Below are 135,665 nucleotides of genomic sequence, written 5' to 3'. Positions count from 1 at the left end.
GTGACGTCTAAGAGGCAGCCCAGCAGCACACAGAAGCCGTGGACTGCATACCTGATTACAGGCCAGTGCTGCTCCTAGCAGGGCCCCGGTTTGCGTGTTTCAGGCTTTTTTGTGCAGTGTGACCCTCAGTGCCCTGCCGCCTCTTATTAAACGGACAGAGCTGTTCTACCCTGACAAGTCCAGGGGGCAGCTGGCCCTGGGCATGGTGACCCAGGGAAGGTTTCGGGGACACAGCTGCCTCCACACCTCTGCGAATGAGCATGCTGCCCTGGGAGGGAAGGAAGGAGGAAACAGGCCAGGCCTCATGCAGGAAGGCGTCAGATCTCACCCACTGCACAGAGGGCTGCCTGCCGCTGCTCTGGAGGAGGGAGAGGCAGTGTGGGGACCAAGGGGAGCGAAGTCTGCCAAGGGGCCACCTCGGCAGGAAAGCAGGAGGCACCGTGACGGCAGAGCGGATGGAGCTAGTTGTGACTCTCAGAGGCACTCGCTGACTCTCCTACCCCCAGAGCACGAGCACTACAACCTCATCCATTCCGGCTGCCGGGGTGGGGGCTCTGGAAGTAGCATGAGGAGGACCCCAGAGATTACATGCCTCCAGCCCTCATGGGGGGAGCCCACCACAGAACCAAACCTGCCTACTGCCCAGCACTGGAGTAAGGGGTGGTGGTTGAAAACCAGCACCTGAAAACTAGCTGAGATTAAGGACAAGGTGGACCAGGCACACCAGGGCCAGAGACAGGACGAAAAAGCACAGCAACGTACCTTGGCGTGAGGGGACTGCATTTTTTGGTACATCTCCAAGGAATAATGATGAAGCCACATTTCAACAAAAACCTGCAAGAGAGCACTGGGTGGTTAAATGATTTTCATTTAGGATGCTGTGACCATTCAAAGGGTAGTTTTTTTCAACAGTGCTGGGAAAACTGGTCATCTGCATCCAAAAGAATGAAGTTGGACCCTTACCTTCCACCAGAAACAATAAATAATTCAAAATGGATCAGAAACCTACATGTAAAATCTAAATCTATAGAACTCTCAGAAGAAAGCGTGGGGAGAAGGTTTTATGACATTGGCTTTGGTGACCATTTCTTAGCTAGGGCTCTAAAAGCACAGGCAACAGAAGAAAACAGGTAAATCGGACTTCATGAAAATTTAAAAAATTTTTGCGCACAGAAGACACCATCCAGAGTGAAAAAGACCACCCACAGAATGGGGGAAAGTATTTACAAATTGTGTGTGTGAGGAGGAATTGATATTCAAAATGTACAGACAACTCCTACAATCCAACTACAAGTAAAGAAAGCCACTCAATTAAAAAATGGGCAACGGACTTGAACAGACATTTCACCAGTCGACATACAAATGGCCAATAAAGACACTAAAAGACGCTCAACATCACCAACTATAAGGAAGTGCAAATCAAAAGCACCGGGAGATACCACCTCACATTCACTGGGGGCGGGGCCTCTAATCAAAACCAGAACATCATGAGCGTAGGCATGGCCGCCCAACGCTTGGTGGGAACATTGCGCTGCCGGTGGGAACGTACAACACAGCAGCCGGCGAGCATTAAGCAGAATTACCGAGCAATCCAGCAGTTCCGCTTCAGGGTATAGACCCCAAAGAGTTGAAATCAAAGTATCTAAGAGATTTCTGTAAACCCGTGTTCACAACAGAACTATTCACAACGGCTAAAATGTGCAAGCAACCCCAGTGCCCATCCAGAGATGAACGGAAACAGAGAAAGTGGTAGATCCATACAACACAGCATAACTGAGCCTTAAAAAGAAAAGAAATTTGGCAACGTGCTACCACATGGATGAACCTTGATGGCACTCTGCTGCGTGAAACAAGGCAGTCATAAAAAGCTTAAGTATTGTATGGTTCTGCTTCCATGAGATTCTAGAGTAGTCAAAATCGTAGATGCAGAAAGCAGAGTGGAGGGGGCCAGGGGCTGGGAAGAGGGGTATGGGAAACTTCTGTTTAATGGGCACAGTTTCAGTTTTACAACATGAGAAAGTTCTGGAGATTACTTCCACAACAATATGAACATGTGTAATGCTTCTGAACAGCATACTTAGAAATAGTTCAAACAGCAAATTTTATGTTGTGTATTTCACTGCAATTCAAAGGAATTTTTTCTTCAATTAAAAAAAGAAAAAGCATTAGCGTTCTGGTCTAGGAAACAAACCTTCAGCATTTCTTCCCCATAAGCCTGGGTCCTGGCCACCAGCCTTCCTCACGGGCTGGCAAACCCCAGAGTCCACATTAGCTGGGACCCATCTGAAGCACCAAAACCCCTCTGTGACCAGGGACGATGAGTCCAGCCATCTGATCTCCTAGTGCTGTCTCAACAATGACAATGCTGAAAGTGCAGCAGCCCACATACCAGGAATTATGTACAAGTCAGGAAGGACAGAATCCCATCTTATCCACCTGTCAGGCCATTAAGTGATGCTCCTGGCTACCAACTCTGCTGCAGAGTTGAGTGTCAGAACCAGCTGAACCTCTCCACGGTGTATCTACAAGAGACAGCCTGGCCTGGGAGGTGGGCAGCACCGCACCCTGGGAGGGAGCCAGCCCAAGCCTGTGTGAGAGGCTGGAGCCTGCTCGGGGGCAGACAAGGGGCCCTACCACCTTCCATGTGGATCCCCCAACCCAGAAGGGATAGGGGCTGCCGGCCAACCAAGGTGAGAGGCTTTGCAAGCCTTCTCCAGCCAGTGTTATAAAAACGCTACAGGGGCAGGGGCTTCATATCCAAATGAGGGTGATCACAGGTAACCTCTCCAGCAACGTGAGAGCAGGTCGGAGACGTGTGGTGTGGGGCAAGCCTTCATGCGGATCCACTAGAAACTGAGCAGCACTCACACCACCATGAGAAAGACAAAACTCCAAGGCCAGTGAATCCTGGGATAGAAAGCACTACCAGTGACATTCAGATTAGAGGGGTGGGCACATTTTCTCTAGTCTGATTTCTACATGTCACAGCAGGAAAACACCAACAATTCAGAGGTGCTCTCAGGCTGAGAACGGTGTTTGGCCTCTGCCCCCTGGATAGAAGGTGGCCAGGCAGTTTATCTGGAAACAGAAGACGTAAAGAGCCTTCTCATTCTCACCTGGAGTAGTGTCTCAGACCTCCAGATCTCATGGGAGGCGGGGTCTGCATTCACAGACGTCTGATGAGAGACATGTCGCTTCAGGAGGCTGGTGTGGTGGAGGCCATAGGAAGCGAAGGGCATGGCTGGCGTCCTGAGGGACATACAGAAACAGGTCTTCGTTAGGGGCTCCTGCTGGCACAAGCAGTGGCGATCTGAATGTGAACATCGGTGGCAATGGAAGCCACTACCACCTGCTGAATCACAGGACGGCCCCCAAATCCATATGGACATACACAATCAATGAGCGGGAAAAGACTTCCCTACTGCAGAGCGTGCCCTGATCAATGTAAAGGGATGAAAGCAGACAATCGCCCTTAGGCAACCAGCCTATTAATAACTTATTTGGCCAGCAATAATCAAGGGACACTAACACTGCTGATAATCACACAGGCTCAGCATTATCTTCCCAACAAATCCCTCTTGCTAATTAACTTGGCACAAAGTACCCACTTAATTTTACAGGAGGAAAACCTGGCCAACATGCCCCTGACCCAGTGATCAAGACGACGTCACCAGCACACAGACTCCACGGCTGCCAGGCCTACTCGCTACAAAACACCAGAGAATTCAAGATGAGGGCATTCTGCACACCCCAGTCCAGCTGGCTAGAAGACCCTAGAAAGATAGCCAGGGCAGCCCAATTGGGGTCTGAGAATGAGATAGTGGCCTGGCAGCAATGCTGATCTGATTTGGATAAAAGCGCAATGGCCGTGTACAAGAATGCACTCACTTTTAGGAAATATATTCCAAAATGTTAAAAAATAGCAGGCATCATGTCTGTAACTTACTCAAATGACCCAGAAAACACACATACAGATAGAGAGTAAAACAACTCAGAAATGTAGGTGAAGGACCTTACTGAAGTTTTTTGTTATTCACGGCAAGTCTTGGGTCAGAAATTCTAGATTAGAATAAGCCAACAAAACCGGGCCCAGAAGCCTGCCTCTGAGAGGGCGTGAACCTGACCATCCTGGGTCCCTCTCAGCTGTAGCATTAACAATGCCAGGGCAGCCTCTCCCCCTTCCACACCCCCATGTCCCCCTTTCAATCCCCTTTCCTTGGGGGCATTCCTGTGCTGGCAGGAAAGAACCAACCTCCCCAGGAAAAAGGTCCACCAGCAAGGCTGAGGAGGGTAAAGAGCATAGGGGGCAGCTCCTGGGTCACTAGTGTCACCCGGGGAGAGGCAGCCAATTGGTTCCTAGCTACAGGCCGCCCATGGCCTCAGTTCCCCCTCGGGCTGAGGCTGGCTGTGCACGCCCTTCCTGCACATGGTCCAGCCACAGCCCAGCCTGCTTGGATGGGCACAAAAGGCTCTTTACCCTAGGGTCTCTGGCTCAGGCCAAGACCTGGTCTGACAGATTCCTCCTATTCTTATTCCTCCACATGTCAGCTCTGTGGTAACCTGCCTATAGGCCCTTTTTCTCCAGCACCACCCACTCAGTGCCACTGATCAGCTCTGGCAACACTGCTTCAAACCCCCTGCCACCACTTCCCTGTGGGGCTTGGATGCCACATGTAGGGAGGGCTGCTAGGGGGAGAACACAGCCCACTCTGAAACCAAAGCCAGGCCTTGTCCATAGGGCCACAGGACCTGCTCACTGAAAACCCAGGCACGGACGTTGTCCTCACCCTGCCCTCGTCTGGTCCGTGCCAGGGCTGTTGGGGTTGGGGCACTCTGAAGAAAGAGTGGCACTACTGTCCCTGTGAGTAGTGCCTGCTGCCCAAGCCATTCCCCTGCAGAAGGGCCAGACTTTATAAGCTGGCCGCAGGGACGGGGCACCCCAGGCCAAGAGGCAGGGCAGCCAGAGAGCCTTACCTGGGAGCTGGTGAGGGGCTGGGCCCCCCAGGACTGGAGGAGAGCGGGGGAGCACACTGCCTTCCGTGGGCAGGAACCATGACAGGTACCGGTCCACGAGGATGAAATAGGCACAGTCTGAAGTTCGTATGTGGAGAGCCCCAGGGAGTGGCTGGAATAGCAAATCTGAGTTGGTACGTGGCTCTGGGTGCCACCCCTGGCTGCGGACCCCAGCAGCCTCAGGGCTCAAGTCACTGCACATGAGCTCTGGACATAGGCTACATCCCAGGGGCCAGACCAAAGCACCCTGGGCAGCACTGGGAGATGAGTCCCTCTCCCACCCTGGCCAGGGGGCCTGACTAGACCCCAGAGTCCTTTCAGCATGCAAGCTTCCTGGGCACCTCTGCTCTGCCCCCGTGCCCAGCAAGCACTTCCCATAGGAAGCCCCCAATCACCAACTGGGGTGCACAGGTCACCCTATGTTGCCTGTCAAGTGTGCCCACCGGCCTGTCATCCTAAGTGAGGATGGTCTGAAGAACAAAGGCTGGAGGAGGATGCAGAGGGGGAGCCGGAGAAATGAGGTGAGAAGGGAGAAGAAATGAAAGGTACAGAAAGTCCTAGGCCACAGCCCCCACCCCCGGGGGCTTTGGGAAAAAGCTGCTCAGGGGCACCCCTCTTGTACCTTTTGAGTGATGAGGCTTAAAGCAAAGAAGAACATGTAGTACTCGAACGGATCTGATGGCAGCGTCAGGAGGCAAACGGGCAGGGTTATCGGGCCACCCCCAGCACTGTGTCCCAAACCCCCTTGGCCTCCCCAGACCTGGGGGGCTGACAAAGGATACTGAGGGCCAAGTGCAGGCCAAGACCCCCTGTCGGGGGGAACTGGACCTTGTTGTGGTACAGAGGGCTGTCAGGGAGCACGCGCTCCTGGATGGATGCCTTCACGGGGCCCTACGGAGACAGGACGTTGGGCTTGTGGGCAGGCTCCACAGGGCACCCCCACGTGGTGCAGCCTCTGGGAAAGGCTGCCGCGGGGGCGACCAGCACACGGACCCTGCCTGGGGGAGCAGTGCTGTCCTCCCGGTAGCGCTGGAGTAAGAGGGCCTCCACTCAGAATTTCTCATGCTATCCTCAGGAAGACCCTCAAATATTGAGCAAGGGCAGCAAATGTGTGAGTTTCTAAGCCTTGTCAAAGGCTTCATGTTCCCCCTCTTCTTTGCTTCCCATACCCACGAAGAAAGTCACCCCTCCCCTCAATTTGCCCCTGAAGGCTGCAAACTCAGAAAAACAGAGTAACTGTCACACAACCCTACCTGCCACTCAGCCAGGGACAAACCAGGTCGCATTGTGCCTTCTCCTTGAGCAAAGTCGGGAATGATGCCCCCCAGACCCTGAGCAGACACCATGGTCTTCTCCTGCCCACAGCCGCAGCCCCCAAGCCCTACCCCACCTGCACCACTGCAGCCGCTGTGCAGGGCGCTCTGTCCTGAGCCCTGAGCATGGTGCTCGTCCCACAGTTTACTCACAGGCAGGTAGGAGACAGGAAAGTCAAACTTATAATCTTCGGCCTGAAGCTTATAAACCAACTTCATCATTGGGCCACTGACCATGAAATTAAACCAACAGAAAAAGGGCAATGAGCTGTAAACCACCTTTCTTCTTACTTTGAGAAATATAGTGTTTTAAGAACGGGATCACCATGAGGAAACATCCAGCCCCTCTCAGGTGACAAACCTACCTACCCGGGGTCTAGAAATTCCATTGCAATGCTGTATTCCACAGGACTCATGCGTCCCTGCAAACAGCGGAGGTTCCAGCCAAGAAGGACACCGTCCAGGCTGCCAAAAATGCTCTCCACCAGCCATGGGAAGATGGCGTGCAGCTCCTAAAATGGTGTGCAGGGGAGGCTTTGGGTAGGCTTGCTGAAACCCAGTGCCCACTGCTGGGCTGTGTGCCATGCAGGCCTCCTGCCCAGCCCAGAAGGTGTCCACCTTCTTCACTGAGTGTGTACACAAGAACTAGAAATTTCCAGGGTGAGAATCCTTGACCAGGCTGGCTTCCTGCACTTACACTTACTACTTGGTAATTCTGGGTAGGACTTACATAAAATACACACTTTCAGGGTGAAAACCAGGTTTCTCAATCTTTTGGGCTGGATACTTCTTTGCTGAGGTGGAGTGTCCTGTGCAATTTGGGAAATGTACCAGCATCACTGGCCTCTGTCCACTAGATTCCAGTAACACCCTCCCCTGTGTGACAACCAAAAATATCTCTAGACGTTGTCAAATGTCCTGTGCAGGACAGAAGCACCTGTGGCTTAGAACCCCTGGTGTACATGTTGACATGTTTAAATGTGTCCATAAAGGTGACAGTCACAATACTGGGTCACACCTCTGTGCAGAGCAGTGCTCAGAGTTGGGAATCAGGGGCCCTAAGCATGTTTTTTCAAAGAGTATATGAGACATGACCCAAAGAGATGCTAGCAGAACTGCACCTTTGCTGGAAAATCCTCGATGACTTTAACCAAGTCTTGGCACCGCTGTGCAAAGGGCTTATTTATGGAGTCAGCTTTCAGGCTAGCCTAGAAGACAGAATAAACCAGAAAAATCATAAGCATATTCAGTTGGCAGCTTTTCTGCCAACTGGCTCAAATCAAAACAGAAACCTGAGTGAAAGGCAGGAGTCAGACACACCATGGGCATGGCTCCCCAACATCTTGTGAGTCAGGTCATGCGTGTCAGTGGCCTAAAGGATGCAACTGGGAGAGGTAGGGGTCCTTTGCTCTCTAGACAGCCAACTCTCAGGCTTCTTCCCGGCACCCTCTGTCAGGCATCCCCAGTTCCAGCAGGGTACTACACAATTTCACGACAGAAGTGACTTCCACCCAATCCAGAGCAGGTTCTCAGTTCTAGGGTCAGCCCCACAGCCAGGAGAGCACCCTTACTGTGTAGGGCACCACTCACAGACCACAGAGTACTCCCTGAGTGTACACACACACAAACTGGAAATTTCCCTGTGATGACACAACTGTGATCATCAGTAAAGATGCCTGACAAAACAAGGGAGAGACCGGAAGCCCTCTTAACCAAGTAATCCGGTGTTCAGTAGATAATGGGCCAAATGAATTCATTACCTTAAGAAACAAGGCAGGCTAGAAACAACAGATGGTTTCAACCAAATGCTGACACTAATCGTGAAGGCACTGGACAGGCCAAGAAATATTTAAGACAAGAAGGAAGGAAATCTATCCAAGGTCATGGGAGTGTGGATGAAGATCAGGAAAAAATGCCAAAATTTGAACCAAAACGGCTATGCCCAAGGAAATTGAAGGCCTTAGCCACCTCCAAATGAGGATGGTGTCGCAGTCAAAGATAAAGATTTGGGATGTTGTGTTACGCGCTGTGGGAACACTCCCTGCATGTCTGGCCTCTACCCACTGGGTGCCAGGAGCACTGCAAGTGTTGACTCTAGAAGGGGCACTAAGGAAGCATGTCCTTCTAAATGAATGTTTACAGAAAGCATCTTCCGGGAACTGAAATAAGGAATCCTCACCATGGCTATCTGCCTCAAACATAACTTCCCAGCATCATGTTTAATGCTGAGAGTGTAGTCACGCCATTTTCTAAGGATAACAGCTGGGGTTATTAGAATACCCCGTGAAGCATGTAAAGATTTACAAGATGCAAAAATTCTGATGTATATCCTTTCACATGAGCCTTCCCAGGCCCCGGGAAGTCATGAAAACTGCATTTGAATCAACCTACCTTGGAGGTGAGAAACTCATCTTGTAGGTGAGAAAACCAGGGCTCAGAGGTAGAGTAAACCCAATGTCCTGCCAAGTAGGGGGCAGAGTCAAGTCTAAGGATTCTAACCCCAGGCCAGCTTCCTTAGCATCCTCTCAAAGAACTACCAGAAGACAGTTCAGGTCAGGGGAAAGAACTTGAAAGTCCCTGGGCTATAGAACTATCATCAGGCTGACGTTCCTGGAGGCAGGTGGTACTTACCAGCAGAAAGCTGGGCTGCTGCAGGTGAGGAAACGCCATTGCAACCTCTTGGGACCCACAGACAACGGCCGTCTTAGGAAACCACTGTGAAAAAACAAAGGTGACATCTCAACGTCTGCCACACAACAGAACGTTACATTGCCTCACAAGGGCCAGGAGAGTATTTGTAGAACTCAACACACTCCGCACTGCCAAATGCCAGGTTTTATAGAAATGCCAGTCTAGAGGTGCCTGGGTGGCTCAGGGGGCTAAAGCCTCTGCCTTCAGCTTGGGGCGTGATCCCAGGGAGCTAGGATGGAGCCCTGTCTTAGGTTCCCTGCTCAGCGGGGACTCTGTTTCTCTCTTTCCCTCTGTGCCCACACTTGCTCTCTTTCTCTCTCAAATAAATAAATAAAAATCTTAAACAAAAAAAGAAATGCCAGTTTGACACATTCCATTATGGCCAGCTTCAGAGCCAAGCCTGCAGTGGCAAATCCTTGGTGAAGCTTGTACAGTACTTGCTAGGGGCCACACCTGCTTCTAGGATCCCGCCATATATTTCCTCATTTAATCCTCTGGGGTTGGCAGAATTTTCAAGACAGCCCTCCAAGATTCCTATCCTTGGGTATTCAGTCAAATGCTCATGTAAGGGTTATGAAGGAATTTGACAGATGAGACTGAGTCTCAAGGGGGTGGACCACAAGATACAGAGCAGTGCCAGCGGCTGGCCAGTAAGGAAACGGGGACCTTAATTGTGCAACCCGAGGGAACTAGATTCTGCAAGCAACTTGAATAAGCTCGGAAAAAGATTCTTTCTGAGGGCTTTTAGGTAAGAATAAACCAACACCTCCATTTCAATCTTGTGATATCCTAAGCAGAGAACCCAGTGGAGCCTGTGTAGACTTCTGGACTGTATTATTGTGAGATAATAAGCAGATGCAGTTTCAAGCTGCTAAGTTTGCTAAGGAAGAATCGAAAATATATATCCTCACATCAACCCTGCAAGGTCAATAGGGATTAAAAAAAAGAAGTGGAAGCAAAAAGGAGGTAAATCACATGCCCTCACTTAGCTGGTAAATGGCAGAGTCAAGATTCAAACACATGGACCTCTTAACACATGTTCCACGAAGACAAGTACGTCACTGTGCTCCACGAGAATGAATGGAATGAATGGAAGGGATCAGCAAGCGCAGCCAAGGGAGTTTTTGAGCAAGCCATCAGAAAATCAGGAGCAACTCTCTAGATTCCTATCTCTCTGCCCACCCAGTTCAGAAACTGAAACTATCCAGACATGGACTGAACAGAAACAGAGACCACTGAGTCCCACTGATGATGGTCTTCCTGGTACAGCTCTGCCCACAGCATGAGTAAGTGTGCTGAGGTGGCAAATGGAAGTGCATGTGGATGAGGAAAGACCAGGTGCAAGGAAGCTGTGAGGCAGTGGAGGAACTGAGAGATGTGCATCTCTGTCTCTTGGCAACAGAAACAACCTCCTTGTTTTTTTCAATTCTTCATGACACTGGCTATCAAATTCAGTTTTAAGGAAGACCTAAAAGGCCTTAGTCCTGAACCAAGAGAATAGCGCGATAAAGATGACCAAAGTAAAATAATCAAAGCAGCATAAAATCCTGGCCTGTTTGCAAAGGGCAGAGCGCTAGAGATGATGAGGTGGCAGCCTGAAATGGCATCAGCTCAAGGACTGAGGGCCAGAGGCGCCAAACCAAGGAGTCTTTTCGGGAGAGGGCAGTTGTCTCTTAACTCCCTGTTCTCTAACCCTGCCACAGCCAGGCTCCTCCATCATGCTCTTCTCCGCATGTACAAAGTGTTCTTTCATCCGCCACTTCACGGCCACTTTATTCAGTGGCTGCTTCGGATCCTGTTTTGAGGTTTCTTCTCGGAGTGGCAGCACCGATCACGCTAAGCAAAATCACACTACTACCACTGTTTCCCTCTGGCTGCTGAGAAGCAGAATATGCTCCCATTTGCCGCTCACAACTGCCCTGTGAAGTGAGCCTCGGGATCTCCATATTACAGATGAAGAAACTGAGGCTCAGGAAGCTCGACCCACACCGGGAAGAAGAGTCAGGTGAGAATCCACACTCGGCTCTTCCTCCCACATAGCTTGTTGAGCCCAAGGCTCCACTTTAACTCGAATCTCTCCCTCCGCCAACTCCGTTCAACGAACGTCAACCGAGCACCCACCAGGATGGGGTGTGCGAGGCGCGCGAGAAGGTGGCATGAGGGCGCAGCCCTGGAAGATGGCCATGAGGGCGCAGCCCGGCCCTTGGCTTCCCAGCCGGCCGGCTGTCCAGGCTCGGGGCACAGACACCAACGTCCGGCCTGAGGCCTACGGCTCGTGTAGGAACAGAGAAGGCTTCGGCGGAGATTCGGGGTATCGCCGGGACATGAGACCGTCCCGCGCGCGGCTCCCACCACTCACCTGTGGGACCCATAAAATCCCGCGCCTAAGGGACGGAGACCGCCATTCGGCTATCCGGCGCCGAAATGTCGTCATCAAGCTGCGCCTGGCATCACGCCTACCCTACCCAGGCGGGAAACGCACCTTCAACTCTGCGGGCAGTTATCGCAAAAGGCGCATGCGCAAAATGAAGGTCGGCAGGGTTTAGGGGGTTACATCTCCGAAGGCGCGTGCGCAGCAGCAGTGTTCCTTAACCCTGAGTTCTCCGAATGTGGGAGCTGGAAGGAACGCGCGTGCGCGCAAAGAGAAGCTGTTTATTAGGGTCCGGGAGGCGCGCCCCCTAATGGGGAACCGGCGCAGAATAATTATACACCGCAATGACTGACCTTCCGACAGGCATTTATTGAGCGCCTACTATTATTTTCCAAACACTGCGCTGGGTGCTGCTGCCCAAGTGAGAATGACCAATGAAGGTTGACTCTGAACGCCCAGAAATGTGTCTCTGCGGCCCGCCTCAGTATCCCCCATGCCTAATACATCTCCCTATTGTGGGACCACTGATTGCAGCTGTCAGGAAAGTATTCTTGAGACTATGTTGCAACTTAGTTCATTCAAGTAGCACAGGGACAGGACTTGTAGGCACAAACTACTTTTGCTGTATGAAGCTGGTGGTTATATGCTAAGTGTTCCAGGCATAGGAGCCGTTCAGGGAGTAATAGGTCATAAATGTCTTCTTGGAATTTCTAGTCCTAAGGCTGCTTTCGCCAAGATTACTCCGTTGCTTATCCTTCAGCTCTCTATTAACTGTCTTTGAGATGTACAGGCAATCATGAGACCCTTTAAGAATGTAGCAGCCAGTCCTTATTTGATCCTTATCAAAACTATGCAGGTTACAGGTCAGCTTTCGGGGCTAAAGATGAACATTTTTCTGCTTGTATCCCTTCTCATCCCGCAGGTAAATGGAGATCAAACGGCAGAGAGAAGACAAACCGGTCCCTGCCCTCTGAAGCAAGGCGGGGAGAGGAAGGGCCGGCGGGGGCCAGTAGAGGGCGCTGTGGGAGCGGCGGAGGGCGCGGCGGGGGCCGGGACACAACTGCAAGCGCAGCGCTCACCTTCCCGCCGGCCGGCTACATGGCGGCGGCGGGCGCTGGGCCCGGGCCGGGAGCGCCCCCGGGGCTAGAGGCGGCTCTGCAGAAGCTCGCGCTGCGGCGGAAGAAGGTGCTGAGCGCAGAGGAGATGGAATTGTACGAGCTGGCGCAGGCGGCGGGCGGTGCCATCGACCCCGACGTGTTCAAGTGAGCGCGCGCGGGCGGGAGTGTGCGCTCGTCCTACCCCCAGACGCCCCTGCTCTCCCTCTCTTCGCCCCGGGCCTTTGGTCTGGAGGATATCTCCCGCCCTTTTCGGACCCCTTTGGGTGCCCGGAGTAGAATCGGTGTCCTGAGGGAGGTGGCCCTCCTAGGCCCCGAGCGAGGGGAGCTCACTGCCCACCACCTTGTGTTCTCTCCAGGATCTTGGTGGACCTGCTGAAGCTGAATGTGGCTCCCCTCGCCGTCTTCCAGATGCTCAAATCCATGTGTGCTGGGCAGAGGCTGGCGGGCGAGGCCCAGGATCCTACATCCGTGTCTCTGCCCACATCAAGCGTGCCCGAGACCCGAGGTCAGAGCTGGGCCCGGTGCTCCCTTGCCCCTGCGGTTCAGGTGGTGGGTGGCAGGGGAGGGAAGTGGGCAGCGCCAGGCGCAATGCGGGCTTGGCCCTGAGTGGCCCAGTCCTACTGTGGGTCTTCTCCCCGGACAGCAGGGACCACCCAAGGGCTCCCCTCTTGGTGTCCTATCCCCAGCTTTGGCATCGTTGCTACCCTTAAGAGTGTACATGTGCAGGTCCAGATCAGGCGGTTGCAAGCTGGGTGTCCAGGGTGGCCCAAGCAGGCGAGGCCTCGTCTAGGATTCTGCCTACCTCCTTGGGTAGAAGTGCTTTCATTCCACAAAGACAGGAACAAGGTGGTTTGGGTTCTTGTTCTTAAGGTGTGTACAAGCCTCCAGAAAAATGCTGAGGGAGTGGGTCAGGCAGAGGCCTTCCTGCCCCCTCTTTGCTTGCACCCCATTGGGGCCCAGGTGCTGCTCAGGAATGTAGCCAGCTAAGCTTCCTTCCTCAGATCGCAGGACAGGGGTCTGCCTGGCAGCCCTGGGCTGCCCTAGACACATGGAGCGCAGAGGCCTGAGTGGGCACGGCACTGGGCGCAAGTGTCAGGGGCCTCCTCACTCTTGAGAGTCACAACGTGTGTGTGTGTGTAGGGGGGGGGTAAGCAGATGCTGCTAACAAGGGAGTCACAGCGGAGCTCCAACTGCATCCACTTGGTGTGTTGCATCTGCTCCCAATTTCAGAAACACTCTGGATGTTTGGCCAGAAGCCCTCAGGCTCTCACAGATGTCCTGAGAAGGGGCTGGTGTTTGGGTTGGGCGCAGGCTGGGCCCCCATGGGGGGAAGTGCCAGGGCCCTGGGTACCCATGCCCCCTGTCCTGAGAGGCCCTGGGCACTGGAGCGCAGGCTTCCTAACTGATCCACGCTCTGTCTACTCTCTTTGTGTCTCTCTCTGACCTCCAGAGGCCTCCTTTCTCTCTGCCAAGAACTGTAGTCCCCCTGCAAGGCCCTCCTTTTCCTCGGCCCCGCGGCCTGCGGCCTCTCCGGTTCTGCTCCACGGCCCAGCTGCCACGCACCCGCCTCTCTCTCCAGGGCCCCCCGGTTCCCTCCGGTTCTCTTGCTGCCTGTTCTCTCCTTTCGCAGGTTGCGTTTATTGGTTTATCTCTGGGGGTTGGTGCTCTTTCTTGTTTCTGTGGAAACTGCTGTGGCCCCAGATCAGGGGAGCTTGTTAAAGCAGCTTCCATGAGCTGCTAGGACAGGACCTTATGGGCCATTCCTGTCACACAACTTAGAAGCCGGGACGCGATTTCATGGCTCAGTTTATTAGAGACAACCTGCAGTACTTCCAGAATGGGACCAGTGCCCCCCACTCCCTAGGGGCCAGCTCTGCTAGGTGAGACTTATGCTCTGTGGAGGTGCCCTCTCCCCAGAGGAGGACAAGAGGCAGAGGACCAGGAGCCTTTACTTTCATGTAGAGAGTAATGCCTTAGGTGTGAGAAATGCCTTGGCCTCTGAGATGCCACCACCCGCCCAGGCAGGTAGTCTAGAGTATAACCTGTGATTGCCCTTTCCTGCCTGTTTCCTGAGGCAAGGGAACCTTCCAGGGATTGCCACATGTGATGAAGCTGGAGCCCGAGCCAGGGGTGTGTGAGGGCCTGAGATCCCACAGGTGCCCTGGCTGTCCTCTCCATGTCCCTCTGCACATCACCCACCTTGCTGTTCCAGATGCTGCCTGGAGCTCAGGCTGGCCAGGTGGGGGAGGGCCAAGGGGCAGGTCCAGGCAGACATGTGTAGACTACAAGGCTGAATTGAAGAATCAGTGGACAGAAGGAGGGAGATACTGGGGACAGCCCTCCTCATTTGAGGGGGCGTTGCTGCTTGCTCACCCAGTGGCTGGGTGCCAAGCTGGCTCTCAGGGCTGAGGACTCAGGGGCTGTGAGATGGCCAAGTCTTCCTTCCAGGGAGGGCAAAGGCTGGACCAATCAAAGGTGACAGAGATAGGAGGAAGCCAGTGTAGCTGGCCTTGCTGGAACAGCAAGTGTTAACCGGAATCAGAGTCCTGTTTCCCTGTAGCCCTTTGAGTTGGGGGGAGTGGGGAGGGCTCCAGCCAGAGGTGCAGGCCCAGGCCTCTGTGGCAGCAGCCCTGAGCTTGGGGTTGCGGGGGAAGAAGAGGGGAGGGTAGAGTCAAGGGGTACTGTGGGTTTAGTATTGGGAGCACTGGCATCGAGGGGTTCCGAGGGTGGTGGGGAGGAAGCCCCAAGCACAGGGATAGGAGTGGTGTGCGTGGAGTGCTGGGCCCCATGAGGTTTTCTCAAGTGCTTAGGCCTTGGGTCTCCTGGGTTGGGCATTTGGCAACCGGAATATGAGGACACAGAGGCCCTGGGGAGATACAGTGAGGGGAGAGTGCAGCCTGGAAGAGAGTTTGGTGGGGAGGCACTGAAGGGGAGCTGGGCACATGAGAGGCCATGACAGGAGTCTACAGTGGCGAAGAGGCCGAGGCCATCAGAGACCCAAAAGCTCTGAGACCACATGCACAGAATCTCTCCACACAGAGCTTGGGCAGGGTAATAGAGGGGAGAAAATGAGGAGAGTCATCAGAGTGATCAAGTGGGGGCCTGTGGTAGCCTAGCGTTGTGATGGCGGTTTGAGGCTGTTGGGGTGAACTGGCCTTAGGTTTCCCATGGAATCGGGGTGTGGAGCTGCTGCAGACCGGGGACAGGAGCCCCACTCGGGAGTTCGATCTGGTAAGCTGCAATAGGAACGGCGGGTCATCAGGGCCCCTGTCCCCTGGCCATCCAGGTGGCCTGTGGGGACTGTCACTGATCACCTCATTCATTTCTGCCTTTACCAGGCAGAAAATGGAGAAGCAGAAGACCCCAAGAGCACACAGGAATAAATGCTTGTCTTGGTGGGGGTGTGGTCACTGAGGAAAAATAAAATGCAATGGCGTTTTCTCTGTTGAAGTTTAGGGAAACTATATCTATTTTTTTAAAGATATATTTATTTGAGAGAAAGAGAGCATGAGTGGAGGTCGGGGGGTTACAGAGGCTGAGAGAGAAGCAGACTCCCCACTGAGCAGAGAGCCCGATGTGGGGCTTGATCCCAGGACGCTGAGATTATGACCTGAGCCAAAGGCAGACACTTAACCAACTGAGCCACCCAGGCATCCTGGGAAACTCTATACTTTAAAAAGATGTTCCTCCAGAAGGTATAAGATGAAGTTTGGTGTGCAGAAGCCGTGAGCTTTACACAGAGCTGCATTGTCAATAGGGAAACCCTGGGCCCCCCAGGACTGGGGCAGCTGAGACTCAGCGTGAGGTCAGTACACAGCAGATGGCCAGATGCCAAAGAGCTGGCACAAAAAGAGAATACCTCGCAAATAATTTTTATCCTGATTACATGTTGAAGTGATGACACTGCCCATTTTGAGCTAATTAAAATACCTTACTTAATTTCCTAGTTTTTAACTTTTAATGTGGCTCCCAGAAAATGCCACGTGTGGCTTACATTGTATCTCTATTGTACTGTTATCTCTACTGGACAGCATGGCTCAGGGACAATCACAGCGACACTTTCCCCAAAACACTGAATCAGGGCTGCAGGTGCACATGCAGGAGGGGTCATTCCCCCAAGGAAGCATAGGCTTGTGTTGAAGAGGCATGTATGCATGTCCACAGTACACGAGTCCTTGGCGTTCTGTCTGTGTGTGTTCTGGAAGCACAGATCAAGCCCTTCCTGTGTACTCGGCTGGAAGGGGCAGCAGGACTGGCTGCTTGGTGCAGACCTGCCTGTGGTAGCAGTGAGGGATGGTCCTGACCACTCACTCACCCCGGCCACTAGCCTTGCCAGCCAGCCTTGAGCATATACTGGGGTGCCTGCTGTGCTGTGTTGACCCCCTGTTCTTTTCCTTCCTCACACCATGCATCTGGTGTACACTCATGGCCACTAATATTTGGCCTCACAGCCCCACTAGCCCATTTGAGCACAAGGGAGCACTGGCACCATGGAGAAAGACCGCTCCAGGGGATCGTAGGCAGGATGGGAACAGCAGCCCACATTCAGGCTGCTTTCTGTGACCCCTCGATCCCTCCAGCTCTGCAGAAGGGGCTCGCAGGGGATGGGGAGTCAGGATCACATGGGCCACACCAGAGGTAAAGGAATGACACAGTGGGTCCACTGGAATGAGTCAGATCCCTGGCCGTAGGGTATGCGTTTTGGGTTGCGTTTGGGGTTTTGTTGTGACAGACATTTTAACCTTCAGTGGTCATTGTCTTCAGTGGTTGTCTTCAGCTGTCTGAGGGCCGCTCAGGTTTTGGGCCTGGGAGAGCATATCACTCCTCCCACCTTTGGCTGAGCTCCGTCGTCCATTCCCTCTGACCCTGATTACCCCATGCAGGGACCTGGGGCAGATAGGACCAGCTCCAGAAAGTCTCTTGCAGGGTCCAGGGGCGCATGGCTGAGTCAGGCTTAGCAGAGCAGGTCTGACCACCAATAGGCCCTGTACACCGTTCTCCTGAGACCAGAATGTCACTCTCCTCAACCTCCCCAGGCCTGCATGGGTCTCCCCACTGAGAGCACGTGATTTTCAAAGGTTCTAAGAATTGCACAGAGCTGGATAAATGGTCTACTTTCATTGTTAGATAGTGCTCTTAATGCCTTTTATGGCTCAAAGTTACACCGGTGTCTTATTTCCAGGGATTATGAGCCTCATCAAGGTTAAAGATGAGCTTTATTTGCTGTTTTCTCCTTTTCTCTCATCCTTGAGTTTCCAGAAGGGCCCTGGTCACTATACTGAGAGGGAGAGGAAGTTCCAGTGTGTGGGGTGCTGAAGAAAAGCTACATTCAGACTGAGGCCCACATCTGAGATCCACCTTGCCATTTGTCAGGGGTGAACTGTACTTGCAAGTCCTTCAGAAGTGCACCGAGCTGAGTTTGTGGGACACTTAAGTACCCCGAACTAGGCTGGGTGTTACAGAGGAGTCATGGCAGCCAGGCCAGCCTGGAGAGGGACATGGCCTCAGAGTGGGCAACAGCATGTTGGGAGCTGCAAGGCGGTGGGGTTCATGCATCCGTAAGAGATAGGATCCTTGCCCCTTGACCAGTCAGTGGGGACCAGATAGCAGCATTTGTAACAGGAGAAAGGAAATGTGCGGTGACAGCTCTCTGATTTGTGTCTTTTCCATGAGTCACTTGCAGGCTGAGTTGGCCCGGCTTCACCCTACCACATGCCCTCAGCCCTGGGTAACCTGTTATTACATCTTTGTTGAATCAACTGTATGCAAACACTTGAGTGTGAAGCCCAGGGTGGCAAAGCAAGGGAAAATCTGAGCTGTCAGAATTTCAAACGTGCCCCCACTGTCACCCTTTCCAGCCCACTGGGCAGCAGAGACGCCCTATTCTCTGGAGAGGAGCTTTTCAGAAATGCTCTGTAGGAAAGGGAGAGTGTAGTTGTGTCACAGAGCTGGGAAAGCAAGTCTGATGTCCAGGGTCTGCAAATGCAGAGGCCTCCCTTGTTCACCGTGACAGACAGGGAAACAGAAATGACTTAATATGCCCCCTAAGAAACCTCATGGTGTCTTTTCTCCAAAAATCTAGAAGTCCCCTGTGCAGGCTATTTATTAGATTACTAACTGACGTTGAGGTTGAGGTCAAACACGGGACACATACCCTGTTCAGAGTCTGCAGGGTGGACCCCACCAGACTGGAGAAGAGCCCTGGCCGATGGAGGCCCGATATGAGGGAACTGTGACCCAGTGGGTGAGCCTTCTCTCTGGGCACCTTTTGTCCCCTCTGGTGTTCTGTCAGTCTTATGAATGCTGTCAACACCCTGAGGCCAAGGAAACCATTCCTTTAAAATAAAGCTCTGTCCCAAGCATGGTTGCAGATTTTCCGGTCTTCATAGAAAGAGGGTAAGGTAAGTAAATTATAAGTCAGGAGCTATCTGCAGCAGTGGTCTCCATCTGAATGCGACTACCGGTGGTCAGGGCAAGTTTCCTTTGAGCACTCAACCCTCAGCAGGGGCAGGAACCCGGTCACAGGATCCCGGAGCTGAGCTCAAGTGCAAGCGGCTTGACCACCAACTGTTTGCGAAATACTTTGAGGTAGGCAGGAAACGCCTGTGAGAAAGAGCTTCCAAGACCCAAATCCAAAAGTTCAATTTCCATTCCTCTTTTTTTTTTTTTAAGATTTTATTTATTTGAGAGAGTATGAGAAGGGGGAAGGTCGGAGGGAGAAGCAGACTCCCAAGCAGGGAACCCGATGCGGGACTCGATCCCGGGACTCCAGGATCATGACCTGAGCCAAAGGCAGTTGCTTAACCAACTGAGCCACCTAGGCGTACCCTAATTTCCATTTTTTTAAAAAAATATGTTTTTTTTGTTTCTGTTTTTGTTTTTAAAAGATTTTATTTGACACAGAGAGATCACAAATAGGCAGAGAGGCAGGCAGAGAGAAAGGGAAGCAGGCCCCCTGCTGAGCAGAGAGCCTGATGCAGGACTCAATCCCAGGACCCCGATATCATGACCTGAGCGGAAGGCAGCGGCTTAACCCACTGAGCCACTCAGGCGCCCCCTAATTTTCATTCTTGAGGGTTGTGCCTCCTGCACCATCACTGCAAGCAGTTGAGCTGTGGGCGATTTGGAACAGGAGTGCCGGGGGGCCGGAGGCAGCAGTCCAGCTGATGAGCCCCCCCTGGAGTACTGGTGGCCGGCCGGGTCCCTTCACTTTCCTGGGCAGGATCAACCAGCTGCGCTCACTTCCCGAAATGGGCCTTGTGGACTTTCCCCATTGCCCCTTGCACTGCTTCTGTCTTAGGACCCGTGCTCTAGGGCCTCCTGCACTCTGCCTAGGATTTCTCTTGGATGTGCCATCTCCAGGCAGTCCTCAGCCTCAGGGCTCAGGGCTGACAGAGCGTTCCTGGCTGAAAGGTCGGACAGAGATGTGCTAGACGTAATGTGCCAGGAACACAAATGTGGTCGATGTGGCAACTGTGGAGTCTGCCCTGGTTCCTAATGATTGTGTTCTGTGTCTGCTCAGGGAGAAACAAAGGCAGCGCGGCTCTGAGTGGAGGCCCAGCACTGGCAGAGCGCGGTGGCCGGGAAGGATCCAGCCAAAGGATGCCCCGACAACCCAGTGCCACCAGGCTGCCCAAGGGGGGCGGGCCGGGCAAGAGCCCCACACGGAGCAGCACCTGAGACGGGCAGACTTCTCATACCCCCCAGCTCTGGCCTCTGCCACCCTCCTAGCAGAGGCTATCTGGGCTTCCCCTAGTTCGTAATAAAGCTTTGTGAAAAACCAAGGGTCCATCCAAGCTGTTTTCTATCACCTTTTGAATATATTAAGACAAGGATTTAGAATCAGTTCTGCCTAGTGGGCCTGGCTGTGCTATAACTGAACTAAGCAAGTGACTTAAACCAGTGATTTCACCCTCCTGTACCTTATTTTCAAATTGGGAGAGAAAATATCTATACAGTTGGCCCTTGAACAACACAAGGGTTAGGGGCACCAACCCCCCTGCATTGTTAAAAAATCCAAATATTACTTGACTCCCCAAATCTTATTTACTAGTAGTCTACTCTCAACAGGAAGCCTTACCAGTAATATAAAGTTGATTAACAAATGCTTTGTATTATATACCGTATTTCTTACCATAAAAGGAAGCTAGCCAAAAAAGAACCCATAAGGGAAACACATTTACACTGCTGTACTATAGAAAATCAACGTACAATTGGCCCTGCACAATCCTGTTATTCAAGGGTCAACTGTATTCCTAGATCTTTCATAAACAGCCGTCAACACGTTTTGCTAAAGGGAAAGGGGCAGTGCTTTTGCTGAGACTTTCCAGGGCACTCAGCTAGGGCCTGAGCATGAAGGTGGGGAGGCTGTCCTACAGGGTACCCGTACAATGCAGTCAAGGATGAACCGTGCTATGAACCTAGAGCTGTAAGCTGTGGTTGCCAAGCAAAATCCAGTTAAGACTCCTTCCCCCGCAACCCAGAATGTCCTCACCCTAGGGACGCCTGGATGGCTCACTCAGTTAAGCGTCGGCCTTCGGCTCAGGTCATCATCCCACGGTCATGGGATCAAATCCTGCATTGGGCTCCCTGCTCAAGCAGGGACACTGCTTCTCCCTCTGCCTGCCGCTCCCCCTGCTTATGTGCGTTCTCGCTCTCTGACAAACAAATAAATAAATCCTTAAAAAAATAAAAGTAAAGGGGCACCTGGGTGGCTCAGTGGGTTAAGCCGCTGCCTTCGGCTCCGGTCATGATCTCAGGGTCCTGGAATCGAGTCCCGCGTCGGGCTCTCTGCTCGGCGGGGAGCCTGCTTCCCTCTCTCTCTCTCTCTGCCTGCCTCTCTGCCTACTTGTGATCTCTCTCTGTCAAATAAATAAATAAAATCTTTAAAATAAATAAATAAATAAATAAATGTGAATTAAAAAAAAAATTTTCTCACCCTATATGTGACCCACGGTGTTAGGGACTTTGTCAACATCCCCTTCCCATAGACCTCAAATGTTCAAACTCCAGTTCCAAACTCTTACCTGGTGCCATTAACAGAGAAGCCTGAAAAATGACAAACACAACTGAAAACTGAACTCAGTTTTCCTAGAATCTAGGAAATTTCTAGATTCCTAGAATCTAGGAAACACTGTTTCCCCTCAGGGCATGTCACATAAGCAGTGGCTCCTTACAGATGTGAGCAAGGCAGTACCCCACTCCTGCAGTGCAGGCCGGGACAGCTTTCCGTGTGGCCCAGCCTTGGGGTCCGCCCCCACCCCGATCCCTGCAGGCAGAGGAGTGTGTACCAGCAGTGCGTCACAATAGAGGTTTCATACAGAAGCTTTAATTGTGAACAACTGGGAACAAGATGTGCTGCAGGGTGGCAGGAGGGGGCGGGGGCAGGGAAACTCCTGCGAGCCCCACTCCCATTCAGTATTCTTCCCCTTCTTCGGCCTCTGCTTCCACGGAATCCACACCCACCTCTTCATAATCTTTCTCTAGAGCTGCCAGGTCCTCCCGGGCCTCAGAGAATTCCCCTTCCTCCATGCCTTCCCCCACGTACCAGTGCACAAAGGCTCGCTTTGCGTACATGAGGTCAAACTTATGGTCCAGGCGGGCCCAGGCCTCGGCAATGGCGGTCGTGTTGCTCAGCATGCACACGGCCCGCTGCACCTTGGCCAGGTCACCCCCGGGGACGACAGTGGGGGGTTGGTAGTTGATGCCCACCTGCGAGAGAAAAGGGGAAGAAAGCAGTCTGTGAAGCTTCAGCCCAACCCAGAAGTGGTGACTGCTTTCGTGGAAATAAGACCTGTGTTGCCTTCCTCATGCCAGGCAAGGAGTCGGCTGAGCAGGCTGTGGGTTTCTGGACAAGGACAATGGGGAGAAGAAAGGAGTCCTGGAGCCGGCCAGCCTGGCTCAGGTCCAAGCTGCCGGAAGGGCTTTGTCCTAGCACTTGAGCCACGTAAGGTACTCAGGTAACAGGACTGTTTCTTCTAAAAAGGGATACTGCTTTCTAGTCTTCAGATAAAATTTTTTCCATAGGCTTCCACTGATGGGGATTCATTTCTGTAGCTGACACCTCTTCCACTCAAGTCAGAGTGCTATGGTTTTATCACGAGGGGAGATCACCCCCCCCCCGCATCTCCCATCAAGGGAGTGAGCCTGTGCATCACAGGATGACAGGAATGCTGTCAGAAGTCCGAGGGCTGTTGCCACCACTGCAGCCAGAGGTGGACTATATGCGTGCTGAGTAGAAAGGGGGTGATATCCAAGACCTGGAACCAAAGGGGAGGCATTCCAAGTTTTCAAACCAGGGGACAATGTATCCCAGAGCTTTGGGCAGTGATACACAGGGTCAGTTAGAACCAGGCTCAGCAAACTTTGTCTATAAATGTCAAGACAGCACATATCCTAAGCTGGGCAGGCCACATGGTCATGGTGACAAATGCTAATTCTATCTGCAGCACAAAAGCAGCCTCAACCACACACCAAAGAACAGGTGTGCCTGTGTTCACATAAAGTTATTTACGATAGGTGGCTGGTCTGCCAATCATGCCGAGTCCTGAGTGCAGAATAGAAAGTGCTAGTTAAGGACAGTGCAGGGGCGCCTGGGTGGCTCAGTGAGTTAAAGCCTCTGCCTTTAACCAGACAGGGTCCTGGGATCTAGCCCCACATTGGGCTCTCTGCTTAGCAGGGAGCCTGCTTCGCACTCTCTCTCTCTGCTTGCCTCTCTGCCTACTCGTGATCTCTGTTAAATAAATAAAATCTTAAAAAAAAAAGGACCCAGGGCAGTAAGCTCACCAGTAAGCTCACTGGTTCAGTGAGTTCTGAACAAGCAGAGATGGCATGAAAAGCAAGGCAGAGAGAAGCCCATTTTTCCAGGTAGAAAGCTTGACAGGGCTTAGTATTCAAGTATTGGACAAAGCTTCAAAGTGACAAGTTTCCTATCCTGTATCAAATGGAAGGTTGGTAAAAACTATGTGGAAGGCAAACTCAGGCCAAAATTGCTGAGCCTACCAAAAGAGAAATAAATGTGTTGCCATTTTTCCCCAAAAAATATTCATGGAAATTTTTCTTTAAATCAGACTGCATGGGACATTTAAATTGGGGTTAATTTCTGTATGCCTGTGAAATGAAGTAGATTTTAGCAACAGCAATGTTTATGGTAATGCCAATTTCAAATATCCACATAAATTATCAAAATGCCTTGAAAATTTCTACATTTCTAAATCCAGACTACATTTCCCCACACTGATTTGTCACCCAAAAAAGGAACAGAGATTGTTCCAAAAATGTCCTATTCTCTTAAGAAAAATTCTCACCACAGATATATAGTGTGATAACTCAGGAAGGAAGTTCAAAAGGAACCAATGAATATATTATCACTCTGGCTAATTTATGACCAAAGGGCTGGCTGCCATGGAAGGGGGGTATTCTCCACAAAGGGCATGCTGTGCTGGGTCTGCCGCTGCTGACAGGTAAAAACCACCCTGCAGGGCGCCTGGGTGGCTCAGTGGGTTAAGCCACTGCCTTCGGCTCAGGTCATGATCCCAGGGTCCTGGGATCGAGTCCCGCATCGGGCTCTCTGCTCAGCGGGGAGCCTGCTTCCTCCTCTCTCTCTACTTGTCTCTCTACCTGTCTCTCTGCCTGTTTGTGATTTCTCTCTCTGTCAAATAAATAAATAAAATCTTTAAAAAAAAAAAAAAAAAAAAAAACCACCCTGCATCACCCAGTCCTACCTTAAATCCAGTCGGGCACCAATCCACAAATTGGATGGTGCGCTTGGTCTTGATGGTGGCGATGGCTGCGTTGACATCTTTCGGGACCACGTCCCCCCTGTACAACATGCAGCAGGCCATGTACTTGCCGTGCCGAGGGTCACACTTGACCATCTGGTTGGCTGGCTCGAAGCAGGCATTGGTGATCTCAGCCACGGACAGCTGCTCGTGGTAGGCCTTCTCGGCAGAGATGACCGGGGCGTACGTGGCCAGGGGAAAGTGGATGCGGGGGTACGGGACCAGGTTGGTCTGGAATTCCGTCAAGTCCACGTTCAGGGCCCCATCGAATCGCAGGGAGGCCGTGATGGAGGACACGATCTGCCCGATCAGACGATTGAGGTTGGTGTACGTGGGCCGCTCGATATCCAGGTTGCGCCGACATATGTCGTAGATGGCTTCGTTGTCCACCATGAAGGCACAGTCGGAATGCTCCAGGGTCGTGTGGGTGGTCAGGATGGAGTTGTAGGGCTCCACCACAGCCGTGGACACCTGGGGAGCTGGGTAAATGGCAAATTCCAGCTTGGACTTCTTGCCGTAGTCCACCGACAGCCGCTCCATGAGCAGAGACGCGAACCCAGAGCCGGTGCCGCCTCCGAAACTGTGGAAGATGAGGAAGCCCTGCAGCCCCGTGCACAGATCCGCCTGAGAGAAATCACAGACCGCGGGTCAGCGCCTGCAGAAGCCACACCGCCGACCTCCAGAGAGCCACGGTCACTCCTCTTTTCCTCTGCAGGACACTACGCGTTCGAATTGTCCACAGCGCACACGCGGGACACTCAGAAGCAATGTAAGGCGGACGTTAAGATGGATGGATGATGGATGCACGAAGCCACCCGTGAAGGAAGACGGGGACTCAAGATTCTGGCCTGGGGTTTGGCCAGAGGGACTTTGAGGTCCCCATCCCCACCCGCCCTCCCGTCCAGGGCAACGTTCACAGGACGCCCTCTTACCAGTTTGCGGATCCGGTCCAGGACCAGGTCGACGATCTCCTTGCCGATGGTGTAGTGGCCTCTGGCGTAATTATTGGCTGCGTCCTCCTTCCCGGTGATCAGCTGCTCCGGGTGGAAGAGCTGCCTGTAGGTCCCCGTGCGCACTTCATCTACAAAGAGGATGCATGGGCCGCGTGTCTTTCAGGCCTGTTGTTAACTCACCAAGAGGGAGGGATTCGGGGACCCGCCGCATCTACCACGCACATGCTGGGCCTTGGGGGTCAGCAGTGTCAGTGTCTCACAGGAAATGTCTCTCTGTGATGTGCAGACCACAACTGCGATCTGTGGCCCTAGCAGGGAAAGTCAACTGGAGGTACAAAGTCCAATCTGACCGGTTCCCAAAGAAGGGAAAAAGCTCACACCTGCACACACACGATTATTTCTTCCCAGCTGTAGCTACAGCAACAGTGTGCCTAAGAAGCCCTTACACATTAGATAGTCACCAGGTCAGCGTGACTTCTGCCAGGCAGTCCCGACAGGGCACCCTAGGTGGCCTGCGGCCCACAGACTTCAGGCTGACATTCTTTCTCCTCCTGGGTGGCCATGAAAGGTGCGTCTCTTTGCAGCTCTCCCTGGCCACCACCTCAGGCTTCTCAGCTGGTGGATCCCAAGGAATGTTCTCTATTTACCTTCTGCCTAAGATGCAGGTCAAGACCCTTGTGCACCAGCAGCGTTAACGAAGGACCCGTGACCGGGCACCCTGCACCCTGGTCTACACAACCACCTGCCTGGGTCTGAGAGGGCCTCGAGTGAATCTATTACCAGCCTCTTTTTCCTGGATATTAGGTTCTCCTGCATTAGGAGCCTCGGTGCCAAAGACACTTGAAGCACTCCCCTATAGTTTGTCACCTAACACAGTCACAGGCATATACTCGTGTGTCCCATCCTTTCTGGGGAAGGATTCAAAGGAGCACAGGGGATGTGGGTGGGGCTTTAGGGAGATTCTCTCACTGTCCCAGGAAAGCTGCCCAAGTGCCCCAGTACCTACCGACCACGGTGGGTTCCAGGTCCACAAACACCGCCCTGGGCACATGCTTGCCAGCCCCAGTCTCGCTGAAGAACGTGTTGAAGGAGTCATCCCCACCGCCGATGGTTTTGTCACTTGGCATCTGACCGTCAGGCTGAATTCCATGTTCAAGGCAGTACAGTTCCCAGCAGGCATTGCCGATCTGGACACCTGCCTGCCCCACGTGGATAGAGATGCACTCGCGCTGGGAACCAGAACACAAACCTTGAGACCTCCTTGTTTTTAAGGTAATCGATGCTATATGGCCTGGAAATGAGACCTAATATCCTAAGTTAGTATTTGTAAAATATTCTGTTGTCTTTTATTTAGATTGTATTTATGTATTTGTCAGAGAGAGAAAGAGAGGGTGAAAGCAAGCAGGGGGAACAGCAGGCAGTGGGGGAGAAGCAGGCTTCCTGCTAAGCAAGGAGCCAGATGTGGGACTCGATCCCAGGACTCTGGGATCACAAGCTGAGCCGAAGGCAGATGCTTCACCCACTGAGCCACCCAGGTGAGGCTCAGTTGTCTTAAGATCTCCTCAGACACATCCCATGAGCTTTCAATAATAATTTTATATCTGAACACTTATCTATCCAACATGGACAGACATACACTTAAACTGTGAATAGTAATAGAGTTACTATAATTAGTCTTTCAAGCCATCGGTAAGTAATGTAACAAGTAGAAACCACAGCTTAGAGGGGCACCTGGGTGGCTCATTCTTTAAGTGTCTGCCTTCAGCTCAGGTCATGTTCCCAGGGTCCTGGGATCAAGCCCCATATCCGGCTGCCTGCTCGGTGGGAAGCCTGCTTCTCCCTCTCCCACTTCCCCTGCTTCCCCTTCCCTCTCTCACTGTCCTTCTGTCAAATAAGTAAATAAACTCTTAAAAAAAAAAAAAGAGGGGCATCTGGGTGGCTCAGTGGTTTGGGCTGCTGCCTTTGGTTCAGGTCATGATCTCAGGGTCCTGGGATCAAGCCCCGCATCGGGCTCCCTGCTCCGCAGGAAGCCTGCTTCCCTCTCTCTCTCTCTCTCTGCCTACTTGTGATCTCTGTCTGTCAAATAAATAAATAAAATCTTAAAAAAAAAAAAAAAAACCATGGCTTAGAACATCATAAAAAATATATGAAATAACAGTTTAAGACTTTATTTATTTATTTGAGAGAGAGAAAGAATGAGGGAGAGAGAGCATGAGAGGAGAGAGGTCAGCAGGAGAAACAGACTCCCTGCTGAGCAGGGAGCCCCATGTGGGACTCGATCCCAGGACTCCAGGATCATGACCTGAGCCAAAGGCAGTTGCTTAACCAATAAGCCACCCAGGCACCCCTGAAATAACAGTTTAAAGTCACTGGACAAAAGACAGTGATTCAAGCAATGTAAGCCTTAGCACTGCCCCTGAAGACTATGGGGGAGTTTCCAGGCTGCATGAGGGAGTAAGGGTGTGGTGAAGAAACCTAAAGCCCTGGGACCTCCCTGAATTGAGAGAGAATTCAGTGTTCAGGGAGGCCAAAGCATCTAGAAATGATGGTGCTAACAGTGGTGGGGAGAAAGCTGCACAAGGAGCCTTGAGGATGTCAGCAGAGAGTCCCACTTGAGTCTACAGCAGAGCGGCACTCAGCACCCGTGTGTGAGAGACTCCTGAGCTCCCGTCAGTCATGAAGGAAAGGCCTCCTAACTCACAAAGCACCAAAAGGTGTCCTCAGTAGTAGGGCCAAATGAGACCTATACTAAAGGCTGTTCGGAACTCACCTAAAGCTTAAAAGCACGCCTCAAAAGGATCAAATTAGGGCGCCTGGGTGGCTCAGTGGATTTAGCCGCTGCCTTCGGCTCAGGTCATGATCTCAGTGTCCTGGGATCGAGCCCCGCATCGGGCTCTTTGCTCAGCGGGAGCCTGCTTCTCTTTCTCTCTCTGCCTGACTCTCCACCTACTTGTGATTTCTCTCTCTGTCAAATAAATAAATAAAATCTTAAAAAAAAAAAAAGGATCAAATTATCTCTAGGTATTTAATAGCATCCCAGAAGAAAGCCTAAGAATAGTTAAGGCAATACAAAAAACAAACAAACAAGCAAAACAAAACAAAACAAAATAAAAAACCCAAAACAAAAAACATAAAACAAACCCTAACACCCAACAATTTAAAATGTATAATGTCAATCTAAACTTACCACGTATAAACACACACAGAGACACAGAATATATAATCATACATGAAAAGAAAAAGTAATCGATACAAACAGACTGAATTAGTCGATGACAGAAATAGCAGAGGAGGACATTAAAATACCTATCATGTAGGGGCACCTGGGTAGCTCAGTTGTTTAGCATCTGCCTTTGGCTCGGGTCATGATCCTGGGGTCCTGGGATCAAGTCCTGCATCAGGCTCCTTGCTCAGCGGGGAGCCTGCTTCTCCCTTTCCCACTCCTCCTGCTTGTGTTCCTTCTCTTGCTGTCTCCCTCTGTCTCTGTCAAGTAAATAAATAAAATCTTTCTAAAAAATTCCTATTACGTATCCATATCTCAGGAAGGTAGAAGAGAAAATGAGGAGAAATATAAAAAAGACCTATATCAAACTGCTAATGATAAAAGGAATGCCTGAAATGCAAAATACACTGGATGGAATTAATAGCTGATTATATAATAAAGATCTAAAGATGCGGGGTGCCTGCATGGCTCAGTTGTTTCAGCGTCTGCCTTCAGCTCAAGTCGCATGATCCCAGGGTTCTGGAATAGAGCCGCATATCAGGCACTCCGTATCAGGCTCCCCATCCATTGGGAGGCCTGCTTCTCCCTCTCCCTCTCCCACTGTTTGTGTTCCCTCTCTCGCTGTCTCTCTCTCTGTCAAATAAAAAAATAAATCTTAAAAAAAGATGAAAAGATATGCAGATAACATAAAAGTTCTAGAATATAAGTGAATGCTTACAGAATATATGAATATACTTAATGTGACTGAATTATACTTAAATGGTTAAAATGGTAAATTTGGTGCCATGTGTAATTAACCACAACAAAAGGTGATACTCAGCTAGAAAAAGCAACCGTATTGATACATGCACCATGGATGAATCTCAAAACAATTATAGTCTGTGAAAGAATTCAAACTCCAAAATATGAACTCAATAATCCCATATATAGAAAATTCTAGAAAATACATCTAAGTAGATTAATAGTGGAGCAAGAGTGTCAAGTGGGAGGATTTTCAAAGGAGTAGAAGGAAACCTCTGGGGGTAATGGGAGTTTTTTTTTTTTTCTTCACTGAGGTGATGGTTTCATGGATTATCAGTATGTTATTAAATGTTAAACCTTAAAAAAAAAAAAAAACCAAGAAACCAAGAACAGAGGGAGAGCCTCAGCACTGTTAAAAGATCAGTGTTTTTCATCAAAATCAAAAGCTTCTGGGGGCGCCTGGGTAGCTCAGTGGGTTAAGCCGTTGCCTTCGGCTCAGGTCATGATCTCAGGGTCCTGGGATCAAGTCCCGCATAGGGCTCTCTGCTCAGTGGGGAGCCTGCTTCCTCCTCTCTCTCTCTGCCTGCCTCTCTGCCTACTTGTAATCTCTCTCTGTCAAATAAATAAATAAATCTTTTAAAAAAAAAAAAAAGCTTCTGCACAGCAAAGGAAACAGTCAAGAAAACAAAGAGGCAACCCACGGAATGGAAGATATTTGCAAATGACAGTACAGACAAAAGGTTGATATCCATGATCTATAAAGAACTCCTCAAACTCAACACACACAAAACAGATAATCATATAAAAAAATGGGCAGAAGATATGAACAGACAATTCTCCAATGAAGACATACAAATGGCTATCAGACACATGAAAAAATGTTCATCATCACTAGCCATCAGGGAGATTCAAATTAAAACCACATTGAGATATCACCTTACACCAGTTAGAATGGCCAAAATTAGCAAGACAGGAAACAACATGTGTTGGAGGGGATGTGGAGAAAGGGGAACCCTCTAACACTGTTGGTGGGAATGCAAGTTGGTGCAGCCTCTTTGGAGAACAGTGTGGAGATTCCTCACGAAATTAAAAATAGAGCTTCCCTATGACCCTGCAATTGCACTACTGGGTATTTACCCCAAAGATATAGATGTAGTGAAATGAAGGGCCACCTGTACCCCAATGTTTATAGCAGCAATGGCCACGGTCGCCAAACTGTGGAAAGAACCAAGATGCCCTTCAACGGACGAATGGATAAGGAAGATATGGTCCACATACACTATGGAGTATTATGCCTCCATCAGAAAGGATAAATATCCAACTTTGGTAGCAACATGGATGGGACTGGAGGAGATTATGCTGAGTGAAATAAGTCAAGCAGAGAGAGTCAGTTATCATATGGTTTCACTCATTTGTGGAGCATAACAAATAGCATGGAGGACATGGGGAGTTAGGAGAAGGGAGTTAGGGGAAGTTGGAAGGGGAGGTGAACCATGAGAGACTATGGACTCTGAAAAACAATCTGAGGGGTTTGAAGCGGCAGGGGGTGGGAGGTTGGGGGAACCAGGTGGTGGTTATTAGAGAGGGCACGTATTGCATAGAGCACTGAGTGTGGTGCAAAAATAATGAATACTGTTAGGCTGAAAATAAATAAATAAATAAATAAAGTTATTCTGTAAACTAAAAAAAAAAAAAGATCAGTGTTTTGAAAGACTTGTTCTAATTCTGTCTAGATTTCACTGCATTCAGAAGTTTAATCATGTAATTGACAGTTTTCTAAATTAAAATTTTACAGAAATACTAACTGGCACATAATTACAACACAAGAACAGATATAATTCTATTGAGTTAAAAAATACATTAAAAATACATAAAAATAAAAAATACATAAATGTTAGGGGCACCTGGGTGGCTCAGTAGGTTAAGCCTCTACCCAGGTCATAATCCCAGGGTCCTGAGATCGAGCCCCTCATCAGGCTCTCTGCTCAGAGGGGAGCCTGCTTTCCCCTCTCTCTCTGCCTGCCTCTCTGCCTACTTGTGATCTCTCTCTCTGTTAAATAATGAAATAAAAAAAATCTTTAAAAAATTCATAAATGTTAAACATCATCAAATTACAGAATTTATTTTATTTTATTTTATGACAATGATAAGTCAATAAAACTAAAAAGAGGTAAAATAAAGACTTTGTCAGAAGTTCAAAAACTGAGGGAATTAATTATAAGCAGATCATTACAACGAGAAGTGTTAAAAAAATTACACCAGACAGAAAGAAAACATTAGATGGAAAACTGGAACTACGCAAAGCAACGAAAAACACCAAAACAACTAAAGATTTGGGCAAACATAAAAAAACTTTTGTTGAATTTTCAAAATAGAATCAAACGTTAAAGCAAAATCAGTGATTTACTGTGGGGTTTATAGCTTGTATAAAATTAAAATATGACCAGCAATACCAAAGAGGCAAGAAGGAGGAATGGAAGTATATGGCTGGGACATGGTATTATAGCACTTAGGGACCCACTGCGACAGACTGAAGATGTGCTCTATAACCCCCAAAACAACCACAAAAAAATTAAACGAAGTGGTATAGCCACAAAGCTAATAAAAAAGATAAAATGGAATCATAAAAACAATCCAAAAGAGGCAGGAAAAGAGAGGAAAGAGGGAACAAACAGGAGATAAACAGAAAACAAATAGCAACCTGGTAGATTTAAACCCAACCACACCACTAATCACATTAAACAACATTACAAATTAAATGAAAATACCAGATTAACAGGCAGATTGTCAGAGAAAAAGCAAAACCTAACTATTCGCTAATTGCAAGAAGCCCAGAGACTGTTTCCAAAGTAAAGGATGGAAAATAATATACTGTGCTAAGGCTAAACCAAAGGCAAGCTAGAGTGGCCTGATGAGCAGGGCAGTTTCGATTTAATTTTATTTTCTGCTGACACTGGCTTGCTACTAACATATGGACTGACCTTGGTCTAGCAGGAAGGAGTTAAAATGGATGTGACAGGGCCATCAGGTGTTCCTCCAAGCAGGTTTAGAGGAAACACCGCCCTGGCTGAGGCAGGGCAGAAGGGCTGGGAGGAGTGCGCAGGCACATGGCAGGGCAGTCACATCGCTCAGGCACACGGGAACAAGGTGGTGAGCCTGGAGTCTTCCACTCCGCCACTCGTCTCCCACTTCTCCAAGAGCACCACGGTGGACAGGAACCCAGAGTGTCAAAGTTCCTGGTGAGGGGTCTGCCTGGGTCACACCTGGCTGGACAGCATATGGCTCACAGGAGCCCAGGCAGAAGAGAGCACTCAGGCTGGTAGTGGACAGTGTGGGACAGAGCAGGCCAGGACCAACACTGTTGCTTTCAAAGCAAAGAATTTTACTAAGGAAAGGGGGTCATTTCATAATGGTAAAGGGGCCAAATCGAGAGGAAGGCACAACAGTGCACAGTGGTTATGTATCATCAGAGTCACCGCTTCTTGATACAGAACTTCGAAATGTACAAAATAAAACAGAACTGAAAGGTGGGACGGTTGGCAAAGACTTCAACATTCTCTCAATAACTGAATCAGATGGAAATCGGTCAGGGCACAGAAGACCTGGACAACATCATCAACCACACAGACCTAAATTACATTAAAAAACACTCCACCCCGCACAGCAGAATACACCTTCTTCTCATATGCACAGGGAACATTTGCCAAGCAGACCATATTCTCCGCCAACCATAAGACAAGTCTAAACGAATTCCGAATTATTCAAATAAGAGTTTGATCTGCAGCGGGAGGGGAAAGGAGACCCCTCCCCCAGCAGCCCTGCTCCTCCCTCCCACCAGTCAATCACCATAGCCCTGAAGAGCAAGGCCAAGACCCTCAGCTGCTTCCACCCCCAGCACTCCTGGCAACAAGCCCAGATCATTGTAACCATGGGTATTATTTTCCCATCATCTAATAATGATCGCATTATAGTTCAGAAATCTCCAGCTAGGGGAGCCTGGGTAGCTCAGCTGGTTGAGTGTCTGCCTTCAGCCCAGGTCAGGATCCTGGGGTCCTGAGATCAGCGCCAAGTCAGGGTGTCTGCTCAGTGGGGAGCCTGCTTCTCCCTCTCCCTGCTGCTCCCCCTTCTTGTACTCTCTCTCTGTCAAATAATAAATAAAATCTTTTAAAACAAAAGTCTCAAACTACTTCCAGTTATTTCTAATTTCCTGACCCCACACTGTAATCTCCCAGCGTTTAGGACGGATGGTCTGAGGCCCCAAATTCTGCTTCTGGCCTTGTTTTTAATAAGTGAAAGACAAGGGACTATATCACAGCGAATAAGTCTAATTCTGATTCCAACCAGACTGCAATAGTGAGCCAAAAAAAAAAAAAAAATTACCTTTAGAAGCAGGGACAAATTCTCCAGAAGGTACTCAACTTTGTGATGAGGCTCAGGGATGCACAAAGTTGGATTTTAAGCAAAATTTCTGCTGCTGGGATTCCCAATAAATTCATCTTCAGACACAAACCCTTCTAATAAACACAAAATACCGAGAATGGCCAACATATATTCACACCAACTTGCCACCACCTCTCCCTCCCCAGTGGTTTCCTAATCTAGTTTGTTCAGCTAGGTACTATGAATTTTATTTATTTATTTTTTAAAATATTTTATTTATTTATTTGACAGAGATCACAAGTAGGCAGAGGCAAGCAGAGAAAGAGGGGGGGGAAGCAGGCTCCCCGCTGAGCAGAGAGCCCGATGCAGGGCTAGATCCAAGGACACTGGGATCATGACCTGAGCCGAAGGCAGAGGCTTTCACCCACTGAGCCACCCAGGCGCCCCAGTACTAGGAATTTTAAAAAATCAAATTTCAGGCATTTCAAATTGAGAAGACCGTAACATATCAAGCAACTATGGTGGAATAGCTCTTCTGATAAATCATGATTCTGATAAATCATAAATCTTTGGACAAATCATGGGGTTTTTCTCTCTTAAGAGGAAGCCTTTGCTAAAAACAATAGCTCCTAAAAATGATGAAATGCGCAAATATCTTCTAATCTTGAAACTTCCTTTTACCTGTATGGTAACAAGATACGTTTCCTTTATATTTGGAATAATTCACCTCTGCAAGGAATTTATTTGAGTAGCTTGATTTCATGCTGTGCAATGACCAGTAAGAGATATCTCAAAACCAAATTTTACAAAAGGAGAATGCAGGGGTTAGTATGAATTATTATATAGTAAATTATTATATAGCTTGTATATATGTATAGTTGTACACACACACACACACACACACACAAAGTTTGCAAGCTACCACAGTAATCGGCAGAGGAAACAGGATGAAGTCTCAGCCTCAGTTAACTGGGAACAAGTGAAATTTGAACTGGACCATGTGAAGTCCTGTCTTAAGACTGTTCTGGCTGCTCTCCACCTAAGGCTGTCCTCTTGGGCACTGCTTGTTCAGAAATACACAATGACAGAGGCGTTGGCTGGGTTCAATTGATGTGCAAACTATTAACGTGTTAATTCAACCAACTACCTAGTAGATCCATGAGTTGAGGATATAAAAATGCATGACTTAAAGGCAGCAGCTTAGCCTGTTGTAGGAAGTCAGGAATTCACATATATTGCCAATAAAAGGGCATCTGATAATATCTACAAAATCACAGCCATCCACTTCTGGCATCGCATATACACCTACACCAGTAAGAAAGGGCACATGCACAGACTGGAAAAAAAAATCCAAGTATCCAGCGACCCCAATCAGGTTGTATGATCTGGAGTCACACACTAGGATACTATGCAGCGGTAAACAACAATGCAGATCTTTGTGGGTGGATACAGAGGGCGCTGGATTTTTTCTACAATGCAAAAACAAGGTGCAAGACTGTATACTGTGTGCTACTTAAAAAAAAAAAAAAAAGATTTTATTTATTTGACAGAGAGATCACAAGTAGGCGGGGGTGGGGGGGAGCAGGCTTCCAGCTGAGCAGAGAGCCAGATGCAGGGCTCGATCCCAGGGCCGAGATCATGACTTGAGCCCAAGGCAGAGGCTTAACCCTCTGAGCCACCCAGGCACCCACTGTGTGCTACTTTCCGTGCAAGAAAGGGGAATGTAAGCGTATCTACTCGCTTGCTTGGTTTTGCGCTAAGAAAACTCGAAGCATAAACCAACCTAAATAAATAAATACCTTATCTAATGAAGGAAGCAAGATTTTTCAGCATATATATGCGTTTTCTATGATCCTTAATTCAAGACGCTGTAAATACTGCCTATTCCTGTAAGCACCCTCGTGAGCCCACAGAGTAACAGAGACAAGGCGAATTCGAATGCAGCACCTAGTGGTGCTCCAGGAAGGAAGAGTCTGGAAGGGCGAGGGCAGCGGGCGCAAACCCCGACCCGCACGCTCCTGGGTAACACAAGCATCCCAGAATTGCGGAGTCAGGGTCACCCTCGCGCCCCACTGCCACCGGGATCTGCCCCCCAGAGCTCCACGGCCCCCGACACCCCCGCTGAAGCCTCCCGTCATACCATTGTGATTGCCTCCTGGTCGCTCGCTGGATTTCACCTCCTCTCAACGCAATGCCACGCGCCCAACTGCCTGCCCTCCACGCCGCATCGCGCGTCCTGATTGGCTCACTGCTCACGCGAATGTCATTGGCTCCGACCACTTCAGGGGGCGAGTCCCACGTCGGGATCTAAATTGTGATTGACTATTTTCTTGACCTGCGAAATCGCTTTTGATTGGTCATCAGTTTGGGCGGGAAGCGGCGAAGGAAGCTTGTGGGAATGCAGAGGTTGAGTGTCTCTTGGAACATTGGCAGGAAGCTGCCAGGCTAATAATGCCCAATGAACGACTGTAGAGGGGTGGCAGCGGGGCGCCCCCGATTAGGGGGGTGGAGGCCATGCTACCGTAGTTTACATCACCCGAGCCCCATATGTTCATCTGTAAAATGTAGTCTTCCTACATTTTTAGTTTTATACTGTTACAGGAGTATTGGAAGTACAAGGGCTGTTAACGGTGAAAGGGTCTTGCATACTTAAGCTCGAGCAGAAACATTTTAGGGTGGTTTTTTTTTTTTTTTTTTTTTTTCTTTAGCAGCCTTTTACTGATGCTGATGTTAAAAACCTGGGCTGGTAAGAATCTTTAAGTCCTGGATCTCTCAGGGGCAAATGTAACTGGACTTCTGCAAGAAGAGGAGATGATGTGGACCACATGATAGGTTCCCTGCGGGAAGTGGCTGGGGAACTCTAGGAAAGAGGGAAAGATCAGTTCTGCCTTCTAAGAGACAGCATTTATCTAGATCTCAAAGAAAGTATCTCGAGTTTTCCAAGCAGCAAAGAGACCTAGATGGCGTGGGCAGAGAGGGCCTGGGGACAAGGAGGTCTGAGAGTTGCAAGGTTCAGCCAGGAGCACGAGGACTGTGGTAAAGAGGGTAGCATGGAAGGTTCTGGGTGGGACCAGCATGACTGTGGCCAGACCAAGGAGTTTGGCTTTACTGGGTGGGTTGGAAACCAACCACAGGTGCAAACTGGATTGGCCAATTAGGGAGTGTATAAGACCACAGGGTGAGGATAGGGGCAGGAGACCTCACATTGCAGAAAGGGAAAGAATTACCCACCCACCCACTCACACACCTTAGTAAAAGGACAGGCAGAGTTTGCAAGGTTCCTAGAAGGGAGTTTGATGCGCTAGATTCACTACCCCATTCTTGCTATTGCTCCGTGGGAGAGTCTGTATTTACCCTGCAGAAGAAAAGAGCCCCTTCTCTTGGTTCTTCTAAGTACTACCTGAATGAACTAGAATTGTCATATGGAAGACTGGACCAAAATGGAGTTAAATACTGAGAATATAAATAAATAAATACAAAGTATGTATAGTAATATAAACATAGAATACATTATAATAATTTATAAATTAACATAAAATTTTTCAAAAACACAGATGCAAAATGCAGATTTCCTGCCCTGTCTACCATTTCAAGGCCCGTTGAGGTATGAGGTAATGTTCACAATGGCACTTCAAATGGTCTGGGTTTGCAACATGCCCACCATGCATTCAGGGGGAACAGCTGTTCAGCTCCATACTCCTCCCTTGCTTGAGCAGATTTCAGGTAGAGTGTGGTGTGGAGATAAGAAGAATTAGTGTGTTGAGAAGCTCAGTGTGGTGTACTGAATTAAGAACAGGTATGAGTGCCTGGCTGGCTCAACCAATGGAGCTCATGACTCTTGATCTTGGGGTGGTGAGTTTAAGCCCCACATTGGAAATGGAGCCTACTTAAAAAAATACAAAAAATTAATAAATACTTATTTGTTACTACTTTCAGATTCCAGAAGGTCAGAGGTGCAATGTAGTGGTAACAGGATTGGGGTGTGGGACGAGGAAGGACAAGTCCTCTGTCTAGGGTCACAATACATCAGGAGGTAGAGATCAGGGTAGCAAACACCTTTTACTCATAGGGTGGTGAGGATGGAGGTCACTAACTTTTCCCCAGACTTAATTCTCAGTAAATATTTTTATGTTTTAGATATATATACATATTTTAAAGATTGATTGATTGATTGATTTTCACTAATTATTAACAATGACAAGAATCTTCCCATGTGCTTACTGTTGGGCTGGCAGGAAGGGGGCTACCAAAGATGGCGAAAGTTCCCGCCACAAGACCTGAGCTCGGACAGGAGAACAAAGGCCCAAGCAGGAATCTGAGACCCCAGCCCCGGCCTCCTGTGGACCAATGGGATCCAGATGAGCGGCGGGATATCCAAATAAGGGAAACTTGCCCAAAGACCCCTGAGCTTTCCCCAAGACCCCTTAAAAGCCCCCTCCTCCCTGCTTTCCAGAGTGGCGGAACCTCGCCCGAGAGTGCCCACCTCCTCCCGGCGCAACTTTCCTGGCTCCCCTTCTCCTGAGCCCTGAAACTTCGCCGGAGAGCGTTTTTAATAAATCTTGCCTGGCACCCACTTTGCCTGGTGTTGTGTTTATTTCGTCAGAAAACCTTACATTTGGTGCCGAAACCCAGGAAGGAGATTGAGCCCCCACACAGTGGGGAGGCTCTCTCCTTTCCCTGGCCGAACCGGACCTGCCTTTCTGAACGCCACTTCCGAAGCTGTGGTGAGTTTCCCCGATTCCGCGTCTCCTTCCGGAAAGCCCTGCCCTAATCGCGGCTGCGTCAAGGTGGACCCCGCCGGTCACCAGGTGACCTCCGTGACTCCGAGAGGCTGGGAGATGTCCTAACCTCTACGGCAGTCGACACAGTTTTTCCGCAACCCAGTGGTGGACGAGGGGACGCCTTCCTCCAGCCCTCGGGTTGTCCGGCAACGAATCGTGGGGACCTCCCAATCCAAATTCGACCCTAAAACATCCCGGGGGTGTTTTAGGCCTGCTGGCCAATCTTAAAACCCTGGAACTGGACCAGGACCTGCGAAAACGACGTTACTGTACTGTCGCTTGGCCACAATACCGATTAGACAATCAGTCCCAATGGCCTTCGGAAGGCACGTTTAACTATCAGATTTTCATGGACCTAAATAACCTCGGCAGACACCAAGGCAGATGGGCCAAGGTCCCTTATGTCCAGCTTTCTGGACTCTGCGCTCTCGCCCCTTCCTCTGCTCTCACTGCTCCACCTCTCAGGTCCTCTTGGCCTGCTCCCCTCCCCCTACCCTGCCACCCACTGCTCCCAAAGACTCGGACCTCTCCTCCCCGTCTCCTCTCTCTGAACCCCCGGAGAGCTTCACCCATCCACTGACAAGAGGGCCTCTGGTTCCTCCTCCTCCTCCTCTTTACCGCGATCCTTCACCCCAAGGTCCCTTAAATTCAGGATTTCTGAACCGGCGCTCTCGTCTACCCCTCCTTCTCCCCCTCCCCACTCCTATCCGAACTCCTGACAAATTTATCCACAGTAAATGGGAAACTCCAATCAAAGTTTACTGAAGGTCAAATAGGCTCTTGTTATTTGTTAAAATCTGCTAGCAAAGAGATGACTAGAACTGCTGGTTAATTGTGTGTCTCGGAGTTTTAATGGGTCATTCTTAAGGTAGCATTCAAAGTCTTTGGTAACCGTTAACCGAATGGGATAAAATACCCAAGCGCTGGTCGCCAGAACTAGGTTTACGCTTTTTTTTTTTTTAAGATTTTATTTATTTATTTGACGGAGAGAGATCACAAGTAGGCAGAGAGGCAGGCAGAGAGAGAGAGGAGGAAGCAGGCTCCCTGCTGAGCAGAGAGCCCGATGTGGGACTCGATCCCAGGACCCTGAGATCATGACCTGAGCTGAAGGCAGCAGCCCAACCCACTGAGCCACCCAGGCGCCCTTTACGCTTTTGAAATCTGCTGTTGGTAAACACCTTTTGTGCTTAATTGAATTCTGTTGTAACAGCCGCAGGGCTACTGTTTGAGCTAGATCCTTTCGTAAAGAATGGAAGGGGAGACTGATCACCTCCCATTAGCCAGGGATACCCAAAGGCGAGGGTGTCCAATCTGTTTGAACCTGAAGAGTGCCTGACTGCGTGAATGTGTCTGTGTGGCTCCAGCCGCACTAGGGCTCGAAAGCCCCCTGCTGAGTTAGTCTGCCCCCCAAGGGAGGTTGCTGGAGTTGAGGAAGTTGTTTGAGTTCATGCGCCCTTCTCTCTACAGGACCTTTCCCAAATTGAGAAACGTTTGGGCTCCTTTTCGGCCAGTTCTGATAACTATATTAAAGAATTCCAATATCTGGCCCAAGCCTATGACCTCACCTGGCATGATTTACATGTGGCCCAGACCACCACCCTCACCATAGAGGAGAGGGAACGCATCCAGGCTGCTGCCCGGGAGCACGCATATCAGGTCCAGCTCACTGATGCTGCCATGCCAGTTGGAGCCCGGGCGGTCCCAGCTGTAGAACCAGGTTGGGATTATCATGATGGCCAAGATGGCCACTGGCGCCGCGACCACATGGTCCAGTGTCTCATAGCCGGCATGCAGGCAGCCTCTAATAAGGCCGTTAATTACGACAAGATTAGGGAGATTGTCCAGGCCCCTACGACAACCCCACCATGTTTCTTAACCAGTTGACCAAACCTTTAACCCAGTACACTCGCTTGGACCCTGCCTCTCCTGCGGGGGCCACGGTACTGGCTACTCATTTTATCTCTCAATCGGCGCCGGATATACGGAGAAAGTTAAAGAAGGCTGAGGAGGACCCTCAGACCCCCATTTCTGACTTGGTGAAAATGGCATTTAAGGTCTTTAATTCCCGCGAGGAGGCGGCTGAGCTTAAACGACAAGCCAGACTCCAGCAAAAGGTTCAGTTGCAGACCCAAGCCTTGGTAGCAGCCCTGCGGCCGGCGGGCTCCGGGAGCCAGCAGAGAGGGGCAACCAATCGCACCCCGCCGGGGGACCTGTTTCAAATGCGGGGCCGAGGGACATTGGGCTCGCCAGTGCCTCAATCCAAAGCCGCCAACTCGGCCTTGCCCTCAATGCCATTTGATGGGCCACTGGAAATCCAACTGCCCTAACCTCGGGGTATCTTCGGCGCCTCAACGTGGAGGACCCCCCGAGACAGTAAGTCCGGCCTTTCAACTGCTTGGATTGGAGGACGACTGACGAAGCCCAGACTCGGCCACCCCTCTCACCCAGGCCGAGCCCAGGGTTACACTCCAGGTAGCGGGTAAGTCCATCTCTTTTTTGCTGGACACGGGGGCTACCTACTCTGTTCTGCCTTCCTACTCGGGACTTACTCGAACCTCACCAATTACTGTTATGGGGATCAATGGGACCTCCTCCAACCCTAGGGTGACCCTTCCCCTTACCTGTAGCCTGGATGGGTTCCCTTTCTCCCACTCGTTCCTAGTCATTCCTTCCTGCCCGGTCCCTCTACTGGGTAGGGATATTCTCCAGAAACTGAGGGCAACTATCTGTCTCTCACCTTCCTCCCCTCTATCCACCTCAACCCGTCTCATCTTACACCTCTCCACTCCCTCGACCCTCACTCCAGATGACCTACCTACTGTAGACCCTCAGGTGTGGGACACCTCGGAACCCATCATTGCTTCCCACCTTACCCCGGTTAAAGTACAGCTTAAGGATAACTCTAAGTTTCCCTCTCGAGCTCAGTTTCCTATTTCCTTAGCCCACCGCCGGGGCCTGAAACCTATCATAGAACTGCTTAAACATCAGGGACTCCTGATCCCCATCATTTCCCCCTGTAACACCCCATCCTCCCAGTACGCAAGCCCTCAGGGGCTTATCGACTGGTACAAGACCTTAGGCTTATCAACGAGGTCGTGGTCCCCCTCCACCCAGTCGTTCCTAACCCTACTGTCTCGCGTTCCCCCAAACACCTCTCACTTTACTGTGCTGGAGCTAAAGGACGCCTTTTTCACCGTCCCCTTGCACCCTGATTCCTATTTTCTTTTTGCCTTCACCTGGGAGGATCCTGACACGCATGCTTCTGGACAACTAACTAGGACTGTTCTACCCCAGGGGTTCAGGGACAGCCCTCACATTTTCGGCCAGACCTACAGACTTAACAGCAGTGCGTCCTTAAGGCCAGCACTCTACTACATATGTGGATGACCTCCTCCTCTGTAGGCCCTCCCTCTCGGTCTCCCAAGACGACACCTCCACCCTACTTAGCTTTCTGGGGGCCAAGGGATATCAAGTACCCCCCTCTAAGGCCCTCAACATGACCTTAGGGCAGCCCGTCACGGTCTACTCTCCCCACCGACTCACAGACCTCCTTAGCCACCGATCTCTGGCTCATCTGACTCCTCGTCTCCAGCTATTCCATCTGCTATTTCTAGAGAACCCGCATCTCTCTCTCTCTACCTCCCCCCCCCCCCCGCTTAAACCCTGCAACTTTACTGCCTATACCCTTGCCAGATAAGGGGTGGATCTACATCCAGGACAGGATTGCCCTGCCAGGCAATCTGGTGCACACCTTGATTACTGACATCCACCAATCCCTCCATAGTGGCCCATAGGCTCTCCACTAATTTCTTCAGCCATTGTTCTATCATCCTTCCTTATCTAAGGTAATCGAAGTTGTCCACAGGGCTTGCAAAACCTGTTCCGCCGTGAATTCACAAGGAGGAATCCGCAGACCAGGGCCTAACCAACAGCTCCGAGGGCATCAGCCGGGGGAAGACTGACACCTGGACTTCACTCCCATGCCTCGCCATAAAATACATTCACAGGCTGGATCGAAGCATACCTCATGGCCCGGGAAACAGCGCACGTAGTGGTTAAAATACTCATCGAGTGCATCATCCCGAGGTTCGGATTGCCCCGGACCCTCCAGTCGGACAACGGACCTGCCTTCATCTCCAGTGTAACCCAACAGGTAGCTGAGAGCCTCAACATAACCTGGAAACTGCACATCCCATACCACCCACAGTCATCGGTAAGGTAGAAAAGGCCAACGGGCTGCTCAAAGCCCAACTCACCAAACCTACCCTAGAACATCTTTCCTAGCCTACACTTCTGCCTATGGCTCTCACCAGACTCCTGGCTACGCCCCGTGGGTCTTCAGGCTTAAGCCCATTTGAATTACTATACGGCTGGCCCTTTCTTAGAAATCACAGCCCTCCAGCCATTTCCCCGCCTCTTTTATCCTATCTACCTTATCTCACTCTACGTCCTGGGGGTACCCCTCCCTATTGACTGGCCACTCCCCAACTTCAGGGCCACAAATAATACGGTCCATATGGGCCCCATCGGGGGAAACATACATATTATTAATGTGTCCATCCTTACCACCGCAGCTGCCATATCACTAATTCCTCCCTCCTGTACTGTACTCCCTTGGGAATATTTCTCTTGTGCCCTCAGGGAATCTATCGCTGCCTAACCACTAACGACTCCCTGGGCTGTATATTCATTCTACTATCTCCTTCTACCACCATCTACTCTGAATCCCAGCTGCTATCCATCCTATTACCCCAACACCATGGAGGAAGGGCTGCCTTCCTCCCATTCATAACAGGGGCAGGAATAGCCACAGGGGTGGCAACTGGAACAGCGGGGATAGGAACCTCCATAGACTTTTATTACAAACTCTCCCAAGCTCTGAATGATGATATGGAACGGGTTGCTGACTCCCTCACAGCCCTACAGACGCAAGTCACCAGCCTGGCAGCCTTAGCTCTACAGAACCGACGAGCCTTAGACCTTCTGACCACCGAAAAAGGGGGAACTTGCCTATTATTAAATGAACAATGTTGTTACTTTGTTAACCAATTATATAGTTACCTCCAGGATCAAAGAACTCAGGGATCGGATCCAAGCACGGTGGCGAGACACGTCCTCCTGGGGCCTGGACCCCCACAACTGGGTAACCTGGCTGCTCCCTCTGGCGGGACCTGTATGCATAATCCTCCTTCTAATCTCAGTTGCTCCCTGTCTTTTCCGGTACTTGCAGGGTCGCCTACAAGAACTTGCCCGAATATCCGTCAATCAACTCCTCCTCCAGCCCTACTCTCGCCTGCCCACCTCCGACTACCCCTATGACGACGCCCCCTGTCAGCAGGAAGTAGCCAGAACCGAGTGGACGCCCCTGACACCATTATATTAAGCAAAAGGTCGGAATGTTGGGCTGGCAGGAAGGGGGCTACCAAAGATGGCGAAAGTTCCCGCCACAAGACCTGAGCTCGGACAGGAGAACAAAGGCCCAAGCAGGAATCTGAGACCCCCGCCCCGGCCTCCTGTGGACCAATGGGATCCCGATGAGCGGCGGGATATCCAAATAAGGGAAACTTGCCCAAAGACCCCTGAGCTTTCCCCAAGACCCCTTAAACCCCCCTCCTCCCTGCCTTGGGCGCGACTTCCCCCACTCTGCTTTCCAGAGTGGCGGAACCTCGCCCGAGGGTGCCCACCTCCTCCCGGCGCAACTTTCCTGGCTCCCCTTCTCCTGAGCCCTGAAACTTCGCCGGAGAGCGTTTTTAATAAATCTTGCCTGGCACCCACTTTGCCTGGTGTTGTGTTTATTTCGTCGGAAAACCTTACACTTACTGGATGTTTGTATATTTTCTTTGGGGAAATGTCTACTTAGATCCTTTACCCATCTATATTTATATTTTTTTTCATTATTTGAGTAGAGTGGACACAATGTTATATTAGTTTCAGGTGTACAACTTAGTGATTTGACAAGTTTATATATTATGCTATGTTCACCACAATAGAGCTACCATCAATCTGTTCCATTAATGATCCTTTACCCATTTTTTGACCCATCCCCCATTCTTTTTTTTTTTTTTAAGATATTATTTAGGGGCACCTGGGTTTCTCAGTCGGTTGGGTGTCTGCCTTCTGCTCAGGTCATGATCCCAGGGTCCTGGGTTCAAGACCTACATCGGGCTCCCTGCTCAGTGGCAAGTCTGCTTCTCTCTCTCCCTGCTACTCCCCCTAGCTTGCGCTCGCTCTCTCTCTCTCTCTCTCTGTCAAATAAATAAATAAAATATTTAAATAAGAAATAAAGATTTTATTTATTTGACAGAGCGAGAGAGAGAGTGCACACAAGCAGGGGTAGAGGTCAAGGGAGAGGGAGAAGCAGACTTCCTGCTGAGCAGGCAGTCCTATGCAAGCTCAAGATTCCTGGACTCTGGGATCCCCACCTGAGCAGAAGGGAGAGGCTTAATTGACTGAGCCACCCAGGCACTCCTCTCCCCCAACTCTTTACCCATTTTTAAGTTAGCCTACTTGTCTTTTTATTATTAGGTTGTAAGAGCTCTTTATATATTTTGGAAACAAGCCCCTTACCATATATATGATTTGCAAATATTTTCTCCCATTCTGTGGATTATTGCCTTTTCACTTTCTTGATGGTGTCGCTCCAAACACAAAATTTTTAAATTTTAATGAAGCCCAGTTTATCCATACTTTTCTTAGGTTGCTTGAACTTTTCATGTCATATTTTAAAAACGATTCCTAAACCACGGTCATGAAGATGTACTCTTTTGTTTCCTTCTCAGAGTTTGTTGAGAGTTTGTTGAGAGTTTATCTAAACTAATCCATAAAGTTGCTGCCTCAGCAACTATTTTTTGTGGCTAAGGAGCCTGCAGTGGCCTTAAACTGATACTGACCCCTCCCAAAGGTATAGGCCCTAGATAACAGCTCAGAGATTCGCAGGTAAATGTAAATCCCTGATATGATTCTTAATCGTCCTTGTGATAAGCATTCTCAGGGCACCTCCCAGGGCCTTCCCCTGTGCACTCTTTAGATAAGACCTCTGCAAAGTTTGCCAAAACCCATTCTTTTGAATTTGAATGGACCAATCCAGGCTTAACCTGGGAATCTCAAAGCACTCCACCTGTAGACCTTAATAAAGGGATGTACCCCGGGTTCTGCCGAACTCTTTGCCTGAACCCGCCCTAACCTCCCGGTGTGGCCCTTCAAGGTATGCTATGTATCCCTTCTAGAACCTGTAAGTAATAAACGTTTCTATTTCAACTTTTTTATGGTCTTCTGTTGAACGTAGGCTCACCATCCAGTGCCTCCAGGGCTCTACTTAACAAATGTTAAAGGGTGCCTCAATGGTGCAGCCCACTCTTGGTTTCCTTTCAGGTTATGATCTCAAGGTCATGATATTGAACCCCATGCAGGGCTCTGCATTCAGCTTAGAGTCTGCTTAAGTTTCTCTCTCCCCTTCCCTCTGCCCCTCTCCTCACGCCACACTCAGGACCCACAGTCCCTCTCTCCCTCTCAAATAAATAAATAAATCTTTTTGGAAAATGTAGTTTAACAAAGTCACAAGACAGTTTTATAATTCAGCTCTTCTATTTAGATCTTCGATCCATTTTGAGTTAATTTATATGTGTGATGTGAAGTAAGGGGCCAACTTCATTATTTACATGTGCATAACCAGTTGTCCTAGCACAGTTTGTTGAAAGACTATTCTTTTCCCGCATTGAATTGGCTCACAACCATTGCCAAAAATCAATTAGCCATCAAAAGAATGAGAAGACAAGCCACAGACTAGGAGAAAATATTTGCGAAAGCCATCTGATAAGGGACTATCATACAAAGTATTCAAAGAACTCTTAAAACTCAACAAGTCATGATCCCAGGGTCCTGGGATTGAGCCATGCATTGGGCTTCCCACTCAACTGGGGAGGCTGCTTGTCCCTCTCCCTCTGGCCCTCCCCTTATGCTATCGCACATGCATGCACTCTCTCTCTCTCATAAAAATAAAAATCTTTTTTGAAAAAGTGCTACTCCAGTGGACACACGAATGACAGAGAAATAAGAAGACACAGCGTTATTGCTGATCTGGAGAATGTTTTAGCAGTCTAGACAGAAAATCAAACCAGCCACAGCATTCCCTTAAGTCAAAGCCTAATTCAGAGAAACCCCCTAATTCTCTTCAATTCCATGAAGGCTGAGAGAGGTGAGGAAGCTGCAGAAGCAAAGTTCGAAGCCAGTAGAGGTTGCTTCATGAGGCTTAAGGTTTGACTTAAAGTGCAAGGTAAAGCATCAAGTGCTAATGTAAAAGCTGCAGCAAGTTTTCTAGATCAGCTGAGATAAATCATGAAGGGGGATACACTAAACAACAGGTTTTCAATGCAGACAGAAACAGCTTTCTGCTGGAAGAAGATGACCTCTAGGACTTCCACAGATAGAACAGTGAAGTCAATGCCTGGCTTCAACGCTTCAAAAGACAGGCTGACTCTTTTATTAGGGGCTAATGCTGCTGGTGACTTTAAGTGGAAGCCAATGTTTATTTACTATTCCAGAAATCCTATGGCCCTTAAGAATTACGCTAAAAAAAAAAAAAAAAAAAAAAAAAAAGTGGAGTGTCTGGGTGGCTTAGTCACTTAAGCATCTGACTCTTGGTTTCAGCGCAGGGTGTGGTCTCACAGGCTGTGAGATGGGGCCCCACATCAGGCTCTGCACTCAGTGGGGGATCTGCTTGAAGATTCTCTCCTCCTGCCCCTCCCCCATGCGTGTACACACAGTCTCTCTCCCTCTCTCTCAAATAAATAAATAAATCTTTTTTTTTTAAAAGAATTATGATAAATCTCTCCTCCCTGTGCTCTGTAAGTGGAACAACAAAGCCTGGAGGACAGCACAGTTATGTACAATGTGGTTTACTGAATATTTTAAGCCTGCTGTTGAGCCCTCCTGATCAGAAAAAAAGGATTCCTTTCAAAATATTACTGCTCATTGACAATGCACCTGGTTATCCAACAGCTCTGATCGAGGTGTGCAATGAGGTTAATGTTGGTTTCATGCCTGCTAACACAACATCCATTCTGCAGCCCATGGATCAAGGAGCAATTTCAACTTTTAAGTCTTATTTTAAGAAATATATTTCATGGGGCATCTGGGTGGCTCAGTCATTAAGCATGTGCCTTCGGCTCAGGTTGTGATCAGGATCCTGAGATCGAGCCCCACGTCGGGCTCTCTGCTTGGCAGGAAGCCTATGTCTCCCTCTCCCACTCCCCCTGCTTGTGCTCCCTCTCTCACTGCGTCTCTCTCTGTCAAATAAATTAATAAAATCTTAAAAAGAAAGAAATACATTTCATAAGGGCACTTGGGTGCCTCAGTTAGTTAAGCATCTAACTTCAGCTCAGGTCATGATCTCAGGATCCTGGGATAAAGCCCTGCACTGGGCTCCCTCTCTCAGCAGGGAGTGTGCTTGTCCCTCTCCCTCTCCTTCTGCCCCTTTCCCTGCTCATGCTATCTCTGTCTCTCTCTCAAAAAAATAAATAAAATATTTTTTAAAAATGTGTTTCATAAGGCTTTAACTGCCATAGATAGTCCTTTGATGGATCTATGCACAGTAAGTGGAAAAACTTGTGGAAAAGATCCAGCATCCTAGATATCACTAAGAACATTTATGATTCATGGGAAGAGGTCAAAATACCAACAATAGTTTAGAAGTACATTCCAACCTTTATGCACAACTTTGAGGAGTTCAAGACTTCAGTGGGGAAAGTAATTGCAGAGGTGGTAGAAATAGCAACAGAACTAGAATTAGAAGTGCGCCTGAAGATGTGAATTGCTATAATTCCATGATAACATTTGAACAGATGAGGAGTTGCTACTTATGGATAAGCAAAGAAAGTAGTTTCTTGAGATACAATCTACTCCTGGTGAAGATGTTGTGAAAACTGTTGAAATGACAGGAAGACTGAGTGGCTCAGCTGGTTGGGTGGCCAACTCTTGATTTTTTTTTTTTTTAAGATTTTATTTATTTATTTGACAGAGAGAGATCACAGGTAGGAAGAGAGGCAGGCAGAGAGAGAGGAGGAAGCAGGCTCCCTGCTGAGCAGAGAGCCCGATGTGGGACTCGATCCCAGGACCCTGAGATCATGACCTGAGCGGAAGGCAGCGGCTTAACCCACTGAGCCACCCAGGCGCCCCGCAACTCTTGATTTTTGCAGGGGTTGTGATCTCAGGGTCATGGGATTGAACACCATGCTGGGCTTTGAGCTCAGTGTGGAGCCTGCTTGTCCCTCTCCTTCTGCTCCTTCCCCATCCCCACTCTCTCTCTCTCAAATAAATAAATGAATAAAATCTTTAAAAAAGGAAACTGTTGAAACGACAACTAAAGATTTAGAATATATCATAAACTTAGTTGATAAATCGGTGGCAGGGTTTGAGTGGATTCACTCCAATTTTGAAAGAAGTTCTGGGGGGGGGTGAAATGTTATCAAACAGCATTGCACATTACAGACAAATTGTTTGTGGAAGCAAGAGTCCATCATTGTGGGAAACTTCATGTCTTACTTTAAGAAATTGCCACAGCCACCCCAGCCTTCAGCAACCACCACCCTGGTCAGTCAGCAGCCATCAACATCAAGGCAAGACCCTCTCCTCTAGCAAAAAGATTGGCTCATTGAAATTTCACATGATGTTTAGCATTTTTAAGCAATAAAGTATTTTTTCGTTTTATAATTTTAAAAAAGGTTTTATTTATCTATCTGACAGAAAGAAAGAGAGAGCAAGCACTAGCAGGGGGAGCAACAGGCAGAGAGAGATGTGACTCCCCACTGAGCACAAGGACCACCCCCCCCCCAACATGGGTCTTGATCCCAGGATGTTGCGATCATGAGCTGAGCCAAAGGCAGATGTTTAACCAACTGAACCACCTAGGCACCATAGTACTTTTTCATTAAGGTATGTATATTGTTTTTCTTTTTCAAAGATTTTATTTATTCACCTGACAGAGAGAGAGATCACAAGTAGGCAGAGAGGCAGGCAGAGAGAGAGAGGAGGAAGCAGGTTCCCCTGGGATCACAACCTGAGCCGAAGGCAGAGGCTTTAACCCACTGAGCCACCCAGGCGCCCCTGTATATTGTTTTTCAAAATGCTGCTGCACACTTAATAGACTACAGTATAGTGTAAACATAACTTTTATATGCACCGGGAAACCAAAAATTTCATTTGACTTGCTTTATTGTGTTATTTGTTTTATTCAGTGGAATCAACCTGCAATATCTCCAAGATATGCCCATATTTGCGCAAATGAGTTGACAGCTTTTGTCTACACCAAAACTTGGTCATGGATGTGTCTAGTAGCTTTATTCATAATTGCCAAACTGGGAAGCAACCCAGATATACTTCAGTACATGCATGGATAAATAAACTATGGTTCACCCAGATAATGTAATATTACTCAGCACTGAAAAGAAATGAGCTATCAAGACATGAAAAGACATGGAGGAATCTTATATGCATAGTACTAAATGAAAAAGATCTTAAAAGGCTGTATACTGTATGATTCCAATTACGTGACATTCTGGAAAAGGCAAAACTGGCAATCAGTGGTTGCCAGGGGTTAGGGTGGAGCAAAGGAGGAACAGGCAAAGCACAGAGGATTTTTAGGACAGTAAAACAATTGTGTATGATATGATAATGGTGGATACACATTATACATTTGCCAAAACCCATAGAATGTAGGACATCTATGGACACTGAGTATAGACTATGGACCCTGAGTGATAATGGTGTGTCGATGTAGGCTCACTGATTATAACACATGTATCACTCTGTAGGGGGTGATTGTTTGGGGGGGTGGGTGCTGTGCTTGTGTGAGGATAGTGGGTATATGGGAACTACACCATCTGCTCAATTTTGTTATGAACCTAAAACTGCTCTAAAAAATAAAGTCTATTTTTTAAGGATTTTAAAGTTTGGGGTGCCTGGGTGGCTCAGTGGGTTAAACCTCTGCCTTCAGCTCAGGTCATGATCTCAGGGTCCTGGGATCGAGCCTCGCATCAGGCCCTCTGCTCAGCAGGGAGCTGCTTCCCACCTCCCTGCCTGCCTCTCTGCCTACTTGTGATCTCTCTCTCTGTCAAATAAATAAATAATTTTAAAAAGTAAAGTTCAATTGGCCATAGATTAAAATTGGACAGATTAAAATTAAAATTTTTAAATATCAGTTGGTCATGTTTCTGGATTCTCAGCCCTATTCCATTGATTCATATATCTGTCCTTTTCAATACACTGTGTTGAATACTGTAGCTTTATAGTCAGTTTAGAAATCAAGAAGTGCAAGTACTCCAGCTTTGTTCTCTTTTTTCAAGGTTATTTTATTATTATTATTTTTTAGATTTTATTTATTTATTTGACAGAAAGAGAGAGAGCACAAGCAGGAGGAGTGGGGGCCAGAGGGAGAGAGAGAAGCAGGTTTGCCGCTGAGCAGGGAGCTCAATGCAGAGCTATATCCCAAGACCCCGGGGTCATGACCTTAGCAGAAGGCAGACACCTATCCAACTGAGCCACCCAGGTGCCCCAGATTCCTTTTTTTTTTTTTTTTTTTTAAGTAATCTCTCCACCCAACGTGGGGTTCCAATTCAGAACTCTGAGATCAAGAGTCACATGCTCCACAAACTGAGCTAGCAAGGCACCCCTTCAACTTTATTCTTTTTCAGAATTGTTTTTCTATTCTGGGTCCCTTGCATCTCCATATGAATTTTAGGATCAGCTTGATAATTTCTGCAAACAGGTAGTTGGGTTTTCGATAGGCATTACACTGCATCAGCAGACAGGTTTGAGGAGTGCTGTCATCTTAACAATATTGTATTCCAGTCTATGAACATGAGATGTCTTTCCACTTATTTAGGTCTTCTTTAATTTGTGTGCAAGTCTTGTATTTCTTAAGTTAAATTTATTCTAAGCATCCTTTTCCCCAGCTTTAATGAGATATAATTGATGTATTATTCTAAATATCTTTCTAAATATATTTATTTTTGAGACTCTAAGCAGACTCTAAAATATATTTATTTTCTTAATTTCATTCTGGAGAGTTCATTGCTAATATATAGGAATACAATTGATTTTGGAATTTCCCCCCAGCTTTATTGAGACAAAATTAACAAAACTATAAGATATTTAAAGCATACATCACAATGCTTTGATTACTTAAACACTGTGAAAGGATTCTTCCCATCTAGTTCATTAACACATTCATTGCATCACACATGTGTGTGAGAACATTTAAGGTCCACTCTCAGAAAATTTCAATATGTAATACAGTGCTGTCAAATATAGTCACCATATTACACATTAGATTCTCTGATTTATATATATTACTCTTGTATTCTGCACTTTTCCTGGACTTATTATTTATTTCATAATGATTCATAATGATTCCTTAGGATTTTCTATACATAAGATCATTTCATCTGGGACTAGAGATAGTTTTACTTCTTTTCCAGTTCAGATTCCTTTTATTGCACATGCTTGCGTAATTGCTATGGCTACTACCTCCAGTAAAATGTTGAGTACAAGTGGTGAGAGGAGACATCCTTATGTTGTTATCACAAGGGAAAGCTTTCAGTTTTTTACCATTGAGCATATAAGCCAAAGTTTGGTTGGTTGGTTGGTTGGTTTTTTAAGCCATAGGTTTTTCAGAGCAGGCTGTGGATGTTCCCTTTTATTCCTCATTTGGTGAGTGCTTTTTTTCTGTGTATGTTAAGATGATCATGTGGTTTAGTTCTTTGTTTTATTAGCATGGCATTACATTGCTTGATTTTCCTATGTTAAACCTTGCATTCCTGGGATAAATTCCACTTGGCCCTTTTTATATGTTGATGGATTCAATTTGCTAGTATTTTGTTGAGAAAGTAGTCTGTAGTTTTTCTTTCTTGTGATGCCTTTGGCTTTGTAGAATAAGTTAGGTATTCCCTCCCCCTCTCTCCCTCCTCCTCCTCTTCCTTTTTTTTTTTCTCTTTTTGGTGCTTTAGCGTCACTGCATCTTCATCAGGTTGCTCTTTGTAACTGCCTTGCTCAGCGGGGTCCCAGAACTTGGCCTTGTCACATCCCCAAAGGTTACAGTTCACGTGTCAACTATGTTTGCCCTCAAATATGTACTTATATACGTGGAGAGCCTTCTCTGGATGGTTAAAAAGTCAGTTCTCTGAAACACTGTGTGCCAGTTTTCAGGTGGTTGTTGATGAAGCCTGGGGGAGAGATTTTGTTACAAACCTGCCCCAATCTCCTGGGTTGAAATGCACTTTTCTAGGGTGTCTGGATGGCTCAGTGGGTTAAGCCTCTGCCTTCAGCTCAGGTCATGATCTCAGGTCCTGGATAGAGCCCCACAGTCAGATTCTTTGCACAGCAGGGAGCCTGCTTCCCCATCTCTCTCTGCCTCCCTTTCTGCCTACTTGTGATCTCTCTCTGTCGAATAAATAAATAAATAAAATTTTAAAAAGAAATGCATATTTTTTAGACTTTTGTGGAGGCATTTCTGCTCAGTTATGTTTAGACCAAGGGGAGCAAGGTAAGGGAGATGTCATCCCTATAGGAAGTGGGAGCCCATCTGAGGTTCCTCAAGACGACGTCAACAGAATATCAGAAGGGATCAAGGGGGTTGGCCAAGGCAGAGTGTTCCAAGTGGCGCCATCTTGCTGGGAGTCCCCCACCCTGTCACCAGCTCATTGATCCAGAGTGGCTGCAGGTACCCCTAAAATCCATTTTGGTTTTGCTTTACTTGCATGGACTACCATGATTTTGCTGACAAGTTAACACCATGTCACACCAAATTTTTCATTTTCAAAAAGCGAAAAAAGCAGGACAAAGACCCCTCAGCCCCAGGAATAAGAAAGCCTGAGGGGAACTTGCAACTCCATGATGGGACATGGGGACCACCTGTGGTGTGGGAAGTGGCATGGAGTAGTGCTCAGCATATGACCGCTCACTGATACCCACAAGTGGGAAGCTGCTGTTGGGGTCCCCCAAGGTTCTCCAAGCCTGACAGGTGCTTCGAGGCCAGGAGGGGTTGTCACTGGCATCTGCAGGGCCCTGGGAGTGCCCTGAACTGGAAGGCTATAGATTGTTACCTTTTAGGACAAGGCTCAGAGCATCTGGCATGAGTTCTTCCAACACAGAGAACACTCCCCAAAATTTTGCACTCCCTCGCCAATGTATGAGAGTGGCTTACTGCCATCCCATTGTATAGGACGGGTCAGGGATTGCCTGGGGTTACTCAGCCAGACCCATACCTCATCTTACCAGAGGTTTGCCTGACACCCCCCCCCCCCCCCGCCAAACGCCCCAGTGTTGGGGGAAGGGAACTTGAATAGTGACCAGCTGAACTGAGTACCTATGCAGAGGTGAAGACTCAAGGAGGGTTACTGCAGCAGTGGCAAAGGGAAGGGTTCCAGATCCCTCCAGACTGGGTCCATATGCCTGCCTCCCAGGGCCACCCCAGGGGTGATCTGAATTAGCCACTTACCTGGTGGCCTGGGCTTCCCCATCTGTGAACCAGACACTGTAACAGGACTTCCGTAGATTTGGTGACTTAGGGTCTCCATCACGTGAGGTATGGGTAAGGTGGGCTATGTGGGTGCTTAAGCGAACGGCGAGGTGGGTGGGGCCTCGTGCTGGATCTGGCGCAGGAGGGGTGGGGGCGGGCTCTGCGAGCAGACGGCGTCAGCCAGGCAAGGCAGGCACAGCGTGCAGAGCAGCGGCAGCAGTGACAGCAGGTGAGTCTCAGTGACTTCTGCAGGGACGTGCTCGAGCCTGAGAGGAGGCAAAGGCTCGGATTCCCGGGTGGAACTGGCTCCGCAGGCGGTGGCGGTGGCAGCGGGCGGCGGTGGCCTCTTGGGGCGGGGGCAGGGAATGGAGCTTTGGCTTCGGGGTGTTCGGCCAAGAGCGCCCCGCCTCCTGGCCGCTCCGTACGCAGATAACCAAGTCCCTCGCGGTGGCCCGTTGGGGCGGGGGTAGGGAATGGAGCTTTGGCTTGGGGTGCTCGGCCAAGAGCGCTCCGCCTCCTGGCCGCTGGGTATGCAGATAATCAAGTCCCTCGGGGTGGTGGTGGTGGTGGTGGGGTGTGTGTGTGCGTGTGTGTACGCGCGCGGTGGTGAGTGCCACTGTCTGAGCCCAGGAGGCCACCTCCTGTTCCGGGTCCTTGTGGCCCTGCCCAGCTCCTGGGAAGCCTGGGGTTTCCTCCCTGCTCTCTGATACCAGACCAAGGAGCCTTTCCCAACTGCACTTCCTAGAGCTACACCCTTTTCACCCTCAGAATCCCCCCACCCCACTAAAGCACCCAGGTCCAGCAGCACAAGGTTCCCTCACCTGCCCAGAAGCCAACAGGATCTCCATTCTTCCCTGTGTGACCTTCTGTCCACTCCTGACTGATCCCAGCCCCCAGGCAAACTAGCTATGCAGGCTCTCGGGTCCCCAGGGGGATGAACAGAGCAGGCTGAAGTCTGGTTTGTACCTGGTTAGGCAACCTGTCATTCCCCTCTGGCCCTGGTAGGTGCAGGCAGCCGGCCTGGTGCTCCTCTCAGCTGCCCATCATGGTCAGGGGGCTGCCCAGCGCTGCCAGCCTGGCGCGCTTCTGCCAGAAACTGAACCGGCTGAAGCCGCTGGAGGAGTCAACCATGGAGACATCCCTGCGGCGCTGTCTGTCCACGCTGGACCTGACCCTGCTGGGCGTGGGTGGCATGGTGGGCTCGGGCCTCTATGTGCTCACAGGCACTGTGGCAAAGGAGATGGCCGGCCCTGCGGTGCTCTTGTCCTTTGCGGTGGCCGCTGTGGCTTCCCTGCTGTCTGCGCTGTGCTATGCGGAGTTTGGGGCCCGGTTGCCCCGCACAGGCTCTGCCTACCTGTTCACCTACGTGTCCATGGGTGAGCTGTGGGCCTTCCTCATCGGCTGGAATGTGCTCCTGGAGTACCTCATTGGTGGTGCAGCCGTGGCCCGTGCCTGGAGTGGCTACTTGGACTCTATGTTCAACCACCGCATCCACAACTTCACCCAGGCCCACATTGGAACCTGGCAGGTGCCCCTGCTAGCCCACTACCCAGACTTCCTGGCTGCTGGCATCATCCTTTTGGCCTCTACTTTCATCTCCTGCGGAGCCCGAGTTTCCTCCTGGCTCAACCATGCCTTCTCTGTGGTCAGCCTGGTCCTCATCATCTTTATCATCATCCTGGGTTTCATCCTGGCCCGCCCGCACAACTGGAGTGCCGAGGAGGGGGGCTTCGCGCCTTTTGGCTTCTCCGGCATCATGGCCGGCACCGCCACCTGCTTCTACGCCTTCGTGGGCTTTGATGTCATTGCCGCCTCCAGCGAGGAGGCCAGGAACCCGAAGCAAGCCGTGCCGATAGCCATCTCCATCTCGCTCAGCCTGGTCGCCGGCGCCTACATCCTCGTCTCCACTGTGCTCACCCTCATGGTGCCATGGCACAGCCTGAACCCTGACTCCGCCCTAGCGGATGCCTTCTACCGGCGGGGCTATAGCTGGGCTGGCTACATCGTGGCAGCTGGCTCCATCTGCGGTAAGGGGCCTTTCCAGCACAGTGGGAGTGAACGGGGCAGTGGGGCCCCCACCCTAAGCATCCTGGGGAGCACTTCTCCATCGGAGTCTGTTACCAGTTGCATAATAGGTCCAAGAAGGTGCTAACCATTAGACTCTCCAGGCTTGTTGGAAGGGCCTTCCTCACTGTTCCTTCTCCCAATGATACCTAAAATAGCACTTCTGAGCCTGTGCTTCTAGGTCCTTTGCTGGGAAAAGGGCTCAAGGCTCATCAAATTCTCTGATGGGCCTGTCGTATAAACTAGGGTGTCCCATTCCTGGTGGAGGGGGTTGGAGGGATGCAGAGGGTAATAATCCAACACCCCACATACACTCAGGCTCACTTTGAGATCCCAGACAAACTCATGCCCATGTTCCCAAGGGGTTATGCCTGTCCTGGCTCCCAGCGGGGGCCCTGGTGGGCCTGTCCACTATGCTGACCAGTTCACCCACTCTCTGCCACAGCCATGAACACTGTCCTGCTCAGCAGCCTCTTCTCCCTGCCACGCATCGTCTATGCCATGGCTGTCGACGGGCTCTTCTTCCAGGTGTTTGCCCGAGTGCACCCCCGGACGCAGGTGCCCTTGGCAGGCATCATTGTATTTGGGGGCCTCATGAGTTTACTGGCGCTGCTGCTGGACCTCGAGGCATTGGTCCAGTTCCTGTCCATTGGCACGCTGCTGGCCTACTCCTTCGTGGCCACCAGCATTCTGATGCTACGCTTCCAGAAGGCCCCTCCAGCCAGTTCCCCAGGCCCAGCCAGCCCTGGCTCCAGGGTCAAAGAGTACCACTCTTTCTCAGACCACATACAGCTGGTGGGCACTGAGCAGGCCTCAGCCCCTGAGCCTGGGCAGCTGCGGCCAGCCCTGAGGCCCTACCTGGGCTTCCTAGACAGGTTCAGCCGTGGAGCTGCTGTGGCTTGGGCACTCGGCATCCTGGTGGCCTCAGCCATCACCCTGGCCTGTGTCCTGGTCTTCGGGGACTCAGCCCTGCACCTCCCATACTGGGGCTACATCCTGCTGCTCCTGCTCAGCTCTGTCGCATTTCTGCTCAGCCTCCTCGTCCTGGGGGCCCACCAGCAACAGCGTCTCCAAGACACCTTCCAGGTACCTCCCCCAGCCAACGGCCACTGGCTCTCAGCCCAGCTAGCTCTTTTTGCCCCTTCCTCCCCTCTGCTATGCCAGGATGAACCAGGGTTCACAGGGGTTGGGGCGGCCATCCACCCATCCCTCTCTCTTTCTGCATGACAAGGGGGGCTCTTATTTCCCAGATGTCCAGAGATGGAGAAAGGCTCTGTGGACTCCTGAGAAATCAGGCCCTGAGCCAGCAGACCTTCCCTACAGCCCAGCCCAGCCCAGCCCCACTCTTGCCTCCTCAGATCCCCATGGTGCCCTTGACTCCAGCCCTGAGCATCCTCCTCAACGTTAGCCTCATGCTGAAGCTAAGCTACTTGACTTGGCTGCGCTTCTCCATCTGGCTGCTGATCGGTGAGTGGGGGGCCAGGATGGGGGCTGCGGGCGAGCTGCCGGGAGAAGGCAAGTGAGGAGGACAAGCAGGGCTGGGACCTGCCCCTCAGTCTCCCACAACTCCTGCAGGACTCACCGTGTATTTTGGCTATGGCATCTGGCACAGCAAAGAGAACCAGCGGGAGCCACCAGAGCTGATTGCCACACGCTACGTGGTGTTCCCCAGCACCAGCCTAGAGGAGGTGGTACAGCCAGTGCAGCCCTCCAGCCAGGTGCCCGCCCAGGAGCCCAGCCCCACGGAGCAGCCCACCAGTCCGTGAATCAAGCGAGAGGCCTGTCCTTGCTTGCTCTGCCCCTCCATCATGTCCTCAGGATCCCAGAGGGGCAGGGAGTCCCTCGTCTCAGACCCAGCTCGGGTTTGCAGGCCTGTCCATGCTGAGGGGGTCCTCGAGACCTTGGGACCTTATCCCAAGTGCCTAGTTTGGGGGAGTGGGCCATGGCCAGTGCTGGTGGCGTGAATATTTTGTCGAGCGCCTTCCTGTTCATGAGCAAGTCTAGCTATCTGAGCAGGTGGGGTGGATGAGGGTGGCGGGGGGTTGTGGGAGGGGTGGCCCGCAGCCCCAGATAGCCACAATAATAACCTACTGGCCAGCCACATGCCCTGCTGCTGTGTCCACTGTTTCTTTTCTTTTCTTTTTTTAAGATTTTATTTATTTATTTGACAGAGATCACAAGAGAGGCAGGCAGAGAGAGAGGAAGGGAAGCAGGCTCCCTGCTGAGCAGAGAGCCCCATGCGGGGCTCGATCCCAGGAGCCTGAGATCATGACCTAAGCTGAAGGCAGAGGCTTTAACCCACTGAGCCACTCAGGTGCCCTGTGTCCACTGTTTCATTCCTTGTGGCGCTGAGTGCTTTCCTGCCCCCCCCGTCCAAGAACCAGGTTTTTGTTTCCAATTCATAGCAAAGATGCCGAGGTTTGGCAAGAGGGAGGTACCAGCTCTGGGACTACCCTGAATCAGACACACCACCTGGCCTGGGTCCTAGGGGAGGGCTAGTGCCCTCAGCCCAGCTCAGAGGGGAGCTCTATATACCCCTACACACACCAAGAGAGGAAAGGTCCATGAAAAGGGCAAATTCAGGCTCCCCCCACCCCAGGCTCTTCCCATATGTCCCTTGGTTGGGGGAGGCAGATTAGAGAGCAAAGTCTGGGCCCCAGAAAGGTTGTCGAGGAAGGGCAGGGGCGTTCCAGGGTCCTCCTGGGTTCCCAAGGCTCCCAGAAAGCATAGCATGTCCCCGAGGCCTGCCCAGGGCTCCTCTGAGGTGTGTACCTACGTGGCCTGCACAGCTACCTTGGCGGTGTGCACCCACAGGCAGACGGAGGCAACAGCTGCTTCCAGCCTCAGGCCCCGGCCACAGCTGTCTGTCATAGCTGGCACTCCTCCCTCTCTCCCCTGTCCCTCAAGGGCTTTGCGATAAAGGCTCAGGATGGTACACCATGTATGGGATACATGCCTCCAGGGACCTCCAAGCCCAGCTGGTGGCTGTGAGGCCCCAGTCCTTGGGGGGTCCCCAGGCCCACCATGCCCCTTCCCCCAGTGATCTCCCTAAAGCCAAACTAGGTCTATCAGAGTTGCTTCCAAGTCCCCAATCCTGCCTTGAAGGACAACACAGGAAGCTGCTGGCTTTAGCAGGCTTTACTCCTTGACTTTTTCTGCAGCTATGACGGCTTTCTTTTGGCCCCTGAGGACAACCAGGTACATGGGACCCCACTCCAATAACCAGGCCTCAGAACCATGTTTTTTCCCCTTGGCTCTCCTGAACCTGCCTCCCCATGGATACTGCTCTCTGGATTGAGAAGCAGCAGAGACCCCGAGGCTTTGCTGAGGCTCCAGAAGCCAAATGATTCCAGATGCTAGCCCAGCCTGAGCCCGAGCCCCAGCCCTCCCCAGCTGGTCTTCGTTGTTCTGCCACCAAGCAACCAGCACACCTGGAGCCCCTCGTACTCCCAAATTCCTGCCTCTGCCCTGGGAACACAGGGAGTTTGGCTCCTGCAGCCCTCCCTTCCTGACTGTGGGACAGGGGACTCTGGGACAGGGGACATTCTCCAGCAGGAGAGACTCAGACCCCAGAAAGATACCAAGGCAGACTGCTGGGGGCTTTTGTGTCCTTTGTTAGGGACATTCCTTCTAGCCACTGGGTTCTGCCTGGGGTTATGATCAAGGTCTCCTGCATGCAGTTGCCTCAGGCTGGGACAAGCAGATGCCCAGATAGGTTCTTAGATATGACCTTGGGCAGCAATAAATTCCAGAGTACAGCTTTCCTACCCCCATGGCTCCAGGGTGTGGGTTCTAGGAGTTGGACTGGGGGGTGGGTGGGTAATAAGGAAGCTTATAGAAGATTCCAAAGGACCCAATGACCACCATCTCAGATCCTCTACCCTCTCCTCCCTATCCCAAACCCCAAAGCCCAAGGGCTACCACCAGAGATGGGCTGATGCTCACAAACTGGGGAGGTGTGAGACCAAAGGGTGTCTTGCCCTTGCCTGGAGTTCTCAAGGGGTTGGATTATTTGCTGACCCACTCTTTATTCTATGGTCAAGGCCCAGAGTTGGGTAGGAATCTGTCCCAGGAGACCAAACACCAGAGCAGTGGAGATAACTCCTCTTGCCAGGCTTCCTTCTACCTTGCTTCAGAGCTGGGTTACACAGATCCCAGTGCAGGGTAGCTGAGATGGGGGAACTCTACCTACAATAAGGGTGGGTTGCTGGCAGAGGGAGGAGGGCTGGAGTCGGCCACAGCCAGTGGGAGGGCCAGTGCTGACAGCTGGTAAGCAGGGAACTGGGAACACTGACAGAGACTGGGAGAGAATTCTCTAGACCTAGACAGAGCAGGATACCCACTGGCCCACTGCCCTGCCACGTGGGTGCCCCAGGGCCTCCCCTTCCCTGCAGCACCTGTTCTGCTGCGAGTCTATATACAAAACTGGCTTCTGTGCCCCCTGACCCAGGCAGCTCCCTGCTGAAGCTGGAGTCAGGGAATGGTCAGTCTGTCTGGGAGTGGAAGGGTGGAATTCTCCCCAACCCCCACCCTGCTCCTGCTGGGACTATATCCATCAGGTCCCCAACATGGGGCCCCTACCCTGCAAAGAGCAGCAAACAGCCACAGAAATGGGCCAGGGGGGTGGGGAGCCTGGGCATGGCCACTCTGGTATTGGTGTCTGGTTCCCAGACTGGGTCCCCTCTAAGACAGCTGGGCAGCCACGTGCGGAGGTGTAGAAGCTGGCTCTGTCTGCTCAGGGCTGCGTCTGACCTTCGGGGCCTTTGCCTGCAGATGAGAACATTAGAATAGGGCTCTGGTCAATACTGTGCAAAGCAATATAGAGCCCCGGCTCCGGACAGGCTCACAGCTCACCTCCTCATACTTGGTACTCCAGTAGAAATGGGCTTCTCCATCCACGTACAGCAGCAGCAGGTCACAGAAGAAGGTGATCTGGGAGAGGCAGGCCAGACCTGTGTCTTGGCCCTCAGCCTGCCCTTTGGCTGCCTCCCCAGCCCTCACCCCAGAAACAACATCATGCACAGTGGAGGTTGGGGTGCTCGGTGTGCACCCGGCAGGCCTGGGCTCACAGTCACTGTAGCCAGAGGGAGCCCACATTGGCCAGACTCACCACGCCCAGCCAAGCTGCTCCAGTGCCCAGAGTGATTGTCGTGGGGATGAGCCCGAACTTCCCTGCCTGAGACAGACTTGGACTGAGACTCTGGGGCTATGACTATCTCCCCCACCCCCCCACACCCCATTGCCTTCACCCAACACCTCCCACCTGCCCGGTGACGAGGATGTCAAAGCGGATCCCATAGAGCTTGAGCAGACTCCGGGCCTCCCCACCTGAGGCCTTCCACCAGTGGGTGGCTGTCCTGCGGGCAGGAAAGAAAGTCGGTGGTTTGCTCTGCTGCCGCTCCTGGGCTGGCCGGGCCCTCCCGGGCCTCCTTCTTACTCATCCATTGACTCTATAAAGGGGCTGTCTCAGCCCTGTGTCATGGCTGGGAGCACAGGGGAAAGACAAATTGGGACCTACCCGCCTCTTGGAAGCTCCTTGCCTGCTGAGGGGGCAGAGGGGACCAAAGGGTCCCTACATAGGCACTGGTAGTGGGGGTGAGGGCAGGTAGGGAGGCAAGCCCTGGGCTGTGTGAGTCTAAAGCGTGGAAGGGGTGTCAAGGAGCATCATCTCCAGGCCCAGTGGCTATTGGGTGCAGATCTGTGACAATGACCAGGTGACAGGAAGTGGCAGGAGGATTCTGGCGGGATGGGGGAGGTCTGTTTAGGAGACTCAAAGACATAACAATAAATGCAACGCAAGGTTCCTGAGTCCACCCGGGATTGGAAAAATAAAGATAAAGGACCGTTACTGGCACAGTTAGGAAAATTTAAATATTAGATTTATTCTGCCAATGTTAAATTTCTTGAGTGTGACAATGGGACAGCAGTCACATAGGGAAGGTCCTCATTCTCAGGACAGTGTCAAGAGGAAGAGTGTCAGATGTCTGCCACTCACTTTCAAATAGTTCCCTTTGAAATCTATCTAAATATATCCAGCTCACTCTAGAGAAGGAGACAGAAAGCAAATGTGGCAAGATGTTAAAAAATAAAACCCAACCCCCTCCCCAAAAAAAAACCTCTAGAGGACCCAGATGAAGGGTGGATAGGTATGGGTGTTCACAGTACTAGTCTTTGTACTTTTCTATAGATTTTTGAGAACTTTTAGATAAGACCTAAGGCAAAAGTAAAAAAGAAACCCCCCTGTGTGCTGAGGAGGGAGATGCTAGATAAAGGTGGGATGGCGTGGGGGAGGGGCTGGGGGTGAAGAGTCACAGAGGGGGGGACTAGATCAGGAGAAAGGCTGGACCAGAGCCTGTGCTCTGGGGACCTGGGGCTGAGAACTCCCCTCCTGCCCCTGGGGCCCTCCTTGAACACACAGCAGGGTGCCCGGAGGGGTGGGCCGCTGTGTGATGGGTCCTGGCTGCCACAGTGGGACAGATGAGGGGGTACCTGGCCTAGGAGCAGGAGGGCAGTGGGGGCTGCACCTGAAGTTGTAGCTCCTCTCCTGAAGCTGGAAGGAGTAGTGGGGCCGGCAGTCAGAACCCCCAGCATCCAGGTCACAATTCCAGTGGATTCGGACACCCACGGCACCTCCCTGCACAGGGCACATCACTGCTTCACCAGCACAGAGGCTCCGGACCCTCTCCCCGAGCCCTTCTGGAGCCCTGCCCCTTATGGACCCACCAGCAATGCCAGGTCCTCAAAGACCCCTCCAGCCGCAGCCACGAGGTCCCCAATGCGGAACACAGGGCAGTAGGGGCTGTAGCGTGAGTCATAGCGGCAACGCTTGAAGTAAGTGTCATCCCAGGTGACCAAGGCATTGGACCTGGGAAGGGGAATGGGGGGAGATTCAGGTTAGGTAGGACACTAGCAGGCTCTGGGGCCAGCAAGATCCACCCACGCTTACTTGGAGAAGTTGAACTTGCTGAAGGTGACTGTGTTCTTGATGAATAGGGTAAAGTTCTCAGCCTGGACCAGTAGGGGCTTCCTGTGGGTGGAGGGGAAGTTCATGCAGGGCAGACTCTGCAGTTCTGGGGCCCTGCCCTGGAGGTGGGGGGGTGGGAATAGGACACTTACACAGGCACAGTGCTGCTCTCCACGGGGCACCAGCCCTGGATCTCACAGGTCCTGTGGGTCCCGTTGAATTCCACACATTGGCCCGTTTTTATGCCTTGAAAACACAAGACAAACTCCAGGCCCTCAAATTTCCACAGGGTCAGGGGACTGGGGTTGGGGTATGGGCAGGGGCAGGGGGCCATTGACAGAAAAGAGAGATGCAGAGACACCACCAGGCCTGCCCTCAAGAGCCACCCAGGGTCCCAGCCCAGCCCCTGGAGCCCCCACCCAGGGGAGGCACTGGAAGACAGGGCCCACGTTACCATGGCTGTGAATCCCCGTCTCCCCTTCAGGACAGTCCTCATCAGCCAAACAATTAGCCAGCGGGACGGAGGGGTGCTGAGATGGGGAAAGCAGAGTTGCCAAGGGCCCGGGGTGTGTCTCCCCTCTGTGACCCAGACTTGCAGGCTGTGGGGACACAGCCCTCTCCACCTTAGCTCCATAGAGATGCCTGAGTTGGGGGGGGGCACATAGGAAAGCTGGGGGGGATACAAATAAAAAGAGCAGCCCCCCACCCAGCCAGGTGGAGATGCAGGTGCTATATTCCAAGGCGGAGCAAGTCTCCTTCCTTCCTCATGGTTCTCTCCTAGCCAGAGACCCAGACCCTCTGGTCCAACTCAGATGACAGAACAAGGAAGGTGAAGGGACTCCGGGAAGGGCAAGTTCATGCCAGGGTGGAGGCACTGGGTGTGGGGAACAAAGGGCAGGACCCTGGTTGGCAGGGTCTGGGTAGGGAAGTAGGTAGGACCACACACACTTGCTGAACGACCACAGACTAGTCCCTTCCCTGCTTGTTCTTCTGTAAAGCAGGGACATTAGTGCCTGTACACTCACCATATTTTAGGGATCAGTCAGAAGGGGGATGTGGCAAGCTTTCTGGGGGCCCTAGAGCCCTGGAGAGGAAGGCACACTCTCACAGACACAATTCCACGCCAGGCCAGCAATAAACACCACCTTTGGGGTCACAGGGCTCAGGTAGCCAGAGGAACGTGGTGCCGGCAAGAAAGGCTCAGGGACTCCAAGCCAAATGAGACAGTGGGACCATGGGGAGTTGGGACTGTGATAAGCGGGCAGAGAACAGAGTAGGGCTCCCTGTGTCCTGAGTCCAGCCCTCTTCTCCACTCCAGCTGGACCACCAGCTCCTCCAGTTAGACCCCATGATGACCACCACAGGGCCTGGGCTCTGCCTCATCTGCCTCCCTTCATTCAGCAGAGACCATCTCTGCCTCCTCCATGCTGCTATGATCAAGTTCAGCTCCTCAGCAGAGTTCACAGGGCCCCTGAGACGTTGGGCTACCCCTTTGCCCCCTTAATCCAGATCTAGGCTCCAACCCCACTCCACAGCAGGGGACCCCAGAGGTGCCTCCTCTCATACAGCTCCCTCTGCTCAGACTTGCTCAAGAGCCCACTTGAATCTCCAGTCCTGCAGGAAATGCCTCCTGAGGCCCTGGGCTGGCAGACACACCTTCCTGGGTCTCCAGCCACAACCTCTGCCTGCATCACAGGAACTGCCTCCTTGGCTGGGCTCCCTGTGTAGGAACTGCTCCATGTACAAGGGGTGGAGTTTTGCATCCCCAGCATTGGGCCTGCCCTCCCAGGACCCCCAAGAGGAGCTGGCAGGAACGCTGGACCATCTCAGGAAGCCGTGTTGTCAAATCTGATGAATTTCTTCCCAGCCCCATAAGTTTCATGGGAAGCTGCAAAGCTGGGACACAAAGCAAAGAGGAATCACACGGATTCCAGAGGGCACAGAAGGATGGCTTCAGCAAAATTTCAGGACAGCCTACACACTGAATATTAATTAGATGTCTTCTGAACATTTAGAAAAGGAAGGATATCCTGGGCATTTGCACATCCTTTGTGCACACACTTTACCTCCTTTGCGGACAGGGCCCACCTGGGACGTGTGATGCCCCCAGCATCTGTGGCGCCACCAACAACCAGGACACAGGGAACAGGTGACCCCACAGTCACTCTCCAGCCCCATAAGTAATTAAATGTTAATTGTGATTTTTTAAAAGGGTCACCGTGGAGTTGGGCTTCCAGGGCTATGTCCTGGGTGCCAACCACTCGAAAAAAATCCATAGCTAGAAACCAGACACTAAAAAAATGGGTAAGAAGGTAAATTTTGTGTTCCATGCATTTTATCCCAATAAAAAAATTTTGGGGAAAAAAACCCACTGCTGGAGAGAAGAGCAAGTGTGCTCTGTGACAGGCACTGGAACTGTGGGACATCCTTAGGCAAGGAGAGAAGGTGAGATTTCAGGTGGAAAACCTGTGGTTTCGGATGAGAAACAGACAAGAATAGGGAGTGAGAGACTCTGGTGTGACCAGAACTGTAGTGAAAAATAGCTAGAGGCTATAAGTGACCCTGACCTCAGCATTACCAGGAGTGTGCTGTGTTTGCCCACAGAAATGGAAGCTGACTTGGGACACATTAATAGAGACTGTGTATGGAAAAGAGGAGGGAATCGGGTGATTAGCAGCAGTCGATGAAGCAGCAGGCTCTTGATTTTGGCTCAATTCATGATCTCAGGGTCCTAGAACTGAGCCCCAAGTGGGACTCCTTGCTCAGTCCGGAGTCTGCTTCAGGATTCTTTCTCTCCCTCTGCATCAGCGTGCCCCAACCCCAACTCACACATTTCCATGCTCTCTCTCTAAATGTAAATAAACAAATCTTACCCCACCCTGCAAAAAAAAAAAAAAAAAAGGAAAGAGAAGGTGATCTTCTTCTTCTAAGCTTGCCTCTTGCTATTAGAGCGCACCTGAGCCTTGTACCCAGTTCTGGGTGTTATACTGACAAGTTGGTGAGTGCCCAGTGGTGGGACCAGGTTGGGAAAGGCCTGGACATCTCACAGAATGCTATGGTGGAAGGCTCCAGAAGACAGCTCAGTGGTCCAGAGACTGGACAGCCTTGAGCATCCTTGAGCATGTGAGTCTACCTTGCTAAGACCCTGTCTTCTCATCTTAAATGGGACTGCAGTGATTCCTACCAGGCAGGGTATTTGTGAAGATTAAGTGGAATGATTCAGAAAAAGGTGTTAGCTCAGTGCCTGAGAGATGGTAGCATGTACTGAACCCTCAGTTATGTGGGAAGAAGGAGGGACATGGCTGGTGACCCAGGGCTGGCAGAGGAACTAGGGAACTGCTGGGAAGCTCCTGGGCAGCCTTACCTCTGGGCATCTGTCCTGAACTTGTTCTGGCGTCACAAGAAAATTGGTCACCAAGAAGAACACGTTCTCTCCCTAGAAAGCAAGCGTCAGGGTTGGCCCCTGCTTCCCTCCCCCAAAAGGAGAGACCAGAATTGGCACCTCAGCTTGGGGAAAAGTGTCCTGGCCCGAACACATCATCAACTCTGCCCCAGGAAAGTGTCTCCAGGGAGGCCAGTTGAAGCAGTGATAAGAGGCTGGGGGGGGGGGGGTTCTGGCCATTTTGAGAGCCCAGCGCTGCCACTTTGAGACGAGTGTATTTTTCATGTTCATACTCATTCTCTCACCCAGAATTGTCCAAGATCTTTCTGCTTCTAGGCACTGAAGATCCAGAGCTGAGCTGGGCAAGGGACCTGCCCACGTTAGGGGTAGGTTGCCCCCTTCAATTGCACACGTGGTCAAGGACCAGGGGAGCAGGTGATGAGCTCCACCTGGGCAAAGGGTGGCTAACGACAGGTGGCTGACACCCAAGTGCTATGTGTGTGTGCTATGTGTGACCCAGGAAGGAAAGCAGGTAGTGGGTATGACAGTGGTCATGATCTGGACTTAGTGGCCACCACCATGGAAAGAGTGGAAACAAGGGCTGGCAGGCTCTGACTGATATCGTAGGAAAGCTCAGGCTGGCTAATGGGTGGCGTGCACTGGGGGACCCACTAGAAGATCATGGCCTCATCCAGGTATGACCCAGGCAGCAGTGAACACCGCTAGGAGAAAGAATGCACAGAAGGGAAACACAGGTCCAGCTCTGGGCCTCACTGGATGTAAAGAAGCCACACCAGCAAAGGGAGATGATTGCTCTTTGGACATGGTGGGTGTTCACCCAGGAGACAGCTGCACTCATGGGAGGTGGTCCCTGGGGCTACAATTTTGGCATTGGCAGGATAAAGGTAGAAACCGAGGCTCTGGACAATCTGGGTCGGAGAAGGAGCTGGAAATGCTACGTGAAAGGGACAGGAGGGGCACCTGACAGGAGTGCCCCAGGTCAGGGAGGGGAGCATTCAGGAAGCTCCAGACCCTGAGCCCCTGCCCACTAGGGGCTTCTCCTGCCCCACCCTCAAGCTCCAGCCTTGAGTTCCTAAATATTCCAGTCTTCCAGGGGCAGCCTTTGTAAAGGCAAGTTTCTCCGGCCTGGCTTCCTGGTCTATTTCCTGGTCCACCCGGAAACCTCTTACACACCCTGGAAAGCCCCACCCAGGTACCACTCCTCTGTAAGGCCCTTCCACAGCCTGGCCGTATGAGGTGCCGACACCCCGCTCAGGCATCACACGTCCCTCATGCACACACTCACTGCAAGGGTGGGGTCAGAAGTGTCACTGCCTGGCAGCAGGACCAAGGCACCTACCTGTGGTGGCTTCACAAAGTCCGCCACGTCCCACAGCCGGTTACCCAGCTCCTTGATCTGGGTCACTGAAACCCCTTTGAGTTTGGTGATGATGGAAATCTGCGGGTCCAGATCTCGCTCCTGGTATCCTTTTTTGGCGAGGAGAGCCCACCTTAGGAAGAAGTGACAGGCAGTGTGGCCCTTCCCTGTTACAGGGGGAGCAGTGGCCACTTGGGCCACACCCTTTCGGCCTTTCTCTTCACATACCCTCGGGGCCTCCAGTCCAGCACTTAGGGCCCCTGCCTCCCCTCCAGCCTCATTCCCACCCAAACACCCTGCACAGGCAAGAAGCTCCAACCATGATTGGAGAGCCAGTGCCTTTCACGGGTGTCCCCTATCAGGCCCTCATGGGCTTAGAGATGCCCACTACCCGCTCCTTCACCAACCAACTCCCTCCCCCTGTCCTGGCTAGGCCCAACTCCTCCTTAAAGACTTCCTTGACCCAGCTAAAATTGGTGTCCCTATAGGGACCTTAGTGCTACAACTCTCCCAAGCATCAAGGACTATCTCCTGCCCCACCAGGGGCCTCCTGGGTATAGATGGAGACCCAGAGATCAATATGGGCCTGGAAACAAGGCCCAGGAAAGGAAGCAGGTGGGCACACAGGAGGACACAAGCACACAGCTTGCCCTTGTATCCCCTGGTCTCTAGACAGAAAAAGATCCTCCGGTCCTAACCTGCTCCCCTCTGCTACCACCAGCTCAGCCCCCGAAGAGTCAAACGGTCAACCCTCGGCCCAGCAGGCCCAGTCATTATCCCCCCAGTCAAGAGTGGCCCAGGAGCCTTTCTCTTACCCCACCACGTAGGCCATGACCCCAAGCTGCAGCAGCCTCTGCAGGGCGCCCACCCGCCAATTCCTGGTTATCACATACTTCTCCGTTTTGTAATCCAGAAGCCCCCAGCCCGCCGTGGCCCCTGGGAAGCCCATGCTTCCAGCTCCTGCCGGCTGCTGGAGCACATGAGTCAGCACAACAGCTGCAGCCACTGCTGAAGGAGGTACAGGCAGCAGCCTACCCGGACCAGGCCAGCAAGCTATTAAAGGGACACTTCCACTGGGGACAAGATCCAGCCTCCACCCCCCAGCCCTGGGTTCAGTCCCAAGCCCTAGCTGCCCAGGACCTCCCACTCCCTCCCTTTGAGGGGGCCCAGAGCCCCACAGAAAGGAGAAGCCCCGCCCAGCAACCCTACCCTCTGGCCTCACTTCTTTGGGGGAGGGGAGGAGGAGATGACAAGTGTCAAATGTACTGTGAGAGGGCAGCACGGGGGCTGCAGGAACCCAGAGGACGACTCAAGGAAAGCTTCAGGAAGAAGTGACCTCTGATCTGACACTTGGAGATTCTGAAGTTCAACAAGCAAAGTTGGAGAGCAATGTCCTAGTGGAGGAAGCAGCATAGGCGACGCTAGAGCAGGAGAGAGAACTGGCAGCCAGAATGAGAGCGTGACTCTGGCTCCAGAGAGGAGGGTGACCGAGGCTCTCTTGTGCAGCGCGCCCGCGGACCGTAGGGACAAAAAGCAGAGGTTTTGGGGTCAGCCGTATTCCTCAGTCTGCGGAAAGTGTGAGGGCGATGCTGGAACCCCGGCGCATGCTCTCATCTGCCCCACCTGAGTAGGCTAAAGGTCGGCCCACTCCAGCGGCGGTTTCTGTAGCAACCAACAACATCGGGTTGCCCGGGCGACGGCTCCCGGGGAAGCTCGTCTCTATTGGCTGCAGCGGGCGCCTGTTCGCTGTGCGCCACATTCGGTTGGTCAACTCAGCCGGAGGGCCCGCCCATATCCCCGGGCTGCGCTCTAGGTGCTGTGCCGCACAGTTCCGGCCTCAGTGCCCGGGAGTGAGAGATCGGCGTAACCATGAGGGCTCAGTGCCAGAGGTCGGGGGTGAAGGAAGAGCAGGAGGAAGAGGTGGCAGCGGCCTCTGGGCGTCTTGCTGGGCCCCCAGAGGCCGAGGAGGGTTCGGTCGTTGATTCAGACTCCGACCAGGAGATGGAAGGTGCTCTCGGGCGGGGATGAGCGCAGGCCTGTCTCCTCACCTAGGGAGCTTCTATAGCCGGGGTGGAGGGGGCAGGCTGGGGCCCAGTGAGGAAGAGATCCCTGTCCCGCAGGGAGCGCACCCCTCTGTGGGACACCTGTGGAACTGCCGGCAGCACCTCCAGCTAGCCCCGTGCCCTACTCACAATGCTCCTGGCGGTGTCAGGAGTTCCACCTTTAGAAAACGCCTCCCAAGTGAGTGATGTTAAACCCGCCAAACAGTGTAAGAAGGGGTGTCCCACCCCGGAATAGGATCAGGGCGTTTTCCCAACCCACAGGAACAACTAAGCTAATAAATGTATAGAACTTAGAATTGTTTCAATTTCTTCCCCCATAAAATATTCACAAAACATATATGTTTTGTAATCCAGTGGAAAAGACAGCATGTACTTTGAAAGGTTCTAATTCTGGCTCTGCCAGGATTAACTACTAGCTGTGTGACTTTAGGGAAAGGACTTGCTTTGTCTGACTTTCAGTTCCCTATTAGCACGGGAAGAAATACTTCTAGGGGGGAACACAGGCTGCATGGTAACACAGGGCAGAGAGTAGGCAGCTGTGTCTGGGGAGGGATCCATCCTGGGGAGGGACCCACATTTATCATCTCCCTATCTTCTTTCAGGCATCCGTGGGCCTGGAGAACTGACCAAAGACACCCTCTACCTGAGATCTTGCCAGGCCCATAGTGTTGTGCCGGCCTCCTGCTTCTTGCGTCAGGGTCGCACCCCAGAGCTGAACCTGCGGCACCGTGGCCTGGGGCCCCAGGTAACCCTGGAGAGACCCTGGAGCCAGGCTTGAAGTGACAGGACCCGTGAGACACCAGCCATGGGAGTGGCCCCTTCCTGAGCCCATACCACACACTCCCCAGCCTTTCTGTGTGTCAGACATGTACCATCCCTACATCAGGGTGAGAGGTGGTATCAGGGCTATGACAGAATTCAGTGTGATGGTTGGGGGGTCTGCAAGGGGGCCCCTAACCGGCTGAGGGGGGGGCAGCCAGGGTAGGTTCCAAGAGGTGAGATCTGGATGAAGTCTAGAAGGATAAGAAGGTGTCCCTGTCCCTTGGGCATGTGGGAAGGAGAGGGCCATCCAAGCACTGGGTGGACTGAGCCCTGGAAATGAGCCAGGGTAGTGGCCAGCTGTGTCTGGGGCCTTCACCCCTGGGAAGGACCAGGTCCCTCAGGCTCCTCTTTATCCCAGGGTGCCCGGGCTCTGGCTTCAGCATTGACCTCAAATCCCTATGTCAAGCGGCTGGACCTTCGAGACAATGGGCTCTGTGGGGCCGGCGTGGAGGCCCTGGCAGGTGCCCTGAGCAAAACCAGCATTATCTCTGGTAGGTGCTGAGCCTGGGGCAGATGGGCAGATTTGAGTCCTCCCTTTCCTGGGGGTGTGGGCTCCCCCATAGCCAGGTCTTCTCACCCATGGCCTGGTGCTGCTGGGGCAGGGGTGGGTCGGGGTGGTGTTAGTCTCTCTGTGGTGCCCCCAATGCTGGATAGTATTCCCCTCCTGACCCAGCCTGACCCCCACCCCCTCCTCTTCTGGCCAACAACCCCCTGCTTATGATGGCCTCCTATTGCCTAAATGCTGGGTGAGAGGGTCCTCTAACAGAGACACAGGCGATGGACAATGTGAGAGAGTGGAGGGCTGGGTGGAAAGAAGTGGGGCTGGATGAAAATGCCACCTCTACCACTGATGAGCTAGGAGGCCCCAGGCAACCTGCTCCTCCTCGCTGAGCCTTAGTTTTCAATCTGTGAAATGGCCCCAACAATAGCACTTAACCCCTGGGGTTGTGCTGAGTATGAAATGAAACTGCATATGAAGGGCTCAGCAAGGAGCCCGGCTCACGTACATGCTCTATGCACTGGTCACCTGGGCTGTCATTGCCAGTTCACAGAAATGCATCGGTGAAGACTTCTGTGGGTGTGGTACATTGCTGTCAGGCAGGAATCATCCATGGGTGGTTACCTCGACATCATGGGTATCCTATACAGACCACGAAGTAGGCGGTTTGAACCCTGAGGCAAAGAAGCTTGTGGATACATGGAGGGGTTGTGGGCATCAGAGAAGCTGCCTGGGGCTTGAGGGGATGGATCTAGCTGATGTGAGGCACAGTCCCTGTGCAACCCCAAGATCATCTGGCTGTCTCGCCTCCCCCTATTTCGGGGATAGAGGAAGGGGGAAGAGGGCAGTACCTGGCTTTGGATCCCACTGATGGAGGACTGCTGCCAACCCCTAGATGTGGACCTGTCGGAGAACCAGATGGGAGTGGTGGGAGCCCAGGCGATCTGTGCTGCCCTCACAGTGAACCCAACCATGCAGAAGGTACAACTGGCAGGGAACGGCCTGGAGGAGCACGCAGCCCGGTACCTTGCTGAACTCCTGCTGGCTCACACAGGACTGAAATCCCTGGACCTGAGCTATAACCAGCTGAATGACCATGCAGGTAACATCCAGTCAGAGCCACCATGGGGCACCCGAGCCCATCTTCCTGGGGCAGGGGTGGGTGGAGGTTGACAGGGCCTCTCTGAACATTCATGCTCTGGCTCCTGTTTCCCATGTCCCACTTTGGCCTGCCCCTCTCCCGCTCCTTCCACACAGAACTCTTCATCCATCCCACAGATTGCCATGGACTGCTGGATGCTGATTTAGCCCCTAGTGACCTGGTTATGAACAAGACAGAGTCCCTGGCCTCAAGGAATGCCTATTAATGAGATAATTCTCCATAATTATTGGTGCAACAAAATAAACAGGGCATGAATGAATTGCCCTGATGAATTGAGATGAATGGGGACCCCTTACCTTAGGTGGCTGGGGAGGGCCCTGTGAGATGACATTTCAGCTGAAATGTGCAGGGTAGGAAAAAATCAGCCATGGCAAGACCAGGGAGAGAGCATTTCAAGCAGAGGAAGAGTGAACATGAAGGCTTATTTCCCAGACTGATAGATATCGGTGTGGCTGGGCTAGTGAGCCAGGAGAGAGGGGCTGTGCTGTGAGGTGAAGGGGCTGGTGGGCTCTGGGTGAAGAGGTGGAGGGCTGCAGGCCTACAAATCTTGGCAAAAGGCATGAAGATCTTATTGCAGGTGCTGTGGAAGACATTGATTGGATTCCTTGATCTCACCACTTTTATGCCCAGGGCCTTTGCAGAGGCTATCTGCTTTGCCAGGAGCATGTACCTGTCTGTCTTCAACCACTCCAATCAATTATAGGAATCAGTTGGGACCAGAGGTTAGGAACACGGATTCCTCCTGGGCCCTAAACCTGCTGAACCAGAATCTTGGCGGGGCAGAGCCCATGCATCTACATTTTAATAGGTGCCTTAGGAGATTTGTCTGATCAAGAAAATTTGGGAAACACTGTTCTGTCTCAAGCAGCTTAGAGTAGAGGTGGTACCAACCTTGGCCTTTGAGGATTAGCCTTAGAATTTAACTGCCAGATAGCTTGTTTACCTTTTAAGAAAATTACTATGAGAAGTCTGTGAAATTAAAAAAGAAGTTGAAGGGATGGCTCATTCAGTTAAGCACCTGGCTTCAGCTCAGGTCATGATCCCAGGGTCCTGGGATCGAGCCCCTCGTTGGATTCCCTGCTTAGTGGGGAGTCTGCTTCTCCCTCTCCCTCACTAATTCTCTCTCTCTCTCAAATAAATAAATAAAATCATTTCAGACTTCCAACAAACTAAGTATAGGTGTCTCCCTGGGCCATCACAGTGAAAAGGCGAGCACTGGAGAGGCAGCCAGGAAGGACAAGGCAGGAAGCTAAGGCCCTGTGAAGGCTACACAATGAGGTAGGGTGGTCTTCAGCTCAGAAAAGAAAAACTCAGCAGGAACATTTTGTTTCCTCAAGTGGGGATTTGTGGGTGGGGCTGACTCCCTTGAAGGGTGAAGAGCTTGGGTGTCCATCTCCCCATCTGACCCAAGGCAAAGGTAGCACCTACCTCATGGTTGGCTACAGACGTCATGGTCATGAAGTCTAAGCATGGAAATTTCAAGAGGCCAATTCATGTATGTAGAGGAAACTTTTCATCTTCTAGTTGTTCAGCAAAGAAGGGGTTTACCTACAAAGTGGGAACCACCTCCCTCTCCTCCCAGTACTAGAAGTATCTGAGGAAGGGGGAAAGTACGTACCTGTAACTGAGAATCTGTGGGTATCAGACCAAGTGCTGGGTTGGGAATCCAGAGTCCTGTTCTCAGGGAGGCTGCCCAGAGAGTCCCAGCTGGCTGCCTTGCAGGGAGCTCTCCAAGGTCCTAAAGCATCTTTCCGCAGTGGGTTCTGGCCAAGCAGGCTATCTTTTCTTCCTTCCTTCCTTCCTTCCTTCCTCCCTCTCTCCCTCCCTTCCTTTCTTCCTACCTTCCTTCCCTTTCTTCCTTCCTTTCCTTTCTTTTCTTCTTTTCTTACCCTAAGAATTTATTTTTAAACGATCTCTGCACCCAAGTTCAATCCCGAGATCAAGAGTTGCATGCTCTACTGACTGACCCAGGCAGGCACCCCTGAGCAAGGTAGTTCTGCTCAGTTAGAGCATATGTTTTTCCTCTGTCCTTCTTCAAACCAGCCTTATTAAACCACATGAGGAGCTGAGGCCATGGAGAGTGTTCCAGTTCATATTCTTTTTTTTTTTAAGATTTTATTTATTTATTTGACAGACAGAAATCACAAATAGGCAGAGAGGCAGGCAGAGAGAGAGAGAGGAGGAAGCAGGCTTCCCACTGAGCAGAGAGCCCGATGTGGGGCTTGATCCCAGGACCTCGGAATCATGACCTGAGCTGAAGGCAGAGGCTTTAACCCACTGAGCCACCGAGGTGCCCCCCAGTTCATATTCTTGAGAGACTTCTGGGCTGTTGGGAGAGACTGACCAGGCAAAGAGAGGTCATTAGACCAAGGCCTGGAAGAATGGAAGCACATTGGACATGGGGCTCAAGGCAGCACAACCCAGCTGGGCAGGCAAGGCTTCCTGATGCTGTGAGCCCCAGTTAGAAGGATGAGGAGCTGTTATCCAGGTGAAGAGGGGGTCAGGAGTCTACCCAGGGGGACAGCCCAGAGTCATATTGGTGCTGGTGCTTTTGAGCACTGGGAGCAGGTCAGACTGGCTGAATCCTGACAGAGTAGAGAACATGGTGGGTGGTGGGACTTCTGTCCATTTTTATATGCTAAAAATCTCTCAAGGTCTCTTACCCTGCACTGCTACTTCCTTTTCTCTCCCACAAGTGCCTTCTCTCCACACAGCTGTACCAGCCTCCTCACCTCTCTGCCCCCGCCCACCTCAGTCCATACCCTACACCTGCCACTAAGGAGCCCAGCTTTGTCATTTCTTAAAGCCTCACCACTAACTGGTTGGTGCCCCCAAAGACTTGGCCCAGCATTGAAGCCTCTCAGCCTCTCTCTAGTGCCCATCACTCTTACCTCATTTCAGTGGCTTCCCGCTGGCCTGCCAGGCCTGTGGGCATTTCCACAAGTGCTTCGCGCTCCTCATGCCTCCACACATTTGCAGTTTCCTGTGTGTGTTCTCTGCTGTTGTGTGCCTACACAGGTGGTGAGACCCTCAATCTTAAAGGTTATCTCTCTGTCCTCACTGTCCTGACATCACCACCTAAGGCTGGGTTTGTCCCTACCCTGTTCCAACACATCCCTGTTTGTAGTCTATGATACCTCATATTCCATTAATTTGTATTTATAGTTGGACATGGATTTGAACTTCATGGGTCCACTTATATGCAAGTTTTTTATAAATACAGTATTATATATGTATTTTCTCTGTTGATTTTCTTTTTAAAGATTTATTTATTTATTTTAGAGAGAGAGATAGAGAAATTGGGAGCATACAGTGGGAAGGGAGAGAGAGAATCTCAAGCAGGCTCCGCACCCAGTGTGGAGCCCGGCATGGGGTTTGATCTCACGACCCTGTGGTCATGACCTGAGCTGAAATCAATGGTCAGACACTCAACCAACTGAGCCACCTAGGTGCCCCCCTATGATTTTCTCAGTAATATATTTTTTTATTTGACAGAGAGAGAGATCACAAGTAGGCAGAGAGGCAGGCAGAGAGAGGGGGAAGCAGGCTCCCTGCTGAGCAGAGAGCCTGATGCGGGGCTCAATCTCAGGACCCTGGGACCAGGACCTGAGCTGAAGGCAGAGGCTTAACCCACTGAGCCACTCAGGCACCCCTCAATAATATTTTCTTTAGCTTACTTTATTTTAAGAATATAGCATCTAATATATATATCTTACCAAATGTGTTAATCAACACTTAATGTTCTCAGTAAGGTTTTCTTTCTGATCAACAGTAGGTGTCAGTTGTTGAGGCTTGGGGGAGTCAAAGTTACATGAAGATTTTCAACTGTACAGGGGTTTGTGCCCCAACCCCATGTTGTTCAAGAATCAACTGGGGGTGCCTGGGTGGCTCGGTGGGTTAAAGCCTCTGCCTTCGGCTCAGGTCATGATTCCAGGGTCCTGGGATCCAGCCCTTCATCAGGCTCTCTGCTCAGCAGGAAGCCTGCTTCCCCACCTCACACACCACCCCCTCAGGCCTCTCTGCCTACTTGTGATCTCTGTATGTCAAATAAATAAATAAAATCTTTAAAAAAAAAAAAGAATCAACTGTATCTCCCCTATTAAATGTGAATTCCTTGAGGACAGGGCAGGACCATATTGTGTGCACCCTGGTGCCTGTGTGCCTCTCAACTTGGTGACCCTGTCACCCAGTAGAGACCCTGGCACACCACTGTCATTAGTATCATTTTTTGAAGGAATGTACAGAATGAGTAAGACCTGTCTTGATGTTTCTGAAGGGGAGATACTTGGACCAGCCCTGGCAGAAAATACAGGACTCACTGAGCTTAATATAAGCTGGAATCACCTTCGAGGACCAGGAGCTGTAGCCTTTGCTAGGGGACTGGAGGTATGAACAGCCCTACAACCTGTCTACCCTTCTGGCCTGTCCTGTGGGGACAGGTCTCCCAGGTACCAGCTCCCTGTCTCTACAGCTCTTCAGAAATGAGCCTTGGATCTTTTAAGAAGAGCTTGCAAAATATTTTGTTTGGTGATTTCAATTTTCCCAGCCCCATTTCACGACTCCAAAACACCATGCTTGTTCTTGTGATGCTTCCTGAAGGGTCTATGATTGAATGTTCCATACCTACCTTCTCCGGATATTATAGATATTATAGGCATATGGTTGGTGGGGGACGTCATGCGGTCTGGTGCTCATTGAGGGCATATGCAGATGTTTCTCTGAGGTGACACCCTGCACCCTTGGGTCCTGCACACGCTCTGAAACATACCACTTGCTTCCTTGGATCTTGTGGTTCCTAGGTCTTGGGAATGGGTGGCTCCTAGCCCCTGCCAGGATGTCCCTAGTGCCGGCTCCCTTTGTGGGGTTCTCCTCAGGAAATGGAAGCAGCTGCCTTGCTTGGCCCACTCCCCTGGGGCTGACCTGGGGATCCTGCTCCACGAGTGGCAGGTCAGGCTTTGTCTTCCCAGTGCAGCCACAAGTTCCTACCCTTCTCCCCATCACAGTCCCCCAACAACCCTTCCCTGGAGCCCCTTTGGGATCCTGCTCTGTGCCTCAGAGAACCTTCCCTTGGGTCCCCAAGTGGATGTGAGCCAGATCATCAAGTCTGTCTCTGAGGGTCATCCACACCCACCCTTGGTGCTATGCTCCCATTCATTCAGGTCTCCTGGCCACCATCATTCCAGCCACAAGATTCTTACCTGGAACCTCCAACCTTCTGCTCTCGGTCTGTGTTTTTTTGCTCCTCAGGCCTCCTGGGCTGTGAGGCTGTGGTCCCTGGCCACCTTCCCGGGGGGCAGGGGGCGGGGTAGTGGTCTCCTGGCTTCACTCTTGCATTCCAGGCAAACATCTTCCTCAGAGTCCTGGACATCTCATACAATGGCTTTGGAGATCCTGGAGCATCCGCAGTGGGTGAGGCACTTAAGACCAACAACGTGTTGGAGGAACTCAGCATGAGGTGAGGTATATAAAGTGGTCCCTGGTGCCTGTGTGGCTCAGTCAGTTAAGCCACTGCCTTCGGCTCAGGTCATGATCTCTGGGTCCTGGGATTAAGTCCCACATTGGGCTCCTTGCTCAGCAGGGAGTCTGCTTCTCTCTCCACCTTTGCCTGCCACTCTGCCTGCTTGTGCACTCTCTCTCTCTCTCTTTCTGACAAATAAATAAATACAATCTTTAAAAAAGAAAAATAAAGTGGTCTCTGTGTCACAGCCTCCACGTCCAAAGTCACCTGAGCCCTCAGGGACTCCAAGATCTTCCTGCTGTTTACCACCTTAATCCGCAAACATACCACAATCTAAATGATGGGGCTTGAGCCACAATCCAAGAGCACCCAGCTCTGGCCTCCTCACTCAAGTTCAGCATTGTCCTTTGGGTCTTATAATTCCTGCTGCATAGGCGGGGGCTGAGAATTGAAAACATATATGTAAGACAGCTTCAGTAGAGGGGTGCCAAGGTGGCTCAGTCGGTTAAGCATCTGATTCTTGATCTCAGCTCTCAGCTCAGGTCTCAATCTCAGGGTGGAGAGTTCAAGCCACGCACTGGGCTCCGTGCTTGGCATGGGAACCTACTTCAAAACAAAGCAAAACAAACAAACAAATAAATAAACAAAACATCTTCAGCAGAGACTGGTGTGGGGGAGCACTCATGTTCTGCTCAGCAGATGACTGCTGGGGGCCTGCCCTGTGTGATTTGCTGTTGCAGGCGCAGGCAGCATCCCAGCCCTGGGCAAGTAATCAGAGCAGAGGCAGCAAACCACAGAGAAAGAGAGAGGCAGAAGCCCAGTAGGTCCTGGACTGTGTGGCTTAGCACTTCCCCTGGGGGTGCTGCTGGAGTGAGCAGGGTCTGCCTGACGCAATTCTGCCCTTCCCATGGAAGGAGCTAAGGCCAGAAGAGGCTATGAGACATGCTGGAATTCGAAGCCAGAACTGGGGCCTGAGAGGTCAGAGGAGAGAGGGACTGGCTCGGAGCTAAAGTGGCCAAGAGAGGTGCTGGGGCCAGAGCTTAGGTCCATCTGGAGAAGCAAGAGGAGAGGACGTGAGGAGGGACCTGAGTGGTTTCCAGCACAGATGCTGTCATGCTGATAGGAATGGGGTGCTGATGGCGGGGGTGGGAGGGGGACATGTGGGAGGACCTGCTAAGCTCTGAGGGCCTGGGGGCAGCAGCTGGCCTCTGCTAGGGAGGCGGGCGGTGCTCAAGGTGTTTGTTGAGTGATCTCCCTGAACACTGGGAGCCTCCAGTGAAGCAGAGTCACTAACCAGTCTTTGCATACCGACCTTCCCAGGGTCCCTGGAGCATCAGTGGAGGCTGGAATGTAAAGTCCATCTGGGTCCATGCTCCTGCACAGCTTCTTGGAAGGTAGCAAAATGCTCATGTCTTTCTGTTGCAGCAACAACCGCATCTCTGCAGTGGGAGCCTTGAGCCTGGGCCTGGGCCTCCGGGTCAATCAGACACTGAGGATTCTTGTTGTGAGTGCTAGCCTGATGGGGGAGGTCCCACTGTACATGTCCACACAGATCCCTCCCCTGCCACGTCTCTCCACTCCTCTGGCAGTGGAGTACACAGGTTCTAAAGCCCAGATAAGGGAGGGGGGCCTCCTGGCTTCCTCTTGTGACCCCCTTCTTTCCCTTGCCATTCACTCATCCATCTCTCGCCTGACCCATGCACTTCCTCCAACTCCTCCCTCATCGTTGCTTCCCTCCCAGCAGTGTCACCCTACCTCCCAGCTGGCCTTCCTCTTTCTCAGCCCATCGGGTCAGCCAAGGTGTACTATTGGCCATAGTCAGACCTACCCAAGTCCTCATGTGCATACCAGGGTTTCCTTCCTTCAGGGTTGCCAGGGGGCTAGGAGCGCCTAGGCAGGACTGAGAGCAGAGGACAGAGAAGGGAGGGTACAACTGAGGGTGGAGAAGGTCCGTGAGGGCCACTGTGCCAATGGCAAGTGCTCAGTGGACAGCGCTGCCAGGTCCAGGGGGCGTCCAGCCCCACCTGGCTTTCGGCACCCTCAACCAGCAGAGGAGCCGTGGTGTAGTCCTCCCATCCCCAGCCCAAGACTCTCTCCTCTCCTACCCACCCCTCCACCCCTGCCACCACCACCACCACCTCCCTCCCCCATACAATCCAGACCTCTCTTAAGCTCTGGATCCCCCTTTCCAGCCACCTGCTGGACAGTTCCTGGATGTCCCATGGGTACAAAGCACAATCTGAAGACATCATCTCTCTCTAAGGACTGCCTCCTGTGGGTGGGGGGTGGGGGAGACTTCCTCATGGAGTCAGAAGTGGGGGCCCAGGGCTCACCCCCCCCTTTTTTGTGAAATTAAAAAAAATATTTATTATTTGACAGGGAGAGGGACCGCAAGCAGGGGGAGTCAGAGAGGGAGAAGCAGGCTCCCCGCTGAGCAGGAAGCCCAATGTGTGTGGGGGGGCTTGATCCCAGGATCCTGACCCCAGCTGAAGGCAGGCCCTTAACCACTTAACCAACTGAGCCACCCAGGCGCCCCACCCCTACCTTTCTTCCCCATGCCTTCCATCCTTCAGCTTGCTTCCTGCCGAATCCCCAGGCTCCCTGCTCCTCCTTCTCATTTCCCCTCAAGTTCTGTGGACCTGCTAGTTTCCCATCTCTGGCCCCTCCTTCCTACCCACCAGGTGATCTTTCTAGACCAGAAACCTGCTCCCACCCCTCCTGGCTTTAAGCCTGTCAGCGGCTCCCCTCTGGGTAAATCCAGGCTTAGTTGTACATCCAGGCTTAGTTGTATGGCATTCCCTATGCATTAGACTCAAAGCTTTGCCATCACCCCTCTGCCTTCCACCTGTGAAGCTCATTCTCTTACCCCAAGCTGCTCTGAATTTTCTACACGTGGTGCAATCTCTTCCCTCTGTTTTGCTTCCCCGGCTCTTCTTGCTGAAATATGTAGCTCTGCATACCTCCCCTGTAAAGCTCAAGGCAGGTGTTTTAGCCCCTGCCTGACCTTTACCTCCCAAGGAGAGGTGATACACTCTCACTGCACTGAGTTTTCATGATGTTTCCTTTTCCTCTCGTCCCCAAGATGGGTGAGCTCATTAAAGGCAGGGATGTGGGACATCCTGGGTGACTCAGATGGTTAGGGGTCTGCCTTAGGCTCAGGTCTTGATCCCAGGGCCCTGGGATTGAGCTCTGCATCGGGCTCCCTGCTCGGTTCGGGAGAGCTCTGCTTCTCCCTCTCTTTCCCTACTGTTCCCCCTTTCTTGTGCTCTCTCACTCCCTCTGTCAAATAAATAAATTTAAAAAGTAAACAAATAGAGATGCCTGGGTGGCTCAGTTGATTAAGTGGCTGCCTTCGGCTAGGGTCATGATCCCAGGGTCCTGGGATCGAGTCTTGCATCGGGCTCCTTGCTCAGCAGGAAGCTGACTTCTCTCTGCCTGCTTGTGCTCTCTTTCTCTCTGACAAGTTGTAAAGTTTTTTCCGGCGAGATAAACACAACACCAGGCAAAGTGGGTGCAAGGCAAGATTTATTAAAAACGCTCTCCGGCGAAGTTTCAGGGCTCAGGAGAAGGGGAGCCAGGAAAGTTGCGCAGGGAGGAGGTGGGCACCCTCGGGCGAGGTTCCGCCACTCTGGAAAGCAGAGTGGCGGAAGTCGCACCCAAGGCAGGGAGGAGGGGGCTTTTAAGGGGTCTCGGAGGAAGCTCAGGGGTCTTTTGGAAGTTTCCCTTATTTGGATATCCCGCCTGCTCATCGGGATCCCATTGGCCACAGGAGCCCGGGGCGGGGGTCTCAGATTCCTGCTTGGGCCTTTGTTCTCCTGTCCGAGCTCAGGTCTTGTGGCGGGAACTTTCGCCATCTTTGGTAGCCCCCTTCCTGCCAGCCCAACACAAGTGAATAAATAAAATAATCTTTAATAAATAAAAAAATCTTTTTATAAAAAGTAAATAAATAAAGGTAGGGATGTGCCCTGTGTTTCCCTATCTTTGACATCTGGCAGAGTTGGGCATGGGGGGCTACTCAGCCAGTGTATATTCTCTTCCCCTCTTCCCTGGCTCAAGAGCTTCCTGAAGGGCATTCTGTGAGCAGAGATGACTTCTGAGCTGAGACAGTGGGGCTGTCCTGAGTCACTTCAGCAGACATGAGGAATCCCTCCTTCCCTTTGGAGTTGACCCACCAGTCTCCCTGGGCTCGGTTTTTCTCAATTGTGTGTGTGTTTCTCAGATGTCCAGGAATCCCATGCGAGGCGAAGGCTGCTTTGGAGTTCTAAAGTCTGTCCAAGAGAATCCAATGTCCGCCCTAGAACTCCTGGATTTCTCCGTAAGAGCTTTTCGTTAATCTCATCTGTGATCCTCGCGACAGCTGCATGAGTTATCATTTAGAGGCAGAAAGTGGGGATTAGAGAAATAAAGTGCCCTGCCCTGATGCTTAGTGTGGCTGAGTCTGAGAGCCACTACCCCCAGGCCAGAATTTGGATCACAGAGCCACTCTGGCTCTATTCCCACTCCAGACTGAGGGGTACCGCCGTGGTCTCACCTCCAACCCCTGCCTGGGTTCTTCACTGGCCGAGATAATAGGTGGCTCAGGGGACACAAAGCCTGCTGTTCACGGATTTGCAGGTTCAGTACTTACAAAGTGTCCCTGCCCCCCCCCCAATCTGGTCTCTTCTCTCTGCAGGCAGATCATGGTGCTGGAAGAGTCACTCATGTGGCCTTGACGGAGATTAAGACTCCTTTTCATTCACTTGTGCCTTTTTTTTTTTTTTAAGATTTTATTTATTTATTTGAGAGAGAGACAGTGAGAGAGAACATGAGCGAGGAGAAGGTCAGAGGGAGAAGCAGACTTCCCATGGAGCTGGGAGCCTGATGTGAGACTTGATCCTGGGACTCCAGGATCATGACCTGAGCTGAATGCAGTCATCCAACCAACTGAGCCTTTTTTTTTTTTAAGATTTTATTTATTTATTTGACAGAGATCACAAGTGGGTAGAGAGGCAGGCAGAGAGAGAGGGGGAAGCAGACTCCCCGCTCAGCAGAGAGCCCCATGTGGGGCTCCATCCCAGAACCCTGGGATCATGACCTGAACTGAAGGTAGAGGCTTTAACCCACTGAGCCACCCATGTGCCTTTTTAATATAGAACTTGTGCCTTTTTAATATAGAAAACTAAAAGCAATTACACATTAAGGAGAGAATTCCCAAATAGAGTTATTAAAAGTAAGTCTAGTCTTATTCTAATTCTGATTATTCTTTTTTTTTTTAAAGATAGTATTTATTTGTCAGAGAGAGTGAGCACAGGCAGACAGAGAGGCAGGCAGAGGCAGAGGGAGAAGTAGGCTCCCTGCTGAGCAAGGAGCCTGATGTGGGACTCGATCCCAGGACCCTGGGATCATGACCCGAGCCGAAGGCAGCGGCTTAACCAACTGAGCCACCCAGGTGTCCCTCTAATTCTGATTATTCTAATTCTGGTTGATGTCAACCCAGATTTAAGTCAAAACCTTTCCAGAGACTTTTTTTTTTCTTTTTTTTACAGTTCCAATCCTTCAGGCTTGGAACAACTGATGTCAGACAGCCTTATTGCTTCCTTCTGCCAGCCCAGTTTCTATAGCTCCAAAGCCAAAGATTAGCTTGCCTTGACCATGTCCCTCCTGCTCTGAGAATTCCTGTTAGCATTGGCTTTTATCATTTAAAAAAAAGGGGGGGGGTGGCCCTGGCTGGCTCAGTTAGAAGAGCATGTGACTCCTGATCTCGGGGCTGTGAGTTTGAGCCCCACATTGGGTGCAGAGATCACTTAAATAAATATTTTAAAAAATAAATAAAGGGATGATATATGAAACTGTTCAGCAAAACTATGTGATTATCCAGTATAACCTATGGTTAGTATCAGGAGCATTTAATGTAATGGAAACACCACAGAGGTGAGAATCAGACAAGCCTGGGACCAAATCCTGAGGCATCAATACGGGATCTTCTTTTTTTTTTTTTTTTTTTAAGATTTTTAAATTTTATTTATTTGACAGAGAGATCACAAGTAGGCAGAGAGGTGGGCAGAGAGAGAGGAGGAAGCAGGCTCCCCGCTGAGGAGAGAGCCCGATGCAGGGCTTGATCCCAGGACACTGGGATCATGACCTGAGCCAAGGCAGAGGCTTTAACCCACTGAGCCACCCAGGTGCCCCAATACGGGATCTTCTGAATTGGAGAGTATTACTAGTCTAGATGCAATGTAGTATTTTCCTGTTCCTTAACTGTTATTAGTCTAATCTCCCCAGCCTAGATTTTCTCCTCAGCTTTAAGAGAAATAATTCTTTTTCTTTTTTTAAAAGATTTTATTTATTTATTTGACAGAGACAGAGAGCACAAGCAGGCAGAGTATCAGGCAGAGGAGAGAGAGACGCAGACTCTGCTGAACAGAGAGCCCAACTCGGGATTTGATCCCAGGACCCTGGGATCATGACCTGAGCCAAAAGCAAATGCTTAGGGGCACCTGGGTGGCTCAGTGGGTTAAAGCCTCTGCCTTCGGCTCAGGTCATGATCTCAGGGTCCTGGGATCGAGCCCCACATTGGGCTCTCTGCTCGGCAGAGAGCCTGCTTCCTCTTCTCCCTCCACCTGCCTCTCTGCCTACTTGTGATCTCTGTCAAATAAATAAATAAAATAAAATTTAAAAAAAGCAAATGCTTAACTGACTGAGCCACCCAAGTGCCCCTAAGGGAAACACTTCCGAATCCTGACAGTTCATGTAAAACCCTTCCCAGGTTTCAGTCTTGTCTATAGGTGAAATGGGGCTAAAATCTTACAGCTAGGCTCATCATGAAGAGGGGATGAGCTAGCAGACCCCACAGGAAAGGCCTGTGTAGAGAAAGACCCCATTGATGCTAGTATTCCTCTCCTCACTCCCCTTGCTTTTCGTTTGTTATTGAGGAATAACGTCTATCCTGAAAAGTGCAGCTGGATTAGGGCTGTGAATTTCCACAGACAGAACACACCTATGCAATCAGCCCCCAGATCAAAAAATAGTGCAGGCCCCAAGTTGCTCCCCTGGAACCACTTCCCTTTTCTACTTTAATGTTTTGGGGAGTAATGACATTGTCATTCATATGAGAGAAGCTGCCCTAAGATGTTTCTTCAAAACCTTGTGTGTATAAGTGAAAAACAGTGACGTTCTCGGAAGGTGATGCTGTACCGCCTTGTAATGGGTTTCTCCGCAGGAGATCCAAGTGGACAGAGAGTTTGATGACCTTGCCAGCTCAGTGAAGGTACTGCTTCCAGCACTCCATGTAAAGACTGCTGCCCACAGAGTGAAATACAAAAAGGAGTTACCATCAGTCCTCACCCCATCCCTACCAGTGTCTGTCCCTAAGTGACTGTAGTAGGTGGCTTCCTCATTTCACATTGGCCACTTCAACGTCGGGGGTTCTTGGCCTCACAATGCCTTATTACCACTCGAGTCTGCAGTGAGTCCCCATGTCAACCAGGTAGTAGTCCTGTTGAGCCCATCTTGATGAAATTTTGGACACCTGTACCCTCCTCTCCATCCCATGGCCTCTGTTAACGCAGAGACTGGGTCTTCCTTCGTTCCTGCTAATTTGTGTAACTTGTACTGTGTGCTACATATTGAGCTGGGTATGGGGTCAGAGATGTCCAAAGTCTCTGCTCTGGTGACTTCAAGAGACAATCAAAGTACAAACTCAACTTGCCAGAATGCAAACCGACCCAACTTTTCTGGCAGGCGATTTATCATCATGCACACGGGGCTTAAAATCGTCTGTGCTCGTTGATTCAATGGTCTGCAGAAATAACCAGAGCTGCATAAAAACACTGATCTCCAGAGATGTTCAATGAAATGCTGTTTATATGATGAGAATTGGAAATAATCAAAATGCCCACTGGGCACCTGGGTGGCTCAGTGGGTTAAAGCCTCTGCCTTCGGCTCAGGTCATGATCTCAGGGTCCTGGGATCGAGCCCCGCATCGGAATCTCTGTTCAGCAGGGAGCCTGCCTCCCCCTCTCTCTCTGCCTGCCTCTCTGCCTACTTGTGATCTCTGTCTGTCAAATAAATAAAGTAAAAATCTTTTTAAAAAAAAATAAAGAAGTTGCCTAGAGTTGGGGAGATGGGAGGGACTGGGAGCTGACAGTGAAAGGACAGGGGTTTTTTTGGGAGGTGATCAAAATGTTCTAAAGCTGATTGTGGTTGCACAAGTATGAATATACTATGAACTACTGGATTGTACACCACTTTAAATGGGTGAATTGTCGGGTGCCTAGCTGGCTCAGTTGGGAGAGTTTGATTTCTGGGTTGTGAGTTCAAGCCCCACAATTACTTAAAAATTCAAAAAAATCTTTTAAAAAGGGTGAATTGTATAGTATGTGAATTATATCTCAAGAAAGCTGTTACCAGGGCGCCTGGGTGGCTCAGTGGGTTAAAGCCGCTGCCTTCGGCTCAGGTCATGGTCTCAGGGTCCTGGGATCGAGTCCCACATCGGGCTCTCTGCTCTCTCTCTCTCTCTCTCTCTCTGCCTGCCTCTCCATCTACTTGTGATCTCTCTCTGTCAAATAAATAAATAAAATCTTAAAAAAAAAAGCTATTACCAAAACAAAACAAACCCTATTGTTGTGTCCAGATTGTGTAAAAAACATGTAGAAGTGTATATATGCAGGAAAAAACACTAAAAAGAACCCCTGACATATTAAAATGTTTATTAATGACCCTGGGGTTGAGCCCCAGGTCAGACTCCCTACTCAGCTGGAAGTCTGCTTATCTCCCTCTCCCTCTGCTTGTGCTCTCTTTCTCTCTAAAATAATAAATGTTTTTGAAAAATAAAAATAAAATGTGATAGAGGCTATAATTCAATTATTTTTGTGGTACAGTTGGAGCCCTGAGATGGGAGGGTACTATAGACTAAATTGAGTCTTCACCCTCAATTCCTATGTTGAAGCCCAAACCCCAGTGTGACTGTATTTGGAGATAGGAGGTAACTGATGTTAAATGAGGTCATATGAGTTGGGCCCTAATCTGTTAATATTAGTGTTCTTAAAAAAGAAACACCAGAGAGCTGTAGGCAGATACAGCAAGAAGGCAGCCTTTAGCAAGTCAGGAAGACAGACCTTGCTTGAGACCAACCCTTCCAGAACTTGACATTGCACTTCTAGCCTCCAGAACTGTGAAAAAATAAACCTCTGTGCTTAAGCTAACCATAAGTCTATGGTGTTTTGCTATGGCAGGTGAGCTAAGATAGAAGGATTCACTCTCCTGGGGAGAAGCAGGGAAGATTGCTCCTAATTTCTGTGACTCTCCCCTGACCTCCCTCCATCTCCCTCCTTCCTGTTGTCAAAGTTGCCTTTCTAAGGGCAGACCTAATCATACTGTTTGCATGTTCCCAAGGCCTACAGAAAAATTCCAGCTCCTCTGTCTTGTGTGTCCCACTGCAGGGGTTGAGTTCTCCATCCTTCTCTAAGAAGAAGATAAGGGTCTGCTCCAACACACTCTGGGGAATCGCCAGAAAGGGTGTGGCATTTGGGTGACAAACTGAGAGTATGCCAGAGTTCCTCTTACTCTGCTCTTCTCAAAAATAAATACACATTGGATCCTAAAGAAAGTTGAGTCAAGCTTTATGGAATGAATCAGGTAATTATTCCAAAGTCTCCCAAAATGGACACTGAGCTCCAACCCAGCTCTTGGGGGTGTAGGGGAGGCTGGGGTATACCCTTCCACTCCCTTGTTTCTAGAAACTCAGTTCATATTAAAGAAGGAACCAAATCCTAACTGGTTCCTGGGTGCTGGATAGCAAAGGCCTTTCTACACCAGAAATGGGGTGGACAAGAAAGAGGGTGCAGACTTTAGGTAAAAAGCTGGCATCCATCTTGCTAGTTCAGATGAAAGAATGAACACTAGAGGTCAAATCCTCCACAAGCACCGCTCGACTTGCTAGGGAATGGAGCAGGCCCAAGAGACAGAAATGTTCACTTATTCAAAGGATCATGACCCCACTGCTTACTCACAGAACAGTTAGGCATCTAGATGCAACTGATCAGCACTGTCCCAAACACACAATCATCAGGTGCTCCTAATAAAACCTCTAACCTAGGGGCGCCTGGGTGGCTCAGTGGGTTGAGCCGCTGCCTTCAGCTCGGGTCATGATCTCAGCGTCCTGGAATCGAATCCCGCGTCGGGCTCTCTGCTCAGCGGGGAGCCTGCTTCCTCCTCTCTCTCTGCCTGCCTGTGATCTCTCTCTGTCAAATAAATAAATAAAATCTTTAAAAAAAATAAATAAAACCTCTAACCTAAGAAATAGGTTTTTCAGATTCCAAGTCTCCCGAGATAGAGCACACTTCCGTGGATGGGAGGAAGCCACCTCACGTAACAAAGTAACCTCTGTGAACATGATTTCATGAGCTTCCGATCAACAGCGTCCACCTTCTCAGGAGACCCCTGACCCAAATTTTGCCCTTAAAAATCCTCCTTATAAGGCATCAGGAAGTTCGGGACTTTGAGCATTGGTTTCCCATTCTTCTGGGCGGCACCCCACCAATAAATAGTCTATCTTCACGACGAAAGTTCGGTGCCAGTCCTTTACTGGCTAGCTGGGCAGGGTGAAGCAACTGTCCTATGGATTGGTTACAGGTAGATGATGGGCAGACCTCCAGGAGGGTGGTCATGTTTGCAAAGACCTGAATCAGGAACAGGCAGATGAATGGGCCTGAGGATCCAAGTGAGAAGGCGACACAATCTTGACTTGAAGCCATTCGCACACTGGGGGCTTAAACGCATGAAAATGTCCAGTGCCCGACGCAGGGAAAACCACCGCCACTCCAACCTAAAGGCCGAGGAGGCACAAGAACTCTCCGCCTTTGGCTCGGCGGTAGCCTTCCCGCCACAGCCGTATCCAATCTGAAGGCACCATACTCCGGGAGTCAAGCAATGGCCAATCGGAAGCGGGATTCCAGGCTTCGGTCCGCCCAGAGACGCTGACGACCAATTGGCGCCTGCGCAGCGGCGGGCCAATCCCCAGCAGTGTGCACAGTCCGGTGGCGGCAGTTGGGCGCGTGGCATCTGTGGCGGCAGTTGAGGTCGAGTAGTGGCGTTGGGCAGCAGCTGAGCTCACCATGGTAAGACCCCAGGGCCTGGCCTGCCATTGGCAGGACCCCGGCCACTCTTGCACTGTGGGCGAAGCCCGCCACGTGAGGCGACAGGGAGGGGCAAGACTAGGACGGACGCCGGGACCAGGGTTCCATGGCAGGGGGGCAGGCGTCGGCTGAAGAAGGGACTGGGGTGCGCACGGGAGGTCCGGGGCTGAGGGGACGAGCAGATCATCATCCTCTCGCTTGTCTTCTGGGTGTGTGGGCCTCAAGGGCAGCGGCGACCTGCATCATGGGAGTGTCTGAGGTTGGGGGGAGGGGAGGGCCGGCAGGTGCAGGTGGGGTGGCGCCTCAGAAATTGTGCCTTGATGGAGCCAGGTTGGCAGCAGGGTTTTTGGGGTGGCCTCGAATCAGCCTCTGAGAAGACCAGCCACATTGTTGGGCTTCTGAAGACTGGAGAGTGGTTCTCAAATTTTCGGGTCCCAGGACATCCCTACAGTATTACAAATGATCCAGGACTCCAAGGAGCTTTTGTTTTATGTGGGTTACATCAATAAGCATTTGTCATGTTAGAAATTTAAAACGAGAAACTAATTTGTTCACTTTGAGGCAGCACATTTTAACATAAATTACAAGTATCCAAGTCAGAATAGCCATAGTTTGTCAACTCTTTGTGGGAAAATAACATTCCATGGGAAAAGCAGCCAGTTCCGTTGGCAACTCAAAACACACAAGTGCCGTTTCTCAAAGATAGCTGTATTTTAGTAGGTACAAAAGTACTTTATGAATATTTTCTATTTTGTCACAGTTCTTGAGGATAGAGATTTTATTTTTAAAGATATATTTAACTTTAGAGAGAGATAATATGTGAGCGAGGGGTGGTGGGGTGGGGGAGGGAGAGAGAGACTCCTTAAGCCGACTCCCTGATGAACACAGGACTGGATCCCAGGACCCTGTGATCATTACCTGAATAGAAATTAAGAGTCACACACTTTGGGGGAGTGGGGTGCCTGGGTGACTCAGAGGACTAAGTCTCTGCCTTCAGCTCAGGTCATGGACTCAGGGTCCTGGGATTGAGCCCCACATCAGGTGCTCTGCTTAGCAGGGAGCCTGCTAACCCCCCCCCCTCTCTGCCTGCCTCTCTGCCTACTTGTGATCTCTCTCTCAAATAAAATCTTAAAAAAAAAGAGTCAGATGCTTGGCTCACCTGGGTGTCTCAGATGGTTAAGTAGCTGCCTTTGGATCAGGTCATGATCCCAAGGTCTAGGGATTGAGTCCTACATCCATCTCCCTGCTTCTCCCTCTGCCTGCTCTGCCTACTGCTCCCCCTGCTTGTGTGTGTGCTCTCTCTCTGACAAATAAGTAAATCTTTTAAAATAAATAAAATAGGGGACCGTGGGTGGTTCAGTCGTCAAGTGTCTGTCTTGGGCTCAGTCATGATCCCAGGGTCCTGGGATTGGCTCCCTGCTCCGAGGGAAGTGTGCTTCTCCCTCTCCCACTCTGCTTGTGTTCCCTCTCTTACTGTGGCTCTCTCTGTCAAATAAATAAAATATTTTAAAAATATTAAAGTAAAAAATAAAAAAAAAATTTAAATCTGCTTAAAAATTAAAAAGAGACGCTTAACTGACTGAGCCACCCAGGTGCCCCAAGGTTGGAGATTTTATAAAATCAATAATCATTTTTGCTTCATTATGAACATTCTTAAATGAAATTGGCCAATTGATCTTCTTTTTTTTGTCTTTTTACTGTGAGTGCATAAATGTGAGAAATCTAACGAACACTGGTACAGTTTGGTGCCACTACCTTGATTTGTGCTCAAGCGCCAGCAGTTTTACCCACCTCTAATTATGCACCATCAATGCAGTTGTGAACATGATCAGAAGGACTGGTCACCTTAGCAGTCCCGACTATGATATTGCTTTAATTTCCATGTATCCTGAACAGGTATATGGATCTCCAGTGGCCTGGCAACTCCAGATAACTTTGAGGACTGTTGCTGGGTAGGGGATCAATAGAAACAATAGATCATTGATAGGAGGAAACATAGTTTTATTGTAAAGTAAAGGAATGAGGAGAGCTTCTGCACATTTGCTGGCTGGAAGTTGAAGCTTCTGGGTAAGTAGGGAACGAGGTTATCTGGTAAGAATATGAAGAGAGCAGTTGGGCTGGAGCTTGAAAAGAACACTGGAAGTTTCAAATAATTTTTTTCAGTGAGGAGATAAAGCTGACTAAAGAAATGTAAGATTTTAATGATCCAGCTGAGGTTGGCAATGAATTTATAATGGCTTTCTATTGAAAGCTAGGAATGGGGGCGCCTGGGTGGCTCAGTGGGTTAAAGCCTCTGCCTTCAGTTCAGGTCATGATCCCAGGGTCCTGGGATCGAACCCCACTTCGGGCTCTCTGCTCAGCAGGGAGCCTGCTTCTCCTCCTCTCTCTCTGCCTGCCTCTTTGCCTACTTGTGATCTCTGTCAAATAAATAAATAAAATCTTTAAAAAAAAGAAAGAAAGAAAGAAAGAAAGCTAGGAATGATTTCCTGACTGCTTTTGATTTGTTTCATTGGTTAGATAATCAGATGAAGGTGGCCTTGGAGATCACCTAGCACATTGGTTCCCCCCCGCCACTTTTTTAAGGATTTTTTAAATGTATTTGTCAGAGTGAATGGATGAGCACAAGCAGGGGGAGTGGCAGGCAGAGGGAGAAGCAGGCTCTCTGCCAAGCAAGGAGCCTGATGCAGGACTCTATCCCAGGACCCTGGGATCATGACCTGAGCCAAAGGCAGCCACTTAACTGACTGAGCCACCTAGGTATGGTATCCCATGTCAGTCCCCATTTTATAAAAGAAGAAATTGAGGGATTTTCTCAGGATACAGAGCTTACTGCAGTCATAGTGGGGCCAAGTGAGTAGAAAAACCAAGTCAGGCATTCTGTGAAGTATAGGCTGCTTGGATTTAAGTAAGGCAAAGTGAACAATATGGATTTGCAAATGGTGTGATTGGGTGGAGTCCAAGACTTCCCAGAGTGTTGTTGACTTCCTTCTCTGAAGGAATGAGTTCTTTGTCATTGGAGTTCTTTCTGGAATTGAATGCTTCCTTCTGGGATAGATTCTTGGGGGATTGCAGCATAGTGTGAATCTCTGTGCCCCTAACTTGAGATATGATGTTTGTGTAATAGAAAACAGGACTTCAAGTTCTTGGTGTATTGTACATAAGGATTTAGGGTACATAGGACACCTTGAATTTAACTTGATTTCCTCTATGTATTTGTAAGGATAATATGTCTAAAATAGAACAAATGATTAATGACTGTGCAGTTAGGTTCCTGGCAGGAAAGGTATGATGCAGTCAAAACATGTACTTTGAAGAAAATCTTTAAAAAGGTACTATCTATAAAGCTATGGGCAGGGTCTAAGGAAACCACCAACAGACAGTGCAATGTTGTAGCACTTGTGATGTCTGGTAGTCTTTAACTCCTAGCTTTGAAGGTGAAATGAGGGAGCGGTTACTGGAAGTTAAGAAGGTAGCTTTATGAAAAGCACTGTCTGCTAGAAGTTCCTGGCCTTGATAAACACTCAAGGAACCCATGGAAGTATGGCAGGAGGGACCCAGGAAGTGAGCACCCTGACCACACTGTCCTCTAACCTCCCTGTCTCCTGCTGATGCCTGCCATTGGCTAAAGCAACCAAGAAGCCAGGGGCAAATCAGCCCTTTTAATGTAGTCCACATGGGTCAGCCTCCCTGAACACAAACCTAGACGGAAAAAAATAGAGGATATATGTAGATGGGTAGAGAGAAGACACACATACAGTGACCAGTGGTACCTGAGCTGTGGTAACCTGTGTGCTAGTCCACTTGTCCTTCCCTGAATCTATGTTACCTGTTACCGGGTCTTTGGACAGGACACCATCAAGAACTAATGTTCTTTAGAGACGAAGTATGACTAGCGACAATGCAGAGCTTATTATTGACAGAACACATATGGTCGCAAACACTTTTGTATAGGGGCTAAGTCTGGCACTTAGTAGCTAGGGTGGTTTAGAGCACCTTAGTTTTTACAGTGACAAAAGGGTCACATAAGCCTTCTGGGAAAGGCTTGTAAATGATTTAGATGTTGAAACATATATATGCATATATATATGTTATTATGTTTTGCATGCCATATAGTCTCGATTGCCTAAAAAACAAGAAGGTCTCAAGGTTTGTGTTCTGGTTCCCAGCGCGAGTGCATCTCTATCCACGTGGGGCAGGCAGGTGTCCAGATCGGCAATGCCTGCTGGGAACTGTACTGCCTTGAACATGGAATTCAGCCTGACGGTCAGATGCCAAGTGACAAAACCATCGGCGGTGGGGATGACTCCTTCAACACGTTCTTCAGCGAGACTGGGGCTGGCAAGCATGTGCCCAGGGCGGTGTTTGTGGACCTGGAACCCACCGTGGTCGGTAGGTACTGGGGCACTTGGGCAGCTTTCCTGGGACAGTGAGAGAATCTCCCTAAAGCCCCACCCACATCCCCTGTGCTCCTTTGAATCCTTCCCCAGAAAGGATGGGACACACGAGTATATGCCTGTGACTGTGTTAGGTGACAAACTACAGGGTGAGTGCTTCAAGTGTCTTTGGCACCGAGGCTCCTAATGCAGGAGAACCTAATATCCAGGAAAAAGAGGCTGGTAATAGATTCACTCGAGGCCCTCTCAGACCCAGGCAGGTGGTTGTGTAGACCAGGGTGCAGGGTGCCCGGTCACGGGTCCTTCGTTAACGCTGCTGGTGCACAAGGGTCTTGACCTGTATCTTAGGCAGAAGGTAAATAGAGAACATTCCTTGGGATCCACCAGCTGAGAAGCCTGAGGTGGTGGCCAGGGAGAGCTGCAAAGAGACGCACCTTTCATGGCCACCCAGGAGGAGAAAGAATGTCAGCCTGAAGTCTGTGGGCCGCAGGCCACCTAGGGTGCCCTGTCGGGACTGCCTGGCAGAAGTCACGCTGACCTGGTGACTATCTAATGTGTAAGGGCTTCTTAGGCACACTGTTGCTGTAGCTACAGCTGGGAAGAAATAATCGTGTGTGTGCAGGTGTGAGCTTTTTCCCTTCTTTGGGAACCGGTCAGATTGGACTTTGTACCTCCAGTTGACTTTCCCTGCTAGGGCCACAGATCGCAGTTGTGGTCTGCACATCACAGAGAGACATTTCCTGTGAGACACTGACACTGCTGACCCCCAAGGCCCAGCATGTGCGTGGTAGATGCGGCGGGTCCCCGAATCCCTCCCTCTTGGTGAGTTAACAACAGGCCTGAAAGACACGCGGCCCATGCATCCTCTTTGTAGATGAAGTGCGCACGGGGACCTACAGGCAGCTCTTCCACCCGGAGCAGCTGATCACCGGGAAGGAGGACGCAGCCAATAATTACGCCAGAGGCCACTACACCATCGGCAAGGAGATCGTCGACCTGGTCCTGGACCGGATCCGCAAACTGGTAAGAGGGCGTCCTGTGAACGTTGCCCTGGACGGGAGGGCGGGTGGGGATGGGGACCTCAAGGTCCCTCTGGCCAAACCCCAGGCCAGAATCTTGAGTCCCCGTCTTCCTTCACGGGTGGGCTTCGTGTATCCATCATCCATCCATCTTAACGTCCGCCTTGCTTTGCTTCTGAGTGTCCCGCATGTGCGCTGTGGACAATTCGAACGCGTAGTGTCCTGCAGAGGAAAAGAGGAGTGACCGTGGCTCGCTGGAGGTCGGCGGTGTGGCTTCTGCAGGCGCTGACCCGCGGTCTGTGATTTCTCTCAGGCGGATCTGTGCACGGGGCTGCAGGGCTTCCTCATCTTCCACAGTTTCGGAGGCGGCACCGGCTCTGGGTTCGCGTCTCTGCTCATGGAGCGGCTGTCGGTGGACTACGGCAAGAAGTCCAAGCTGGAATTTGCCATTTACCCAGCTCCCCAGGTGTCCACGGCCGTGGTGGAGCCCTACAACTCCATCCTGACCACCCACACGACCCTGGAGCATTCCGACTGTGCCTTCATGGTGGACAACGAAGCCATCTACGACATATGTCGGCGCAACCTGGATATCGAGCGGCCCACGTACACCAACCTCAATCGTCTGATCGGGCAGATCGTGTCCTCCATCACGGCCTCCCTGCGATTTGATGGGGCCCTGAACGTGGACTTGACGGAATTCCAGACCAACCTGGTCCCGTACCCCCGCATCCACTTTCCCCTGGCCACGTACGCCCCGGTCATCTCTGCCGAGAAGGCCTACCACGAGCAGCTGTCCGTGGCTGAGATCACCAATGCCTGCTTCGAGCCAGCCAACCAGATGGTCAAGTGTGACCCTCGGCACGGCAAGTACATGGCCTGCTGCATGTTGTACAGGGGGGACGTGGTCCCGAAAGATGTCAACGCAGCCATCGCCACCATCAAGACCAAGCGCACCATCCAATTTGTGGATTGGTGCCCGACTGGATTTAAGGTAGGACTGGGTGATGCAGAGTGGTTTTTACCTGTCAGCAACGGCAGACCCAGCACAGCATGCCCTTTGTGGAGAATACCCCTGTTCCATGGCAGCTAGGCTGCAAAGAAAACAAGTTTAGGAATTTGCTAACGGCATACCAACTACTTCATGTATCCTTATTTCTTAGAACCACCCTATAAAGTTTCCCAGTGTAGTATTACTGACATCTTACAGTGTAAAGACTGAGCTGAACAGCTGTTAGTATCTTAAAGGCCCCATGGGCAGCAAGTGATGCAGAGCACATCAGAGACAGTCTGACTGTACATCTGGTCTCTCCACATTTCTCTTTTTGCTTAGGTTTGTGGTGTTTTGTATTAGAAATAGTGTTTTTTAGACTTTACTTAACTTCAGACATCTCTATTCACTGCAGTTTAGGCAAAACTTGCAGAAATGTAAGCAGAATTTTAAATTGGTTACACAGTGTTTACTGTAGGGGTTGACGAGTTCACTCTTGTTTCTCCAAACCATGCTGGGAATGCTGGGTCATATGTGGTATCACATTGATAATAAATAGGTGGTTCCTTCAACTCTGTTTAGTGTCACAGTGAAATGTCTGCCAAGAAAAAGGGAACATGTTGTAGAAGCCAAATAACAGATTATCAGGCTCTAGACCTATTGTGATTATGCAGCTAAGTGCCTTACTGTGCCTGGGTTTGAGAACTCTGTGTCCTTTTTAGTTAAAAGTGGTTGTTCACCCTTGGGTTTCTGCACTTGACAAAGCTGTGGACCCTCCTATTTGTACGTCCTGATGATTTCTGAAGGTGTATAGAGAGCTGTACATTACAGTTATTTCAGATTGAAAATGATGAGAAGTAGAAGAAATGTATGTCATCTGGTCCCATTTGGAATGGCTGTAGCTTACCTGTAACTGCACAGAAGTTGAATCTGTCTGGCCCTGTCAGCCCCCACTTTTTCTATGTCAGATACCTTGATGTCAGATCATCTCTGATGGCATAAAAATGATGGATTTAAAGTGACTCATAGGAAAGGGTAAACTTTTTATGACAGGTTTCACCAATCTGGAAATAGCCACAAATCTTACATGAGAAGTTTGCAGACCTTAGAATTAGAGGTCAAAGTTTAAATCTATTCCACGCATCTAACTGCCAAGTTCTTGACTTGGGTGGAAGAAGTTCTCTTTCAGTCACTGTAACCTTCAGAAGGTAAGGATATCCAAGGCAGCTTCACCTGGGAGGCACTGTGGGGGTTGCCTTGTGACCAAGCTCTCTCTCCTGAATCTCTGGCTCCTGTGAACTAGCATGAAGGCCAGTCTGTGAGGAGTTACAGAAAGCCATAGCTTTTCTTTTTTTTTTTTTTAATATTTTATTTATTTATTTGACAGAGAGATCACATAAGCAGAGAGGCAGGCAGAGAGAGAGGGGGAAGTAGGCTCCCTGCTGAGCAGAGAAGCCCCATGTGGGGCTCTATCCCATGAGGTCATGACTTGAGTCAAAGGCAGAAGCTTAACCCACTGAGCCACCCAGGCTCAGTAAAGCCATAGCTTTACTAGGTGAAGCTCAGTAAAAGCCATAGCTTTTATTCCTACAGAAGACAGGCCAGCCTCAAAGGGACTATATTGCATTCTTATTGCTCTAAGCTCTTTGTCAGCTGGAGTGTAGTTACATTCTGTGTTCTCTAACCATTTACTCAGGGATACACAATATTCTCTGCTTAAATGTGTTTAGTTTTTTATTATAAAAATGCATATATATAGCAAAATATTAAAACACTATATAAGGCTGAAAAGCTAAAGTCCTCTTCCCCTTCCCTGGAGCTTGCTTTGTTCTTCATTCTGTGTATTTTCAAAGGAATTTATATTTTTTGTGTTCTGGGTGATGTCGAGAGGCCAGCAATAGCAGCAAAGGATGCAAGTTCTTGTCAGTGACAGAGTTGACTCAGTACACACAAGCCAAAGAAAGCAGGGAATTGGTGGTGCTCCCACTTGGGAGGGACTAGCTGGCCTGGCCTTAAGAGTTGTGGGAGGACACCCATACCCCTGGTCAAGTTCTGGCCCATGTCTCTCCCCATAACAATTCTGGAGACTAGCTGTGTCCCTAGTGCTGCTAACTGCTATGTGCTCACCAAGACACTGCCTCAGCACACTCCCAGGTGTTTATCCTCCTGCACAATGATGTTCCCTTAGCCATCAATGGCTCTATCCTGTTTTGTTACCCCAGAGTAAAAATACCTAGGGTTATTTCTAAGCATAAATACTCAATAGTAACCAACTTGCTTTTCTTTTTGCCAAGTATATAATATACCTTGAGGGGTGCCTGGGTGGCTCAGTCGTTAAGTGTGTGCCTTCGGCTAAGGTCATGATGCCAGGGTCCTGGGATCAAGCTCTTCACATCAGGCTCCTTGCTCCACGGGGAGCCTGCTTCTCTCTCTCCCACTCCCTCTGCTGTGTTCCCTCTCTCCCAGTCTCTTGCTCTGTCAAATAAATAAATCTTAAAAAAAAATATATATATATACATATATATGTGTATATATATATATATACACACACACCTTGAACATGTTTATATGCCAAGACACAGTTCCTTTTCTTTTTCATGACCACAGTGTTTCACTAAAGGTCTATAAAAATTTAGTTTGCCATGATGGACATTTGTTTCCAGTTTTGCCATTAGTACTTGAAAGAGTTTATTTATTTATTTGACAGAGACAGAGATCACAAGTAGGCAGAGGGGCAGGCAGAGAGAGAGAGGGGGAAGCAGGCTCCCAACTGAGCAGAGCTAGATGCGGGCCTTGATCCCAGAACCCTGAGATCATGACCTGAGCCAAAGGCAGAGGCTTAACCCAGGCACCCACCATTAGTACTTTAAATACATAAAAATGTTCTTATATGTAGCTTTGTGCTCTTGTGTGGGTAAATCTAAGAATTGAAAGCATACAAAGGATGTTAAATTCTTATCAGTACTGTCAAAAAATAAAGTACCAGTTATACAGGGCTCATTTAAATTGGGTCCACAGCTCATTTTTAAAAGCAAGCTACTGGAGTGTCTGGGTGGCTTAGTTGGTTAAGCATCTGCCTTTGGCTCCGGTCATGGTCCCAGGGTCCTGGGACGGAGCTCCACATTGGGCTCCCTGGTCGTCGGGGAGTCTGCTTCTTCTGCCTGCTGCTCCCCCAACAGGTGTGCTTTGTCAGATAAATAAATAAAATTAAAAAAAAAAAAAAGCGATCTTTTCTGAGGCCACATTATAATCGCCATATGTTCCCTTTCTCTCACAGGTGGGCATCAACTACCAACCCCCCACTGTCGTCCCGGGGGGTGACCTGGCCAAGGTGCAGCGGGCCGTGTGCATGCTGAGCAACACGACCGCCATTGCTGAGGCCTGGGCCCGCCTGGACCATAAGTTTGACCTCATGTACGCAAAGCGAGCCTTTGTGCACTGGTACGTGGGGGAAGGCATGGAGGAAGGGGAGTTCTCTGAGGCCCGGGAGGACCTGGCAGCTCTAGAGAAAGATTATGAAGAGGTGGGTGTGGATTCCGTGGAAGCAGAGGCCGAAGAAGGGGAAGAATACTGAATGGGAGTGCACCTGGCTACCATCCCTTTGTATCGTCCCCACTGTAACATTACAAGATATGTTTACCTATTAAAGTTTCTGTATTGAAGCATCGTGTCCCTTGTGCTGCACCTTGACAGAATGCCCGATCCAGATACCTGCCTTTTCAAAGTGCATTTCCAGGGGAAAAAACATGTTTCCTCTCAAAAAAATTAAGCATGTTCGTATGTTTAGTTATCATTTTACCCCTAGAAGGAAGGCTTCAAAAGGCATGGCGGAGGGAATTAGAAAAAAATGCTTTGGTTATTCTTAAATCTATCACTTACTCTTGGTGTTCCTTTGGAGAATGAAATAGTAATGTTGGGTTTTTTTCCCCTGAATGTGGAGCGCCTACTTTCACCAAGTCGTGTGGGAGGGGCCAAGGAGGCAGCTCCGCCCCTAGCACAAACGCATTTACTGAGGCTGTTTCCAGCAAGGTCTTTTTGGGGGGAGGGGGGATAATTGGTTTGTTTTAAATCTTTTTTTTTTTTCTTTTAACATCTATTTGAGAATGAGGAAGTGAGTACCAGCAGGGGTAAGGAGGGGGTGGGTGGAGAGAGGGAAAAGCAAGCTTCCTGCTGAGCAGGGAGCCCAAAATCAGGCCCTGAGCTGAAGGCAGATGCTTAACTGACTGAGCCACCAAGGAGCCCGTTTGTTTGTTTTAAAGATTTATACATCTTCACTTTTTTTTTTAGAGGTTTTTTTTTTTTTTTAAAGATTTTATTTATTTATTTGACAGAAAGAGATCGCAAGTAGGCAGAGGCAAGCAGAGAGAGGAGGAAGCAGGCTCCCCGCGGAGCAGAGAGCCCGATGCGGGACTCAATCCCAGGACCCTGAGATCATGACCTGAGCCGAAGGCAGCGGCTTAACCCACTGAGACACCCAGGTGCCCACATCTTCACTTTTGAAAAAAAGGCTCCAAGCAGGAGGGGAGGGAAAATCCCAAACCAACTCTGCGCTGAGCTCAAAGCCCAGGTGGGGCTCCATCTCGGGAGCCTGAGATCATGACCTAAGCCAAACCAAGAGCAGAATGCTCAACTGACTGGGACACCCAGGCGCTCCTAAGGCCTTTGTTTTTGTTTTTAAAGATTTTATTTATTTGGAAGAGAGCATGAGAGGTAAAAAAAAAAAAAAAGTCAGAGAAGGAGACTCCCCATGAAGCAGGGAGCCTGATGCGGGACCCGATCCAGGACTCTGGGATCATGACCTGAGCTGAAAGCAGTCGCTTAACCAACTGAGCCACCAGGCGCCCAGCCTTTGTTTTTCTTTTTATAAAGATTCTGCTTATTTGAGAGAGAGCATGAAAGGGGCGATGGGCAGAGGGAGAAGCCGGCTCCCGATGAGCAGAGGGCCTGATGTGGGACTTGATCCTGGGACTCCAGAATCATGACCCGAGCGGAAGGCAGCTGCTCAACTGAGCCACCACCCACGTGCCCCTTTGTTTTTATCCCTAACTCAGCTGCCTCCCTGCCACAAGGAACAAGAAAGCCTTCTGCCCATTTACATTTTCCCAAAATGTGACCACGGCCCACCGCACACCCATCCAATTTATAGGCACCTTTCCCGGAGTAAGCTATGAGCACTGGACTTTGTCAGGTTCTTTGGATCACGCATCGTGGCCCCTTTCTGTTCTCGCTGGAGTTAACTTTCTTGCAGTCTAGGCTTTACCGGGAACCAGCGTGAGTCTCAGGACCCTGTCGGCTTCCCGCTTCCCCGCCGCCAGAGCTCTAGGCCGGGACTGCGCCGCCAAGCGAAACCGCTCCTTCGGCGCCTAGATGCTAAGAGCCAAGAGCTAGCTGGAAAGACAAAGAGAGGTCCCTGTGTGTGACGGCGCACGCGTTCAGGTAGGCTGGGACAGCGCAGATCCGGCGGCGATCTTACGCTCCCGCCGCTTCCGGGGCCCGCCCCGCCCCTCGGGCCAACGCCCCGCTCTTCTGAGTCTCTATGGTACCAACTTCCACCGCGCGCCACTCCTCGCGAGACTTCGGCGGCGCAGCAATGGCGAGATCGTGAGTGCTGCTGACGGGAGTCAGGAGAACGGGCTGGGACGGGGCTCGGGCGAGATCGGGCCGGGGGAGACCCGACACGCCAGGGCCGCCTGGAGCGAAGCGGCGGCTGGGGGCGCGAGGCCCCTTGGGGCCGGGACAGCCACCCACGACCAAGCTCCCGCCTCTTCCCCAGATGCCGCGTCACTGCTCCGCCGCCGGCTGCTGCACACGGGACACGCGCGAGACGCGCAACCGCGGCATCTCTTTCCACAGGTCAGCGCGCGTGCGTGCTGGCGCGGGAAGGTTAACGTGCGCATGCGCCCGTTTTTCCCTCTTCGTGGAGACACGATTGCGCATGTGCTATCCTCTCTTTGGCGCGAGGCTTGTTCTTGTAGATGGGAAAGGGTGAAAGGGGCGGTGCCGGTGCGACTGAGTCTAGGTGGGAGAGGAAGCACGGGAGATCACCAGCCTGGGGCCTTATGTTCTGTGACTCTTACCTGCTAGGTGGTACTAAGGAAGTTGCTCTCCCTGAGGCCTGTTTCCTCATCTGGGCTTGGGAGGACGGTGTTTACCCGGAGAGGTGAAGGGAGGTCTGGTGGTGGCGTGTGCAGGACCAGCCCTTGCCGTCTGGAGAGCATGGGCAGCTGGAGCCCAGGGTTGCAGACACCCTGGTGCTCACTGGTCTGTGGCTCCACAGACTTCCCAAGAAGGACAATCCGCGGCGAGGCTTGTGGCTGGCCAACTGCCAGCGGCTGGACCCCAGTGGCCAGGGCCTGTGGGACCCGGCTTCCGAGTACATCTACTTCTGCTCCAAACACTTCGAGGAAAACTGCTTTGAGCTGGTGGGAATCAGGTGAGCTTCCTTGGCAAGTATCACTGGGGCAGGGTTTGAACCATCTGAGTGGCTGGCCGATTGGGGCGGCTCTAGGGCCAGGAGAGGAGGATCCTGGAGTCACTTGCTGGGGGACAGACAGACCTGGTTCCCAGTGTGGCTGCATCTTTCCAGCTTTGTACCTCAGTTACCGTTAAGACCCATCCCCTCAGGATAACTGTGCCAGTGACAAGGGAGGAAAACATTAGCTTTTTCAGAGGTTGTTCCTTAGGACCTAAGTCCTCCCAGCAAGTCCACAATGAAATAACACTTTTGGCTGGTCAGCCTAGCTCTGGTGCAGCTCTTCTATACACCGAAACTTCGAGGAAGAGAATGGTGTAACACTTATCTAACTTGGTTTTCCCTAAATTAAGTGCTTGCAACATGCCTACCTTCCTCCTGTAGCGCTAGTGTGGGAGGGCCTGATCTGGGGCGCTGGGAGCCTGCTAGCTCTGTGCCCTGCAGGTTGCCCTGGGTGGCAGGGTGTGTTGTCCATCTCATCCAGGCTGCTTTCCCCCACAGCGGGTATCACAGGCTGAAGGAGGGGGCAGTTCCCACAATATTTGAGTCTTTCTCCAAGTTGCGCCGGACAACCAAGACCAAGGGGCACAGTTACCCACCTGGCCCCCCCGACGTCAGCCGACTCCGGCGATGCAGGAAGCGGTATGTGTTCTGTGGGTGGAGGATGCCTTGCTCCAATCCCAAGCCTGAGAGATGGGTTTATTTAGTTTGCCAGCAATCTTGCTGGACAGGGTTCTGAGCCAGCAGAGTGGGGTCGGTGGGCTGGTGAAGTGGGGTCTGGCAAGGCCTTGGCCTGGCCTATTAGTCTCTCTCTCTCTCTCCTCTCAGCTGCTCTGAGGGCCGAGGGCCCACGACTCCATTTTCTCCACCTCCCCCTGCTGATGTCACCTGCTTTCCTGTGGAAGAGGCTTCGGCCCCTGCCGCTTTGCCTGCCTCCCCTACTGGGAGGCTGGAGGCTGGTCTCAGCAGCCCCTTCTCAGACCTCCTGGGGCCCCTGGGTGCCCAGGCAGATGAAGCAGGCTGCAGCGCCCAGCCCTCACCGGAGCGGGAACCAGAGAGACAGCCATCCCCACTCGAGCCACGGCCCGTCTCACCCTCGGCCTATATGCTGCGCCTCCCACCCCCGGCTGGCGCCTACATCCAGAACGAGCACAGCTACCAGGTGGGCAGTGCCCTGCTCTGGAAGCGGCGGGCTGAGGCCGCACTTGATGCCCTGGACAAGGCCCAGCGCCAGTTGCAGGCCTGCAAGCGGCGAGAGCAGCGCCTGCGGCTACGGCTCAACAAACTTCAGCAGGAGCGGGCACGGGAGAAGCGGGCACAGGCAGATGCCCGCCAGACTCTGAAGGAGCATGTGCAGGACTTTGCTATGCAGCTGAGCAGCAGCATGGCATGAGTGAGCGACTGTCGGCCCCAGGGCTGACATGAAGGGCTGCCTGGTGGGGCTTCAGCCTCATCCTCCCTCAGAATCCACCTGGAAAGGGACCCAGTCCGAGCTGTGTCCACCAGACCTGCCAGATGCCATAATAAAGTGGATTCTAGGAGGCCCTGCTATCTGGCTCAGCTGGGGCTGGGACCCTACCCCCGGAGTCTGAGCTCTCAGCTACGGAAAACAAGAAGTCCAACTCTTTCCTGCCTCTCCTCCTGCAACTCCAGGCCCCCCAGGGTTTTCTGAGGGACAGGATGGTGTGAGCAGAGGCCAGGGGCAGCACTAGGAACCCTCTTCTTGGTACCTGAACAGCCAGACTTAAGCGGTCTCACCTCTCTGAAAAAAACACCCATGAAACCCAGGCCAGATTCAGTTTGCAAGGACACCTGCATGGCTTCCATCCACTGGCCTTGTTGGCCCAGCAGTCAGGGTCGGCCCAACATAGCACCTCAATCCCAGCCTGCAGACCAGCTACCTACCCCCTTAACCACTATGCTGGGCTCATCTGAAAAACAGACAAATATGGCAATTTTTTTTTAAGATTTTATTTATTTATTTGACAGTAGATGGAGAGGCAGGCAGAGAGAGAGAGGAAGCAGGCTCCCTGCTGAGCAGAGAGCCCCATGCGGGACTCGATCCCAGGACCCTGAGATCATGACCTGAGCTGAAGGCAGCAGCTTAACCCACTGAGCCACCCAGGCGCCCAATATGGCAATTTCTGACCTGGTGCTATGTGCTTGGCAGTAGTAAGGGCCAAGCAATGACACTTCTGGTCCCCTAGAGGTTTGGGAAGAGGTGGGGAAGCTTAGAGGCACCCTTGTAGATAGCAATCCTGGCCTCAACCTGAGTCCCCATTGTTGTTCAAGTTGACTGGAATGTAGGCTTCCCCACGTCTGTGATGGGCAAATGGCTCAGGGTGCCAGGTGGTTTTAACTGCACACTGGGCTTTAACTCCCTGCTGGGCTTCAGCCACGATAGCCCAAGAGCATAGCTGAAATCTCCCTAGTCCTGGAAAGTGCCACGCAATGTTCTGAAATTGGCTTTCTAGGGTCCGTGGTATGTAAGTTCATTTATTCATGGGTTTATTTTTTTTTTTTTAAAGATTTTATTTATTTATTTGTAAGAGAGAGAGTGAGAGCGAGCACAGGCAGACAGAGTGGAAGGCAGAGTCAGAGGGAGAAGCAGGCTCCCTGCGGAGCAAGGAGCCCGATGTGGGACTCGATCCCAGGACGCTGGGATCATGACCTGAGCCGAAGGCAGCTGCTTAACCAACTGAGCCACCCAGGCGTCCCTATTCATGGGTTTAGAAGAGAAGGTCAAGCAACTGGTTATAAGGGTCCACCATAGAGCAGGGTCTGTCCATCATTCCCTGGGGTTTCCAGGCTCAGAGAGGCTCATCTCGTGCTGGTCCATTTCCTGGTTTGCTGGCAGCCTTATGGACTCCCCATGCCTGAGGGCGCCTGTCACTGGGGCTCCCCATCTGTCTGTATAAGGCACCTGGGGCTCTTCAGTAAGGGCCGAGGCATGGCAGGTGCCATGTTTGCATGGGGGCACAATGGGAAGGAAGGTGTGAAGGATTGTTTCCCCCAAAGTAGCTTCCTGATAGCTAGGGCAAGAGGGTCCCTGGGGTTCTTGCTGCCAGAAAGGAGGCAGAATAGTGCTTTCTATATTAGCGTGGAGTCCCAGGGCCTTCTGTTGACAGATGGGAAGGATGTGGTGGCCAGTCCTTAGCTTTCCAGCCTAGGCAGGAGCCTCTAATGCAGTGTAGGAGCAAGACAGCCTTGGGAATCCAGGGTTCCCCTTGGAGCACAGCCCTGCCCCACCCCCACAATTGGGACACCTCAGATGAGGCGGGGAGTTGCCAACCCTGAGACCTGGCGTGTCCCAAGCACTTGGGAAACATGATCTGTCCCCCGCTCAAGGAGGGCCTATGCCCGTGAGGTGTGTCTAGTAGATTAGCACTACTGTGGTCTTAATGGCATGTCTATGACAATAAATAATTAGGGATACGTGGGGACTGGGGGGGGGCACCTCCACTGACTTCCCCCTGGCGCAGCTGGGGGCCCCTGATGTGCACACAGTGGGGTGAGATCCTGCAACTCCTCTGGAAGCCAGGCCCTGGCCAGAGTGGCCCTTCAGGCTAGGTGCTGACTCCGGGCCCTTCACACCCCAAAATTCATCTGGAGTCCAATTCCATGTGCCCATTCACAAACCGGATGGAAGTAGGGGCCCTTAACAGCCGCCTCTGTGAAGGTGAGGGGATACTGTGTAGCTCCTACGTCAGAGGGGCCTTGGCAATAGGACCCAGCGGCCAAATCCACAAGCCATGCAGTCCCTGCTGGAAAGGCGGCCCCACACCAACTCCATGGTGGGCTCTCCCACCTCCGAGGAGAGGTTCTGGCTGGGGTTGGGGGAGAGGGCATCTGTTTCACCATCCACTCCCTGTGTGACCTGTGTCCTCGGCAGTGAAACAGGGCAGAGACCCCGTGTTCCCTTTCCCTTCGAAGGCTCAGGGAAGCCAGCCCCTTGGCTGGCAGATCCAGTAGTCTGCAGTGGGCAGGGCAGGAGCAAGCACAGTGATTCCTGAGTGGGCCGGCACCACGTGGGCCCTCATATGTCAGCGCCCAGCTCCGCGCACTGCTTGTCAGAGATGTGGGAGGCCAGGGAGTCTATGATGTCAAGCAGCAGCTGCTGGCTCAGCGAGCGCAGCGTGGGCAGCTTGGAAACCTGCAGGAGGCAATTGGAAGACCCACACTGGATGGACCCGGATTCCCATGAGGGCCAGGGTGCCCTTCAGAGTCCACCCCACACACACACACCCGAGCTCTGGCGAGCCAGGATATGGGCTGACCGAGTGCCTCCCCCCACACTGCCCCCAGGCCTACCGCCGCAGGAGAGAAGCTGCTTCCATGCGCCCCACCCTGCACCCAGCCAAAGCCAATGCCAAGGGCCAGCCAGCCAGTTCGGGGCTGGGAGGGCCCTGACCTTGGTGAACTGGTGCACGATGATGTGCAGGCAGTGCCGCTTCATGTCCAGTGCCTGCGTCTTGTCGGCTGCCTCCAGGATCTGGAACAGCAGGTTCCTTGAGGGGCTGCTCCCTCTCTCAGCCACCGCTCCCCCCCAGGGCTTCAAGGAGGCCCATGGGCACCCATGAGTTACCTGCAGTACATTCTGCACAGTCACATTCATCTCCAGGTTCTGCTTGCAGTACGCCTGCAGCCGGTTGTTGTAGAAGCCGTAATAGTAGGGGGCCGCAAACAGGTAGCTGGGGGCTAGTTAAGGAGCTGCCGGCCCAAGGAGCTTGTCCTCCTGCCACCTGCCCATCTCCCCGGGGAGGGTGCAGCTGGAGCCCCAGGCCCCGCAGAGACAGAGGAAACCTAAGCTGCCTCCTGCCTGCTCAGAACAAGGAAACCCACCCTGACACCAGGCGCTGGCCCAGGGCTCCCATCCAACTTGCTCTCTACACAGACTCTGAAGTACTCTGGGCTTTGTCCAGACCCGAAAAAATCCCAGAAGCCTCTCCCAAGAAAACACCCACATTCCCATTTGCAGGACTGACCATGGCCTCAGAGCCCTGGAAGGCCTCTCACACCCAGTTCAGACCCCTAAGAAGTGACGTGACCAGGAATCCCACCGTGGTGATCTACTCACCTGTCACATGGGACGTTGACCGACCCCTTCCTCTGGGCAGTGATGAGGGTCAAGAATCCACCCACCCCTCCTGGCTGCAGACCCTCTGTGCCTGCCCACCAACCCCTTCAGGGAACCCCGGGAGAGCACCGGGGAATCCTCGGAGCCTCTGCCGGTCTCCAAAGCCGCCTGAGGTGGGCCCTGGGAGCGCCCCCTGGCGGGGAGGATGCAGAGAGTCCTCGGGCGGCATGTTGACCTCCCCGTAGTAGATGTAGCGCAGCATGGACTCGAAGGCCTGCCTGCTGGGCACCATCTCCCCGATGGAGATGTTCACCTGGCCGTCCTCTGGCATGAAGGACCGGAACATGGCCTCAAAGTAGCTGCAGACAGGGGCGGAGGGGTTCCTGGCTCGCAGCAAATGCAGGCATTTGCTGGCTTTGCAGCAAATGTGGGCCTGCCTGGCTCCACCACCACACACCACCCCCTCCACACACCACCCCCTCCACCCACCTGGAGCGGGCGGCCAGGATGGCCTTGTGGGCCGGTCTTGGGTGCCCGTCCAGTAGCAGAGTGATGTCACAGAACTCTGCACCTGCTCCCTCCAGGTACGCCTTCATGTCCTGGATCAGAGATGTGCCTGGCGGGGGGGAGCCCCAGGGGTAGTGTGGGGGGACCTTGAGCAGAAGCCGCTTGCTCCCCCAGCAGACCCTGAGCCATTTGGGCTTCAGGGCTCCATGGACACTGCTTCTTGCCCATCTTGCTGCCCTGAAAACACCACCCCTGGGGGCAGAAGCCCTACTCTGGCCTGCCCCCCAGAGTCTTATCTCCCCAACTCAGCCCTGCGAGCCCTCCTCCCCTCCCTTGTGCTTATTAAGCTCCCTCTGGTCCTGGCAAGTACTGTGTCCTGACACATGTCACTCAGGGCCAATGGCCAGAGGCAGCACAGGCCCTGGGGAGTCAGGAGATGAATGAGACTGTGCTGTTCCTTCCCGGGCTAGGTGGGGACAAGGGAGGAACCAGAACATCTGAAGTGTTCAGACTGTGCTTGCCCCTCACTAGGCCCCAAAGGGTGGGCATACCTCGAAGAGTAGCTCAGGGTCTAGTCACTGTGACCGTGGATGGGAGCCCTCAAACCTGATGTTAGCCTGGGCAGCCACCCTTGCCAGACAGGAGTCCTGTGTCCACCTTCAGAAATGGGCTCAGGAGAATCCCCACCCTGAGGATGCCCTGTGGGTCGGGGCGTCTTCCTTCCAGGGAGCCTGAGAGCTGTCTGCCCATGCCCCTGAGACCAGAAGCACTCTGGGTCCCCTGCACACAGACCCCACCCTGAAGGCCGGGCAGGTCCTTCCACAGCTCCCATCTCTACCCAAGACGAATGCCATCCATCCCGGTCTGTTGCTCTCAGGGATGGGGCCTGGGTCCCTACCGATGTCCACAGGCTGCTCCGAGGGGGTGCGGGGAGGTGGCTGCTGCTTCCGCCGCACGATCTCCACGATCAGTGGTGAAGAGAGGCGCTCGAACTCCTTCATCATGATCACCTGGTTGAAGTGGGACTCCTTCACCACGAAGTTCAAGCAGTGTTCCTGGGACACACAAGCCGGAGCAGGCAGGCAGGGTCAGGCCTTGGCCCATGGGGCAGCAGCCTGAATGGGATGGCTTGCGGGGGATGGGGGGGAAGGAGGGTTGCCAGAGTGCCAGTGGCTGTAGGCAGGCACCGTGGGCCCTGCATGCCGGCCGCACCTTTAACTGGCCCAGCTGCAGCCTGGCGGCGCTCTCGCACACAACCAGCACATTCTGCAGGTCCACGGAGGCTTCAATGTACTGTCGGCACAGCTGCTCCAGGCGGCAGAGCTGGAAGCTCAGGGCCAGCTTGTACACGTCCATGACGAGCAGCACGTCCTCCACGTGGCCTGCAGCCCAGAACTCTCTGAGCCTCAGGGACGCACGGAGAGGGAGGAGGCATGGGGCAGCACAGAAGGAAGGACAGGGCCCGGGGCTCCTTCCGTGGACATCCAGGACAGTGGACAGCAACTCCACCACACGAGTGGTCGCGGGTGGTCGTGGCCACTGAGTCTCAGGCTGTCCACCTGCCCACCCTGCTCCCCGCACCCCCTCACCACTGCACCTTTCCGCGGGTACTTGATCTTGTCCGTGTAGAGGAACTGCATGAGCACTTCAAAGGGCCGGGCCTCAGCCTCACGGATGGCCACGTGCAACAGGGGTGGCCGGGCTCCCCCCGCTGCCCCACCAGGGACCTCCCTGGGAGCCGGGGCTGCCTCCTCCTCCAGTTTCTGCAGGGAGAGGAAGGGGAGCTCAGGGGCGCCCCAGGGCTGCCGCCGCCCTGGCCCGAGAGGCAGGGCAGAGCCACACCTCACCTGGGCCAGCCGTTCCCGTGCCTGCACGATCTTCCTGCGGAGCCAGCGGCTCCGAGCAGTGACGATGGCCACATGGCCCTGCATGCATTCCTCTTTCTATAGCAAGAATTACATCTTGGTGGGCAACATGGAACCCTCCTCCTGGCAGGGATGGAGGCCCCGGCGGCCCCAGTGCAGGGGGGTCTGGGATTTCAGGGGTGAGTGGGAGGCCAGTAGTGCCTCGGGACACAGCCCTCACCCTGCAGGGTGGCAGGCAGGCTGGGCACAGGGAGAGCACCCACCTCGCCCAGCACAAACTCCACATCGCAGAACTGGCGGCTCTCCCACAGACGCCCATAGTCCTCATGCAGCGTGCACTTGGGGTAACAGGAGAACTGCCGAAGGAGATCCCAGTGTGGCCACTGGCCCAGCCCCTACCCTCCTCAGGGTGACGCATCCCCAGCCCATCCACCCTGGCCAGCCCCCTGCTGTCGGCCCGCCAGCCCCACCTGGAACCGGTACATCTCCCCGCTGCGGATGTTGTTGTCCACCGTGCCTCCAAAGATGTACATGGCGTCTGAGATCACCGCGGCTGCATGGAAGAGCCTTCCGCTTGGCAGCTGGGTGGGAAGGGGTGTGGAGAAGGTAAGTAACCCCGACCAGTACTTCTCTGAGCCTCGGTCTGCCCATCTGTGAAAGGGGCTGGCCACAGGACTGGCACTGGGTGGGTGGCAGTGACAGTAGTCAGGGTCCCAACCCTCACCTCAGACGCTGGTGGGGCAGGCTGCTTGGCTGCGGTGGTGCCGAAGTCCAGGCCAAATACATCGCGGGACTTCTTGAAGCCACCTCGGTCCTCAGAGGCCAGGCCAGGCGCCTCCTCAGAAGACGATGCTCGCTCTGGCACCTCAGCCCCGCCGACCTGGAGGGGATGGACACGTGAGCATGGAACCAGTCTGCCAGGGCCAGGCCGGGCAGCAGACACCAACCTCCTGCCAACCTTGCTCAAGAGCAAGAGCGCTTAGAGCCACATTTGGGAGGGGCTGAGCCATGGGCTTGAGGGGCCCTGGCGGCACAGCTCAGATGGGACACCAGCAGCACTCAAGCTGGGTGTTTTGGCAGGACACCCTCAGCACTGTGCAGACAGGGCCAGAAGTGCCATGTTGAAAGCCCGCAGACTGGAAGAATGGAGAACAGGGGCCCAGGGCCTCGGGTCGGGCCAAGACAGGTGTCCAGGGCCTCGGGCCTCAGTCATCCTGGCTCTCTGCTCTGGTCGGCTGTCTGGAGCCTCCCAGAGAGACCCTGAGGCTGTGGGAAGCTGTGGGGCATCAGGGGCAGCTAAGTCAGGATCCCAGCCCCCTTGGGCCACAACCCCCCAGCCCCACCTCGGGAGCCACGGCCACTGTTCCGGACAGCACTTGCCTCGCTGTCGGAGCTGGGCTGGACGACCTCCCAAGTCTGGAAGTCCACATCGTAGCAGTGCAGCTCATTAGGCAGTGTGTTGTCTGCTGCGCCCCCAAACACATAGAGGTGGCGGTCAAAGGCCACCATGGTGTGCCCATAGCGCCGCTGCGGGGGCGGTGGGGAGCCGCGAAGCAGATGCTCGGTGGGGATGCGCGTCCACCTGGGGGCATATAAGAGGAACCCAGTGCTGGAGTGGAGGCTCTGACTCCCCAACGTCCTCCGCCTGGGGCACCCAGCCGGCTCAAAGCAGGGCCTAAGCGCATCTGCCCAGTGCCCCTCATCCCCTTTCGCTCTAGCAGCCACTCTGCCTGCGCCCCCTTGGGCCCCCCCAGTCATAAAGCAGGCAGCAGCAGCAGGCAGGAGGGATGGCCTCCATACAGTGAGGCAATCCCACTCTCCGTGGAACAGAGATGTGTCCACAACTCGGACACGTGTGATAATTCCCACAGCCAAGTAAGTCCTTGCTCCCAGGACTCCCAGGACCCCACTTTCTGATGCTGCTCCTACATCCACCACCCTCCCAGGACTTCCCAACACCTTCCAGCACATCCTTTCTTTGAAACCCAAATGATCCTGGCCAGGCGGGCCATGCCATCTGGCTCCAAGCTGCTGCCTACTACTGCCCCCGCACCTGCTGCCCCTGCCAATGGGCAGGAGATCTGCCTGTGCAAAGCCCAACTCCGGTGGCAGGGGCCCTCGATGCCCATCTCGGGGGGGGGGGCGGAGGAGCTCTGTAGGAGACTCCGTGCTAAGCACCTCACACCAGCAGTGTGTCTCCATGGGAGATGGTACCTGTGTGAGGCCCACACGGTGGGATGTGCCCCCCTTGCAGAGCCTCAAGCAGGCCGGGTGTGTTTGTGGGACGAGGGTTGGGGAGCAAAGGGCGCAGGCATGATGCCGGCCAGGCAGCCGTCAGGGGTGCCCACCACCAGTCCCAGCACCAGGGCACTCACGTCTTGTCTTTGAATTCGAACTGAAAGAGGTTGTTGGTTATCTTGGCTCCACTCTGCCCTGAGAACACAAACATCTTGTCCCGGCACACAGCCACTGGGAAGTTGCAGCAGGAAGGCGGGATCTCGCCACTCTGAGCCACCTGGGGTGGGGAAGGCAGCTCAGCCAGGGCCCTCATGGGACTGGGTGTGCGGGTGACACCGCTGAATTGGGATGACTTTCATTCTTGAAACTTCTTCCATCAGTCAGGGTTCCTAGACTAATTTCTGTAGAACGGAGTAGAGCCCCACCTTGTCCACCTAAAATGGGCCCAGTTTCTAACAGTTGAGGCTAAAAATCATCACTACAAGTGGAAGATAACCCAGGGGGGAGACAATGGAGCAGTCGGACAGATCGCCCAGAAAGAGCAACCTGCAGGACACCCACCATCAGGCTGAACTCGCTGTGTTCAAGTAAGGGTGGGTTCTCCCAAGCTGCACCAGTCACCGGACGTGACTCGATGCAAAACCCAGAGCCTTTTGTCACTAGGTAAGGGCAGCGGAGATCGGGCAGGAAGTCAGCAAGGAGGCAGCTGAGGACAAGGCTGGGCTTTGGCGAGGAACAAAGCAGCCCCTCCTCTGGCCCCCCAAAACCCTCACCTCCCTGCCTCTCCTGCCCCACCCTGGCCCCCCAAACTCACCTCCTCCCAGCATGTGAGCTCTCGGTCCTGGAGGCCAATGGTCCACATGTCATTCAACCTGTGTTAGGACAGGGGAGTCAGGATCTCCGCAGCTGGGGCTGGCGGTAGGGTGGGCCTGGGGCCAGCCAGGAGGGATGGCTCCAGGGAGGGACACATCCCACAGAGCTCTGATCAGGGGTCTAGGGAGCAGCCATGAGGTGGGAGCTTCAGGGCAGGGGGGCTGGCTGAATCCCTTCTCTATGCACCCTGCCAGACAGGAACACGTGGCCTCATGCACAATGTCTGGCCACTGTGGCAATGTTGATCTCATTGGGCTGACTCCTGGGGGCTAAAAGAGGCAACACTCGAAGAAGGTACCACTAACGGGCACCTGGGTGGCTCAGTTGTTAAGCATCTACCTTCAGCTCGGGTCACGGTCTCAGGGTCCTAGGGTCAAGCGCTGGATCAGGCTCCCTGCTTGGTGGGAAGCCTGCTTCTCCCTCTCCCACTCCCACTGCTTATGTTCCCTCTCTCACTGTGTCTCTGTCAAATAAATTTTTTTTTTTATTTTAAAGATTCCATTTATTTATTTATCAGAGAGAGAGAGAGACTGAGTATGAGCAGGGGGAGCAGCAGGCTCCTGGCTGAGCAGGGAGCCCGAAGCAGGACCCTGGGATCATGACCTGAGCCGAAGGCAGATGCTCAACCCTCTAAGCCACCCAGGCTTAGAGCCCCAAATAAATAAAATCTGGGGACGCCTGGGTGGCTCAGTTGGTTGAGCAGCTGCCTTCGGCTCAGGTCATGATCTCAGCGTCTGGGGATCGAGTCCCACATCCGGCTCCTTGCTCAGCGGGGAGCCTGCTTCTCCCTCTGCCTCTGCCTATGCTCACTCTCTCTGACAGATTAAATAAATAAAATCTTTTAAAAATAAATAAATAAATAAAATAAAATCTGTTCAAAAAAGAGAGAGAGAGAAGAAACTACCACTAACATTGTCACCGCTTGGAGCTGGTCCTTCTTCTTTTTTAATTAATTTTTTTTTTAAGATTTTATTTATTTGTTTGACAGAGAGAAATCACAAGTAGATGGAGAGGCAGGCAGAGAGAGAGAGAGAGAGGGAAGCAGGCTCCCTGCTGAGCAGAGAGCCCGATGCGGGACTCGATCCCAGGACCCTGAGATCATGACCTGAGCCGAAGGCAGTGGCTTAATCCACTGAGCCACCCAGGCGCCCTTAATTAATTTTTTTTTTTTTAATAACTGCCACACCCACCATGGGGCTCAAACTCACAAACTTAAGATCAAGCTCTTTCAACTGAGCCTGCCAGGTGCCCTACCCCTTGGAGTTTCTATGATGCTGAGATCTTGACGAATGAGCACATGCTACTTTTATAATCGGAAAAATACAGTAAAGCCAATTGTCTAAAATGAGGGGGAAAATGCCCGGTACACAGGCAGGAACCCTGTGTTGTGGTCCACAGGGGAGGGGCTGGGTCTGAGCCTGCTTCTGCCACCACGTGCTCACATAGGCCCCTCAGGGTCCCTCTTCACTTCGGGCCTGAGGATTTTCACCCAGCAATTCAGGAGGCCACCATCCACCCCACAGCTCTGACAACCCCCAGCCAACCCAACACCCACCCAACACCCAGTGCAGCCAGGAGAGACCAGCACGCCTGCAAACAACTGTGAAAGTGTGGGCCTGGCCTGCTGCCCCCTTGGATGCCCCCAGGAGGCGTCCTCGGTGGGAATGGGCGGGGGTGCCCCTCAGTCGCTCTCTACCCCCAACCCACCCATCATCTTCTTCCCCTCACTCCTGTGCACACGACCCTCCTGAGACTCCCTGCCAGCCCGAGCCTGACCCCGCCAGGAAGGCCCGGTCTGGGGCTCAGGACACCAGCGGGGTTGCTCAGAGGTGGGGGGCTGGGGCTGGGCACCCCCTACCTGGCATTGCCGTCGTAGCCAGCGAAGATCCACAGCTTGTCACTGTACACTGTGGCGCCGTGGGCGGACCTGGCGACTGGCAACCTGTAGTGCAAGGTTGGGGTGAGGAGCGAGGTCACCCAGCACAGACCCGAGCCTCACAGCCCCATGGGGCCAGCCGGGCCCCCAGAGCTGCCACACCTACATTTGCTGACGCCAGGGCTCTGGGGATGCCAGCCGGGGGGTCATGAGGCTGAGCTCATGAGGCAGGGGCAGGAGAATGAGGAATTCAGATGTTCACAGGGTAAAGCCCCCTTCCAGCCAACACCAAAATATCAAAGCCGGGGGGGAGGGGTGTTCCTCACCAAGCAGGACCAGAGAAGCACCCATCAGCAGTCCACTGGGGCCCCCTCTGCACTTTGAAAGGAGAGAATCTAAGGGCAGGGAGGAGGCCTCAGACAGGCACAGCTGGGAGTGAGCACAACTCAGTCCTCTCTGGGCCTCGGGCTCTTCTTCTGTAAGGCTACAGGGGACTCAGTGCAGGAGCCCTTAGGACACCCCTCACCCCCTGAAGGTTTCTGCGAAGTCTCTCACCGTCCTTCAATCTTCCACTCCGTCCACTGGCCAGTTGCAAACTTATATTCAAAAAGGTCGTTTTTATTCTTCAAGTTAGAATTGGAGTAAATGTCCCCAGTGTAGCCCCCTGGGTAGAGAGAGGGAGAAACGGTTATACCCAAAGACAGCCTCTCAGAGGCTTCAAACCCCAGGAGGCGGGTTTGAAGCAAAAGGCTGGCCTCTCTAGACGTGTCGTGGGACTCCCTCTGTCAACCTTGGGGAGAACCTATTGCCTGTCTGACCCCACCCTGGCCTCTGGGGATCCAGAAATGAGCAGAACCCTGTCTTCTGCCCCTGGCGGAGTGACAGAGGAGGGAAGAGAGCCACCACCCTCCCACCCGGTCACAAAGGCAGACCATTCCAACCCTGCGAGAGCGGCACAGTGAGGGAAAGGGACCCACAGGGTCACAGGGGCCCTTGCGAGGCCCCTAGGCCAGTGCAGGAACCCAGAGGACTCCGGCGGAAAAAGACAGCATATGGACAGAGAGACTGGCCGGACACTGCAAGTGAGCCCTGGGCCAGGTGGCAGGACAAGGGAGCTTCGAGCCCCAAAGAGGGCACGGGGCCCCGGAGGTAAGAGGCAGCTCACCGAAGACGAACATGCTGCTTCCGTAGACAACAGCTGAGTGGTGGTAGCGGGGGGCTGGCGGGGTGCCGGTGGTGAAGGCCCTGGTGTTGGGGGGGGGGGTACATTGCAGGGTGGGGAGGGGGGTGGTGAGTCAGCAGGGATCAGCTGTGCAGTCCAAGCCACACAGGGCACCCCCTGCCAACCCCGGGATTCCTTTCATTTTTGCATTTTATAGGCAATACCTATCTCATTATAGAAGCTTTATATTTTTATATTTTTCAGCAGGCTCCACAGGGACCAGCATGGAGTCCAACACGGGGCTTGAACTCCCAACCCTGAGATCAAGACAGGAGCTGAGACCAAGAGTCGGATGTTCCACCAACTGAGCCACCCAGATGCCCCTCATTATAGAAACTTGGAACAAAAATGACTGATAAAGAAGGAAACACAGAAGCAGCGAAAAGACTTGCCAGAAAGCTCCATCTGTAGCTTTAAGTCACCTCCCACCCCCCAACACACACACACACACACACACACACACACACACACCCCTTTTCTATGCTTGTTAATGCCTCTGAGGAGTTTTGTCAATGGAGTCACGGGGTGAGTATTTTGTAACATCTGCTTTTCGGACTCAACAGCAGAGAGCAACTCGGCCCGCAGCTGCCATCTGGGCGCCCTCGGTGGCGCCGTGTCCCGACTCCAGCAGCCGCTGACCACACACGTTCCTTATTGAACTAAAACCCCTCTTTCTCTACCTCTTTCCTGGGGCTGCTCCTTTTCAGAGTGTTATCCTTAAGCAATTATTAGTGAAGAATTGTAGTCTTGAGGGTGATTCTTAAAATTAATGTGTAACTATTGGCTATGTTATGAAAGCCAGGGCGAGAAGAACAAGACATAAACTTCTACAGCAATCCCAGCGCTCAGTGATGCCACCCTGGGCCTGGACATCCTCCTCCATCCAAAGGGGGCGGTGAGACCCTGCCACAGAGGGACTGGCAGAGGCACACAGAGCTGTCCACAGTGGGGCACCCAGGTGACTCGGAGGTTCTGTGCTCCTCCCGCACAAGCCGATGGCGGAGCTCAGGAGCAGGAGTGCCCGGCCAGCCCTGTACCTCCGAATCCTGGGATCCCTTTCTCCCCCTCAGTTGAGAGCTGCCCCCTGGGCAGGGCTGGAGACTGGAACAGACGGGTACAGATCTGCTGTGCTCAGAGAGGGCAGTGCCTTGCCCAAGGCCACACAGCTGGGAGGGCCGTCTGGCGGAGGTGGCCAGGGCTTGCATTTGGCCCACTACCCATGTGGGGACTCCGGGCAGAGGAGAGGCCCCACGAAGGCCCCTCGCCGACTGCCAGCCCCTGGGCTGCACCCCATTGCCCCACTGCAGCACAGGGTCGGTCCTGGAAGGACCCAACAGCCAATGCCTCCTCCCCCCACTCCCAGTGTCAAATCCCACAGCAGCTCCCTGCCCAGGAGAAGGCCCGGTGACTGCAGGGCTCTCTGGAGGCACAGTGCATGGACCAGGAACCAATCCAACAGACCCCCGTGATTAAGAGGATTCAGAATAATCAATCTGAGTTGCAGACTGGGAAAGGAACCCAGGAGACAGAGGGGAACACTAAAGACCACTGTTTTCTCCTCCCCGAAGCTGGTCTCTAGCTTTCCCCAGCACGAGTCTGCTAGTAGTTGGGGCCAGCACAGGGCTACGGAATTCTGGGGGAAAGGCGGGCTGGGACTCCAAGGCCACCCACCTGCACCAGGAGCAGTCCTTCACATCGAACCGCAGGAGGTCATTGAGCATGGTCTTCCTGAAAGACAGCCAAGGACAGGTTGGGGGTCGGTCCTGGGTTGGTCCCGGTCTGCTCTCCAGGACCCAGGAGATGGACACTGCAGCCCGGGTGGTGGGGGTGGGACCATCATGGGGACTCAGCCCAGGTCAGGCAACCAGCTGATGCCTGAGGGACCAGGGAGGGACCACAAAGGGCGCGCCCCCACTGGTGCGGGTACCAGGGCAGTGATGCATGTGGGACCTGCCTGCCTGGGGTCAGATCCAAAGCATGATCCTGACTGCTTGAGGGCCCACACCTCACGACAGGCTCCAGGACCCCCTACTCTCACTCCCAAGTCTCAGCGCCCCCTTCTCTGAGGTTGTGCTACAAGGCAGAGCTTCCCACGTCTCCGGGGAGGCCCTTTTGCTCCTCTCTAATCTTCCTTCCTCCTCTTTATTGGAAAACCAATGTAACTACATTCAAGATACAATAAAACAGGAAACAAATCCACTGGCCATGTACCAGGACCTGCAACGTTACCACCGCATCCGTGTCAGTAAGAAAGAAAAAGGGAGTCAATTAACAGGGGCCTGGCACCCCTTGCAGGCCAGGCCGGTACAGGATCCCCCCTGCACCCCTCCCTCAGTCTATAGCAGGGGGCTGTGCTCCCCACCTGCATTTACAGAAGAGGAAAGGGCCTGGAAGATAAAGGGTTTGTCTAAGGCCATGCAGTCCGGAAGCCAGGAGCCAGGAAGCAGAGATGTGACTGTCATTTCTCCCCTCTCCCATCTGCCCCTCCTCCCCCTCCCTTTCTCCCCCCTCCCCCTATCGGACACTGCAGGAAGCCATCTTTCTTTGTACCCAGTCCATCTTTGCAAAGTTGCACCCAGAGTGAGACAAATCTGTACCCTGTTTCTTGGTGCCACATTGTAGCGAGTCTTTCTGCTCATTGCTACACAGTTGCCACGACAACGCTACCTGCTACAGAACACTCCTAGGGATGCTCCCCGCTACTGCCCTGGACTGGACCCCCCACCTTTTCCAGTCTGGGGGTTGTCATTAAGCCTGCAGTGAACATCTCTGAGCAGATGCCTCTTCCTCTTTCATTCCTTCATGGAACACACATTTACTGAATTGTCCATGTACTGGGTACAGGTCCCGCCCTGGTGGAGGACAGAGTTGTGTGCTTTGAGATAACACTGAGATGATCCCGTGAGATCTGTGCTCTTACCATGGAGCCAGCAAGAGGTGCAGAAGGGGAGAGAGGGCCGACAGCTGGCCCAGGCGGTGGGGAAGGCCTCACTCACAACATATTCTGAAGAGAGGTGGGAAGGGCGGGAAGGAGGGAAACACCAGTGCAAGGGTCCAAGCAGGAGATGCTTGGTTCACTCAGAACACAGCGAGGCAGTGGTGTGGCCCAGCACCATGCAAAACAAGGGCAGAGGAGCAGGGCAGGCACAAGTGTATAGGGCCTTGTTGATAGCCAGGACAGCTCAGGCTCCTAGTCAGAGGGAAGGGAGCCATCCCGGGGCTATGGGCTGAGGAGGAACACAATGAGACTTGCATTTGCAGATCCCTCTGACTGCTCATGAGGAAGAGGCTGTGGGGGAGACAGGATGGAAGCCAGGGCCATTCTGCCTGGTCTGCAGGTCCTCATAGGGTCCTGTGAACCCCACCAGCACCAAGTCACACACACACACACACACACACCCCAGGGAGTCCTGAAAAACCAAGGCTGCAGAACCAATCAGAGGCCAGCCTTTCTGGGCTTCAGACGAAGTCCTATAATTGAAGGGAAGGGATGGACTCCTGAGTAGAACAGGTCAGGTGCAAACACTATACCAGCAGAACACCTCCATCCGGAGCCCTTCCCGGCTTGGTGCTCACTGACCCCCAGGAGCACGCTGCAAAAGCAGGGCATATGGCCACCCCTTATACAGAGGAGGAGACCACAATGCAGTTAATGCTGTTAAGCCACCTACCCGAGCCCAAAGTCACAAAGCTTTGACTTAAACTGAGCCGGGTCTATCCAGGAGACCAAAGTTCAAGCCTCAACCCCACATCTAGCAGGCTCCTGAGCCTCCCAGAGCCCTGGTGGGCATCCCCCGCCTTTCCTGACCACATCAAAGAATGAATGGGGGGAGGGAAGCCCTGCCCAGACTCCAGGCCTAGTGCCATTCTGCATTCCCCAACCCCGGGCCTTTGCCCATGCTGATCCCTCTGCTTAGAACATTCGTCCTCTTACCCGTTTCACTCCGACTTATCTTTCAGGTCATCAACCCCTCCAGGAAAGCTTCCCAGCCCAGACCAGGCCCCCTTCTCCTCTCCAAGCACGTAGGCTATGCCCACACCCAGTACTTAACAGGGCCCAGCCCATGATAAGAGCTAAAACAGTTCTTTCCCTCTGGGAATGGGTCTTAGGGGAATGCCACCCGGGGGAACCAGCTGCACAGACCAAAGGTTTGTCTCTGCCATTATCTCTCACCCAAGGAAACCAGCCACAACCTAACTGGGAACAGTTCCTGGCATGAAGATGTCCCAACCAACAGAACACCAGGTCATTGTCAGGAAAGCTGTTTCCCAGGAATTTCTAGCAGTGTGGGAAAACCTTTACAAAAAGTGCGAAATAGGAAAAATAAATAAAACTGTCCTCTAAACGCTGCCATGTGGGGCATGTTGATAAAGCCCAGGGAGAAGGGCAGAGAATGAAAAGTGTCTGGGGAGGGTGGCAGCCAGAGCGGATGTCTTTCTTTTAAGGCCGTGTCCACTCGCTCAGAACAAGAGGCACATTTGTGTGTCCCAAGCATGTGCTACCCACTGAATGCTGTGCAGAGGGCCTTGAGGGTAGGGTCTCTCATGTGGAGAAACAAAGGCTGAGGACTTAGCTAACCCAGTTAGAACTAACCCAGTTAGAACCACCATGTTTCTCCCTCCCTGGTCCAAACACCCTGATGCTCACGCTCACTCACCCATTGTCTCCACCAAATACATAGATGGCGTCTTTATAGGCCACCACTGTGTGCTTGCTGCGCCTGGAAAAGAAAAAAGGGGTGGCTGGCAGTGAGGCTGGGACCCTCCTGGGGGCAGCCAACAAATGAGACTAAGCACCCAGGCTGCTTCAGAATTCAGGTATCACCTCCCAACTGCCCAAGATCACTAGAGATCCCCAAATTCCACAAGTACCCCAGGACCCTGTATACAGGGACCCTGACATTGCCCTGGGACTCTCTGGACTCCTTGCCCCACTGCAGAGCACCTGGGAACCCAGCTCCAGACCCATAAACACCCTCTAGTACCCTGCCCCAGGCCACCCCGCTCTGAGACTTCCTCAGAACACCCTCCTAAGGCCTCGACATCATCCAGGACATCACCACTTCCTCCCCACCCCCCCATTACCAGATACCACTCCTGGACACCACGCCCCGGCCTCGGCCCCTGGACCCCGCCCCGGGACCTCCTCACACACACCCCCATCCCCAAGCCGCCGTACCGGGCCCCCACGAACTCGTCGCAGGGCGGGAGGCGCCGCCAACGATGCACTGTCTCGAAGGGCCCGAAGTTGAGTGTCAGGTACTCAACACTGTCCGAGCAGCTGTGGTCAAAGTCCACACTCGGGGCTACCTTGGACCTTGCGCTGCCTGCCAGGGCCCCGGCCCCAATCGGGCCTCCCGAGCCCCCCGGCCCAGCCATCCCGGGTCCACGCCCGATCTGCCACCGGGTCCGCGGGACGTGCAGCCACCGCCCCAGGCCGCTCCGAAGGACTACATTTCCCGGCGAGCCCTGTGCCGAACGCGCCGCACTTCCGGCCTGCGCCGCACTTCCCGGCAAGGTTAGCGCCCCTCGTGGCTCCTCGGGCCCCGCAGCCTCTGGGAAGCGGGGAGTGAGTAACCCTCTGGGAAGCGTTCCCCACAAAGTACGCGCGCCAGATTCCCTCTTCCACTGAAGACAGCATCCAGTCCGGACTGGATATCCCCATCACCGGGCAGGCCCACGCCACCCGGAGATGGGCCACACTTCCCGGCATGCCCGGTGTGCCCGGAACTCGGCCTTGACCGTCTGCTGCTCTTGGGATCGTGGGTGGAGGGTTCCGGGCTTTCAGCGGCCTGGGAGGGAGCCCGACTATCCCCATACTGCCTGCGCCCCCACTTCTTCCCCTCAGCATTCCTCTTGACTGAGAGGCAGAGTGGTAGAGAGGCTCTAGATTCTCGTTCTTACTTAACAGCAGAGCCTCATTTTCTTTACCTGGAAAATGGGGATTCGGGGAGTTCTGACTACCTTGAAAAGCATGGGATCTGTCTCAGGACCCGGCCCCTACAGCCCTCCGTAGGCACATGCCCCCACACCGCCAAGCACCAGCTGTCTCTGACTTCTGAAGAAGCACTTCCCATCTCAAACCCTTGGCATGTGCTATCCCTTCTACCAGGAGCGCTCTTCTTTCAAAATCCAGATTCAAGACTCTGGTTGGAGAAGCTTTCCCCCCAAGCTTTCTACCCCAGGGGCAGAATCAATCGCTACCTCCCCTGAGTGCTCATAGGCCAAACTCATGTCTTACTGAGCATCGTGTGGTTGTGCTTTCTCCCTCATGAAAATCTGCCCAGTTACAATGGAAGTCACACAGATCTGCAAATGTGTGCGTTTTAATTTTAAGAGAATATCTAATATTTTTCAGGGTCCTGCAGGGGACCAGTCTCAAGAGAGGGAGAAGAGGATAGGCCTGTCCTGCCTCCATTGCCAGCCCTCAGTGGCAGCTGAGGCCTTGGGGGGTAAGCATCTCCTGGAGGAAGCAGGAAGCCTCACTGGAGGTGAGCCAGGCAATCGAAGGCAAGCACTGGGAAGGCTCAGGTTCTGCCCTGGGAGATCCTGGGAAATTGGAGGTTGGCACCTGCCCCCAGGGCTTGGCCTCTGTCCCTGGTGCCCAAGCGTGCCTGCCCAAGTCTGCTGCATGCGAGCTCAGGATCCTTTCCCTGTGAGCCAGGACATGTCGCCGGTCCTGCAGGAATGAGGGGAGGAGGAGTCAGGGTAGAAGACAGCAGGTTACCCACTTGGCACCATGAACAGGTGATCCCTGAGGACAGCAGGGGACCTGCTTTGTGCCAGGCCCCAGTGCCCAGGAGAAATGGGTACTTAGGCAGAGAGGGGAAGTCCATGGGGTACAGGCTCTGGGCTGAGGTGGGAAAGGCTCAGAATGGTCAACAGGAGGGACAGAGGACCACGTACTTGCTGTGCAGCACAAACAGCCTTTTCGAAGGCAAGGGAGAGAGAGAGAGAGAGAGAAGGCCAGGGAGAGGGAGAGAGTATGTCATTCATCATGTTCCCTCTTGGTTCTCTATTGTTTCCATCCCGAGGCCTACTCCTGTTCCGTGACCTCCAGGCTTTCCCCAGTCCCTGGACAGGGGGAGGGGGGCCTCTCTGTAGGCGCTTTGAGCCTACAGGGTGACTCCCATTGCCACCCTCCTGGGGTGAGGGTAATGGCTGACATCCAGTGTCTCCCAGACACCAAACAACCACCCAACATCACTAGCTGCCCCCCCCCACTCCTAGCTTCTGCCAGTCTCAATATAACCAAATCCAGTTGGGTGTCCCAGGCCCGATGACTGCCCAAAGAGTGGATTTGACCAAGGGCTTTGATCCCCTCCCCATAGCACTGGCTCTGCCCTGGGACACGGCCTCTTTCCCTCCCTCTATCACCCCAAGAACACAAATAACCAGCCCATTCGTAAACTACCACCCTTGTCCCACACCACCCCATAGACCTGATGCCCCGTAGACCGATGTGGACCAAGAACAGGGGAAGGGGTCTGTAGGGCTACAGGAGTGGATGGCTACCAAGGGCCAGTCCCTTGGGGAACCTCTCCCTCCCCCCACCAAACCTCTGAAGCCCACACTCACTCCACCTCCCGCTTTCGGATGGCGCGGCCGGAGGCTAGCACCTCAGCTACCTTGGACACGATGGGATCGTAATTCATGCTGGCCACAGCAATCACCTCATCGCCTCTGCAGGGACAGAGTAACTGAGCCTGAGGACTGCCCAGAAATAACCTTCCTTCTTGGAGACCTTCAGGTACTCCTCTTCAGCTGGGGCCCAGGGAGGGATCTTATGCAGGGTAACAGGACCGTCCTGAGCACCCAGCCCTCCTTGCTTTGCTTGGCTTGACGTGGGCTTGGAGATCCTGTCAAAGGCCCATGGAGGCTCTAGCCTTCCTCCTCAGTGGAGTTCAGGGCTGAGCACTTGTCCTGGAATCACCACTCTCTACTCGTGTGACTCTCCTCAGTGTAAAAGTGGGAGTCCACAACCCCTACTCAAAGAGCTGTTCTGAAAATAAAATGTCCTGCCTCAAGACGTGGCTGCTGGACTTAATACTACCCGGGCTCCTCACTTGGCCTTGGAGGGTCTCCTGCCTAGCTGCCTCCTCTGTCCACCTTTCAGGTAGGTCCCTCCACTGGAGCAGAGCTCCTCTGGGATGGGCTCCCCCTTCCCGACCTTCCCGACCGCTGCTTCAGGCCGCCTTCCACCCCGTTGCTCTCACTTGGTGTAAAAAGCCACGAACTTAAGCTCTTCCAGATCCCCCTGGATGATGACGTCGTCGAAGCCTTCTCCGTACCCTGTGGGCCGAACAGGAGGGGATGGGACTCCCCCAGGTCAGCGCCCAGTACCTTCCTAAGTCCTCCCTGGAGCCCCCCACCGTGCCCAGCTCCTTTGTCCTTGTAGGTGGTCCTCAGTGCCGCCCCCATCCAGTTTTCGCTCTTCTTACGGCGGAAGAAGTGTGCTCACGCCCCTAGGATGCTCACAGCCACGTCCTAACCCCCAGGCTCCGCCCCCGCACACACCTTAGCCACACCCCTAAATGCCCTTGGCCCCGCCCCTGCCCGGCGCCCCTCCGTTACCAGCGTAGCGCAGACTCTTGCCAAACATGGCTGTCCACAGGTAGGGTACGGTGCTGATCTCCGCCTCCTGCGCCAGCATGTTCTGCGCGGCCACCCGCCCTGTAGGACCCAGGGTCGTGAGAGCCCCGACCCTAGCCCTCACCACCCCTACACTGCATGCCCGGGCTCTCGGAGGACCTCTGACATGTGGGGCTACTCCCCTTCTCTTACTCCTCACCTCCCCAGAGGTCAAGTAATGCATCATTGCTCAGCCCACTGCCCACCCCCCCGGTTGCAGCTGATCGGTGCAGAGGGGACACCTGGCTCAAAGCCAGTCACTCAGATCGCTTCTCTAGAGAATTTGAACCAAGTGCTCCAGACCTGGAAGGTCTGCTTCCTGGGGTTGGGGGATTGCCCACCATTTCTGATGCACACACAATGAAACAGACACACCTGGTATGAAGAGGATATCTATGGATGGCCACAGGGCTTGCTGTGTCAACTGGCTGCTCAGACAGGTCACCCCCGAGCCTTGAAAGGGTAACCCAGAGACCAGGACCCAAGGCCAACAACTGGGGGGTGGGCCTGGGGGAGGCTGAGCCCCTGGGACAGCCTCCCACCCCTCATCCTGCCATGGGGCGGGTCATACCCTGGGCGTGAGCCATCTGCCAGTGTGGGATATTCACTTTCCGGTTGTTCCTCCAGGCCAGGGGGAAAGTGACAGCATCGCCAGCGGCAAACACACCTGGGACGTTGGTCTGCATCATCTGTGGGGAGTGGGCCGGGGTTCTATGTGTGGGACAGGGACCTTGGCCTGATCCTGCCACCACCCCCACTGAGCACCCTGCCCACCCCGCCCGGCCCCACCTTGTTGACAGGAATGAAGCCTCGGGAATCCAGATTGACGCTGCTCTGCCTCAGGAAGCCTGTGGCGGGCACGGCGCCTGACAGGACAGGGCCACCAGTGTTCATTCCCCAGTCCCTCCCTTCTCCCGCCTCATTTGTCCGCCATGACCCATACCCTCCCTCACCAAAATCCAGCCCCAGACCAATAGTCCAAGGAGCAGCCCACCTAGTGGCTTTCATGCATCCTGTCCCCTCTGGATGGACCCCCCCCCACCACCACCAGACTGCCCTGGCTCTCACTTCCTCTGAGAGACTCCAGGAAGCTCCCCCATCCCATCCCCCCATGGTTGGCATGGTGTATCTCCCAGCTCTGTCCCTCCCCAGGCTGGCACCTGGAGGGCAGCAGGGCCCAGGTAGAGAGTTGTTTGGGTCCTGCAGACCATGTGGGGCAGGCCATGGAAGTATCTGTGGGCAGTGGTCACTGGGCGTGTCCTCCACACCAAACCCTGGCTATGAGCGATGTCCACACCCCCCACCACAGCCCTGCGAAGTGGCCCTTTTGTGGATATGGAGACCGAGGCTCAGGGAGGGGAAGGGACAGGCCCAGGGTCACTCTGGAGCACGTGCAGGTGCTTGCTGGTGCCTGCCCGCCCGCCCACTCACCGATGCCCACAACACAGACGTCAGCCCGCACAACCTTGCTGCTCTTCAGCACGACCTCCTTCAGCTGTGGGGAGGAGGCGGGTGAGCAGGGCGGCCCAGCTCCTGGGAAAGGGTGAGTACGGAACAGGGGAGCAGGAAGAAGGGCTCACCTTTCCCTCCTGGGCCCGCAGCTCTGACACCTCCGTCTGCATGTAGAACTTGACCCGGTTGTTCTCAAACATCTGTCAGGGCAGGTGGGCAAGGCCATGAATGAAAACATGGCAGGGCTGGTCATGTGCCTGGGGTTCCAAGGGGTTGGGTGCTGGGGGCCGGGGTGCACTCACCTTCATGAGGGCGCGACCAACACGTTCCCCCAAAAATCTCCTGAAGGGTGTCTCCTCCAGCTCCACCACAGACACCGAGTGGGCTTTTTCGGTCAGATAGGCAGCCACTTCCATCCCTGGGGCCAGGGTGGTGGATGGCAGGCTGGTACCCTGTGCCTCCCTGGGACCAGCTGTCACAGACCATCGCCCCCACCAGCCCTGGCTGCTCACCCAGGAAGCCAGCTCCCACGACCACCGCGTTGCGGCCCCGGGCCAGCCTCACCACACGATTGGCATCTTCAGGCGTCCGGATGGTGAACACGTTCTCTACCTCTTTGCCTTTGCAGCTCAGTGTCTTAGGGCTGAGTCGTAGCCAGCATCAGTGAGGGGCTCCCGGCACCCCAAGCCCTCCCATCCCGGCTGGTGCCCTGCCAAGCATCCGGGGTGGGGGACAAGGGGAGACACCTTCCCACCTGCTCCCTGGCGCAAGCAGCAGCTTGCTGTACTCCAGCTTGAAGCCATCCTTGAACACAACCTTCTTGTTTCTCACATCCACTGTGACCACCTGCAACCCACGTCGGGCAGAAGGTGGGCCTGGGCGTGGACTTGAACCAGGCTGCCCCTCCGAGCCCCTGCCAGACCCTCTCAACTGGAATGTTCCACCGGGGCCATTCCTGACACCTGGGTTGTCCTTCCTCCTGGCTTTTCCCCTTTACATTTCAGACACCACCTTCCTCTCAGAGCCATTCTTACGCTCTCCCATTCCAACCCTAAGCAGATCTCTGCATGTGCCCCTAAGCCTACCGGGAAGGAGATTCAGGGCTGTTTTCCAGGCCTGGAGTGCGCCAGGGTGCCTGGACAGCAGGGCCAAGAGGGCAGGACACACTCCCCCCACAAGCTTCCAGGGGCCCTCATGGCCTCACGTCATTGGTGGTTCCCACTAAGCCTTCCCTAGCCTTGGCCCCATACCTGGGCCTCAGTGAGCACCTCGATACCATAGGCTCGGAAAAACTCCTTGGGCCTCAGGGCCAGCTGCTCCGGCTGGGCGTCCAGGGACTGCAGGAGATAGCTATCTTGAGATAAAGCCAGGTGGCCATTGTTCCATTTTACAACAGAGGACCCAAGGCCTGGGGAGGGTGGCACTGGGCCCCATTCACAAAGGGGCTGTGGATAGAATTCAACAAACCCGCATCTTTTTGGAGGTACCACAGATAGGACTGTTGTGAGCAGAGAAATGCCAGACGCCCAATGGGCACTGAGAGGGCCTGACTGTGCCCAGGGGGCTGGGGGCTGGGCCCTTCCTGGGCCTCCTCCCACCTTGCTGAGCTTAGGTCGGTCATAGGGGAGGTGCCGGTCCAGGGTGCACAAGACGATCCTGTCCGAGAACCCCTCTTGCCGCAGGGTCTCTGCACACACTAAGCCAGCTGCACCTGAGGGGAGGGTGCTGTGTGTCAGGGACCCCCCCTTCCCCCCCTACCCCCACCCCTCATAACCCCACCACCAACCTGCGCCTACAATGAGCACGTTGGTGCTGCTGCTGTGGCCAGCACTCGTAGAGATACACTTGGCCATCATCTTAGTTCTTCGCTGGAGCTGCAAGGCCTAGGGATAGCCGGAGAGCAGAAGGCAGCTGGGAGCTGGAGTTGTGGACATCCTCCTTGTGCCATCATCCCAGCAGGCCAGGTCCTGTGGCTGCAGTCCAGCCTCATCCCCACCAGGTAGCCTTTTACTCTGTTCCCCAGCCACAGGGCCTTTTCACATGCTAATGCCTGGGTCAAGATGCTATCCTCACTTCTCCCTTTTGCCTGAGCCCCAAGCCACACCCTCACCTGCTTGCTGGCCCGGACGTACACCTTCTCCTTCTCAATCTTCACCTGCAAGGGCTGTGTTGCTCAGGACCAGGTTTTCGGGTGCTCCAACCCCTGCCCTGCACTCCCAGGCTCCCACCCCACCGCCCAACTAGCCCCACCTGGAATTTGTGCAGACTGTCTAGGCCAGGGAAGTCCTCCAGGTCACCAGTGCTGATGTTGAAGCAGGCACCATGCCAAGGGCAGCGCACCCGGCCACGGGACAGCACGCCTGGGGGAGGGAGGTGCCAGGTTGGGGCCACCAGCAATAGTCCCTCTCCCCTGTGTCCCAGCAGCTGCTGGCTCTTCCCCACAGCCCAGGCGACCCCACTGATAGATGAGACCCTGAGGGTCCAAGGAGGACCTGAGCACCCTTCAGGGAGGTCCCGCTCCACCACCTGTGTGGACAGCTCACCTTTCACCAGGGGTGCGCCATAATGTGGACACTTGTGGCCCAGAGCGTGGAACTCCCCGTTGTCCTTCACCAGCAGCACCTTCCCCCAGCCCAGCTCCACTTCCCGCATCCTGGGGAGGGGCTGCGCTCAGACCACAGGCTACACACCAGGCCCCACTTAGGGTGGGCACCTCTTCCCAGAGTCCAACTTTCTGGGGAGCAGGCCCAGACCAGGAGAGGCCATGATGGTGGGAGCTGGTGCGGACGCCTGTGAAGGCCCCTTCCAGGCCCCCCGGCCCACCCCTTCCATGGCCTGCATCTTGCCTTCCCATCTTGGGCCCCTGGGAGCCCCCGCCCCCCAGGCCCAGCACCCACTGGCCATTCTCGAGGTCCTTGACATGGCAGACAGCGGCCTCCACACAGTCCTGAGGGCCGGGATAGGGGTGAGGGGCGGTCAGGCGCTCCTCAGCGTGGAAGTGGCGGGCTGTGCCATTGCCCTGGTAGGCCCGGGGGCTGCCCTTCCCGCTGGCTGACAGCTCCTCCTTGCCTCGCTCCTTCTCCGGCAGCACCACCTCGATCTTGAGCTCCACTGTGGGTGGGCAGGGCAGCACAATGAGCCCCCAGCCTGGCCCACTCCCTCCCCCACCCCACCAGCTCCAGGGCTGGCTCCTTTGAGTGAGTTTCCTCCCATGCCTCCACCTTTCCAGAAAGCTCCCTGCACCAGCTTCAGAGAGCCTTAAAACAGGTGAGAAGGAGAACAGAGACAGAAGGAGGGTAAGCTGGGTTGTCTTGAGTTCATCTCTGCATGTTTTCTTTTTCAGTAACAAATGAGGTGGGGGGGGCACGAGGGGGCTCCTTTGACCCTGACATTGCCTTTTGTCCAAGAATCTATGTGGGAGGAAAGAACCCTGGTGCCCTGAGCCCTGCTCAGACTCCAAACGCGTGGTCCCGGATGGCGGGGGACATCCCTAAAGGGTCAGGTCACGTGTACAGTCAGACCCAATGAGAGCAGGATGTCCAAATCTGGGTGCGGCTCATTTCCTGGCCAGTGAATCTGGGTGATGGCAAACAGAAGGTCTGTTGGTCTGTTTGCAACTTTCCCATAGGTTTGAGAGGTTATTTTTTTTTAATTAAAAAAAAATGTACACAATTTATTTTCAACCTCTTAAAATAGTTATGCTCACCAATGTAGGAACCCATCATTTGCCAAGCCCTGGGTTTTCCATGTTTTCATGGGCAGGGGTCTGGGGTCTTGGGTGTGAACCCCACCCAAAAAGGGTAGGTGCAGGGGCGCCTGGGTGGCTCAGTGGGTTAAAGCCTCTGCCTTCGGCTCAGGTCATGATCCCAGGGTCCTGGGATCAAGCCCCGCATCGGGCTCTCTGCGTGGCAGGGAGCCTGCTTCCCTTCCTCTCTCTCTGCCTGCCTTTCTGCCTACTTGTGATATCTGTCAAATGAATAAATAAAATCTTTAAAAAAAAAAAAAAAACGGTAGGTGCAGAGGGTGCGCAGGGCCCACCTCTCGAAGCTTCCACGCAGAAGACCCTTCCCCAGAGTGCCTATGGGACCCGTTCTAGCAGGCAGTTAGCTGGTTTTCAGTCTTTATATTTCTTTGCATTTTCTAAATTCCCTACAATGTGCCTGGGGTGTTTTTCTAATTAGAAGGGAACAATAAACAGAATTTTTAGCAGCGATAATCCGGCCTCCTGGGCCGAGTGATGGAAGCTAAGCCCTTGGCCCAGCATGGGACCAGGAGGAAGCAGGAGGGGCTTCTACCAACTCCCAAGGCACCAGAGCCTCCAGGCCTCTCCCCATTTTACCTCTCGTCCCCTCCACCGCAGACCTGGCACTCCAGAAACAGAGAACACAGAGTCGCGCCTCTGGGCCTTCTGCCTATGCAATTCCCTTGGCCTGGGTTGTCATCTTTCCCGGCCCTGGCTCACCCCTACCCATCCACCTGGACAGTTCAGCTGCTGCGTCCTCCGGCTGCCCATTCCTCATCTCACGCTGTGCTAATCTCCCACCCTGGCCTGGCCCAGAGCCGGGGAAGGCAGGCCCACACCCCTTATCCTTGAGTCCCAGCTCTTAGCCTGGCCCAGGCACAGCAGGGGGCAGGGGTGAAGGTCTGCTCCTTGATTCCAACTGCGCAGGAAGGGCCCTAGAGCCCACCACCATGCTGAAGCTGTGGGGTCAGGTGGTAGGGGAGAGGGAGATTGAGGGTGGGGTGGGTTCTTTGCCTCCACTTTCCATACTTTATGTAATGGTGTTAGAATGTTTTGAAAAGAATTAAAAAGGAAAATACTCCCAACTCAGCTGACACCAGCTATGTGAACTGTAGAGAGGAAGCTCACAGAACAGCCTGGCAGGGGCCCAGATAACAGCCAAGCCAGATTGTTTGTATCCTCCACGTCCTTCCAGAAGGCTCCAAGGGGCTTGCCAATGCAGTCTAACGGGAATCCATTAAGTCAGAGGCAGTAGTGGAATGGTGGATGAAGAAGGGGGTCTCTGCCCACCCACAGAGCCAGATCAACCCTAGCCTCATGATTCCCGGGAGCCCATGTGACCATGCACCCTTGCCTTACCCCTGTGGACCTCAGATGCCTTCATTATAAAACAGAGAGAACAGTGCCTACCTCCTTGGTGGTAGGGAATGCTGAAGGATTTAATATATGTAACTCAGACTAGAAACTCAACAGATAAAGTTGGGGAATAGCATTGTATTGTTAGCTCTGAGCCTCCTGGCAGCCATGGCACAAAGGGAAAGCCTTTAAGTGGCACTTGTGGCCCCAGAAGAGGCAAACGACTAGATGCTAAGAGAGCTGTGCTTCTTCCTAGTTCTGAGCTTGGCAAGGGTCTGGCCCAGAACACTTCTTATCATGGACCCAGAGCCAATGGAACATGGGGAATATAGAGCGAGCTCAGGAAATGTGTGCTGATGTGGTCCAACCCAGAGTCAAGCAAGATGGTAGGTAGAGTTTGCACAAAGACCTTTGGTTTGCTCTGGTCTCCCTGTAGACCCTCTTGACCCCAGCTGAACTTTTATGGCCCAAATGCTCCCATTCACACATGCTGACATTCTCTGAACCTCACCCTTGACCTGCCCAGTGTAGGTGCCTAGGGGTCTAAGCTCCAACCTAATAGCCATAGCCCCACAGGGGAGTCCTATAAGCAGGGAGCCTACCTCCAAAAAGAGGAGTAATAATGTTCTACACATACCCCTTCCTGTGCGCCAGGCCCTGTGCTAAGCAAGACAGTGTGCATGGGGCAGGACAGGGGAGGGGGCAAAATTGCCCCCTCTTAGCCCCACTTATACATGAGAACGCAGAGGCTCAGAGAGGTGAAGTCACCTGCCCAAGGCTACACAGCCAGAAAGCGGCAGGGCTGGATTTGGGCTCAAGAACATGTTCTCACCACTGCCTCTGGGACAGTGAGATCTGTCAGCTCCTGACCTGGGAGCTGGGGGCCAGGGGTCTCAGGCAGGCCAGCCTGCTGAAGTCCTTTAAAGGAAGCTGCAGGTGGCATCCTCTGCTCTTGGCCTCCTGCCAGACCAGCTAGCATTTTCCTGCCCACTTCTGATGGGGGGGAAGGCTGAGGTCAAGACAATGGCCATTATTCACCCAAGTCATACATGGAGCCAGGAAGGGTGTCAGGATTGGGCCCAGAACTGGGTACCCACAGGATGGGCATGGGGGGAGGGATAGGTGGTCCCTGGGACAGGTACGGGGGGCGGGAGACGTCCCTTCTGCCTGGCAGGGCATTAAAGGTCTCCTCTTGCCCCCAAGTTCTCCCTCAGACCCAGGAAAAGGAGAAAAGTCTCATGTGTTCCAAGGTAATGGAGCCGATGGGTATCAGGTATAAGGGGAGCTGGCCAGGGAAGGGTGGCCTGGGTGGCAGGTGGGCGGGGCACTGACTGGGCACGAGAGAGAGAGAGAGAGAGAGAGAGAGAGAGAGACAGACAGACACCTCTCTGGGCCTCCATGTCTTCACCTGTGACAGGCCTCCATTCTTTTGCCTTCCTGAGTGTTGTGAAGAGAGAGAGGGAAAATGGGGGCTGGAGAGAGCCCAACAGGCAGAAGTCTCCGTGGAGAGCACATCCAGGCCTCCCTTAGCACCGGGGAAGCCCCCACCTCAGGCCGGAGCCCCTCTGGCCAAGCAGGGTAGGATTTCCTGCACAAATGGGGCAACTCAGTTCAAGGTCACACAGGGCATCAGAAGAGGGCTGTGATCTGTCCACCCCACCCTCATGGCAACTTTGATGGGTCAGGCTTATTTTGTAGAGAGGGAATTGAGGCTCAGAGAGGTAACGTGCATGCCCTGGGTCACACAGCAGCTAAGGGTGTCCTTGGAGTCCCTCTACCCCAGCCCTAAGGGGAAGGCCCCCCTGCCCTATCCTGGAGCAGGAGGAACCCTAAATTCTACTTTCTGAGAGAGGTTCAGCTGCTATTTCCCCCAGAAGCACCCAAAGCCCCAGATAAATAAGGGGACCCATTGGAGGGGGGCCAAGAGAAGGCTCCAGGCCCCCCACCCCCTCCTGCCTACAGGGAATTAACATTCTGAGCAGCCGGCCGCCCAGCCTGACCTACTTCGGAGGCAGAGGGGGGAGGGGGAGGAGGAAGGTGGCTGGAGGAGGGAAGGAGGGAGGGAGAGGGGAGGGGAGAGGGAGGGGGGAGGGTGGGGAGAGGGATCGGGAGGATGAGGCAAGAAGAGAGGAGGTACCTGGCTTGGGTTTGGAGAAGCACCCACCCATGGCGAATGGCCCACAGCTGATGGGGGGGGCAGGTACACAGATGGTGGGCTGTGGGAGGCCTAGGGTGCCCCCGGAGGTGGGGCTGGACTCCCCATGGCCCTTAGAGATGCTGGAGCTGGGCCGGAGCTGCCTCCAGGACCTGCAGGGGAGACAAGGGGCATCTGTAGGGACCAGGGCTTTGATGGGGGTTGTGGAGAGAGACGCAGAGAGATAGAGATAGATGGGGGCAGCGGGGGTGGGGGGGCGCTTCGGGAAGACGCGCACATTTGAGTTGGGATCCACTGCCTATGGGGACCCTGGAAGTCACCTCCCCTTTGAGGCCCTCCAGCCTCCCTACTCTCACTCTCCCCTCCCATTTTTGCCTGTGGGCTGTGCTTACTGCCTAGGGGGCCCTCTGCACTGATCTCAGCCTTTTTGGTCCAGCCCCACAGCTGCCTTGTCTGATAAAACCTGATTTCTGTAGCCCACTGGAAAGCCAGCAGCCTGGGAGCCCCCACCATGCCTGGGGTCCAAACCCAGGTCCTCTCAGGCAGATCAAAGCCCTCCTGATTCTGTAGTTTCTCCTTCCTACAACGGGGATGACATTTAGTTCTCCTGGGCCCTGGCCCCCACTCTGGCTGGCAGTTCCTGGATACCCACCTCCCCCAGGCAACCCCTGGTTCTTCCTCCCGGCCCAGCAGTGGATGGAGGCTTTCCAGCCCTGGAAGGCAGGGCAAAGGGGGCAGGGGTCCAAGAGGTGGCCCAGCCTCCAGCCTCTACCCCTCCTCCCAGGGTGAGTGAAGCCAGGAGACACTGGAGGGTGTGGGTGGGTGGGGGTTGGGCTGGGCCAGTCCACTGGTCCCCAGGGAAACCCAGCTCCATGGTGAACAGAAGTAGGCGGCTGGCCCAGGTCTGATGAGGTTGGGGGAAAGGGAGCCCAGGCACACAGCCCATGCCCAGCAGCCATGAGCTCCCACCCTGTACACAGGCCCCCCACTTCGCAAATGCTCTCCAGGCCTATGGTGCTGAGATGACATCCAACAGCAGTTGGAGAAACTGAGAGGCCAAGGGCTTGCCAAGGTCAAGCAGCAGAAAGGGGCATCCAGGTGACCTCCCACCTCCCCCCTGCCTTGGTTAGTTTCAAGATGGGCAGGGACCCAGGAAGCCCCCATATCTCCCTGCAAGCCACAGGATTGGGCGAGAGGTCACCAGATCAGAGTCCTCAAGGCCACAGGGTCAGCCTCCTGGAAGATTCGGCTTATAGACCGGACTTTGGAAGCCCTGGGACAAAGGTGTAGCAGCCCTGTTTATAAATGATCTCCCCCCAGTCCATTCCACAAGAACTTCCCCCTTGTTTCCCTGGAAGTTCTTCCTGAAGTCTAACTTGAGGTGGGGCTGAGGCCTACTTGGTCTTGCCCAGATCCTAGCAAAGGCTTTGAGTGGGTGCCTGAGAGCAAGGGGGCCAAGGAGGAAAAGTTGGGAAGGGCCATCTACGGCCTGGCATCTGATCTTACCAGCCCTAGAGGCGCGCACTTACAGTTCGGGAGATGGTGGCAGCCAAAGGTCACTGGCCACATGGGGCATACTGGTACTTGGTCCCCCACTCATCACCAAGGCAGATCAGTAAGACTGAGCTACCACCTGCCCTGCCTGGCCCCTCCCTGGGCACAAGGGGCCCTCCCCAGTTCCTGGCTTCTCCTCGGGCTCAGCCCGGTCCACCTCCTTCCTGCCTGGCCTCAGGTTTCACCTGCTGGGCTACAGATGTCTGAGAAGGTGGGCCCTCCACTTGCTGTTCAGTCCCTGTCTGGGCGGTTTCTCCCTCCCTGGGGTGCCTGGGGGTCCTAGACCCTCCAGAGCCTTGGGCCTGGAAAGAGATTTGCTGGGGATCGAACCTTCTCCAGGCCTACTGTGTGCAGGCAGGCTGGGAGCCCTGCTACCTCAAAGGCAAAGGTTCTTGCTTGTGGAGCAGCAGGAGGCATCCCCAAGATTTTGTGGAGTGCTGCCCCTTTCCCACAAATTAACCCAGTGCTGAAAAGTTCTAACTTTCCCACCAGGAGCATGTGTCCTCACTCACCAGGACACGGTCCCCCTAGGCCAGTGCAGGCTGGGCAGAAAAGGGAGCGGGGTGGGGGGGTGCTGTTCACTTGGGACCCTCAGTGGCTTTCAGCCTTCTTCAGGATAGCAATCAAGTTAGAGGGGTGCCGGCCCTCACCTGCTCCGCGGCAGGGCCCGGCCGCAAGCCTCCCGCGAACTCTCCCTGCTTTTGCACGTGCAGTCCCCTCTATCTGGGAAGACCTTTCTAGCCGCCTTCCAGCCGTCCAGATGTCCTCACCACACCGGGCGGGGAGGGGGGGCGGAAGGGGGACAGGCACACAGTGGGACGCCGAGGGTAGTGGGGAAGGGCCCCGGGCCGGGTAGGGGGGGAGAAGGAATAGAGGCGCTTCGGCCCCAGCTTCTCTCTCTCCCTCTCCCGCTGTCTGCCCCAGCCCCCACCGCGCCGGCCCAGGGTCCGAGACCTGCGAGCGCGCCCGCTGGCCCCGGGGGCGGAGGCAGCGGGGCTGGGACCCGGCAGCAGAGCCTGCGTGGCGGGGTCGGGGTCCGGGGTCCTGGGGGCTGGGGTCCCTGGGGCGGGAGCTCACCTGGGCTCGGCGTGGGCCTCCGCTGTGGAACCGCTCGGGGCCGCGGCCGCGGGGGGGTGGGGTGGAGCGGGCGGGGGCGGGGCCGGCGCTGCGGCGACACTGCGGCCGGGGAGCCCGCGGCGCCCAGCACCGCCCCGCCGGGTCCCTGCTGGTAGAAGGGGGTCGGTCCCGGGTCAGGGACCGGGCCGGTGGCCTCGGAATCCACATGCGGTTCGTGGGGTGTGGGGAGGTATTGGGTGGTCCTTCTGGCCGTGGACGGCCCCAGCGGGGTCTGGGTTCCCGGGGATTCTCTGGACCCTAGAGGTGTGGCCAAGTTGGGCTGCGCACCGGGTCTGATTCTTGTTTCTGCTTTTTCTTTCCTAAGTCTTCGACTCCTGGGCGGC

At 52.7% G+C, this 135,665-nt stretch overlaps 10 protein-coding genes across 21 annotated transcripts in view; 5 read left to right on the top strand and 5 right to left on the bottom strand.

The window, feature by feature from the left end:
* The window catches only part of SMPD4 (sphingomyelin phosphodiesterase 4), a 22,140-nt gene extending 10,606 nt beyond the window's left edge, over positions 1 to 11,534 (bottom strand). Inside the window, 11 exon segments of the mRNA XM_004742571.3 lie at positions 763 to 834; positions 3,117 to 3,249; positions 4,975 to 5,026; positions 5,029 to 5,125; positions 5,636 to 5,688; positions 5,796 to 5,904; positions 6,480 to 6,555; positions 6,696 to 6,838; positions 7,448 to 7,534; positions 8,958 to 9,041; positions 11,377 to 11,534. Coding sequence (XP_004742628.2) covers positions 763 to 834; positions 3,117 to 3,249; positions 4,975 to 5,026; positions 5,029 to 5,125; positions 5,636 to 5,688; positions 5,796 to 5,904; positions 6,480 to 6,555; positions 6,696 to 6,838; positions 7,448 to 7,534; positions 8,958 to 9,041; positions 11,377 to 11,451 — 981 coding nt within the window. The 5' untranslated portion in view covers positions 11,452 to 11,534.
* Positions 11,535 to 12,413: 879 nt separating this feature from the next.
* MZT2B (mitotic spindle organizing protein 2B) lies at positions 12,414 to 20,290 on the top strand. 2 transcript variants are annotated; one of them, XM_045065284.1, is made up of 4 exons: positions 12,414 to 12,650; positions 12,863 to 13,011; positions 13,957 to 14,136; positions 20,029 to 20,290. In XM_045065284.1, the coding sequence occupies exons 1-4, from the start codon at positions 12,487 to 12,489 to the stop codon at positions 20,184 to 20,186; spliced, it is 651 nt and encodes a 216-aa protein (XP_044921219.1). In that variant the 5' UTR covers positions 12,414 to 12,486; the 3' UTR covers positions 20,187 to 20,290. The 2 variants fall into 2 exon arrangements, with proteins under 2 accessions (XP_044921219.1, XP_004742627.1); XM_004742570.3 differs by lacking the exon at positions 13,957 to 14,136 and having other exon boundaries at positions 12,418 to 12,650.
* A 1,539-nt stretch (positions 20,291 to 21,829) lies between these two features.
* On the bottom strand, positions 21,830 to 35,826 carry LOC123387603 (tubulin alpha-3 chain). Its single transcript, XM_045065283.1, has 5 exons — positions 35,724 to 35,826; positions 26,246 to 26,468; positions 25,219 to 25,367; positions 24,230 to 24,910; positions 21,830 to 22,217 (listed from the first exon to the last, which is right to left on the bottom strand). Exons 1-5 carry the CDS (start codon positions 35,724 to 35,726, stop codon positions 21,921 to 21,923), a joined length of 1,353 nt encoding a protein of 450 aa, XP_044921218.1. The 5' UTR covers positions 35,727 to 35,826; the 3' UTR covers positions 21,830 to 21,920.
* An 18,207-nt stretch (positions 35,827 to 54,033) lies between these two features.
* On the top strand, positions 54,034 to 58,042 carry SLC7A4 (solute carrier family 7 member 4). Its single transcript, XM_004742569.3, has 5 exons — positions 54,034 to 54,104; positions 54,881 to 55,902; positions 56,385 to 57,025; positions 57,298 to 57,406; positions 57,515 to 58,042. The coding sequence occupies exons 2-5, from the start codon at positions 54,921 to 54,923 to the stop codon at positions 57,703 to 57,705; spliced, it is 1,923 nt and encodes a 640-aa protein (XP_004742626.1). The 5' UTR covers positions 54,034 to 54,104; positions 54,881 to 54,920; the 3' UTR covers positions 57,706 to 58,042.
* A 1,020-nt stretch (positions 58,043 to 59,062) lies between these two features.
* On the bottom strand, positions 59,063 to 69,289 carry P2RX6 (purinergic receptor P2X 6). 6 transcript variants are annotated; one of them, XM_045065278.1, is made up of 12 exons: positions 68,886 to 69,288; positions 67,646 to 67,796; positions 66,268 to 66,339; positions 63,358 to 63,433; positions 63,056 to 63,149; positions 62,886 to 62,966; positions 62,663 to 62,804; positions 62,464 to 62,573; positions 61,203 to 61,296; positions 61,050 to 61,115; positions 60,794 to 60,871; positions 59,063 to 60,706 (listed from the first exon to the last, which is right to left on the bottom strand). In XM_045065278.1, the coding sequence occupies exons 1-12, from the start codon at positions 69,074 to 69,076 to the stop codon at positions 60,623 to 60,625; spliced, it is 1,239 nt and encodes a 412-aa protein (XP_044921213.1). In that variant the 5' UTR covers positions 69,077 to 69,288; the 3' UTR covers positions 59,063 to 60,622. The 6 variants fall into 6 exon arrangements, with proteins under 6 accessions (XP_044921213.1, XP_004742625.1, XP_012906776.1 ...); XM_004742568.3 differs by lacking the exon at positions 68,886 to 69,288 and adding an exon at positions 68,479 to 68,838; XM_013051322.2 differs by lacking the exon at positions 68,886 to 69,288 and adding an exon at positions 68,557 to 68,838.
* A 187-nt stretch (positions 69,290 to 69,476) lies between these two features.
* On the top strand, positions 69,477 to 88,415 carry LRRC74B (leucine rich repeat containing 74B). Of its 4 annotated transcripts, XR_006602035.1 has the most exons (10): positions 69,678 to 69,904; positions 70,329 to 70,471; positions 70,907 to 71,039; positions 71,943 to 72,149; positions 76,486 to 76,595; positions 77,519 to 77,664; positions 79,093 to 79,171; positions 81,887 to 81,982; positions 87,087 to 87,282; positions 88,279 to 88,415. XR_006602035.1 is itself a non-coding variant. In XM_045065277.1 (9 exons), the coding sequence occupies exons 1-9, from the start codon at positions 69,533 to 69,535 to the stop codon at positions 85,019 to 85,021; spliced, it is 1,209 nt and encodes a 402-aa protein (XP_044921212.1). In that variant the 5' UTR covers positions 69,477 to 69,532; the 3' UTR covers positions 85,022 to 86,014. The 4 variants fall into 4 exon arrangements, 3 of the variants coding, with proteins under 3 accessions (XP_044921212.1, XP_004742622.1, XP_012906773.1); XM_045065277.1 differs by lacking the exons at positions 69,678 to 69,904; positions 87,087 to 87,282; positions 88,279 to 88,415 and adding exons at positions 69,477 to 69,671; positions 84,866 to 86,014; XM_004742565.3 differs by lacking the exons at positions 69,678 to 69,904; positions 87,087 to 87,282; positions 88,279 to 88,415 and adding exons at positions 69,478 to 69,671; positions 84,866 to 86,014 and having other exon boundaries at positions 77,549 to 77,664.
* Positions 88,416 to 88,625: 210 nt separating this feature from the next.
* Positions 88,626 to 98,847, top strand: LOC101675663 (tubulin alpha-3 chain). Its single transcript, XM_013051315.2, has 5 exons — positions 88,626 to 88,763; positions 92,948 to 93,170; positions 94,050 to 94,198; positions 94,508 to 95,188; positions 98,463 to 98,847. The coding sequence occupies exons 1-5, from the start codon at positions 88,761 to 88,763 to the stop codon at positions 98,757 to 98,759; spliced, it is 1,353 nt and encodes a 450-aa protein (XP_012906769.1). The 5' UTR covers positions 88,626 to 88,760; the 3' UTR covers positions 98,760 to 98,847.
* Positions 98,848 to 100,664: 1,817 nt separating this feature from the next.
* Positions 100,665 to 103,199, top strand: THAP7 (THAP domain containing 7). The gene is made up of 5 exons (XM_004742564.3): positions 100,665 to 100,786; positions 100,959 to 101,038; positions 101,463 to 101,618; positions 102,159 to 102,299; positions 102,486 to 103,199. The coding sequence occupies exons 2-5, from the start codon at positions 100,959 to 100,961 to the stop codon at positions 103,048 to 103,050; spliced, it is 942 nt and encodes a 313-aa protein (XP_004742621.1). The 5' UTR covers positions 100,665 to 100,786; the 3' UTR covers positions 103,051 to 103,199.
* A 1,582-nt stretch (positions 103,200 to 104,781) lies between these two features.
* LZTR1 (leucine zipper like transcription regulator 1) lies at positions 104,782 to 120,782 on the bottom strand. Its single transcript, XM_004742563.3, has 21 exons — positions 120,495 to 120,782; positions 119,974 to 120,036; positions 116,987 to 117,043; positions 115,259 to 115,338; positions 114,649 to 114,757; positions 114,076 to 114,159; positions 112,159 to 112,216; positions 111,482 to 111,621; positions 110,487 to 110,688; positions 109,831 to 109,986; positions 109,577 to 109,687; positions 109,370 to 109,462; positions 109,089 to 109,184; positions 108,839 to 109,004; positions 108,454 to 108,623; positions 108,140 to 108,296; positions 107,224 to 107,350; positions 106,944 to 107,093; positions 106,243 to 106,348; positions 106,069 to 106,149; positions 104,782 to 105,810 (listed from the first exon to the last, which is right to left on the bottom strand). The coding sequence occupies exons 1-21, from the start codon at positions 120,692 to 120,694 to the stop codon at positions 105,694 to 105,696; spliced, it is 2,523 nt and encodes an 840-aa protein (XP_004742620.1). The 5' UTR covers positions 120,695 to 120,782; the 3' UTR covers positions 104,782 to 105,693.
* Positions 120,783 to 121,605: 823 nt separating this feature from the next.
* Positions 121,606 to 135,397, bottom strand: AIFM3 (apoptosis inducing factor mitochondria associated 3). Of its 3 annotated transcripts, none has more exons than XM_045065275.1 (20): positions 135,283 to 135,397; positions 128,296 to 128,509; positions 127,942 to 128,051; positions 127,649 to 127,758; positions 127,509 to 127,553; positions 127,185 to 127,281; positions 126,997 to 127,109; positions 126,649 to 126,735; positions 126,153 to 126,244; positions 125,911 to 126,041; positions 125,701 to 125,816; positions 125,527 to 125,598; positions 125,378 to 125,441; positions 124,736 to 124,812; positions 124,518 to 124,635; positions 123,890 to 123,988; positions 123,532 to 123,607; positions 122,894 to 122,998; positions 122,222 to 122,242; positions 121,606 to 121,994 (listed from the first exon to the last, which is right to left on the bottom strand). In XM_045065275.1, the coding sequence occupies exons 3-20, from the start codon at positions 128,048 to 128,050 to the stop codon at positions 121,955 to 121,957; spliced, it is 1,572 nt and encodes a 523-aa protein (XP_044921210.1). In that variant the 5' UTR covers position 128,051; positions 128,296 to 128,509; positions 135,283 to 135,397; the 3' UTR covers positions 121,606 to 121,954. The 3 variants fall into 3 exon arrangements, with proteins under 3 accessions (XP_044921210.1, XP_004742617.1, XP_004742619.1); XM_004742560.3 differs by lacking the exon at positions 135,283 to 135,397 and adding an exon at positions 132,634 to 132,780; XM_004742562.3 differs by lacking the exons at positions 122,222 to 122,242; positions 135,283 to 135,397 and adding an exon at positions 132,634 to 132,780.
* Positions 135,398 to 135,665: the final 268 nt, after the last annotated feature.

This window comes from Mustela putorius, unplaced genomic scaffold, assembly GCF_011764305.1.
Source record: "Mustela putorius furo isolate JIRA1106 unplaced genomic scaffold, ASM1176430v1.1 tig00003858_pilon_pilon_pilon, whole genome shotgun sequence".
NCBI lineage: Eukaryota > Metazoa > Chordata > Mammalia > Carnivora > Mustelidae > Mustela > Mustela putorius.
This window is presented reverse-complemented; position numbering and strand designations above follow the sequence as displayed.

Bases quoted from the DNA above. Each gene is read 5' to 3' on its own strand.
- LOC101675663 (XM_013051315.2), top strand. The intron at 94,199-94,507 runs GTAAGAGGGCGT...GATTTCTCTCAG, and splicing joins TGGACCGGATCCGCAAACTG to GCGGATCTGTGCACGGGGCT. The intron at 95,189-98,462 runs GTAGGACTGGGT...TTTCTCTCACAG, and splicing joins GGTGCCCGACTGGATTTAAG to GTGGGCATCAACTACCAACC.
- MZT2B (XM_045065284.1), top strand. From the start codon at position 12,487: ATGGCGGCGGCGGGCGCTGGGCCCGGGCCGGGAGCGCCCCCGGGGCTA. The intron at 12,651-12,862 runs GTGAGCGCGCGC...TGTTCTCTCCAG, and splicing joins ATCGACCCCGACGTGTTCAA to GATCTTGGTGGACCTGCTGA. The intron at 14,137-20,028 runs GTTGCGTTTATT...GTGTCTGCTCAG, and splicing joins CCTGTTCTCTCCTTTCGCAG to GGAGAAACAAAGGCAGCGCG.
- LOC123387603 (XM_045065283.1), bottom strand. The intron at 24,911-25,218 runs GTAAGAGGGCGT...GATTTCTCTCAG, and splicing joins TGGACCGGATCCGCAAACTG to GCGGATCTGTGCACGGGGCT. The intron at 22,218-24,229 runs GTAGGACTGGGT...TTTCTCTCGCAG, and splicing joins GGTGCCCGACTGGATTTAAG to GTGGGCATCAACTACCAACC.
- LZTR1 (XM_004742563.3), bottom strand. From the start codon at position 120,694: ATGGCTGGGCCGGGGGGCTCGGGAGGCCCGATTGGGGCCGGGGCCCTG. The intron at 115,339-116,986 runs GTGGGTGGCCTT...CCCCAACACCAG, and splicing joins AAGGACTGCTCCTGGTGCAG to GGCCTTCACCACCGGCACCC. The intron at 106,150-106,242 runs GTAACTCATGGG...CTGCTGTTCCAG, and splicing joins CTGTGCAGAATGTACTGCAG to ATCCTGGAGGCAGCCGACAA.
- SLC7A4 (XM_004742569.3), top strand. From the start codon at position 54,921: ATGGTCAGGGGGCTGCCCAGCGCTGCCAGCCTGGCGCGCTTCTGCCAG. The intron at 55,903-56,384 runs GTAAGGGGCCTT...TCTCTGCCACAG, and splicing joins GGCAGCTGGCTCCATCTGCG to CCATGAACACTGTCCTGCTC. The intron at 57,407-57,514 runs GTGAGTGGGGGG...CAACTCCTGCAG, and splicing joins CTCCATCTGGCTGCTGATCG to GACTCACCGTGTATTTTGGC.
- AIFM3 (XM_004742560.3), bottom strand. From the start codon at position 132,664: ATGGGTGGGTGCTTCTCCAAACCCAAGCCAG. The intron at 127,110-127,184 runs GTTGGTGGTGGG...CCCTCCCCTCAG, and splicing joins CGTGCTCATTGTAGGCGCAG to GTGCAGCTGGCTTAGTGTGT. The intron at 122,999-123,531 runs GTGAGAGCAACG...CTGTCCCTGCAG, and splicing joins TTCGTGGCTTTTTACACCAA to AGGCGATGAGGTGATTGCTG.
- THAP7 (XM_004742564.3), top strand. From the start codon at position 100,959: ATGCCGCGTCACTGCTCCGCCGCCGGCTGCTGCACACGGGACACGCGC. The intron at 101,039-101,462 runs GTCAGCGCGCGT...GTGGCTCCACAG, and splicing joins CGCGGCATCTCTTTCCACAG to ACTTCCCAAGAAGGACAATC. The intron at 102,300-102,485 runs GTATGTGTTCTG...CTCTCCTCTCAG, and splicing joins CTCCGGCGATGCAGGAAGCG to CTGCTCTGAGGGCCGAGGGC.
- LRRC74B (XM_013051319.2), top strand. From the start codon at position 69,688: ATGAGCGCAGGCCTGTCTCCTCACCTAGGGAGCTTCTATAGCCGGGGT. The intron at 70,472-70,906 runs GTAACCCTGGAG...TCTTTATCCCAG, and splicing joins ACCGTGGCCTGGGGCCCCAG to GGTGCCCGGGCTCTGGCTTC. The intron at 76,596-77,548 runs GTATGAACAGCC...CTTGCATTCCAG, and splicing joins CCTTTGCTAGGGGACTGGAG to GCAAACATCTTCCTCAGAGT.
- P2RX6 (XM_045065278.1), bottom strand. From the start codon at position 69,076: ATGCTGCTTCCTCCACTAGGACATTGCTCTCCAACTTTGCTTGTTGAA. The intron at 62,967-63,055 runs GTAAGTGTCCTA...CTCCACCCACAG, and splicing joins GAGAGCAGCACTGTGCCTGT to GAAGCCCCTACTGGTCCAGG. The intron at 61,297-62,463 runs GTGCAGCCCCCA...TCCTGCCCGCAG, and splicing joins GAGAGGAGCTACAACTTCAG to GACAGCCACCCACTGGTGGA.